General features: G+C 46.9%; 6 protein-coding genes across 17 annotated transcripts in view; 1 reads left to right on the top strand and 5 right to left on the bottom strand.

Moving 5' to 3' along the window:
- DRD2 (dopamine receptor D2) overlaps positions 1-11,094 on the top strand; it is a 24,379-nt gene extending 13,285 nt beyond the window's left edge. The window contains exons 2-8 of one of the 2 annotated variants that reach the window (XM_072355058.1): positions 2,238-2,550; positions 4,663-4,772; positions 4,845-4,981; positions 5,133-5,323; positions 5,539-5,625; positions 6,289-6,607; positions 7,130-11,094. In XM_072355058.1, the coding sequence (XP_072211159.1) occupies positions 2,269-2,550; positions 4,663-4,772; positions 4,845-4,981; positions 5,133-5,323; positions 5,539-5,625; positions 6,289-6,607; positions 7,130-7,323 (1,320 nt within the window). In that variant the 5' untranslated portion in view covers positions 2,238-2,268 and the 3' untranslated portion in view covers positions 7,324-11,094. The remainder of the gene's footprint in view (positions 1-2,237; positions 2,551-4,662; positions 4,773-4,844; positions 4,982-5,132; positions 5,324-5,538; positions 5,626-6,288; positions 6,608-7,129) is intronic. The other variant, XM_072355060.1, reaches the window with a different exon arrangement.
- Positions 11,095-22,834: 11,740 nt separating this feature from the next.
- Positions 22,835-28,427, bottom strand: ANKK1 (ankyrin repeat and kinase domain containing 1). Its single transcript, XM_072355046.1, has 8 exons — positions 28,240-28,427; positions 26,947-27,241; positions 26,228-26,379; positions 25,721-25,770; positions 25,450-25,605; positions 25,076-25,194; positions 24,533-24,578; positions 22,835-24,183 (listed from the first exon to the last, which is right to left on the bottom strand). The coding sequence occupies exons 1-8, from the start codon at positions 28,425-28,427 to the stop codon at positions 22,835-22,837; spliced, it is 2,355 nt and encodes a 784-aa protein (XP_072211147.1).
- A 1,931-nt stretch (positions 28,428-30,358) lies between these two features.
- On the bottom strand, positions 30,359-35,446 carry LOC140261378 (uncharacterized). Its single transcript, XM_072354722.1, has 5 exons — positions 33,633-35,446; positions 32,892-33,110; positions 32,256-32,412; positions 31,900-32,029; positions 30,359-31,362 (listed from the first exon to the last, which is right to left on the bottom strand). The coding sequence occupies exons 1-5, from the start codon at positions 35,087-35,089 to the stop codon at positions 31,211-31,213; spliced, it is 2,115 nt and encodes a 704-aa protein (XP_072210823.1). The 5' UTR covers positions 35,090-35,446; the 3' UTR covers positions 30,359-31,210.
- Positions 35,244-37,509, bottom strand: LOC140261344 (uncharacterized). Its single transcript, XM_072354649.1, has 3 exons — positions 37,369-37,509; positions 35,425-36,762; positions 35,244-35,299 (listed from the first exon to the last, which is right to left on the bottom strand). The coding sequence occupies exons 1-3, from the start codon at positions 37,424-37,426 to the stop codon at positions 35,244-35,246; spliced, it is 1,452 nt and encodes a 483-aa protein (XP_072210750.1). The 5' UTR covers positions 37,427-37,509.
- On the bottom strand, positions 37,377-53,585 carry TTC12 (tetratricopeptide repeat domain 12). 6 transcript variants are annotated; one of them, XM_072354719.1, is made up of 21 exons: positions 53,462-53,585; positions 53,226-53,371; positions 52,726-52,759; positions 51,986-52,063; positions 51,732-51,853; positions 51,507-51,566; positions 51,289-51,360; positions 50,526-50,586; positions 50,254-50,442; positions 49,332-49,401; positions 48,255-48,343; positions 47,513-47,681; positions 46,497-46,589; positions 46,214-46,277; positions 45,602-45,736; positions 45,360-45,461; positions 44,490-44,558; positions 43,548-43,649; positions 42,619-42,718; positions 41,218-41,443; positions 37,377-37,532 (listed from the first exon to the last, which is right to left on the bottom strand). In XM_072354719.1, exons 1-21 carry the CDS (start codon positions 53,571-53,573, stop codon positions 37,505-37,507), a joined length of 2,121 nt encoding a protein of 706 aa, XP_072210820.1. In that variant the 5' UTR covers positions 53,574-53,585; the 3' UTR covers positions 37,377-37,504. The 6 variants fall into 6 exon arrangements, with proteins under 6 accessions (XP_072210820.1, XP_072210817.1, XP_072210818.1 ...); XM_072354716.1 differs by lacking the exon at positions 37,377-37,532 and adding an exon at positions 40,108-40,269; XM_072354717.1 differs by lacking the exon at positions 37,377-37,532 and adding an exon at positions 40,108-40,269 and having other exon boundaries at positions 47,513-47,678.
- Positions 53,586-57,772: 4,187 nt separating this feature from the next.
- NCAM1 (neural cell adhesion molecule 1) lies at positions 57,773-138,829 on the bottom strand. Of its 6 annotated transcripts, XM_072354888.1 has the most exons (20): positions 138,613-138,817; positions 97,728-97,802; positions 96,029-96,247; positions 95,335-95,478; positions 94,352-94,489; positions 93,761-93,878; positions 93,240-93,409; positions 92,971-93,113; positions 89,190-89,219; positions 85,745-85,895; positions 84,991-85,175; positions 84,550-84,646; positions 84,047-84,217; positions 83,481-83,612; positions 72,330-72,454; positions 71,455-71,635; positions 62,841-63,048; positions 62,536-62,652; positions 60,543-61,325; positions 57,773-58,265 (listed from the first exon to the last, which is right to left on the bottom strand). In XM_072354888.1, the coding sequence occupies exons 1-20, from the start codon at positions 138,662-138,664 to the stop codon at positions 58,145-58,147; spliced, it is 3,360 nt and encodes a 1,119-aa protein (XP_072210989.1). In that variant the 5' UTR covers positions 138,665-138,817; the 3' UTR covers positions 57,773-58,144. The 6 variants fall into 6 exon arrangements, with proteins under 6 accessions (XP_072210989.1, XP_072210990.1, XP_072210991.1 ...); XM_072354889.1 differs by lacking the exon at positions 89,190-89,219 and having other exon boundaries at positions 138,613-138,811; XM_072354890.1 differs by lacking the exon at positions 60,543-61,325 and having other exon boundaries at positions 58,009-58,265; positions 138,613-138,811.
- Positions 138,830-141,832: the final 3,003 nt, after the last annotated feature.

The raw sequence follows: 141,832 nt of genomic DNA, 5'->3' as shown, positions 1-141,832 counted from the left end.
GTTTGACAGCTTTCCTGTGGCCCATCGATTCCACATCTTCTGAAGAGGATGACAATATTCAGGAAGGCACTGTAGTGTACAGACATCACTTAGACATTGATTTCTGGGAAACAGAAATGCCTTTGGAGCAGATCTGTCTCTGAACACCTTTCCCACACAGCCTTAGGCTGGTTTGGAGCTGCACAGTGTGGGGAGGAATCATTGGACGCAGGGCTGTGACCTTGCTGCTCCATCCTGCCCTTGACCGCTCGGTAAATCCGCAGCTGGATTAGCTCAGGCACGCTAACAATTCATGTGGGCTCCCAGCCGGAATTAAGGTGGCTTTGCTGCAGTTAATTCAGGATGGAATTTGTTCTGTTTCAGGGCTCTGCCCACACCTGCGTCCCACGGCCCTGTATGAGCAGCCCTGGCTCTGTGCTGCCCTGGCAGTGTTGTGCGGAGCTCTGACCCCATTCCCACAGGTGCCCATCCTCCCTCTCCTCTGCACTCATGATCCCGTCCCCCAACCCCCATCCATGCAGCTGTTTGGATAAAAGCACTGAAGACCCTTCCTTGCTCCGTCCTCTGCTGAGAAGCCATCAGCAGTGAAGGACCATGAAGCACTGTCCTGTTCTGGGTGGCATCAAGAGAATTTCCCAGTAGGACAGGGATGCTGATCCTCCCTTCCTGCTTGTGAACTAACGCCAGGCTTCCTGGTTCACACCTGAAATGAAAATACAGGAGAAGGATGATGGTGCAGTTGGGTTTGCAACCAAAATCAGTTTTATGCTTCCCCTCTTTTTTCCACCAGAGTAAAAGCTGAAACAGACCAAAGCCATTATACCGAGTTACAAGAAGCACAAGGTCAGCTTATTACTCTGCTCTGGAAAATAACCTTGCTGTTCATCAGTATGATGTGACTGTGGCTTGCACAAAATGGTCTTGGAAACACCTATGCAAGATGTGCTGAACACAACAGCACCGCAGTTCTGATGTGGGGCATCGCTGTGCCTGACAGGAACATGATCTGGTGTGGGAAGGGCAGTGGGAGAAGGAAACTGGGCTGACGTCGAGCAGTTCTGCTTCCCAAACCAGAGCCCAGCCTTTACCAAACCTCCTGGTGACCAAACACCTTTTCATGCCCATTCTTTTTCTGGGTTCTGGAACCCGACCCATGGCTTTGTAATTTTGTGTAGTTATCAAGTTGGAAATGAACTGCAGTCAGAGGTTGGGAGCTGGAGCAGCCAAGGGGCTGAACCTGCACGTACCAAACCATTCAACTCCTTTTATACTTTCCAGATACTTTTCTATCTTGCTGCTTCTTCCTTTCCCCCTCCCCCCCATCCTGCATTATATGCATGTTTCTGCCTTCTGTAGATAGCTTTGCATTATCAAAGGGCAACGGGAGAAAAGAAGAAATTGTCGCTGCATTTAGCATTGATTTTTCCCCCTTCACTCTGAGTCACATAAGCTAACATTTAATTAATTTCTGACACTTTGACAGTTTTTAAGAAGACATTTGTAGAGCTATCAAGTGCCGCTGATAGCACTGTCAGACAGACACTTTTTGAATTATCAGCTATTAAGGACCCATATGCAACAAATTTCCAGGGTTTATTATACAAATTGTTCTCTGAATGAAGAAAGCGCACAAAAGCTCAGTGAAACATAAGGAAACCATTGTTCCCAAGTGAATTTGATATTTGCAAATGTTTTGCTATTTTGATCACTTACGTGGCTCTATAAATCTAATTCGCTTTGTCTTTTAGTGAGGAAATTAAACGGCCTTTTTAAGGGTCTGTTGAGAACATGGCCGGATTTTCAAATCACGCTGGTCTTTATGGAGGTGAAGCTTGGCAAAAATGGAATGGGTGATCTCAGGAAGTGCTGAGAAGTGAAACAAGGTCCATTTCTAAACTGAAACTCCCAAACAAACAGTCAGAACTTCCAGCCGCCATTAAACAGCTCTCACCCTTATTCTTTGACTGTGCCTTGTGACATGCCCCCCTTTTCTTCATGTAATGATTGCAACGGATAGCCCAGACTGCAGAAATCTGGGGGAATTAACCCAAATGAACTTCCCAAATCCTTGCCCAGGTATCTGACTATCAGCTCAAGCATTGCTCTGGATGTCCGTAGCACTCCCATTCAGCAGCCATCTGCACATGGGAATTCAAGAGCAAGGCCGCGTGTGAATGGTCATTTTAGTTTTATTTTACATGTCAATATTTGTCTGTTTTTCCAACACCTTTGTGCAGGGTGGAGCTGGGACCTGGCAAGCTTACCTTCATGGATCCCCTAAACCTTTCCTGGTACAACAGTGACACTGGGGACAGGAACTGGAGCAAGCCGCTCAACGAGTCCAGTGCAGACCAGAAGCCTCAGTATAACTACTATGCTGTGCTGCTCACCCTCCTCATCTTTGTCATTGTGTTTGGCAATGTGCTGGTCTGCATGGCTGTGTCCAGGGAGAAAGCCCTGCAGACCACCACCAATTACCTGATCGTCAGCCTGGCGGTGGCGGATCTCCTGGTGGCCACTCTGGTCATGCCCTGGGTGGTCTATCTGGAGGTAGGTGGCCAGCTTTTCCTCCCAGTACTGAATGGTCCATGGTAAAGGAGTTCTGAGGGGGAAGGTTTAGTAAATTGGACATCAGCTATTTCCAGACCTCCAGAATTTCCCCAGAGGTGTTATTAGGGAGAATGTATCCTCAGAAAGAGTGGTCAGACATTGGATCAGGCCGCCCAGGGAAGTGGTGGAGTCACCATCACTGGAGGTGTTTGAAGAAAGGGTAGATGTAGTGTGGAGGGACATGGTCAGTGGGCAGTATTGGTGGTAGGTTGGACAAGATGATATTAGAGGTCTTTTCCAACCTTAATAATTCTAAGATTCTTTGTTTTAAGTTTTGTAATAGTTGAGTTATTCAATGAACAGACGTGATAGCAGATGACAGGTTCACTTGAAAACATGCTGCTTTTCAGAAGGCTGAATTACCACCCAATAGCACTGAAAATTTGGCCTATAAATCCAGGGATCAAGAGTGAAAGATGTCAAGTTTGTTTTCAAGACTGCACCAACAATCTGTACATTCCCAAGCACAGGAATGAGCCTAAAACAACACCATGGGGGTCACACTAAAACTGCACTGAGCAGTGATCAGAAACCTATTCCTGAAGGACTGCAGTAGTAAGAAGAGCAAACGGTTGTAGAAGTAGGTTGTAAATCCAGAGCTTTTATGTCACAATATATAAGAGAAACAGACTCCCAAGTGAGCTACTTGTCACATTACTGCCGTTAGCATGTCGCTTCGGTACAAAAGAGCTCTATGCTTCTGCAGCACAGAGCCATACTTGAGTGGCACATTGTTTTAAGAAAGCCAAATACTCCCAAAATACTGCTTACCCGGCAGCGAAGACTCTTGTAACAGTAAACAGCACAAAAGAATGAAATACGCCTCTAGGGGAAAGAGTGGAGCAGCAGAAGCTGTTCTTCCCCCTGTCCTTGGCTGGGATGGCTGCATTCCTCAAGCAGCCAAAAGCTGGGATGCTGGCGACGGACAGAGAAAGCATAAGACTGGAACTACACCAAATTTGCAATTCATTTTCAGGCATTTCATTAGGAGAGGAAATGATAAAACAGAGGCAAGCAGTGGAAGAAGCCATAATCAATCAGCTCGTTAAGTATTAATGCAAGGCAAAACAAACCCGCTGATGTGACATGGGCTGTCGAGAAGCCACAATACTAATTATCACTCCAGTTAATTATTGTTTGTGTGGCACTTTAAAAATGTAAAGCATTGTGCATGTGCTGAAGCATATTAACATGACCACAGGCTGGTTGTGGCTGTAGCTAATGCCCCTGGGATTAGTTACACTCATCTATTGTATTCCTGTCTGACAGCAGCTCCCATGCTGCGAGGAGCCCTGGCTCTCTTTGGGCCAGCTATGGGGATCACAGCCTTTTCCATACACTCAAACCCATGAGTGCAGGAACTTGATTTTGCACAGCCTTATATCTGGCTGGGAACCTTTGCCTTTGGGCAAACTCTAGTCAAAGTTACTGATGTGACTTTGTCTCTTAAGAGATTTTTTAATCACTGAGTATTCATCTGTCACTCAAGCTTCAATGCAGTCATTCTTTCTTTCTTCTTCATGCTGCCTATGGTTATGTATATCAGAGCAGAAATAACTGAAGAATAGCTATCTTATTCATTCTATTTTCAAATGCAGTAGGACTCTATTTTTATTAGAGGGAAATATACATTTTCTATCACATGCCAAATACAGTAGTCCTAATAATTGCTATTAAATTTAATTTTCAAAGTTCAATTTCAACAGCAAAATACAAGAGAAAAAGTCTACTGGCAGCTAGAAGCATTATCTCTCAGTCTTTTTATCACAACAAGTAACGTGTCAAAAGATTTTCACTCTGAATTAAATTCATTTTGTTCACAAAGATTAATACACATTAAATTTCTTCCCCAGTTTCATAAACAAAGGCACAAAAGGAAGGATCCTGCTTCCCCATTACTGATCTTTGCCAGGTGTAATTAAATTGTAAGCATGTCTAATAAGAGCTATAAGTACAACTAGTGTTGCTTGTGATATACAGTTGATGCCCATCCTGTCAGATGCCTCCATAGCATCTTGGGGACCTCCTGCACTGACTGCATTCTCTCTGCAGGTGGTTGGGGAGTGGAGGTTCAGTCGGATCCACTGTGATATCTTCGTCACCCTCGACGTCATGATGTGCACCGCCAGTATCCTGAACCTCTGTGCCATCAGCATTGACAGGTGAGGGCTCAGCGCCGACAAACCCAGGGCAGCACTTGCAGAATAACGTAGGTCTGTGCCCTCCTGCTGCAGGTACACAGCCGTAGCGATGCCAATGCTGTACAACACCCGCTACAGCTCCAAGCGCCGCGTCACCGTCATGATCGCCGTGGTCTGGGTGCTCTCGTTTGCCATCTCCAGCCCAATTCTGTTTGGCCTCAACAAGGCAGGTGAGTTGTGCCACCTGCAGCTGGCTGTTGGCATCTACCTGGCTCTGTGGGGTAGACTTCTCCTTTCACTCTGGGTGCCCTCTGATATAGGAGGGGAGGTTGGTATGGGTCCGACAGAAGGGTCAGTGAGCCCAAAACCTTTGTCTTCTAGATGAGAAGGAGTGCATCATTGCCAATCCTGCCTTCGTTGTGTATTCCTCCGTTGTCTCCTTCTACGTCCCCTTCATTGTCACCCTGCTGGTGTACGTGCAGATCTACATCGTGCTCCGCAAGCGCAGGAAGCGCGTCACCACCAAGCGCAGCAGCCACGGCCTGGACTCGGATACGCATGCACCGCTGAAGGTAAACTCTGTGGCTTCCTCCCTTCACTAAAAACACGAGGGACTCTTGCCTCCATTACTGCCTCTTCAGAGTAGTTCTCCATGTTAGCACCTTAGTCACATCGATTAATTTCTGCTACATGCCCTGTGCTTGTGTTTCCACATGCCTCCCCTACCAGCAACCCTTCCTAATTACTATCTGCTTGTGTAACCTATGAGCTGGTGCTTGCCCCTTAGGACAAATGCACTCATCCAGAAGACGTGAAGCTCTGCACAGTTATTGTGAAGTCCAATGGGAGTTTCCAAGTTAATAAGCGCAAAGTGGTGAGTGTTAAAGAGAAGTGGTAGTTTTTCAGAGCGTTCAGCTTTCCCCTTTTCTCTCTTCTCCAGACTCAAAATGAATTTATGCAGTGTGGGAGAAAAATAAGCTAAGAACAAAGGTTACCATTCAACCTCAAAATTTAAATATTCTTCCTGTTCCTTAGAGTGAAGCAGGGGGTTTAACACCACAGAGCTCGAGAAGCCAGACTAAGCTCACCTAAAGATCAGCTGTAAAAGCCATGACATTTTAACAGTTTCTGTCTCTTTGATTTTCTTCTCCTCTCTATTATTTACTTTAAGTCTTGGACTGCATTGGCTGCGTTGGGTTTTGCTTGTTGGTTTTGTTTTTATTTACACTGTTAAATCTGAAATCAAATATACGGGGAGTGGAAGTGGAGACAGTGTCCCTCCCATCTCTAAACCTCCTTGTGCAATGAAGGAGCAAGAGTCGTTTCCTGCAGTTCTTTCAAACCCATCTACCCAAATGTATTGTTACATGTAAACAACTTCTAGACTTTTCTCCAAGGCTCTCCTAAAAAGGCAGGGAGGGAGAAGAGGTGTTGATGGTTCTTCAGCATCATCCAGCTTCACTCTGTAAGAAACGTTCATTGCTCCTCCCTGTATATTTACCTGTCTTTATGGTGTGGACATTTGCTTCTCATCCAGGAGGCAGAAAGTCACATAGAGATGGAAATGGAGATGGTGTCCAGTACCAGTCCCCCTGAGAGAATGCTTGCCAAGCCAGCAGCACCAAGCAACCACCAGCTGGTTGTGCCCATTGTCTCTAGACGGTGCAGCGTGGACAGCCCTGGGAAAGTAGAGAAGAATGGACATGCCAAAGAAAATCTACACACGGCCAAGGTCTTTGAGATCCAGTCCATGCCTAATGGCAAGGTCAGGAGCACTCTTCTCAAGGCTATGAACAGAAGGAAACTCTCACAGCAGAAGGAGAAGAAAGCCACCCAGATGCTAGCCATCGTACTTGGTGAGAGCACACACTGGCTTTGCTTTGTGTTCCTCGAAACAGGCAGAAGCTACTCAGGGCTAGGTCCACAGTCTGAGTGTTTGACACAGACTGTTTTCCCAGGTCCCTAATGGAACAGTTCCACTCTGTATGTCAGAAATGTGTTTGTGTAAGCAGACAAGAGGCTTCCAGTAGGAAGGCTGTATTCCTCCAGCCTGGAATGCGGCATGGGGCTGTACAGAAGGCTCAGGAATCTGTCCAGCTGTCCAGTGTTTGCACTGCCAAAAGACGAGCAAGAAGGCTCATGTGCTTTCTAATACAGCTTTTAGCACAAGAGGCAGCATAGCTCAGTAAGAAACTGGAACCTCTGAAGGCCAGAGTTTTTGATGTAACCTGTCTATTTACAGCAGCACAGTATTTCTTTACCACTTGGTTACTCAGGATATAGACAGACATAGCAACAAACAGAAGGTTTAATGTTCTCCATCTCAGAATTTTTCCAGTTTTCAGCAATCAAGATCTGTCTCTTTCCTTTCCCCCCAGGTGTTTTCATCATCTGCTGGCTCCCGTTCTTCATCACTCACATCTTGAACATGCACTGCGATTGCAACATCCCCCCAGCAATGTACAGCGCCTTTACGTGGCTTGGATATGTCAACAGTGCTGTCAATCCAATTATTTACACCACCTTCAATATTGAATTTCGCAAGGCTTTCATGAAGATCCTCCACTGTTAAAAGTAAAAACATTAACCACACTTTTACGAATGAGAAGCAGAAACCAATGCCATTCATGCGCACAAACAGGCAGCCATGGAGAGGTCTTGAGCTCTTGTGCTGGGCATGAGGAGCGCAGTGCCACGGAGTGCCGTGCCCACACACCTCTTGGCAGGGAGATCATGAGGATCTTCATCCTGAGGTTCTCCCACCCCTTGGGGCAACCTGGATATCCATTCCAGGGGCACTTCTAAGAGCTACCCTCACACTGTGTTTGAAGTGGAAGCAAAAATCGAGACACACTCGCTTGATTCTTGCCTGTGGCCATCTAACCTTGAGTGCATTAAACACAGACACTCGCAGAGCCGCGTGCAGGCAGTGATGAGTCACTGCTGCTGGCTCACACATGGAGTCACCGATATGATTCTCACCAAAGACAAGAGCATCTTTTCTGCTTTGCAATAGGAGCCAGACAGAGCTTGCAGAAACTCCATACAATATCTTTGCCTTCACCTCCAGCTGACTTACCCAATATCAAACATCTGCAGCCCTGAGGGAAAACACACATACAAATTTAAGAGGTCCCCAAGTGGGTTAAGAAGGCACTGCCACCTACGGATCCAACCCCTGCAACAAGCAATGGGCAGAAGGAGGAGGGGGAGCATAATTCTCATGCAGGGCCACAACATCAGTGTAAATACGAGTAAATAGGATGAATTGAACAGAAGCCCAAGCCAAAAAATAAAAGGAGAGAAATTAAAGAAGTGATACCTTGTACTGCACAGTATGCACTCAGATCAAACAAGACGCCAACCATCACTGATCGCCAGCCAGCCCAGCAGCAATTTCTACCCACCAGCATTTCACCTCCAGACTCTCTCAAGAAGTAAAAGCCAGGTGAGGAGTGATAGCACGATGAATGTAGAGACATGGAGACTGTGCCAGGAGAGACTGCGCATCTGGGGCCACATCCATTTCAGATGTGAACTCTGACAGGACAAGTTAGGTCCAGTTCTTCCCACCTAACTTTAAGGCACCATAAAGCCAAGTATCACCTCAGATATGATTTACCTATGTTTCTCAACAGAGAGTGTGCAAAGTAACATTGTGCCTAATTTAAATTGACAGCAAAGGAGATCAAGACTGTGGATTTCGGAAAAAAAAGCCAGAATAAAAGCCCAAGAAAGTCCCTAGCTAGACCTGCTCTGTGTCCAGGTGGGACTCTGGATGGGTCCATCAGGATGTTTCCAGCATCTTTCACCCTCTATTGTGTTTCATAGTTTAAAACAAATGGAAATCCATAACAGCATAATGTCACCACGCTGACTTTGGCATTGCCAAATTCACTCTATGCTTATCATACTCAGTTCACAATATATTTTATAATATCTCTGTAAATAAAATACGGTAAATGAATAAAATGACATGGAAATAGGTCTGGCTAGAAACTCGTGTAGGCTCTGGAGAGCTTGATGATGACAATAGCCATATGCAGAGGCAGGCTCCCTCATTCCAATCATCTGCTATTTCCTAGAGAAGTTAAAGCAATCCAGAGAGCAATATAATCCCCTTTTTCTCTATGCAGTTTGTGGAATATCCACGCAGTTTCTGCTTTAGATCAGACAAAGACCGCTGCCACGCAGTGCTTCTTTTATTATCTGTTTTTCCTATTTGGTTAACAAAGTGTTTTCCCATGGGACGGGCTGCACAGGCTGTATGTGTTCCAGCTGTACATCAAGGAGAGACTGCGTCAGGCAGCTGCAATGCATGCTCTCAGTTGTCTTCTGAAACCAAGGCAGGAGTCCCACCTTGATCCGAAGCTTTCCCATCTAATCCTCTGTTCCTGGAAGAAGCTGATAACCAGTGTTATTAGTATTTTGCCCATGGGCTTTTATAACATTTGAACGTGGCTCTTCAAAGTCTGGTCACAGCTATAAATTTAAATTACAGATGCCTGAATGTGTAACTCAAGATGTCTCAGGCACAGAAAAGTTTCAAGCAGGTACGTGCACACAGTGGTGGGAATCAATTCAGACTGTTCTTAATTGAAAGATTCAATTGAATGAGTTGAATTGCATTGAACTGAATTGCATTGAATGAGGAAGAAAACACTGATAAGCCAATGCTTATTTTTCTATCACATTTACAAAGGCAGAAATGTGCCATTTGTGAATTGCCAGGTGAGGAGCTGAATCAAAACAGAAAATAATATGCATGTACACAAAAAAACACCAAAACAATTAAAGCATTTGCAAGTTGCCATAGTTGATATTTCCTCTGTACTAATGCCCGGTGTGGGACCCAAATGTGGGTAAAACCTCAACCTTGTGCCATAACTTTACCTTCTGTTCAGTGTTAACTCAGGATGGGACAAAACCACCACCTGACCTTGCTTTCTGAATACAGCTCAACACACCCAAATTCGAATCCATCTAGTGATGAGCAGCTCTTCCAAAACATCATCAGGAGAAAGAAGTTCTCAGAAGGAGCCTGTTTTCTTCATAAATTTGCTAATTAGGATAAAGAAGGATGGGTATATTTTCATAGAGAAGGTATATTTTCATAGAGAAGTCTTCTTTGAAAAGAATTACCTGCAGCCCACCACCATGGGGAGACCTCATTGCAGCCTTCCAGTACTTGGAGTTTACAAGCAGGAGAGAAATGACTTTTTACATGGGCTGATAGTGACAGCATGTGGGACTTAAAAGAGGAGAGATTTAGCTTGCATTAGGAAGCAATCCTTTCCTTAGAGGGCAATGAGGTGCTGGCACTGCTGCCCAGAGAGCTGTGGGTGCCCCATCCCTGCAGGTGGATGGGGCCCTGGGCAGCCTGAGTTGGTGGGGGCAGCCCTGCCCATGGTCAGGGGTGGCAGTGGGTGGGCTTTGAGGTCCCCTCCAACCTGGGCATTTCTGTTATGACCATTAATCTCAATGAGGTTTTAAGCCACCTGCTCCTAACTCAGAAGTGTTTGGGAATATCTGTATCCCTGCTGTCCTTGGGAAAGCAGCAATGTCATGTCTGCTCATCTCTGCAGCAGGTTTGCCTTTCCCAATAGCACTCACTCTTAGAGAACAAGCTATAGCACTTTCTGTCTATGAACTGAGCTTCCACAGCTCTGTGAGGAGACGAGAGCTCGTCACCTGTGGCTTTACACAGAATGAACAATTGCCAAGGGCAAGGGCAGCCTGTACTGGCACAGCACCTGGCATGGTGACATCCAGCCCTGGGCTGGGCAGCCCCTCACAGTGATAAGGCGGCTACAGTGCATGAGGCACTGAGGTGTCCTGCCGCAGACCTGGGCACAATATTGAACACAATATGAGAAGGGTTTCTTTCTCTGCTGCAAGGTGAATTCTGCTCAAAAACACTTGTTACAACCCTTCGCTGCAGTCCCTGTTTTGTGATTCGGTATTTGTGTTTGAAGCTTTAGTTTTGCTTATGGAGTCTTCCTATTCCTGCGTGTCCTCCATGGCTCAAGGCTCCATGCTGCAGTGTAGCAAAGCAGCTGGGGGACCTCTTGCCTGCACTGATGCTTCCCTGCTTGCTCCCGCTGCAGCTGTGGGTCTGTTGATCCTCCTGATCAGCTTGTTGAATCTTGCTGAAAGAAAAAGGAGAGCAGAAAAACAAAACAAAACAAAACAAAACAAAAAGCCACTACCTCTGTGGTGAACAACTCCAGTGAAAATACGGCTCCTGGAGAGTCAGGAATGTACATTACCCATCACCAGTACGTGTGAAGGCAACAAATGTTTTCATCCAGCACTGTAATTAAAGAGAGACTTGCACAAGCTACTCCGATGTCATCTGCTTATTTCATTCTTTTACCAGAAGCTGTGACAAAGCTGCTTTGCTGTAATGGGTCAGTCCGGTTATCCTGTACGTCATACAGGCACAACAGGAAAGGATGTAGGTGAGACCTTGTATTTTTCTCTGACTTGCTTTGCAGATCAGTCACATTTCTTCTTTCTCCCTTATCTCAGTTTTTGCCCAGGAATCCCAACTTTTGTCTAGACAAATTCTCAGATGTAGGAAAGAGGGTGTATGGAGACACAGGCAGAAAGGGCTCTTAAATCTCCCCATGTCTCTTCTGGTCTAGACAGAGGCAGACTGGGGAGGGAGGGATGACAAACAGCCGGGCGCAGTCGCACTGGTACTGCTGGCACAACAGCTGCCTGCATTTTACTTCTTGGCACTGCTCAGCCCAGCAGCACAGGTTGAAGGCAGTGATTGATTGAAAGGCACCACTCTCACCAGGACACCATTCATCTGCCTGGCCTGCAGATGAATGTGAAAACAGACAAATGAGCCAAACACATCCACCAACCTGCCACTGGTTTGGTGCACAGCAATAAACAGTTCTGAAGAATGAACAAATTCTCAATCTCCTCGTGAAGAAAACACACACAAGCTGTCAGAGCGCTATGGCGCTGCAGACGATCTGCATAGCCACCATATTTTTAGCACGATAGCTGTGTAGGAATGTACACATGCCCCAGAAAAACCTAATTATGGATTTCAGTGCCCTGTGAGCCCACCTGAGAGAATTCCCACCACCAGCAGCACTGGTGAGGACAAAGGAATGGCTCACAGGGAGCTTTTCTCCTCCTGCCTTTCTCTTGTCTTATGCTAGAGACTGCTAGATATGTTAGAGATGTTCATTTAGGAACATTCACACTTGTGCTGTGCTTATGCCACACAGTTTGCTTGTGCCAGCTGCTTAGATATTTGGCACTGATGCAAGAATCAATCCAATAGATGCATGTGAACCTCAACCAGGCTCAGTACAACAGTGAGACCTCAGCCTCACCACACCAGTGGGGTTCTCTCCAAGATTATTTTTCACTATACGACAAAATAACCACAAAACCCACCAGCCCATCCTGCTGCCAGGGCAGACCTACCAACCTGGAGTTCCACCTGATGGTGTTTTGCTCCTTGGCATGAGCCAAAGGGCTTGGTCTACTCAGTCTTGAACCAAAACAGGTCAAAAAGATAATTTATGCATTGAAGCATTCAATTTACAAAGTAAAAAAGCATTTCCAAAGCTATTGAGTTCAACCCAGATGATGTCCTCATTCTAACCCAACGAAGTATATGATATTCCAGGAAGAAGCAGCAGGACATACACACAGCAGAAAAAGGAGTACCAGTTGTACCTGTTAAATTAACTCATTCTCTGTAATCAAGGCTTTAATAATTAAAACAGTTCCCTTAACTCGCATCTTTCTGAGGATACCAGACTGTCTGTTTCATAAATAGCTTTTGACTCATAAATAACAACTTTATTCACCAAAGGAAGAGTGGTGATGATGGACTAAATATAATTAAGGTATAATTAATAATTAACAGACCTAGAAATTGCTTTAAAGAGACTTAAAAAGCAGAAGTAAACAAACCTCAGTTGGGAGAAAATGGGGTCATAGCTTCAGGCTTTGTAACTGCACCAAGTATTTGCTACTAGCCATTCATTTAGCAATGCAGCCACGAGGCTGGTTTTGCAGACCACAAGGAACCACAAAATTAATGTTTGCAAGAAATCTAATCTTGTCTGCAAATACTAACAGTGACAAAGGAGCTGACAGCTGAGACAATCTCTGCAGATCTCGTAAGCTCTGCCAACCGTAAGCTGCAAAACAGACAGGACTACAGCAAAAAACACGGGATGTGGTGGAAAGAGTTGGACTATGACTCCAAAACAAAACTAGTGAGTTTGCACATAGGCTGCAGAATCCAAGCCTAAAAACTCAGCTGTCTGAAGGCAGGGACACAGGGAAATGCACTTATGCATTTGTAGCACAGCACACTTTCACTCTTGTCCCCTGTCGGACAAGAGATGTCGGCTTCCAGTTGTGCCAAGAGAGGCTCAGATTGAACATCTGGAAATATTTTTTCTCCAAATGAGCGATCGTTGGCACAGGCTGCCCAGGAAAGTAGTGGAGTCATTGTCTCTGGAAAGGTTACAGAACCATGGAGATGTGGCACTGAGGGATGTGGTCAGTGGGCCACGTTGGTGGCAGGTGGATGTTCAGGCTGGGTGATCTCAGAGGTCTTTGGTTCCAACCTGGATGACTCTGTGATTCTGTCCACATTTTGCTATAAATGACATTACGAGTCCAGAACAACAGGGATCCAGCTCCTGCAGTACACAGGAAGGCTGGAGTCTAGATGAGAAAGTCACACCAAATTAACTTGGGGATGGAGATTTATGACTGAATTATTGTGGGCTGGCAATTCACTGTGCTATGGTAATTGAGTTTGGGCATGTTCTCAACTGGTGGCAGATATGCAGTAAACTGCTCGGGGCTACACTTCCATAGTGCTTACAGTAACTCCCTTGGCTTGCACTTGCTATGGGTTAGGACTGTGTTGCACAGTATTATCACTGTTGCTGTTACCTGCTTGGCCCCTGAGTCCACTTAACCCAACCCTTAAGAAAAGTGAGTTGTCCTGACATCCTGAACATCTTGTTAACATGAAAACACCACTTTTGCAAGAGTCTCAGCAGGTTTTGGAGGAGTTTCACCTTTTCTCTGTGTTTTTTGTTGTTGTTGTTGTTTGTTTCATGATGGCTGTTTTGTTGCTCTCCTCTCCCGTTATTTCTGTCCTGTGACATCTTCCTGCACTCACTGGTGTCTCTGGGGATGAGCCTTCAGCAGAACACAACTGTGTGCAGTCACAGGAACAAGCCGGCCGACAAATGGCCCTACTCAGCTCTCCAGGGAGACAACAAATATTCCAGCAAAGTGAGGCAGGTCAGGCTCAGCAAAGCCCTGTGGCAAACTGCGTCATTCCCAAAGAGACCAATTCCCCAAACCTCTTCTAAAGAGTTATTTTTGTCCTGCTTGAAGCAGGCAGATAAGCTTGTCCAAAGAACAAGACTAACATCTGCACAGTTATCAAAGAAACACTCCTCTGCCTCTCTGAGAAACGAGCTCTGGTGCAGAGCAGCAGCACAAGTGCCATGGAATGAGTCCAGCTGTGCCCCAGACGTAAGTCTGGCCGTAGCCAAAAGCTGTCAGCATCCACAATGTTTCTGCCTTTCTGGAGAAGTGCACCTCTCAATTAACAGCAGCAGAGAAAGGTTCGTTTTATAGAATCACAGAATAATTTGAGTTGGAAAGGACTCCTAAAAGCCATCAGGTCCCATTTCCCTGCAATGAACAGGGTTACCCACAGCTCCATCAGGTGCTCAGAGCCCAACATTCCTTTACTGCATCTGATTATTTCATCTTTTTTAGTCCATCCTGGCCAGATCTTCCTCTGCATAATTGCTCCAAAGGGAGATGGAATCTTTAAATAATATTGTCTGATGTGTAAAGTTTTTAATTCAGAACAGTGATCACAAGTCTCTAGGATGAAGAGGTAAGCCTTGTTCTGTGGAACTGGCTGAGCTTTTCGGCCACTGGATCACAAACTGCCTCTATTTACTGACTTTCACACATGCAGCTCAGCGTATCCTAAGTGGGTATTTGTATTCTGGAGCTATTTCATACAAGAAACCAAGGAAGGCTCTGGGATATTTACTCCAGGACTCCCCCTCATCAAGTGGCATTGGATGGAGAGATTCCTTATAAACCAGATGTAAGCTGTTCATGCTGCTCCCATGTGGAAATCGGTTGCCTTAGGCTGAACACACGTGCAGGTAGACACACCAAATGGGTGCATATTTGCAGATGGGGACCTAAAGCCCCCATCTGGTAACCTGTGCCCAGAAGTTCTGACTCAAACAAGTGGACGCTCACTCAAAGAAAAGCTTTGGCCTCACCTCCTTGAAAAGGAAAGCAACTGATTAAATGCAGCAGTGCTTATTAGTGACTCATAAAGACATCAGCAGCATTACCTGTGAACCAAACAGAGCACAGCTTTTCAACACGAGTGCAATGAGCAACTGCCTCTTTGAAGCATGATGTGATTCCTTCTATTCCTGTAGGGTTTTATTCTATTTGTAAGTCACATATGCAGGAGATCTTGGCCCATGTTGCAGTGCTTGCTAACAAAAACAATACGTGTTTTGTATGCTTCTAATTTGGGACTTGCTTATTGTCAGGTGCAGTTATTTGCAACCTGGTTTTGCTACAGCAACAACAATGCAGTGTTGGAACAAAGTCCTCTGGGAAATGATCTCGGTAACAGATGGCTTTTAAGGACAAGTTAGAGAACTGGGTTGCATAAAACCATTCCTGAAGACAGGATACCACCCCAGGGTTCCTCCCAGCCCTATTCAAAACACTCTTGGTAACACCCATCGCTGCCAGAAAGAGAGGTGCAGTTTGAGTAAAGGCAGCGTCACATGCAGACAGCCTTTGAAGATCCACTTGTGTGATAAAACATGGCAAGAGACTTGTCACAGCCTTGATCTCATTCCCTGCTGCCTCGAAGTCTGGATCACTGCTTAGAGCAGGGTGGGGATGGGATGGACAGTGGGGAGCCTGAGATTTAACAAGTCATCCATGGAGCAAGAACAGAACAACAGGAGATAGGGAAGAACAGTAGCACGCATTCACAGGCAGACAAATGTCATCACAAGCAGGGGCTGTAGGGATTTGAATGGCACCGTGCTGTCATCTATTGAGCAGATTCATACTGACAGAGAACATTATGAGATAGAACTCAGAACACAGGTAACGCCAGGAATGGATTTGTCCTAGAAAGGAGCAGAGTGTTTTGGTCCCTTTCCAGATTTACATCTAGAAAATTTGCAAATGCAATTCCAATTTACATCAAGCAGTTTATCAACCATTATTTTGATTCCAATAATACTGAAACAAAACCATTTGATGTTAAAGTAAAACACAAATGCAAACTGAAATACTTTAAGTGGCCGCCAGTCCTCTGGGCTGCAGCAGCAGGGAGAGGGAGGGGGTTGTGCCCTCTGCTCTGCCCCTGGAAGGCCCCACCTGCAGTGCTGTGCCCAGGCCTGGGGTCCCCAGGACAGGAGGGATGTGGAGCTGCTGGGGCAGGTCCAGAGGAGGGCATGAGGATGCTCAGAGGGCTGGAGCACCTCTGCTGTGAAGACAGGCTGAGGGAGTTGGGCTTGTTCAGCTTGGAGAAGGGAAAGCTGTGGGGAAACCTCATTGCTGCCTGCCAGTACTTGGAGGGAGCTCACAAGCAGGAGGGGAAGCAACTGTGTACAGAGTCTGATAGGGACAGGACAAGAGGGAATGGCTTTAAAGTGAAAGAGGGGAGATGTGGGTTAGATGTGAGGAAGCAATCTATTCCTCAGAGGGTGGTAAGGCGCTGGCACTGCTGCCCAGAGAGCTGTGGGTGCCCCATCCCTGCAGGCACTCAAGGCCAGGTGGGATGGGGCCCTGGGCAGCCTGAGCTGGTTGGGGCAGCCCTGCACATGGCCGGGGGTGGCACCGGGTGGGCTTTGAGCTCCCCTCCAACCTGAGCCATTTTGTGGCACTCTGATTTTCAGATATTCTCCTTTAAAGAGTTTAGCATGGGAAACTGAAATCTTTCACTGAAATTCCCACAAATTACTTTCATCAAAGCAAAAGTGCTTCTTCTGGAGAGAAATTCTTCAGCAGAAAATCCATCATTCCATGATAGCCATGACAAACCCCACTTGCTCACTTCCCCGTAGTTAGGTTGTAAATTTCCCATGTGAAAAGTTATTTCGTCAGATGCGACACCAAGAAGCCACTTAAGAAATCAATAACAGTCACAGCTTTCACCTCTCTGGTATGAATGTGAGGTGTGGCAGGATCATTCCTTGCATCCACAGATGTATTTACTTTCCACTGGATTTGTTTATGCAGTGTTGGTAGAGAATCGTATGTGTTAAGAGTCAGAGGGGAAGCAAGAAGCAGGATGCTAATAGCATCCATCATATCCAAAATGCTCCATGAATGCCTGAAGACTTGTAGATGCTATGAATAGAGCTGTTTTCCTTTGCATAAACAGGAGATTTAGAAGGTTTCAAAGATGCAGTAGAGATATGGTAATGGGGTCAGAAACCATTGGTCACTCGAACACCCGCAAACATAATGCAGACACTCTCAGTGCATGGATAGTTCTTGCTAATAACTTCCAGGTTATGTAATTTTAACCCTCTAGCTATTTCCCTACGGGTCTCTTTGATGGAAGCAACAGGAATCAAATGCAGACTGCTGGTCCAGCATCCCCAGATTCTACCCCCTTCTCTAACAGAGCAAGGGATGCAAAAAATGCTCATAGAGTTGAAGTCAGTGATACCTTTGATCGAATGCAAGGGGAGATACAAAAGCAATCTGAAAACAATTGCTTGTTTTCTTAAAAAGGAGCTGCTCTGATTCAGTCTCCCAGCCATACCTGTGTGGAGATATTTTATGTCAACCCCGCCATCAGTGTGTTTCAGCAGCAAGTATTTAATTAACTGAAGGCATCTGAAATTGCAGAAGAATCCAATTGCCTCTAGAACTGATCCTCCAGCATCTCCCACAATGAATAGAGCTAAATAAATGGAAAAGACTGCAAAATCAGATCAGGAGTGAGTTACACTCATTGCACATACACATCTATAACTCTGCAAGGTGCCAGATGACAGAGGTTTCAGCCTGTCTGGCTTTAACTTGTTTTTCTGTTTCACGAGCACAAATCACAGAGAACCCGAGTTTCAGATTCATTAAGTCCTTTCTGTCCCACGCACAGAAGTGATGTCATCTGAACGTTGCCCCTTGGCACTGTAAAGCATGTCATTTTGAGAGGGATTTGAGCAACAAGAAAAGAGAAGGCTTTCAGGAGCAATGAATGACCTGGGGCTGCTCAAGCAGTGCACGTCGGATGGGGCTGCTGCATAAAGTGTAGATCCAAGGTAGCACCCCCAAGCCATCTAAGCTAGGCCTATGTAGACTGATGTGAGGTCATAGAATCATCAGATTGAGAGGACTGGAAAGGATCTCTATGATCACCCAGTCCAACCTGCCACCAATACCGCCCACTGACCGTGTCCCTCAGTGCCACATCTCCATGTCTCCTGAACCTACTCTATCCCTGCTATCCTCCTACAGACCTCAGAGCTTTGTACAGATACTGTCTACTAATGACCTTCCCAATCCTGCTGCAGAAATTAGGCAATGGAAGAAAATCAGAAATGCAACATGCCAATGAGAGAAGCAACACTGTGTGCTGGAGGAATGAGGCACCCTGAGCAAGGCAGTGAGGAGTGCTGCTCTGGGCTCACCCAGGCAACTTAAGACAGCATAAAGACAGGATTTTCATGAGACTTAAGGTTCAACATTGCTGGCCTTTTAAAGAATCTGAGTGGTGCACTTGAGCTGGTGGAAGATTTAGGTCCTGTTCCTACTCCTTACATCAGGCACTGCTGACACGCACTGTCAGCATTGGCAGCTCTTGGCTAAGAGATATATGGATGGTTATATCATGTTATCAGCAGGGACAGAAGACTAAAAGGTATCTGAAGAAGGGAAAAGGGGGCGTGGGGGGGAGTGAGGTGAAGACCCACGATTAATTATAGAAATAACAAGTCACACAGTCACAAAGAAAGTGGGGGCTGGAATTCAGTTTTCCAGAGTTTGTAAAGACTCATTTAATTTCTATAGAAACTGAATAGCAAACAGGTAATTTTCTCTGAAAATTGCTTCTATCACCTCCGTAATGCTCTGCGAGAGGAATACATTTCCCTTGTGCCTTCTTAATCCCCTGTTATTTTCATTATAAATTTAATTAAGCTCTTCTGGAGAGCGCTCCACGACATCTGAGCTGAGTTTTGTTTTTCTGTCAGAGCGATGATAGAAATGAGCTACTGAATTATGTGGCAATTGGATTTCTTTATTTTGTGTAAATATTTCAAGTGACGGAGATGCTCACGTTCCCCCAGCAGTGCTGAAGGCTTTGCTTCAGCTCATGGCTGCGCTCCTGGGGATATGGGTATGTATGAATAGAAGTGAGGAGGTGGGCAGTGGTGCTTCCAAATTCAACGTCATACATCACACAACGGCTCAGATTGGAGGGGACCTCAAAGCCCACCCAGTGCCACCCCCGGCCATGGGCAGGGCTGCCCCCACCAGCTCAGGCTGCCCAGGGCCCCATCCCACCTGGCCTTGAGTGCCTGCAGGGATGGGGCACCCACAGCTCTCTGGGCAGCAGTGCCAGCGCCTCACCGCCCTATGGAGAAAGGATTGCTTCCTCACATCTAACCCACATCTCCCCTCTTGTAGCTTAAAGCCATTCCCTCTCATCCCATCACTGTCAGACCTCGTGATGTCCTAAAGCTCAGTGTGAACAATGACTGCAATCAGCTTGGACAGGCTGGCAAACAGGCAGGAGACGGTCCCTCACGCCTCACTTTTTTTCTCCTCCTATTTGGAGTTTAAAGCTTGTGAAATGAGCACCAGAAGTTTCTGTCACAAATCCAAGCCTCTGTGAGCACTCATCAACAAAAGCCCTCCCTGGACTGACTTGGGTTACTGCTGTGGGTTTGGGCTGTTCTTGGGGTTGATGGATTTCTTCATTTGTAAGTTCAGGCAGACAGACACTCCTGCTGCCAGTCACATCCATCATCCTGCAGAATTTCAAGCATCGCTGCTAAGAAAACATCTTCGAAGTGCTATTGGAGTAAAAATGTCACACCAAGGGAGAGCTATCTGTCTGTGCCTCATATTTAATGTAATGCCTCTGACAGCTTAACAACAGCTAAACAGCTTAGGTCTCAGCAAGAGATCTCCAAGCTCTATGAGAATGAGAAACAAGACATTTTAATTAGAGGCAAAGATTCCAACTTGCTACCAGCACTTCTCTGCTGAAGGCTGCGAGGAGCACTGCAGCTGCATGGATCCCAGTCCTGGCACTGCTGCGGGCAGCAGCACAATGTCTGTCCCCAGAGACCCATGTGGTGACAGCAGGCACATCCTGAGGACAACCAGGTGTGCTGTGCTAAAGGACACTTCACATGGAGGCAAAGCTTGGTGTTGACCAAGCATCCATTCTTAATTCTACTGTTGTTGATGACGATGTAATAAGTTTGCCCTCAGCGTACCAGTGGAGGCATAAGACTGTATATAGGTGTTGTCTTTTTCATTCTCCTGTAACATAAGCCCAGGCTACAAAATTCTTTCATCTCACCTCCAGCAGCTGCTAATCCCACCCTGTAAGTCCTCTTCCTCCTCCCTTTGAAAACTGGTGCCAAATAGTTATTATAAGAATCAAAGTGAAATTAGTAATGTTAGGGATTTTTGTTTGTCTTTGCCTTACATCTCATCAAAACAGGACATTCTGAAGTTACAAGGAAGCAGCCGATGACACAGAATCACTGAGGTTGGAAATGAGCTCTAGGATTATCCAGTGCAATCATCCACTTGTATTGCTCACTGACTGTGCTCCTCGGTGCCACGTCTCCATGGTTCCTGAACACCTCCAGGGACGGTGACCCCACCATTCCCCTGGGCAGCCTGTGCCACCACCCCTGTGGAGTAGGTTTCCCCAATATCCAGCCTGAACCTCCCGCGGCACAACCTGAGGCCATTCCTTCTCATCCTGTTGCTGTTACCCATGAGAAGAGGATGATCCAGCCAGTTCTTTCCCCAGAAAAGAGTGCACCTGTCCAAGCCAATTCCACTTTTTCCAAAGGAACATCATGCATTTCCCCACAGAATGTGGCTCAGTTGCAAGCAGTGCCCACACACCAGCAGGATACAGAACTCTGCTCCCACAGCAGGAGGAGGTTTCCCAGTTTCTCCCTGCCTGGAAGCAGCCTACCTCCTGCCCTGTGTTCGGCAATACCCTGCTATGAGTTCAGCTTGTCAGATTTCAAAAGGAAAATAAATGTGCAAGAAGGGACAAAAGAACATTTAATAGCACTCACAGCCATTGCAGCCACCTCACCTGCTCTTTTATTTAGCAAAGTCCAGACAGCTTCAGTGGGTTGGAGCTCAGGCAAGGGGAAATGCACGCTGCATTAAGCAGTGAAATACAGTTATGACTCACATATGGCAATATATCTTCAGTCTCACAGAACACTTAAAGATGCTTCTGTTCTGTCTCCCAGCTCTGCTCTGATCAAGCAGCTGCCAGCTTTGCTGGGACAACGAGCACTTCTTATGCCTGGAGTGAGCTACTGAGCAGATCCTCCCTATACAGGGCAGCTCTTACTGTTGGCTGGGGTGGTAAAGGAGGTCCCTGCCCTGTGGCATTCACCCTGTACAGAGTAAACAGAGCTGTGGGTTGTTTACTTGCATTGCCACATCTTTCTTGATCAAATGAAAGAGAAAGTCACCATTGCATGTCTGTCTGAAAGGCCTTAGCAGATCACAGTGGGAGTATCACACATTGCACAAAAGTGCTGCTCACTGCAACAAAATCCATAAAGGTCCACGTTTCCCACAAATGCAGTCAAGCTCTAGAAAGTCTTCCCAATAGACCAAAAAGATGACTTCCCTCCAGTGACATGACTTGATCCTTCAGCTGAAAATGGCTGGATCTGTTCTGTATCAGTCTGATCTGGGGTCCACAGCAGGGGATGGAACTAGATGATATCCAAGGTCCCTTCCAACCTAACCCACTCTGTGATTCTGTGATAACTTATTTTGGCCCCCAAATCTCTCAGCAGCCATGCTGCATCACCTGCACTGCTGCCTAACTGGCTTTGGGATAATCCCACTGATTTCTTGCCTGTAAAAACAACCCCTAAAGTAGGACCAGCTGCATAAATAGGATGCATTTGTCATCACGCCTTTTCTATGCATCCACAGAAGCATCCACAAAAGCAAAACGATTTAGAATTTAGACAATTTCATTCAATACCATGAGCAACACTTTCCAGACAAGCCTGTCTGGTCAAAGAGAAGAGAAGCCTGAGAGCAGCCTTGCAAACTAATAGCCCTCAGCTAAGGCAGAAAGGAGCCCCACCTGACTGCATCCACCAACTGCACCCATTTCCTGGCTTATCCTTCAAGCCATCTTCAGAATGACAGCCTCAGTGTTTAAGAGATGGAGTGGAATTACTTTGCAGCGCATTGCATCCATTTAAATACTTCTTAACAGAGGTTTTTCTTACTCAGTTTATTTTTAATAAAGGCTCTTGTTACAAAAATGAGATGTCAGAAAATCTGACACATCACTGCACCATTCGCTTGGTGTCTATTTCCAGCAGCAGGTGAGAATCTCAAGACGCAATTCCCACCTGCACCAAGCTGCTCTGCACCAATCTGCTCTGTCAGAAAACAAAGAATAAAAGCAAGAAAATAGGTGGAAGATACCTAAATGTGCACTGCTATGCTTGATTTCAGCAGAGTCCATTTTAAAAGGGAGATCACATATCCTTTTCTGTCTCCACACAACGAGTATCGCAACAGAGAAGCACAGCTTAATGCCAGCATCACCAAGCCAAAAGGGGCTATAAATTTGGTTGCTCTCAAGCATAGTTTGTCATCTTCCCTCTCCAGCTTTGTTTTCTTTTATCCTTTCAGTGTTTAAACTTAAGAATTGCCATTAAAAAAAATAAAACCCCCCTGTATTCACCATGTGACAGGATATAGGGACTTAAGACCTTGATACCTGAAAATTCGAGTGATAAATGCCAGATGCAATGAATCTACAAATCTGTCCTTCTTGGAGCTGTTCTGGGTCTTGAAATCTGAGCATCATTCACCAGGGTCCTATTCTGCAATGTATTCATCAGCGAGTCCTTGCCTTGGAGCAACGTAATGATGTTTTCCTTCTGATGTCTAATTGCCAACTGGAGGGCTGTGCAGCCAGTAATATCTTCCACACTGAGCAGAGCACCAGCCTTAATCAAGGTCTTTATAATGGCCATGTTGCCTTTGAGGACGGCGAGGTGCAGCGGTGTCCAGCCCACTTTGTTCTTCACATTGACGTCTGCTCTGCACTCCAGGAGATTGATGACAGTCAGAAAGGAGCCCCGCTGCACTGCAAAATGCAGGGGGGCCCACTCGGACTTCTCGGTGATGTTGGGGTCTGCCCCACACCTCAGCAGCTCACAGACCACCGGCTCTTCACTGTAGCGCGTGGCCAAGTGCAGCGGTGTCCAGCCCATGCTTCCCCTGGCGTTCAGCTTGGCACAGCTGTCTTTCAGCAGGTGGATGATCTCAATGTGTCCTTTGAATGAAGCCAGGTGTAGGGGGGTCCAGCCTTTGTCTGTTCGCAGCTCGACGTTGGCTCCATACTTGATGAGTTTCTCACATATGAGGTACTTGCCCCTCACCACAGCCAGGTGCAGGGCACTGTAATGGTTTTGATCCAGGCTGTTGACAGAGGCCCCGTTCTTCAGCAAATAGTGGACTACTCTGAACTTCCCCCTCTCCACAGCCACGTGGAGTGGGGTCCTGTGGTTCTTCTGCTTCTTCTCCAGGTCTGCTCCCTGACTGGCGAGGAGCTTCACCAGGCCGACGTGCCCAAAGCAGGCTGCCACGTGGAGGGCGGTTTTTCCATCTACCTCTTGGGTGTTGGAGTCAGCCTGGCGAGAGAGCAGCACTCGGGCCACGTTCTCAAAGTTGTTCTGGGATGCCAAGTGCAGAGGGGTCCACCCGTCATGCTCCTGAGCATTGACATGAGCCTGGTGGTCCAGCAAGAGGCGAACAATTCGGTCATCCCCATTCTGAGCAGCAAAGTGAAGAGGTGTCCAGCCATCCTCATCGGGCATGTTGGTGTCCGCACCGTGCTCTATCAGCACTGAGCAGATCTCTGGTGACCTCTTCTGAACAGCCACGATGAGCGGGGTGTAGCCACAGACTGCCTGGCTGTTCACATTGGCTTTGCAGCTCAGGAGAAACTTCACCTTTTCCACGTTTCCTTGGATCACCATGAAGTGAAGCAGCGTGAGGCCGTTCTCATGAACTCTCCAGATCTCCTCATACAGGATGTCCTCCGGGCTTTCCATCTCACTGTGTGAAGGTGGGACATGAACCTCCTTGTGACCGGTTCCTAAAGGCAGGGCAAACAGAACATCAGGGGGAGAAAGGCAGAGTGGAGCAGCTTGGTGTGCACAAAATAGGAGGGACAGCACGCGGGTGCTCATGTTGTGTGATGAAATGAAAGCACCTTAGAGATACGGAATGTGAAATGTCTCTTTCAAAGCCATAAGATGTTTGGTTTCTCCATCATGGGAACTTATTTCCTGGATGGTTCATTTTGCTTAATTTAAAACAAAAAGTCACCCACACAGAAAACTTCCTTGTGCCATATCCTTATCTCTGGAGAGCGAGGAAACAGCTTATTCTTCTGCTTTCCCTCTTCCTTATCTTTACATGATGAAGAAGAGATCCCCACTTACCACCGGTTCTGGTGTCTTGAGAGAAGATAAGCTCTTCTTTGTCACTCTCATTTTCGGGAAGGGGGAAAGAGAAAAACATAAGGAAAAGTTGCTTATTTGCATTATATACTTTTTGGCACCGATTTCTTCTTTGCTCCAGAGTTCTGTGCTGCCATTTGTGTGTTTTTTCATCCAATCCTATGAGTAGAGCAAATCATGACACTGATGGGCATGCAAGAGCCTGAAGATATCTTGAGATTATCAGGAGACTTTGCTCCTTTGCTCCAACTTTCAGATATGGCAAAGCCTCTGCAATAGTGGTGGAAGGAAGGACCTTTCTGTTGGATCATCCATCATTTAGCACAGTGTTCAGCTTCCTAGATTTATTGGGACTTTTCCCATCCCCATAAATGAGTAACAGACGTGAACTCTATGCAGGCACACACAGAGTACTGAGGTGCTCTGATGGTAAATAATGGTGGGAGAGGAAATACCTCCTCAGCAGCTAGTTAGAAGAGGGAGGGATTCAGTGCACTTCCCCAGGCCCTGGGCAGCCTTGCTCACCTGCTGGCTCCCAGCAATGGCAGGTTTGTGGGACATCTTCCTGACAAGGCGCTCGTTCTCCGGATCCACAACCAGGCTTTGTATCAGTGACAGCAGCATGTCTGTTTCTACAGGGATATCTGCAGAAGAAGGGAGACCGTTAGCTGTGCAGATTACCCAGTCAGCACCCAGGGCTGTGGGAGTCCTCCAGGGATCCTCCGCATGGGGAGGATGGAAAGAGGGGTAAAAAGGATGTGTTGACAGCAGATGGGTACCAAGCATTGCCAAGGCCACAGGCACTTTAGCTGGTATCCAGTTACATGCAAGCTTCTCCCCCAGTTGTTAATTCCTGCAGCTGACCTTTGCCTAATCCATGCCCTGTTTGGCTACTACACCTGTAAAGCTTGGTCTTTGCTTTGGGTCTTGGTTCCAGCACCTCTTCATCAAGTCCACCATCTGCTGGCATTCTCCTGGCCAGTCGTCACTGATGGGTTCCAGGCAGGGCCTCTTTCCTGCTGCTACCTTGACTATGATGGCCATCATGTTGGCTCCTGAAAGAGTGACAGCAGCACACGGCAACACCGGGGATTTTCTCTGTGGAGGTGGCTGTAATAAACTTTTAATGAATGCAGAGCATGTAAGAAATGCATTCACTCTCATATTTACCTGCATAAGGCTTCTTCTGCATAAGCACCTCCCAAATGACTATTCCAAAGCTGCAATGAGAGATTGTGAGCAATCATTTCCACAATGTTCTCATCGTACACAAACATAAAATCCACTTACTGCTTTCATATTCTCAAGAAATGGAAAACGTAGGAAAGGATGTCCTTCAGGATGGAGGAACTGGGATTGCACCCTCCGCCCCCAAGGGGACATTATTGTATGAATCATCACATACATCTCTGATGTCTGCCACAGGGCTTGAGCAGAGGATGAGTGACTTACAGCGTTTCTCATGATAGCCTACATCCCTATATAGCCCCTTTTATTCCTATTGGGTTGTAGAGTCAAGTGCATGTGACCACATGGATACTCCATTGCTATTTCTGTTGGATCACTGTGTAGCAGTGAAGGATCCGGAACATAGCTTTTATAAGTGGGCTGCAAAGCAATTTGGCCAAAAGGATATTTGAATGCTGTCTCATCTCTGTGCAGTAAGGCAGCCCTTACCTGTACACATCATATTTGATTCCTGGAGGCTTGGTGTTCTGCAGAAACATTTCTGGGGGGATGTAGCTCAAAGTGCCCCTCAAAGCAGAGCTTTCAATATATTGCATTCGGCTTGACTGCTCCATCCATCTGGACAGCCCAAAGTCTGAGATCTGCAATCAGAGAACATGATGTTCTCTCTAACGTTAACAATTTCATTTCTCCTTATTTTAGCTGGGAGATATCTTTGTCCTTCATGATCAGGAATACGAGGAGGTGTTTGATAAACCTGAGAAAACCCAGCTAAAACCAAAGCCAATGCTTTTTACTGAGTCCAGCAGATCAGCATTTTCCCCTGTGTTCCCAGTTCTGGCACAATTAGGGCGGTGAGGAGCTGTCACTGCTGCCCAATGAGCTGTGGGTGCCCCATCCCTGCAGACACTGAAGGCCAGGTGGGATGGGGCCCTGGGCAGCCTGAGCTGGTGGGGGGCAGCCCTGCCCATGGCTGGGGGTGGCACTGGGTGGGCTTTGAGGTCCCCTCCAATCTGAGTTCTATGATTCTATGAATCTCCTATATGATCTAGAATATATCATGCAATTTGTTTACCAGCTGCTTCTTGCAAGCTGCAGATGATCATAATGATGAGTGCTCCTGAAGATCCTTACCAAGCCTCTGGACCCAAAACAACCTATGTACAGCCAAGAGAAATGACCTGTCCCTGCAAACAATGAGGCCATACCTTGACATGCATATTCCCATCAAGGAGTATGTTCCCTGGCTTTAGGTCTAAGTGAAGCAATGGTGGTGTCATGCTGTGCAGGAAATTCATAGCCAAGCCCATCTCATGGATAACCCGGAACTTGAGCTGCCATGACATTTTGTGTGTGGGAAGGATTTTCTCCAAGGACCCTCTGGACATGTATTCCATCACTATACCCAGAGGGCTGTTGCAGACCCCATAGATTGTGACAATGTGCTGGAATTTGATTTTCTCCATCTTGGTTGCTTCTTCCATTAGACAGTTCACACTGGTTCTGGGTGGAAAAAAAAAAGAACCAAGAGATGGTGTCAGCGCTGATCCATAGGTGGAGTTCCTGTACAGCAGCTTAGGGCTATCCAAGCAGCCCTGTACACCCCTAAAAGAATCACATTTCCCCTTGAATTGGTCCCGGGGCAGTCTAGACAAGTCTGCTTGCTGCTGCCAGCTCTGCCAGACCTGCTTCACTAAATCTTTGCATTTTGTGACCTGCTGAACAAGTCGGGGTGCCCAGAGTGTGCTGACAGACACCTATCAGTACAAGTGTAAAGACTTCTAGAAGTTAGAAAGCACACCTGGGAATGAATCTGAGCTCACAATGGCATCCTGCAGGGCCACCCACGTATCTAAACACAGTTCAGCTGAGCAAAACCCTCTGCCAGTCTTTCTCTGGTGGAACAGACCCCTCATGGGTTACCCCAGGTGCATTATTTCTGGTAGGAAGGCTCACTGCAGGAAGGCACAATCCTCAGCATGGAGTGCTGCACAAGGAGGGACTTGTGGTTTCTGGCTCCCTTCTGGGGCAGAGCTGCAGGGCATGGCCCCTGCCTGCTCCCTTCCAGCACAGGGCATACAATGGTGGGTGCTGCTGCACAGCACTGCTTAGACCCTGCCCTCTTGCTTTGGTGGTATCCATAAGATTAAACTTTCTTGAGCTGAGACACACAAAAGTAAAACTGATCAACTTGATTCTCTTTTACCCTAGAACAGAAAGAGTAAATGCAGTATGCAGAGCATAAGCACTGCAAACCAAAGGCATGGTCACTGCCCAATTAAACCATCTCCACTGGAGTCAGTAACATCACAAGAAAAGGGATATCAGCATGTGGCTATGAACCAGACAGGATCCTTTCAGCTTGAATGCAATAGAAATTTAGAATAAATAACTTCATCAACTCAGCGAGCTCAGCAACAACAGCTGGAAACGCCTGTGCTAATTAAGTCTAAGACACAAATATGTGCCAGATTACAATGCTGGAAGAGAGCAGTCATTACCTCTCCATGCCGGGGTCCTGCAGCAGATACGGGGAGCATTTCACTGCGTAGACCGTCCTCCACTTCTTGTGCTTGACTTGGTACACGCACCCAAAGCCCCCGCTGGCCACCTTTACCCAGTCCTCCTCAAAGTCCTCCTTGCTGAAGACAGTGAGGCTGCCACATTGCTGCTCTGTCCCTGAAGCCATGGCAGCAGCAGAGGCAGCCCAGCACTGCAAGCTGCTTGAGCGTGTTTGGGAAGAACTGGGAAGCTCCTCCACAACCAGTGTGAATGGGGAGGTGCGTGTTGAGCCAAGGGGTGGGTCTCCAGACCTTGTGTGTAAGGAACATCAGCACGTAAACCTGAGAAACTGCTTACAAATAAATGTAAGCAGCATGGAGAGGCAGGGAGCAAGGATGGAGATGCTGACTGCCTGGAAGGGCATTTGAGGGCAGGAGAGCACAGCAAAGAGCTGGTCGAGGCAGTTCAGCCAGCTCTGGCTGCTGGCTGCTTTGGTGGTGGTTGGTGACCTGACTCACAGTGTCTGCTCCCCTGCCACATGGTGCATGCAGCATCTGTCGTGGTGTTAAGTGGGACACTGATGGGATGACTCAGTGAACAATGGGCTTTCCAGCAGCTCCAGGGGGCTCTTTAGCAATTATTACCAATTGGTCTTTATTCAGAATCATAGATCATAGAACAGCTTAGGTTGGAGGGGACCTTAAAGCCCACCCGGTGCCACCCCCGGCCATGGGCAGGGCTGCCACCCACCAGCTCAGGGCCCCATCCCACCTGGCCTTGAGTGCCTGCAGGGATGGAGCACCCACAGCTCTCTGGGCAGCAGTGCCAGCACCTCACCGCCCTCAGTGCCAAACTTACTTCCTTATCTCCAGTCTCAGTCTCCCCTCTTGTAGTCTGAAGGCATTTCCACTTCTCCCATCACACAGACCCCACTACAGAGTCTGTCGCCTTCCTTCTCACAGCCCCTTTAGATACTCACAGGCCTCTCTCAGCTCTCCATGCTGCACAGCCCCAGCTCTCAGCCTGTCCTCGCAGGGAGGGCTTCCATCCCTGGCCCCATTTCTGTGTCCCTCCAACAGCTCCACGTCTCTCCTGCCCTGAGGATCCCCCTGTGGACGCAGTGCTCCAGGTGAGCTGTCACAGCACAGCAGAGGGGCAGGAGCACCTCCCTGCCCTGCTGCCCGCGCTGCTCTGGGTGCAGCCCGGGCTCCGCTTGGCTTTCTGTGCTGCGAGGGCACACTGCTGCCTCATGTCCAGCTGCCACCCACCAGTACCCCCGGCCCTTTTCGGCAGGGCTGTGCTCTGTCCTTACGTCCCCCAGCTTGTCCTGACAGTGGCTGCTGCCATGACCCAGGTGCAGATCTTGCTCTTGGCTTTATTGCACCTCCTGAGGTTCCCCTGGGCCCAGAGCTCAGCCTGTCTGGGTCTCTCTGGATGCCATCCTGTCCCTCAGGTGCATCAATGGCATCACACAGCTTGGGGTCATCAGCAAACTGCTGAGGGTGCACCCGATCCCACTGTCAGTGTCACCAATGATGATGTTACAGATCACGGGTCCCAGCACTGACCCCTGAGGGACACCACTTGCCACCCATCTCCATCTGGACATTGAGCCATTCACCACCACTCTCTGGGTACAACCTCCCAATCAGTTCCTGTTCCATCAAACAGTCCATCCATCAGATTCATGTATTTCCAATTTGGAGAGAAGGATGTTGTGGAGGAACGTGCCAAAGGCCTTACTGAAGTCCAGATAGATGATATCAGTAGCTCCTCCCTTGTTCACTGATGCAGTTACACCACCAAAGCCATGTGGTTGGTCAGGCAGGACCTGCCCTTGGTGAGGCCATGCTGGTTGTCCCATATCGCCTCCCTCTCTTCCATGTGCCTTAGCACAGCTTCCAGCAGGATCTGCTGCACCATCCTCCCCAGCACAGCAGTGATGCAGCCAGGTCAGCAGTTCCTCAGGTCATCCTTTCCACCTTTATTTTATAAGTAAGATTGATATTGCCTTTTCTCCAGTCACCAGGGACTTCATCCTTTTTTATCTCTTATGACCAGCTTACCCTAGTTGAGAAAGCAACCACTTTAAGAAATAAGCTTTCATCACACACAGCACAGAGTCGCTCGCTCTTTATTAACAGCTTTCCACGTTTACGATGCGTGCAGGAACTGAAGCCACCTTTTCAAGAGCCACAACACTGCACAGCGCTGGGACTTGAAGGATGCAACTGAGTTCTGCAGACAGCAGTGAGTGCAGGCACTGCTCCAGCACCACGCAGCACTACTGCAGGGCCACATGCAGCTGCGCAGTGATTTCTTCCCCAAAGCACAACTGCGTTGCTGACACGTCCTGGCAGCCCTGCTGCAGCTCTGGAAGTTTGGGATGTGTTACCAACAAACACTGAGCACCCCTCGAGCTACCGCTTTGCACGGAACCTGCTGTGATTGCAGATGCATCACAGGGAAGAGGGCAAACCTTTGGGGCTGGGGCTGCTCCTTTGTTTCTATGTCACCCTCAGTGCACACACACTTGGTCTTGCTCTATGCCTTAACTCTCCAGCAGATTTTAATGACACTTGTCCGGGGCATAAATGGCATTAACAGCTTAGCACAGGGACTATCTATGTGGGTAAGGCAATGTCAAATGGAATGTGGTGCTAATTTCCACAGCACTACTGCAGTGCACGGAATAATGAGTGCTTCTGCAAGACAGACAGTGAACTCTGACCTAGAGGTTTTAGCTACCCGGCAGATCTGCTCTCCTCTTTGGATGGGCTGCTTCTACAGCCCTCTACTCTGTAGTTTGTGAGCTCATGCGTGCAGAAGGAAAGAAAGGAAGGAGACAGATCTTGCTCCCTGGGCCAACAGGTCTACAAAAGCAATACAGTGTGCAATTCAAAAGCGTTTGCTTTCCTGATTAGTGTAGCAGTGGAGCGGGATAGGCAGGACCAGGCAGTTGTGAGTAGTTCATGGACCATGGATTTCTCCAAATGGTGGATAACTCAGGGTTTTGGTTTTCTGCCTGTGATGCAGCCAAAGGCAGATGAAAACACTGCCCAAGACAGCAAAGCCAGTCAGGGATCCCAGCAGAATGGGCACCAGCATGGCAGAATTAGGACCTGGAAAGAGAAGTCATCAAGCTGTGAATAACATTAAGGGAGAGAGAAAGGGGGTTAAAACCCGTTCCTCTTTCCAGCATACCAAGCAGGGGTGGCTGCTTCTTTCCATAGAGCAGTCTGAGCAAGAGCCATGCCCATGGCAGGAGGTTGGAACTGGGTGATCATTGAGGTCCTGTCCAACCTCAGCCATCCCATGGTTCTGTGACGCTATGAATGGGTAGTGCCCCCTCAGACACACTGCCTGCTTTGCCATAAGGTCTCAGCAGTCAATACTCTTTGCAAAACAATAAATAATTAAATACAGCAATCAGACATAAAAGAAACAAGTGACTCTAAGAGATGGTGGCAGTGAGCTCCGGAAGTCTGTCATGCTCATGATGTGCCAAATTGAATCCCTCTCCATTCTAACAGCTGGGCAACATCTAATTAACAGAAACCAGCTGCTGCATTTCCACTACGGATGGGAAGAAAAGGGAAAAAGCTCCATAAACTGAGCTGAGATTTCTGCAGGGTAGAACTGCCAAGGGGGAGACCCACCTTCTGCAGGTTTGTACTCTAAGCTGTCTGCTGCTCTCAGAACTGGGCCAAATGAGACCAGGTTGTGTGGGTTTCTGTGCCTGTTCCTGTCCCCTGGTGGGGGGAGAAGCTCCGCACCAAGAAAGCAGTCCTGGAAAGAGATGGGGAGCACTGAGCAGAGCCCTGCACAGCCCTCATAGCACTTCCTGCCTCCATAGTGCTGTGCCTCTTAAATCCATGGCATGACCCACATTGAGTATGAGCCACTGACATGGGTTTGGCAGGCAACCCATCCCTGAACCTTGCCAAGCATGGGGGAGGAAGTCTAAAGGTTCGGAAAGTGCTCAGATCAGCAAAGGAAGACCCTGCCCATGTACCTGCTCACAGTCTGTGTGGCCCTGCAGACAGACATTGAGCTCACAGTGCAGATAGGCTACGGAGTGATTCAGCATCTGGAACAGCTGGATGGTGAAGCTGGCAGCTCCGAACTCACTGCTTGGCAGTAGCTGGATGTGTCTGCACTCAGCTGGCAGCCTGGCAAGGGCAAACAGAAAACAGCTTCAGCTTCCAGCACTTCCCAGGTAAGGACAGGGAAGGGGCAGACACTGCTCTGCATAGGCTGCCTGCCAGGTCCTAGGCAAAAAAAAGTCCCCAAAATGTCAGTGTCCCAGCCTGGATGTGTGTCTGCTGTTGTTTCTTGGAGGTCAGTTGTGCTGAAACCTCTAAAAGGGGTGCAGTGCTGTGGTTCTCATTGCTTGACTTAGATCAGCAGCAGCACAGGGGTGAGCTCTCACTGCAGCCCGGGTCTCCCACCTCCGGGCTGCTCTGCTCCCGGGCTGTGTGCTCCCACAGGAGGAAGGGCAGGAGGATGCCATACAATAATACTGCACAAGAAAGTGGGTCAGGTTATTTGTATGGGTCAAAGTGTGAAGGAAGGACAGCCGTGTGTCTTACGGTGTTGATTCCGGTTACACGTCCCACCCCAGCCCCATCTGGACCTCCTGGTGCCATACCTGGGCAGTGGGCAGCAAACAGTGCTGGGGCCCTGCAGGCTGCTGGATGGTGTCACACAGCAGGAGCGGAGCTGCAGCACAGGCTGGAGGCTGCTCTGCACAGCCACGAGAGCTAGGAAGGAGTCCTGCAGCTCCAGGCTGGTGTCTGCCACGGGGCGCAGGGTCATCTGCACTGTGTAGTTCCCAGAGCCACAGAGCTCATCACTGACAACCGCAACGCTGCAGGGGAAAGAAGAAACCAGCTGAGCCCAGCCCTGCTATGCAGCTGCTCAGTGCTAGGGTTGGTTTCCTGGGTGAAACCAAACAGATCTGTGAGGTGTTTGTTTGCAAACAAGTTGAATGAAACGAAGAGCAAGTAGACCCTGGTGTGACCTGAACCACCTCCTGCCTCCACACAGCCATGTTGGGAAGATCCACATGTTGCTGGCCTGTCTCATTGTGCCATCAGACGCTCCCACATTGCAGAGCTGCATGTAGAGCTGTTTGGAAGGGGAGGCAGAGAGTCAAAGGCTGCAATGCAAAAGAAAGCTGGGTCTGCAAGGGCAGCGCTAACATCTGAGATGTAGAAAGATTACTCATGTTTTTAAACACACTTATGAGGTCACTGCAGAATGAACTGAGTGCTCTTAAACCAGCAATACATCATGCCCGTGCTGCTGAGCCCATGGAGCACTGTAGATGTTAACCAACCCCCCCACCCCCACGCTCTGAGTGCACAGCAGCAGCTCCTGCACCAATTACCCGCTCAGCACGGCGCCCTCCGGCTGCACGGCGCTGCGGCGGCGGGGCTCTCCCGGCTGTGACCCCAGCGGTGTGAGGTCGGTTATTGAGCCTTCGGCTGCTTCTTCTGTCACCTCGCGGGGTCCGACCTCCTCCTCCTCCTCAGTGCTCAGCGGCAGCCCTACAGCCGATCCTGTTGTAGGCGGCCCAGGGTGCTGCTCAGCGGAGCTGTGTGTCTCAATCACGGCTTCTGCAGACGCAGATTGCACTGGGGCTAAAGCAGCCTGGCTGCCCTGTGCTGCTGCAGGGTGCTGCTCCGGCCTCGTGTCAAACAGAGCAGTGCTGCTTCCTGCGGGTGTTTTCCTTGCACTCGAGCTGACTTCAGTTGGCTTTACATCTTCTCCCACACTGCCCTGTGTTCGGGTGCTCCGATCGTGTTTCACGGCTGATGGCAGGAGAACGTGCACGGCCACTGAGGAAGGCAGGCCTGCAGAGGACCCGGTGTACATCCTCGGATGGGTAACTGCAGCCAGCAGCTTCCCAGACGTTGTTGTTTTCATGTGAGCCTCTGCTGAAAATGGTGACAGCACCGGTGTTAGCGTTGGGGTCTCCATCACGGCCGAGGGCTTGGGCACGGCGGGTGTGAGCTCCAGGTGCTTAGCAAGGTCGGGGCTTATAGAAGAGGGTGGTGTTGGTGCTGCCCTGGGATGCAGAGCCGCTCCCGGACCGGCGGTGCTGCCCGCAGCTGAACCGCTCCTTTCGCTGCCAGTGGGAGGCGCTGGGGATGCTGGTGCGGTGCTGGGTTCAATCCCAGCCGGTGATGGCAGCCTTTGGAGCGGCTCGGAGCTGCGGGTGCTTTGCGGTGTAAACTGCGAAGGTGCAGGGCTTGTGGACACCCTCAGTGGGTAATTCGTGGTCCTGGCTGAGCGCAGACACTCAGCGCACTGTGTACGGGCAGAGGACGCTGTGGGGGCTGAGCCCTGCCTGGTGCCTTGCAGTGCTGCCTCCTTGCTGGGCTGAGCCTCCACTGTCCTTGCGATGGCCAACGGAGGCTGGGCTGGGAGTGGGGGATCGGGCAGCCCCACCGCTGGCAGTGATGAAGAAAGCAGCTTCCCAGCTGTGAGAGGTGCTGTGGGGGGGCTGCGGGGGACACGTGCAGACATCGCCGGGATGTCACGGCTGTGCTCAGCAGTAACTGCGTTCACACCTTGCTGGTTGGTGAACAAGAGGGTTTTGTGTTTGCCTTCACCCCCAGGAGAGGGTCCACCCTGTAAGCCTGGTCTGTCGGTGGGAAAGAGGATAAATATGGGCTTAACCAGGATTAAGCTGGAAAGACTCAGGTTTGGTAAGTTCCCAGGATCTAATAACGAAGAATTTGACACTGTGAGGATTTGCTGAGCAGAAACCAGAGTCCCAGTGCTGATATTTGGGAGCTGCATAGGCAAAGGGGAATCCTGTGTGGGAAGCAGGCATAGCATGCCATCGGTATTTCTAAGCAGGAAGGACAAATACGGGAGTGATGGTAATACGTTAAGGTGATCGGTTCTGACAGCACTGAGGTTTGTGGTAGATGTGTGCTGTGACGTTCCCAACTGCTGCACCAGGTGCTGTGCCAGGTGTGCTGGGATCCCATCAGAAATGGCAGCCTCCCCCACCTTGGGGTGTGCAGTTGTGTTGGGTTGGTTTTCCTGAGCAGGAGGTGGGTGCAGAGACTTGGAATGAGCTGAAGTGGGTGAAGTTGGTATGTGGAGTCCTTGCCCAGCAGAAGTGGGGATGCCAACTAACTGGGATCCGGCAGAAGGAGGAGATAGACCTGGTGGCTGAAGTGCTGCATCAGGGGCTGTGTGCTCCAGGGTGGATGTGCCTGGGGAGAGTGCAGATGTAGCTCCTTTGGTCTCTGTAGTAGTTTGGGAAAGGTTTAAGGTGGACATTTGTGACTGACTTACTGAGGATGCACTGGCAGAAACCTGTGGCTTCTCAGGGAATCTTGATATTTCAGGTTTACTTGTCATCTGGTGATCAGCATCTCTTTGCAAAACCAGGGCTGTGCTTCCTGGAGAGCTGTGGGTTTCTTGGGAGGAGTGGTGTTTGGTACAGCTGAGGGTCCGGGGCAAAGGGAGAGGCTGTGGTCTGTCAGCAGCATTAGTGGGCTCTTGAGATGGAGTGTGGGGTAAATCACCACGATCCAGGGCTTCCAGTGGCATCAGTGGGGAAGAGGAGTGTGCATGGCCCTGCAGAACGTCCTGCAGAGCAGGCAGCTGGGTTGTGTGTCCAGACCCACTTATGACGGCAGCCGTTGAGTTCCTGCCTTCGCTGCTTGCCGTCTCTCCCTTCAGAGGTAAAACAGGGGAGAACTGACCAGCTGTTGTCTGTGTCGTTCTGGAATGAACTGCAGTAGAGCCCCCTGAAGCTGGCCTTGGTAGGAATGCAGAAGTGGTGACCTTGGCACCCACACCCCGAGGCTGTGCAGCTCTGCTGTGGGGCTGTGCCTGGGGGCTTGTGTCTCTCGGCCTTTTGCTGGTGGGAGGTGCTGAGGGTGGATGCATCACCATCTTCTCTCTGGTGGGAGATGGAGATGCTGTTTCTTTTCTGGGAGGACGGAAATGTACTGTTGAAGTCAGAGGAGACGTTTCAAGACTTGGTGCCTCCCTCTGCTGGATGCCCGGGGTGGACAAGGCAGGAGCACCTTGCTGCATCCCTGCACTGGGGATGGGCTGAGGGGTGTCAGCACCAGAGCTGGCTGGGCTGGTAATGGTGGCAGCCCTTCCTGAGGGATGTGGGTGGGTGGCAGCCTGTGACCCCTGTGTGGAGATGGGGCTGCTTGTGCTGCTCAAGAGCTCATTAGGAAACGGCTGTCTGTCCTGGAGCTTCACAGCTGCTGCCGTGTGCCTTTGGTCAGACCCCTCCACACCCCTCACCGGCTCCACTGGCAGCGTGGCTGTTGCTCTTGCAGCCACCTCTGTGTGGCTGGGAATGAAGTCTGCTGTCATTTCATTTGTAGGATCGGCCGCCGGATTCTGTACGTAATTGGTTGCCTCACCCAAGTCATCTTCTGTGACCGGCAGCAGACTGCTCCCAGATATCGGTTGGGTTTCTCCAGGAAGGCTCAGGTCTGCAGCTCCAGCAGGATGGTGCTCAGCTCTGGGGGCACCTGGCAGACAGAAACAGCTTTGTCTATTTCCTTGTCCATCAACAACCAACAGTTTGCAGCAGCACCTTGCAACAGGCTGAGAGGGAAGCGGAAAGTTAGGGAAATGCTTCAGGAATAGTGAGCAGAGTAAAGGGAAAGCAAGAAGCAGATATTGCAAACAAATGGATTCTGGTGGATGATGGAGACCGGGATGTTAAGTCTATAACAATTTTGAATTGTGATTTTGTACAAATAGATGGAAGCTCCATAGCTTAGCTCCAACTCAGCAAAGCAATACAAGTGTCTACAGATGTGCAGGAACTCAAATTCTTTATAGAATCAAAGTCTCAGATAAGGAAAGTGCCCCATATACATAAACACACCTTCTGGGGGGACCAGTCTCTGCTGTGAGTGACAGCAGCCCTAGGAATTTGCTTGAGGCACAGCAGCATTGCAAACTCAATTTGCTTTCATGCTGTCTAAAGTACTTGGCCAGGCAGCTGTTCCCAAAGAAGGTTGTGTTCACTCATCCCCTTACCACACACCTGAGACCCATGGCACTACATGCAGCACTGAAAAGAAGGTGGAAAGGCAGCAAATGACATCAGGTCAGAACGCATCACTCACCAGACAGATCCAACAGCTCCGATGCAATCAGAACAAAAATGGGAAGCAGGTCCTGCATTTTGTGAAGCAGCTCCTGAGTCACCCCAGTAATGATGTGTTCAGAGGAGGCAACTCTCTAAGCAGCCATTGCTGCCTCTCAGCAGAGAGCATTGGCTGCGTTCGTTCTGGAGGGGCAGAGTATTGGGTTACTTTATAAGAGTTCAGGTCAGGCAGCAACCAATAATCTTGGTTAAAAAAAAAACCAACAGATATTCTGAAGCCTGGACCAATGGGAATCAATTGATTTTTAACAAAAGAAGACACTGTGCTCGCGTGCATGACAAAGATGGAAAACCTGCTTGTGAGTGTGAGAGGCAGTTTGTGGGGCAGCACCTCACAGATGAAGAGAAGTTCATTGTGCCACCTGAGCCAAGATCCAAAGTCTGTGAGCCAAACACAGAGGGATGAGCCTGGATCCCAGGTGGAGGCCCCTCATAAAGCAAGCTGCCCAGCCCTATGAGCCCAAATAACAGCCCTCCTCCCCATGAGCCCCACAGTGGAAGGAAGGAGGCCACAGTTCTGCTTCTGCCAGTGCTCCAGGTCTGCAGAGCCCCACCAGGGTTTGTGCCCCATGGCTGGGGGTGGCACTGGGTGGGCTTTGAGTTCTCCTCCAACCTGAGCCATTCTATGCTTATGATACAATTTAAATTTGAATAACAACAGAAGAGAAGGCCAGGGGCTTGTTTGGCAATCCTGTACATCCCTATTTCCTTTAACAGCAAGCCCTTCTTGCAAATGCTCACCTGTAGCTGATGAGCAGCATCACACAGGTGTCCTTTTAGCACCAGGCACACAAGCAAAAGAAACTCTGGGAGACAGGAAATTTGGAACAGTGCAGGCTGAGGAGATGAGAATGTTATCACATAGCTGTGAATGTTGTGAGTGCAGTGGAGATGGCATATAGAACAATGAGCAGCGTTCAGATAAGCGGCACAACAACAGCTCAGAAGAGCACTGTAAAAGACACCGAGGAAGAGGCGATCGCTCTTGAGGGGAGCCAACAATAAGGCATTATCTGTCCTGCAGCAGGCTGATGAAGTGCAGCCCAGCAGACAGTCCTGATCTGCGCTGACAGCCCCACTGCCCATCCCGCTCCATTGCTCACCAAGGTCAGCTCCTTCCCACTGCCACAGCTGTTTGGGAAAGGCACGTATCCCAACTGGTACCTGGGGCAGCCAATCCTGGAACACAGGACCAATGTTTTGGGGTTTCTTGGTAAGACGATGTTGGCATTTCTCAGGCTTAAAGTGCAGTACTGCTTATTTGGGCTTGACTGCTACACAGAGCTATCAAATATTTGTTACCCAGCTTTGGCTGGGTGTAATTTAATGGAAAGGATTTATAAAACACAGTGAGATTATTATACCCTTCACTTCCAGGGAAGAAAAAACAGGGGCAAGAGAGATTCCTTCCTCTAAAGTGAGAAGATTCAGCTGTTGTTCTGAGAAGAAGATGATATCAAAAAGGAGATGATATATAATTTATAGGCTGCTGTTCTAAAGGGATGAGATTATATACGTAGACCACCACAAGCATCAAGGAAGCAACTGGAAAAGCTGTTTCAAAGTCACGCACGACTGACTGTGCTTTGTTGTAAATGTAACACATCTCTTAGTTTCCATGTTCAGAACTAAGGCTGAAATGAAGCATCACATTTATGGTCACGTCCTTGTCTAGTTGAAGTTCTGCAAGCTTGTACTAGAGATCTGTATGTAGGTTCACCCATTTATTTTCAAAGAGAACATCTGTTAAATTTGATGGCCTTCAACCAGCAGTGCTCACTGCTGCTTTCCATGAAGGATCTGCAATGGATAACCTTTTCAGAAGCATTGAAGACATCCACTAAAGCCGTGGGGCTTTGATTCACGGATGATTAAAGCACACTTCTGGTGCTTTGCCTTCATGCTAAAGCTCTGTTTTATAGCAGGCAATGAACTTCAGCAATAAAACTGCTACACTTCAGTGCAGAAAGACTGTTCTTCAGACTGAACTCCTCTTTATATGATTTAAAATGTCTTTTTGGAAGGATACTTAAGAAGAGCAATGCGTTACTGCCTTTCTTTGCAGGTCACACTTAACTTGGCACTGCTCTTAATTCGTTATTGACCTCTACAGTAAACACAGACGTGGAAAGGATGAACCATTTGTGTTACGGTCTCTAACAATTAGAGATGAACACAAGAGGCCATGAGAAAGTCCTTAGGATCAAGAAGGTCAGCAACTGTTCTTACTCCACTCAGATGTAAAGGGCAAAGGGATACGGCCAAATTTACAAAAGTAATGCTGCTAAACGAGGCCATCCCTAATTCACTCATTAACCTCATTACCATAAGTTATCACTAAGACACGCAGCTCACTAAATTAGTATGCTAAAAATCAACATATTTAAGCAGGTGGCATCACACATGCAATATCAAAGCATAATGTAGCCCCCAGGAGGCAAGGGATTGTTTCTGTTTTCTTCTAAGCTCTGGGCACTGACTCACACCGCAGAGCAGATGACCAATGGTCAACAATTAAGCAACAAGAAGCCTGGCCCTCAGAAAGGGCAGCATCATTTACTGAAGTGAATATGAGCAGAGCAGAAGTTGTTATTTTCAGCTGTTAGCCCAGATAATAAACTATCTTCTTTCTCCTGATATTTATATTGATATCGTTTCTCAGGCTTCAAACACTTGAAAGCAACTGAAAAGGTTATCTGCTTTGAATGAGCTTTATTAAGAAAAGAAGAAAACATGGAACAGCAAGGGATATGAACGGCATTTATCAAAGCTGTCTGGGGGCCGTCAGGAGCTGTGCACGTATTTCATAGAGGAGTTGAGGATGGCCATGCCATTGAGCTCCCGCAGTTGAAAAATATGCCTGAAAAGACAAAGGGAAAGTTTGCTGAGAGCTGGGAAGTGACTAACAGCAAGATTCTTAAGCTCCCACCGCTCTGCTACACTCCCTGACCAAAGCATCAAGGACACTGAATGCCTTAACAACTCCTGAAGTGACATGACAGAAGGTTTCTAAGTGACTATTCCCCGTGAAAAGAAAGGCCAGAGTTCCAAATAATACTTGATAACTGTTCATACAGGTGACACTCTGAACCACCAGAGCAAACCAAATAAGGTTTTCATATCCCTGCAGTGCTTTCCAGAGCTCAGAGCAGATCCTTTCCTGCTCATTTGGGGCTTCAAATGACACAAGGTACTTCTGGAACTTCAGCATTATCCTTTGCGTTACCCGTTGTTTTCTGCAGTGGTTCAGGAGTGGTTCAGAAATGTGCTGGAACTCAGTTCTTTTAACAAGAACACAGCTCTGTGTCCACCTGGCAGTGTGCAGCTAGCTGGGGCTTGGCACGCTCTTGGCAGGCAGCAGCACAGACATTCTGTGCTGACATTTATACTTCTGTTGTGCTTTCATTTCTGACCTCTACAAGCTTAACATCACTCTTCCTCTGTCCATTCTTCTAGTACAAGTAACATGAAACAATGCAAAATGAGCTCCTGGAAGCAGTTGGAGTGAGAGAAACAAACAATCCTAAAGCAGGACAGTGTGGACAGTACAGCAAGTGGGAATTCCAGCTGAAGGAAGAGTGACCTTTCATAGAACACTTAAACTTTTACTGCTGCCTCTGCATGGAACTGACCCACACTGGTTTGGTGTTAATGGATTCCTCACTTTCCTTCCTGTATCATGTCCCAGTTCCCATATGGGTTCATATGTCTGTTTTCTAGAACTACCGACCAGTAACAACTGGATGGTGCAGGAGAACAGAGTTTTGTTATCACTGGTTTTGGTGTTTGGTTATTTTTTTTGCAATACCTTGGTTCTGCAACACACAGCTTCCCCAGAGCAATTGCTGCATTCTCCTGCACTGAAGTTCTTGCAGCATCACCACCAGCGTGTTTCAACAGAGCCATCACAATGTTGGAATTCAGTAAGGATGTCGCTGCTCCAGGAACAACGAGGCACTGCCCAAGGCAGAATGCAGCATTTCCCACAATCATTTCACTCTCTGAGTCCAAAAGCTTCAGCAACACGCTGAACTCTGTGAACAAGAAAGATTTCATGCATACAGTGCGCCCAGACTTGCTCAAATAGCACCAATATCATAGAATCCTTTGACATGGCAGGGACTCATCCAGTCCAACTGCCCTGCAGTGAACATTATCTTCTGCTGCTTTAATCTAAACAATAGAGCAGAACCCCCAGCACTGTTCCACAGGGAGGATATTTTCCTAGAAAACCTGGAAGAACAAAAGCATTGCTAAAAGCATTGCTCCACCAGAGTCAGGACGCCAATTGCTTTCTCCTCTTCACCTGCCTCGACATCTGTGTCAGCAAATTGCATCTGCACCCCAGGAGGTTCTTCAATACAGACTTTGTGTTTCTCCATTTGTTACACATTCCCCTGAATCTGGACGTGCCGCCGTTGCTGCTTGCTGACTAAGAAATCCTGCACTGAGATGGGTTTTATAGCTCAATTCCAACAGGAATGAATCTCCTAGCAGCAGAGCTATGTCTGGGCTGGCAAAATGACGACAAAAATAGTGACTTTTCAGAAGGTGAATATCCAGAGTTTTGGTGAAAACAAGAGAGAATTGCTCTTGCTATCTGAGGAAATGGAAGCTTCATCTGCAGATGACAGTGAAACTAATTTGGGTGTACAAAAGGAAGATGATGCTCTGAGAGGCTTTTAATGAGTGAAAATCCTTTGGGTTCAAGCAGAGCTACACAAGCTGACAATTTCTTGACAGGTTCAACCATTTAGATTGTACTTAAGTATTCCCTGTGGTAACTGCATAAGCATTAATTGAATCTGGATTTTAAAGCAATCTAAGTACTGTTATACCACACAACTAGAGGAAATATTAGTAACTCAAAAATACTCCGAGACACCCACCTGTCTGATGCTCGCAATCTACCTCCTCACCCTTCTCCTATTAATATGAGGCCAAACGTTCCTCCAACGTTTCTGCCCTCACAAAAAAGCATTTCAAACCATTATATGGATGTAAAGGGCAGTTTCTCTAACTCAGGCTTTCTATCTGATGCACGTTTGCATCCACGCAAACTAAAGACCGTTAAGCATTACTTAGAAAACATGACAGAAGTCTTGCAAGAGTAAAACAAGTGTTTATCTCTGCCCTAGAAGGGAAGAAGGTACATGGATAGTGCTGAGATTCTTGCATTCTGTCTTTAATTAGTGAAGCTGTCACTTACTTTTATCTGACTTCACCACCTCTTCTTGGGCTTGTCTGCTACTTCTTGTGCAGATGGAAAGAACCTTTATAGCATAACTGGATGTGGTCTGTCCTCCAGCCTAGATTTGGATTAGAATAAAACATAAACTAATAAACATACAGTCCGAGCCCCAACTTACTCAAGGTTACAAAACCTTGAGTAATGTACCACAAATACAGCTGTTCGCTATGCCTAAGACCCAAATAAAGACCTCAGAATGAACAGACACTGGAAAATAGAAGAGAAACCTCTCTCCCCTGTCAGCACCACACACAGAGAATTCTCTCAATCTCTGGAGCCCAGTTTCTTTCAAACAGCTCCGGTGCTTGCTAGTTACAAGAGTTAGGCTGTTATGTTTCTTTTTAAGGCTGATTTAATCTGTAGGACATCAAGTCTGAGCCATCTGCACAAGGCTACATGGATACATATCCCATTAGGTGCACAGATACACAGCTAAATGGGGCCTACAGACATATTACATGTATATACTTAGGAACACATTCCTCCCTGGCCTGATTCAGCACTCACTGGTCATCAGAGGAAAGGGCTCTGCTGCCTTTCAGTGGTCCAAATTTTATCACCCTGATCTTAAGCTTTAATCCTGCAATGGAGCCTGCAGTGGTGGATTCCTACTTTTGCAGGTCCCCACAAGTAGAACCTTAGGAGCATCTGGCACATGAAGAAACAACTGAAAAAATTGGGATGCAGACTAGAAGGCAGCAGTTATGCTCCAGACTTGTTGAAATTCTGCTAGAGAGCCCCAGCACTGATGGAATGGATGCAGGCACACGTGAGTGACTGCACAGGTCTTTCTCCTCAGGAAAGGCGGCTGAATGCAGGGGCAAATTAGGTTTTCTTTAGAGACTTGGAAAGAAAAAACCAAAGTGAAATCAGTGGGATTACTTTACCTTCAGGAATTTGATCATTTTCTTCACCACTCCTCCTTTCACTGCTTCTTCTACTGCCAGTGAGGATGCTGCCAGGATGCGACTCAGCACTCCAGTGGCTCTCTGAGTAAGAAAAGCGTGGGAGAAAAGAGAAAAAAAACACAGACATTTATTTGTGTGGACTACTTTATTTAAAGAGTTTTCAAATTATTTTGGTTTTGCAGATGGCAGAACAAACCCAAAGTCATTCAAACAACAAAAGGAGGAGTTTACAAAAATGGGATGAAGAACATCTTTAGGTCACAGCTTTTTTTGCTGCTTACTGGAAAGTGAGCTCAGCACAGCTCCTAAAGGCCCCGATATCGAGGGAGGTGACACCAAACTACAATCAGGACATTCTTTGCATACTTATTTTTGAAACAAATTCCACCAGCAACAACGCTGAGTCTCTGATAGCACATAAAACAGATCAGAACAGTTCATGTGAGTTCAGAGAGGTGAAGAGACTCCCAGCTGAGACCACATCTGCTTCCACCCATTTGCCTTGAATAATGACTATACGTGGGAGTTACACACCATCAGTAGGAGTACAATGTCCTACAAATGATTCACAACAGGAACTATAAAAAGGAACAGCTGTTAAACACCCAAACTGTTCTTGCTCCTTTGATTCCAGAATGATTTAACGCTTTGCACTGTAAACCATCCAAAGGATGAAACAATTTGTGCAGGCTTCCACTTTGTAGGTTTCAAGGAAACACTGAACATCTCTTGTATCAACTGGAATAGCAAATAATCCAAGTGGTGCGTTATATTTCTTTTTGTTACTCCTACTAGTACTCAACCTTTGTTTTCAGCTTCAAAGCCTAACAGAGAGGCTTGCACAGGTCAGGAGCTGGCACTGAAGTGTTTGGGTCTGATCGATAAATGTGATCTTTCCTTACTCCAGAGATATCTACTTACTGTCACAATTCTTCCATCCTGATCCCTGAGGAGGGACATGCATCTGCCACTGATGTCCACTGCAAGGCACTGCAAAACAAAGCCAAGAACTCAAGAACAGCTGACTGACAGAAAGCATTCAAGCAGAAATGAGTTGATAAACTGTTATAAATGGAGATGGGGGCACACGTGGCCCTAAGTTAATCACTCTTCAGCAGTTGCTTTTCTTTAATGTTAAGTAATTTTGGGATGTGCCAAGCAGCTAAAACATTCCAGAATTGGAGACCGATGCAAAACAAACCATTTGCAACATGATGGCATGGTACCATCTATGTCTCACACTGCATTTGTGTCAAAACTGTGTGTCTGTGGTGAATCATAGAATCATTACAGTTGGAAAAGCCCTGCAGCATCACCTCATCCAACCATCCACCTACCATCTCTAACCCAAGTCCCTCAGTACCACATTTAGATGTCTACACAGGGTGGTGTTAATGGACATTCCTGACATTTTTCTGCATTTCAGCTTACTTGAACTGTCAAGGATCCTGACTGGTAACCTTAAACACCAACAAAAATTAACTGAACACCAGCAAAATCTAATGCTGGAGCCTTAGGAGTGCGCCTCAGCACCTGAACTGTGAAAGAAGGCTGTACATCCACATAGCGCAGTCGTGCTCCTCTCCTGGTGCAGGCTGTGAGGTCCATGCTGTTCTGTGGCCATTCCCTCCCTCATTCAATCAAAATGTTCCAATTAAGCTGCAGAACTTTCATGGGTCCCATTTACAGTAATGAAGGAGGAAGGTGCTCCAACTGCTCAAAATATTTTGTATGGCCAAAAAAGCAATCACAGTAAGAAAGCTACCAAAGAACACCTCTGGTCTTGTTTACCTGGATGACAGAGTTTGATTCAAGCAGTAAGTTCATCATGAGACCCAGCACTACAAACACGCACTCCCGATATTTGGGTGTGCCAACATCAGCACATCCATCCTATGCACAAAGGAGAGAAAAGTGTGATCAATTCAGACGTTCATCATCACTGGGGGAGGCACACACACATCGCACAGGCGCCATTTTCAGGGGCAGCAGGGAAGAAAACACTGCTGTAGGGAGACACCAAGCTTCCTTACCACCAGCTGCAAGCAGGCTTGCCAGCACTCAGTGCACTCAGCCATCTGTACTCGGATGGCTGCATCTGCACACAGGTTCCCCATAATGCCAATGCAACGTGCAAGGGCTGCCTGGTCCACCAGCTTGGCTGAGGCCTAAAAATGGAAGAGCAAAAGAATAAATTAATAACAAATTATAACACACAGGTGCTTCTGTCTCTCTGACTGAGATTTCAGAATCTTTCCCAGAATCATAGGATGGTTTGAGTCGGAAGGGACCTGCAAAGGCCACCCGGTGCCATCCCTGCAGTGCACAGGGACACCCACAGCTCCAGCAATGCTCACAGCCCCGTCCAGCCTGACCTTGGCTGTGTGCAGGGACGGGGCACCACCGCCTCTCTGGGCAACCTGTGCCAGTGCCTCACCGCCCTCAGTGCCAAACCTTCTTCCTTACATCCAGTCTCAATCTCCCCTCTTGTAGTCTGAAGCCATTTCCCCTTCTCCTATCACAACAGAACCCCCTAAGGAATCTGCCTCCTTCCTTCTTACAGCCCCTTTCAATACTGGGAGCGGTTGTAATGAGACATATTACAGAAGAACACGTTGGAAACACAGAATTAAGACCTTCCATACCAGCAGTTGGGTGAACAATGGTAAAACAGATGTGGAAAACGTGAGGCGACACTGTGCTTTGAACCTGTTGAGGATAAAGAAAGCCATGTTTGGACAGTTAGAGCTTTAGCAAAACAACAACAACAACAACCAAACAGAGAAAAGCAACAGAATAGCAACATACATAGAAGGTAAACAGAGTAAAGAAGGCAAAATGGCAAAGAAGGCTGGCAGCCTCTATCACAAGGTCACTTAGTATTTACTACTGTAACCAATTTAAAAAAAATGAAAAAGTGCAAGTTACTTTTCCTCTTGAATTAAATCCGACAGGATACTCATGGCACTGCTAGCCCTGGAATCAGTGCTGTTGACAAACGTCATCAATATCTGCAGCCATCTGTTATTAATACATAAAGAGACAAAAAAACTGTATGTCAGCTTTGGCCAAATTATTAAAGACATTTGCAGGGAAGAAGATCACTGGTGATGACTGTGTGCTTTAGAAGGACGTGCTGAGCAAACCCAGCAGTCTTGGGGGGTGAGTGGGTGTTTTAACCAAAAAGCTTTACAGGTCTCAGGATGAACATTGCATGCAACACAGTGAAGTCTGTACATCTGTTGGAGAATCTGTTCTGTTTATCCACCAGTTTAAACCTTTTAGTGCAAAGTAGCACATTAAAAATTTCTCCTCTGCTTAACAGGTAAATTGGGGAATGGTTTTAAACTTGGAAGAGGGTAGATTTAGACTAGATACTGGGAAGAAATTCTTTATTGTGAGGTTGGTAAGACACTGGAGGAGGTTGCCCAGTGGGGTTGTGAATGTCCCCTCCCTGGAAGCATTCAAGGCCAGACTGGATGGGACTGTGAGCAACCTGGGCTAGGGGGAGGTGTCCCTGCCTGTAGCAGGGGGGTTGGAATTAGATGATCTTAAAGGCCTCTTCCAACCCAAACCATTCTACGAAGGAAATAGCAGGACAAGAGCTAAGAGGTAATGGGCTTTTTATTTCTCCACTTAGCCAGATGAGGAGAGAGCAGCTGCTGGAAAGCATGAGCTATCAAGAGGCAAACAATGTAAGCTCTTACTGGAGTGCGAGGGACACACCCTTACTGGTTTAAAACCCATAATGATGCTTCAAAGTTACACCTCTTCAGAAAGAAGTGCCTCCTGCTTATTTCCACAGACATCTCCAGGAACCAAGTCTGTTTTCTCCATGCACCTCACTCCCACTTCTGCTCTGCTTGGTGCTAGTGGAGCGAGCTTTGGACCTCTGCAAGCCCAGGGTTAAGGGAGCCCTACCAAATTATAGTTGCCTTTGTTACCTGGATAGGTCCTGGTGCCTGACCAGCAGTCTCCTCCCATTCTCATTATCTGAATAGAGAGCAATTAGTGCCAGCGTCTCCTTTTGGATCTCCAGTACACCAGAACACAGCAGTTCCATCAGCTGTGCATTCACATCAGGGTGAGTTAACAGCAGCCGCTGATTTTCTTCTGAAAAAAGAGGGAATCTAAGCACAGTGTCACAGGCATGAAATCCCCACCATCACTGCTGCTCTCACTAACTACACACTTCCTTGTGAATCCGCTGGACCCAGCAACACACAAGTCAGCAGAGGTGCAGGCACCAAGCACTCTTCTCCTTGTAGCAGCCTGCACCACTTCACCACTCCATCCCGCTGCTAACCTCCCTGCAGACCTCAGAAAACCGACCCCTTAATGCTGATGCCAAAGGAATCCACCCTTCTCTAACAGCATTTCTGCTTTTTACAGGTAGAACTGCTTAAAAAAGACAAAACAGATGTGATGTTATCTTAAGAGCCAGCAATAATCACAGGGAATTGACTTTCTGCCCCTTCAGCATATGTAAGATGTGCACAGAAACAGGCTGGAAACTCAGCCCTGTTCTGAAGCGCCTCCCAGCAGAATAGCTCCAACCCCCATAAAGCTTTGCTGACAGCAAGGCCTAGACCCAAGTGCTCTGGAAAAGCAATGCTGGTACCAAACAACAATTCTAGTGTGTGCCATATTAACATGAACAATGATTAATGTTGATCACATCTTTACCATTCCCAGTGCAGACAGCTTGCCAAAGGGAGAGAAGAGAAACACAGAGATCCACTTCAGCAGTGCTCTTTCTTTCTGCACAGAAGTTCCTAAATGAGAAACATTAGCTTGCAAAAAGAACCCAAGGCAGATGAAACTATGAGGGTTAGCTCTTTGGCTGGGAACACTGGGAAAGCCTCACAGCAATGAGGATCTGCCATACAAACACATAAGCTCATAAGCTCTGACAGCAGCTCATTAGTTAAACATTTTCAGACCTTGAACCAGACCTGCTTTCCAGACAACCTCCTCCAATGGCAGATTGATGTTTTACTGAACCTACAGCACCCTGAGCACACACAGAGCTCCCGCAGTCAGTAAGCAACACAAGTAGCGCATTCAGTTCTGCACTGACATGATCGTGGTGAGCCAGGGTGTGAGAGCATGGTGCAAATCTAGGAGGACACCCTTTTCCAACCAGATCACACTGTTCTGAACCAACTTAGTTGTGCCAAATTTTCAGATCACATCTTTTCTGTGGATCTTGCATCTGTCATCTATCAGGCAAGAGATCCCTCACAGGACAAAGTTTAGAAAGCAATTGAACTGGATTTGTGTCTTGGTCAATAAAACACCATCTAATGGCTGCCCAGAACACACAGCAGCAGAGAACACAGGTCCCAGAGGGAATCTTCCTCCTCAGTTACAGGACTGAAGGGTTTTATAGGTTACATTGCAGAGCTGAGCTGAGACATTTACTGATGCCCAGCCAGACATACTTAAGGCAACTACACTTTTGCATCAGCTGTTTTCTTACAGTAAGCTTTAACAGCTTTGCTCTCACCGTTAGAGATAGGGGATCTGCACAGAGATAGGAGATCAGAGACAGGAGCAGAAACTCATGAGTCCACTGAATCCAAGAGAGCCCTATTTGTTTGGGTCAAATACAAGTCAGTCTATTCAGACATTACAACCAGTTATTCCATTATCTTGTGATCATTTCATCTGCATTTCGTGAGGCGATTGAGTTTCTTGAAAACAACATAGTCACTTCCTCATGCTATAACGTGCTACTGTTCTCTTCTGGAGGGCTCTTACCGTCTTATGACCTTGTTGTCATTGATGATACTGAACCCATTGTTTGTTCTAAATAAAGTTTGCTCAGTGCCTGAAAAGAGGCAGAGAGAAAGAAGTCAGCTCCGTGAGCCATCTGGCCGACTCGCCATGGTGAAGGCAGACACCTGCTCTGCTGCAACACAGCGATGAAGGAAAAGGTCACTGGATCAACAGCTTTGGGGAAAGGAGGTTTGCATTGTGAAAAAGGGGAAAAACTTCAAGAGCACTTGAAGCAGAAACAGCTTTGAAGTGGAAGACCACTCTAATTGATGCCTGGTGCAGTGGAGAATGATTGACTTCATTTTCAAGAGTTTTTATGAGGACTTAAACAGGAGATTGGCCTTGCAAATCATTGCTCTTCAACAGAGAAGTGCAAACTTTTCAAAAGTAATTTGAGACCTCTTAAATTATAGTGACAGGACAAGGAGGAATGGCTTTAAAGTGAAAGAGGGGAGATGTGGGTTAGATGTGAGGAAGCAATCCTTTCCCCATAGGGCGGTGAGGCGCTGGCACTGCTGCCCAGAGAGCTGTGGGTGCCCCATCCCTGCAGGCACTCAAGGCCAGGTGGGATGGGGCCCTGGGCAGCCTGAGCTGGTGGGGGCAGCCCTGCCCACGGCTGGGGGTGGCACTGGGTGGGCTTTGAGGTCTCCTCCAACCTGAGCTATTCTATGGCTCTATGACATGACCAAACCCTTAAGAAGTATCAACAGCTCAGCTACAGAATTGGTTTAGCTATAAAAAGAAACATGGAAACATCCACTGTATACAAATGCTGAAATAGCAAACACTGTCATATTTTTGTAACAGAGGAATAGGTTTTTGGTCTTTCAAAAACTACTGCAGTCGTATTCATCCACCCAGGTTACAAACCCCCATGGAAACAAGGTTTGCATCACACACTCACACTCCTTCATGACTCCTGTCAGAACTTGGATCCCTCCTGTGTAGTAGAGGATGTTCTGGTCGGGCCTGTCGAGTTTCTGCAGCAGATCTTTTATGGACAGAGCTGCATGTTCTCTGGACTGAAATGCTTTCATCGCTCTGTCTTCCTCTTGCATTCTTTTTTCCTCCAAGTTAACCTCGTTCATGCAATCTTGGAAAGCAAAAGAAATCAAAGTAAGTTAACAAAATGTTCTGATTAGAAACCAAGTGAGCAGCAAAACAGACACTCCTTACCTTTAAATAAACTTTCCTTTTGGGGATCAAGCTGTAAGAGCTTCTGGTAGCACTGCCTGGACTTAACTCAGAAAAGAAACAGGCTCTTATGTTCAAAGAAGAATAAGGAGGTTCCAACATCCCTGGCTGTCAGTTCCTGGCCTATGAGAGTCTTAAAGTCTGAGGAAAAATATTTACAGAACGAGGCAAACCAAAGCTTTGATATTCCATTATTTTAACAGTTTTTAGCTCCCACCAGGACTTCAGACATGGATATGGAGCGGAATCATTTGCTTGACATTCAGCATCACAGAAAGAAAAAGAAACGCTATCGCCATTAGTACCTTTCATCTTAACAGTTCACTTAATCCAAAACGCAGGGAGGTTTTCTCCTTCAGAGGTGACGTGCAGTCACTTCTTATTGCTTTGCAGTTTAATACCATCGCTGCACAGAGCGATTTAGGATAAAAGAGAAGAAATACACTTTGCTCATTTGTCACCAAGTGGCGACAAATCCCCACCAGATAAAGCACTGAGCGCAGCACTGCCTCTCTGCCTGCAGGCTGACAGTGCAGCTGCCACACATCCTGAGCAGACCATCAGAAAGGACACAAGCAGAAAGAAGGGCAGATTTTAGAATTATTTGTCTTTGCAGGAGGACAGATTTTTTTTCAAGCTCCATGTACACATTTGTCTGATGCAAAACACAACAGATTAGTCCCTTTCACTCAAATCACATCAAAATCACAGGAACAGTCTAGCAGATAAGAATTAGTCAACTCACCTCATCGTAGTGCTTAAGCGCCAGGTGAGCTTTCCCCATTAAAAAATAGGCTTTAATGCACTTTGCATTGCACTGTGTTAAAAAAGGAATTTTACACAAAGTCTTTAGAAACTTCAAGTATCTCCCCCCAGTATATCCCCCCCTCCATTACCATGCCATTTCCTTACCGTCAGCTGCTCACAAACACTTCTGACCACAGAACAACACACTGAACGTACCTTTAATGCCCACTCGCAATCACCGATGGCTTTCCCATATTCATGCATCCTCAGGTAGGCCTGAAATACAGCCAACAAAGTCCCTTTACTAAGCCTCAGTGTCAAGCAACACCCATCACCTCTTGTGAAACTCCCACAGGAAGCAGAACCATCCTTTTCAGGCTCCATGCCACTAACAGAACACCAAGAGCTGCATTCTGGCCAGCAGCTCACTCCCTCACTGACCTGTGCTCTGTTGGTGTACAGCTCCGGCATGTCCTTCAGCTTCTGCAGGCCGTCAGTGTACCTCTGGGCAGCTGTGCTGTAGTCCCCTTTCCTGAAGGCAACGTTTCCCTCCTCCTTCAGAGCTGTAGAACAGCACACACACACTCCAAGTAACACATCTGCATTTGTTTTGCCCCCATGCAGTGACACATCCCAAAGCACACCAGCTGGGTACCTCCCAAAGGCATTAAGCTGGAAGAGCCCTTGGTGATTACCATTTGCTAAGCGCTCATTTCTCTTCCTTCGTTTAGCTCGTTCTTTTGCATCCTTCTCCAGAGCAGCCAGGAAGGCCTCTGAGAGCCGGGAGGAAAGTTGGCATTTTTGTTAGGAAAGATTAAAAAAGAAAAGTTTACTTTGTTAAAAATCAAACTGCGCATAAGAATAAAAAGTCACTTCTAAGGTGCATCTGAACCACTTCTCTACAAAGAATCACAGATTTCATTGAGCTGGAAGGGACCTTTAAAGGTTGTCTAGTCCATCTGCCCTGCAATGCACAGGGATGCAGACAACTCCATCAGGTTGCCCAGGGCTGATCCAGCCTCACCTTGAAAGTCTCCATGGCTGGAGCATCAGCCACAGTGCAAGAAGATCTTAAGGAAACACTTTGGAAATTAAACTGGAATGAGAAAGTCACACACTGACACATCTGAGCTCTCAGGTTTGTACTTCCCACAGAGCAGCTCACCTCCAGGCAGGCATTTCTTTCTTTCTGAATTCAGAACAACCTTTAACTGCATACTGCAGTGACAAACTACACCAACGGCCACGCTCAGCCACACGGCTATGAACCACAAATGCATTTCTAGATGTGTCCAAAGAGTTTGCCTTCACTTTAGTGGCAGTGGAACGAGGTCTTGCGTGAGCTGAGAGCAACCCTCAGTGCACCACTGCTACAGCAGACAGAGGGTGCTGAGGGCTGCAGGGAGCACTGCCTTACCTGTGTGCATTGCCTTACCTGTCTGCACTGCCTCACCTGCGTGCACAGAATCCTAAAAAGAAAAAGAGAAATAAAGCACATGTAGGTTTGCATATGGATAATTCAGTGGAATCCATAGCAGCAATGGAACAGGTGGTGAAGTATGTCTTCACCAGAAGGGAGCTTACAGGCAGGAGGGGATGCACTTTTTACATGGTCTGATAGTAATGGCACAAAGGGGAACGGCTTTAGAGTGAGAGAGTGGAGATATGGGGAATATAGACGTGAGGAAGCAATCCTTTCCCCATAGGGCGGTGAGGCGCTGGCACTGCTGCCCAGAGAGCTGTGGGTGCCCCATCCCTGCAGGCACTCAAGGCCAGGTGGGATGGGGCCCTGGGCAGCCTGAGCTGGTGGGGGCAGCCCTGCCCATGGCCGGGGATGGCACCGGGTGGGCTTTGAGGTGCCCTTATGCATCGCCGCAGTTGTTCTGCTCGGCAGGAGCTGAAGTTGCCCCACACGCATTATTCCGGCCCACAAACCCGTACGGGGTCGCTGCGCGTGTTGATGACCGTCCTGTCCGCTCTGTGCCCGCCGTCCTGCCGCTCTCGGAGCCGTCGGTCCGTTTCGGCGATGGCTGCGTCCCGCACAGCGGTGTCCGCAGAGCTCAAGCCCTGCACGAGGCGGCCTGCGGAGAGCCGAGGAAGAGGCGGACGCGGAGTTTTCCATTTCCCCTTCCTTCTCCCGTCCGTTTCGCCCACCCCGCTGCCGCACTCACTGATGTCGTCCACGCGGAGCAGGAAGCGCTGGAAATCCTCCTCCTCCTGCGGGTCGGCCAGGGCCGCCATGGCGGGAGGCCGCAAGTTGCACAGCGTCTGCGGTGTTGCCATGGATACCACGCTGTTGACGTAACGTGAGGGCGTAGCTACGAGAGCGGTGGGCGCAGCGGGGCGGGTCTCGCACGCCGCCATTTCGCGTTATCCTCCCTCAGTGCTGCCTGGCGGAGCTGTTTGTTCGTTGTCCTGGGAAAGGCAGGGAATATCACCACCACGAAGGTCCAAGAGAATAAAAGCTATTGCAGTTAAGCCGCACGCAGCACAAAGGGCTTGGACTGTTTTGCCTCCTGGGCTCTGCAGATTTCAGATCTTCAGCTGCCGGGCATGCAGAAACGGCAGAGCTCTGTGTGGGATAATAGATGTACTAGTGTTACCTTCTGTGTGCAGTTCCAGCCACCAAGGACTGACACAGAGCAGCTCTCAGCTTCTCAGTCCGTGTGGGAAATCACAGCATCATTCAGGATGGAGAAAACCTCCAAGACCATCCACCCCAATCGTCCACCTGCCACCAATGCTGCCCACTGCCCACATCCCTCAGTGCCGCATCTCCACGTGTCCTGAGCACCTCCAGGGACAGTGACTGCACCACCTGCAGCCTGTGCCGGTGTCTGATCTCACTTCTGGAGCTGCTTTTCCTGATGTCCAACCTGAACCTCCTCTGGAGCAATTTGAGGCCATTCCGTCTCATCCCATCAACCCAGGAGAAGAGGCCAACCCCCACCTCAGCACAACCTCCTGTCAGGGAGTCATAGAGAGCAACGAGGTCTCCCCTGAGCCTCCCCTTCTCCACCCTGAACAATCCCAGCTCCCTCAGCCGCTCCCCATAAGACCCCCCTGAGCTCCAGACCCCTCACGGCTCCGTTCCCTTCTCTGCACACGCTGCAGGGCCTCCATGTCTGCATTGCAGCCAGGGGCCCAACGCTGAACACAGCACTGAGCTGCGGCCTCCCCAGAGCTGCGTGCAGCGGTCACCTCCTGCTCCTGCTGGCTGCACTGCTGACTTATTATGGATGCACTCAATGCCCTCATCCACATCAATAAAGGTACTGAACAGGACAGGCCCAGTACTGACCCCTGGGGAACACACAGTGACCTGACGGACGCTCCTCTCTGTGGTACCCAGCGCTCCAGAATAGCTCCGTTCACCATCCCTGACACCTGAAGAAGTGCAGACTGCAGGCATGAGGGTTTTTTTTTGTTGGTATTTTTTTCTCGTAGTTTTTATTTGAACACAGTATTCTGACAGAATGCAAAGTCAAAATCCTCAGTTAGTATCAGTATTTACACCGGTGAGAATGGGAATAAAGGTGGAATCGATGTTTCACTCGGTAAAAAGATTTTTTGTTTTTTCGTTTTTTTAACAAGATAGAAGGCCCCCAAAAGTAGGGAATGCTGGGTAAGGATGTCAGTGGAGGTCTGAGAACAACTATCAAAACAGCCTAGTGTGAAAACCTGGGGTTTGAAGGCTCCATAGAAAAGTGTGAAAATAAAACTCCACTCTAAAAGCTGAACAACTGGATGCACTATTACCTCATCATCGTTACGTATGGCGCAGCATGAAATGTCACTCCACAACTAGAAGCTGATCAGTCTGAGTTGCCATATAGATATATATATGTATGGCATGGATACATATATAAACATATACAGCGCAAACGGCATCAGGTTGGTCCCTCTTCAAAGGTTTAAATAAAAGCAATGAAGCCTAAGCTACCTTGGGAATGGGGCATTTATAAATTAAAACAAATTATTCTCCATTAAGGGCAAGTATAAAAACGCTCTTCAAAATTAATCTAAGGGTACCGGGGATGGGGAGGTCACAGGGGCACTAAGGGAGCAGGACTGAGGCTTCATCCACGAGACACAACCCAGCGGGCACCGGGCACTGACATGGCTGGGTGCTGTATAGGGCGCTGGGCTGGTGGCCTTACAAGGCCAGTCTGGGTGACAGTGCCAGCCAATGGGTGCTGAGCAGTGGCACTGGACGTGCTCTGGGTTGCTGCACTGAGCAGCATTTGCTCCTGTTGCTGCTCAGGGAGGCATGACAGATAAGGTCCTAGGGACCACGGACCACGTTTCACCTTACACCAACACTGCTGTCACGGATCAAGCGTGGGCTGGATCTGACACCAGGCTCTCAAATGAGGACCTGTCCTGCCCTGCTGTCCTGCCTGGGATGGTATTGCCTGAGTGTGCCTGCATATCCATCCATCCTCCGCTTCCATCCCCAGGAGCTGAGGAAAAAATGCCAAAACCCCACACTTAGCAAATGACAAAACCACTGTTTTTTTGCTGCTTGAAAATGTGATGCCACTGTGAACAACTGCATACTCAGAAGGACACACCAACGACAGTGGCTCAGTTCACCCCAACCCCATCGCCCTTCTGCTTGTCCCCATGGCGCCACGCAATGGATGCCATCATCAGCTTGGGTTTGTCATTTAAAGGCTTGTGTTCCTTCTAAGAGTTGTTCTCTTTTTTGTTTTTCCTGAATATATATATCTTAAATCCGACCTATCCGCTACACCTTCCACATCCAAACTATGTTGAAGCTTTTTTTTCTTCTTTTTCAATTATTTCAATACTATGACAAAGAACACGTTTCACACTAAAAGTCACGCACCCACAGTGCACAAGCTTGCAGATCTAACGTAGAAAAAAAAAAAAAAGGAAAAAGAATGGAAAAGAAAAGAAAAACAAACAAAGCAAAACCCCCAGAGAAGGAGCACCTCTGTACAATGGGCTGGTCTTCCTCTGCCTTCCTTCCGTTCAACCTTCTCTTCTTCCCACCCCAAAGTCTCAGTGTTGCTCCATTCATCCCAGTGATGACCACAACGCACGTGTGACATCAGCCCCTTTCTCTGACCGCTAAAGGCATGCTGTGAAGAGCAGGGACATAAATGGGAGCGTTGGCACTGATGCCCAAGCGCTCGGCCATGGTTACATGGTTTGGGTGATGCAGAGCGTACATGGATGACTTAACAGACATGATGTGCTGGAGCTCTTTGCAGAAGGGGGTCTTACAGAATTGTTTGGGTTGGAAGGGGCCCTTAAGGGTCATCTAGTCCAACTCCCCTGCAGTGAGCAGGGACATCTACGTGCTGCCAAGCACCCTCTGCTCATGAACGTCACCTGGTGAGAGCGGGACGTTCTGCTTTTAGTGTTACCACTCCTCAAAAGGAACCTTGAGTTAAGTGCGGAAAGTCATTGCTTTTAAATCAGTTACTGGGGTCAAAGGAAATGGCAGTTATCAACATCCTAAGGAGAAATGGCTGTAGTTAAACAGCAGAGACAAGACCAGCCCAGCCCTAACTGTACAACCCCTCTTCTGCTTCTCAAAGCTCTGGGAGGGTTCCGTGAAGGAAAGAGAAGAATGTCCTAAAAAAGCAGAGATGATATTTTTCTTATGCATTCAGGCCCAGGTCCAGCAAGGGACTTACAATCTAAATAAACTTAAGTATATAAGGAAACTCTCACCAGCAACTCTCTCGTTCCAAGTTAAGTGTGTTTATGTGCATTGCTGGGTACAGACCTCGATTGGTGACAAGTGGTTGGAATATTCCCCACGCCCACCCCCCCTAAAACAAACCAAAGACCAGCATTGCTCTTTTTTTTTTTTCTTACTCCAGTAAGAAATAATAATAATAATTATAATAATAATAATAATTAAAAAAAAAAAAAAAAAAGATAAAGGGGAAACTACTGTAAACATCGATACTTTAAAACGTCTCCCTTTGCAAAGCAAGCATGCTGCTAACCTAGTAGCTAGTCTGGATTGGCTTAAAAAAAAAGGCAGCTATTTTACAAATACATTTAAACACAACAAAAGTGAAACGAAAAAAACAAAATCGTCAATTGTAAACACTGGAGAGAACAAAAGTTGGCAAAAAATTAACATAAAATTGAAAGAAATGTAGAGTCTGAATACTGCAAATTGAAATACATCCCCCGAAGCTGCAATTTTGGCATTCTTCCTAACAGAAACAATAAACCCCCAAATGAACGTCTAACGTCGAGGACAGAATTCAGCCACAAAACGCTCGCGACACGTTGCACACTGAACGCAGGCTGAACGCAAACCATAACTTATCCACGAGGCTTTACATATCTCAAACTCGACTGAAAAGTATAAAAATAAATTGTGGACTTTGTTCACTACGTCCCGCCTGCGCCCACAGGCAGGCAGTGCAGCGGCTGTACCTACTGCTCTAACCAAGGAAAGAACAGGGTCTTCTTTTCTCTTTATTCCTTTTGCCTAAGACTGATGGACTCGGAGCTCCTAAGCGATGCTGGAAGTGGTGCTTTGCAATTTGGCTTGTCTGAACGTACAAGGGACGGCTGAGCCCCTCATTTGGTGATGGGTTTAACCCTGTTTTTAGAACGTAGTACTTCTGAAAAGCAAGTGCACAACAAATAGAACCTTCCTAAAAACCTGAAGGAAAAAAACAAATAAAGAAAAAAAGAGAGAACCCCCCCCTCCCCATTGATGCATTTCCTGTTTTGTTTGTTTGTTTGTTTTCTTAAAAAAAAGGCAACAGACACGAGAGGGATGAGATGTGTGTTGTGTTTCGTGTTGTAAATGCTCGGGTGAAGTCGCTCTGCCATGTTCTTTCATCTGTCGCTGATCATGCTTTGCTCTCATTCTCATTTGTTTGTGTGGCTTCGTTGGGGACCGTCTTCACTTCTGCTGGAGGTGTCTTAGTTTCCGTTGCTTGCACTTCAGATTTGTCTTCTACTGGGGTTTTCCTGAAGAAGAATCACCAAAATGGCACAGTTTAGAGACAGAGAAATACAGACCAGCTGTGGTAGATGAGCGATCAGGAAAGAAGACGTTGCTGGAAACACTCAGATGTGTCTCCTTGACAGAGCAAAATGACAGATGCAAAGATAAGGACAAGCAGACTCATCTCCCCCCCAGCTCATTTAGCTCTGGATTTTCCTCCTGCATGGGGCTACTAGAGCAGGAGGATGCACTGGGCTGCAGAAGAAGCACTGAGGGTACGCGGCAGTGTGGAGTGCCACAGCAGAACAGCAACACTCACACAGCTGGAAATGAATTTGATTTTTACCATCACTCATTTATGGCACCGGAGCGTCCTGTTAAAACACACTGCCACTTTAGCAGTAAATCCCTTCTCCTATAGGAAGTCATCTCCATAATTTCACAGTATGCAGCAGGAAGGGAAACACGGTAAGTGGATTTTGTCAAATGCATTTTCACAAGCATATGGAAGGTCATCATCACCTAACGCTGATTCTTCACCTGCCCTTGGCACTTACTGCACAATCAGAGAAGCCTGTTGGTCCAACACTTCATAGCCATGGGAAGTAGACTTCCCATTCCATCCCATTAGCTGCACAGTCAGCCTGAGACAGCTGGGACCCCACTGCACTCTGACCAGTGGTGAGATGACCCCGAGCCTACAGTGCCACACTGGTTTCAAGAAGGGGAAGCAGATGGGCAGCAGAAGCAGGTGGCTGCACTGGCAGAAAGAACACAGCTCTGTGTTTCACCACAACAGGAATCCCTTTGTGTGGTGCAGACCAAGCTGCACTCACTCAGATGAAATGTTTCCTCACTTCAGGCAAATCATTTCCTACCTCGTTCTGCTCAGCACCAGCTCACAACCCTCTGTGCTCTTTGTCCCTACAGCACCCAACACGATGGGACTGCAGTCTTTAGCTGCAGGATTCGTATTCATCATGAATGAGCTCTGTGTCACCAACACACTTTCCTTAGCAAAAGCTGTAAAAAGCCAAGCCCTGCTTTTGGGAGCTGCTTTCACACCAGATCTGAGCTGCCTTTTTAAGCCTTTCTAGCAACAAAACACAGATCTTGCTCAGTCAGCAGGAGGTGCTCCTCCTAATTGAAGCTGCCTGTGTCAACACAGTGTCCATACAGGAAGCCAGAAGGAATGGGGAACTTGTTTCCTAATGAGAAGCTTATCCATTTTCAGCCAGGCTTCTGCTCTAATGGCTCTGTCACCAACAACTGTCCAAACTGACAGAGCAAGAAAGTTCTTGTCCAACATCTGTGTAACAGCTGGGGATGTTTCCCCCCGTTAGCAGGTGAGAACTTCATGCTGGTTTCACTCCAGTTATGGTGTCTCTGCTGAACACAAGCTGTGGATTCATCTCAGCTGAGGAAAGGGGACCCTGTCCAGATGGCAACAGGCTCCCGAAGGACTTCAGTGCTGTGCTTCCTAGGGGCATGCTGGTGCTTTCTCAGCTGGGTAAAAAGGGGATGAGGTACAGTGGGAGGAGACTCATCCCAGATGTACCAGGACAACAAACACACTACCAAGTTATCCTGACCTGAATGTATTGAGCGCTCACCAATGCACAGACAGGAGCACTCTGCCTTACCCTTATGCACTGACCTGTAACTTCAGGCACAGATCCACAGAATGCCTTGGGTTGGAGGGGACCTTGAAGATCATCCACCTCCAACCCCCTGCTATGGGCACATCAGGCTGTCTAGGATCCCATCCAACCTGGCCTTGAATGTCTCCAGGGATGGTGCACTCACAACCCCTCTGGGCAAATCCAGAGTCTCACACTTTTACTCTTCCACACAGCTCTAGATTCTGCCCTGTCTTATGCAGGCAGGAGTTCTGAATGGGCCCACTGACCTGCCAGGAAATGGAATCTGGGTGCCTGTGCTCACTGAACTGCAGGAACTCATTGGCTCTGAGGACAGCACTTCCTCTGCACCAAACCAAACTGTTTCTCATCTCTTTTAGGAAAGAATAATCTACGATAGGCAAAGCTGCCAAAAAAAATACCAAAGAATCACACGTTCATGAGAAATTCCTACATTTGCCTTTGCTGCCCTGGCACAGCCTATTCCTGCTCTCCTCCTGGACCTTTAAAGCCAAGCCCTGCTTAGTTAGTTCACTGGTGAGTTAGTTTGCTGCTGAAACAATGAGATTAGTTCAGAGAACACCCAACAAGAACACAGCACAAGCACCAGTGCACAAGAGACACAGCACACAACCAACAGAAGATTAAAGGCAGCCATACTCGGTCTTTGCAGGTGCAGCAGGTACAGAGCTGTCTGCAGTGGAAGAAGCAAGCTCACGAGCTTGCCCGCTAGCCACACTGGCAGGAGTGGTAGTGCCAAGAGCTGCAAAAACATCCTTTGCAAGATCAATGTCTGGTGTCTTGAAGGTCCCTTCGTCCATTTTAAAGTCCTCATTCTGGGAGGGGTTTGTGGTGCCGCCTGAAGCAGCCTCACTCTTCGGATTGCTTGGGTTCTTGGCTGTCTCTGTTGGGCTCTTCACTGTACTGGCCTGCGCAGCTTCTTTCTCGGGACTCTTGGTGCTTGAGACCTCCTGCTTGGGCTCTGATGGAGCTGGAGGGCTAGTGAGGTTAGGAGGGGTTGGGGCAGCTGACTTGTTACCAGCTGCTGCTTTGGAGGTCTCGGCCACGTTAGCAACAGTGCTGGGGCTCAGCACTGCACCCTGGTTGGACAGGACACTTGAAGACAAATTGTTAGTAGCTGGAGCAGAGCTTGGGGTATCGCTGAGATCAACAAGGGGGGCCACTTTGGGCGTAGAGGAGGGTGGTGGTGGAGAGACCGGGGCGGCTCCCGCTTTGGCTGGAGTAGCCTGGCCAGGCGACATGGCGTTTGAGTCAGGAATGGCCGTGGCTGGTGGGGCAATACTGGAGGTCAGGGTGGTGGTCTCACTGGTGGGGCTGTTCTGAGCAGTGGCAAAAGTTTCAGTGATAGTGTCAGAGTTAGTGGTGCCCGTGGTTACAGAAGGCAGCATGTCCTCAACAGTAGCTGCGGTATCGGCGGTGTGCCTGTGAAGAGGACAGGAGTAGAAGAGAAATAGAGACAATGAAGCCCATAAACGACAGCATGGGGAAAGGGAAGCAGAGCGTAAGCATGAGAAGGCAGGTGGGCGGCACAGCAGCAGCAGCACGGAGTGGTGTTACAACACAAACACAGCGTGAAGGCAGAAAAGGAGAAAGCTTTCAGAGATGAAATACACGAAGGGCAGCAAGGGCTGGCAGGGTGACTGAAGGACAACTAGGAAGAGAAGGAAGAGCAGAGAGGACACAACCTTCAGGAGTGGCTTGCTCACACAGATTATGCTTCAGGTCTTGGTCAAATGTAACCCTGTTGACTTGCAGACTCTTCTCTTTTAGGCTAACTTCCTTCTCATCCTCTTACATCTAACTTTACAAGGAAGCATTCTACCGATTCCCAGAGCTTGCAGCCTTGTGCCATCTGTAACCATGCAACAACATCCCAGTGCAGGACCCCTGAATTCAATCTCTTGTCTTAGGCCTGTGCTTTTACCAACGAGTCTAAGACCTCCATCAAACTACGAGTCATTTAATTCTTGCCCTCACATATACACACATAATATATACACATGCATGCAGCTTAGAGGCGATGATTTCCACCCTTCTGACTAGATTAATCTCTGCCTACTGTTCTAGCTGAAATAGGGGTTGCTTTAGGACAACGCCTGACAGTGTAATTACGCTTCTGCAGCCATGATATAGCACTGATTGCTTAAGAAGAACATGGATAAGAGGCTGGAAAAAACAATTGGTTTACTCGAATAGAAGCCAGCATGCCTGAGAACACCACCTCAGGCTCATGAACTAAGAGAAAACCCTTGTAAAGGAAGGTAACCAAGATAAAATCTCAGTAAGACAAGGCAAGAAAATCACAAGCATTCAGATCTCAGCTACTCTACAGTGCTTTGCTTCTGCATTTCAGCGTGCTTGTGGATGCAGCCTCCTTTCTCTTCTCACCTCACAGAGACTTCCAGCAGAGCCATTCTACCAGTGGGCCCCACTGCAAGCGCCATCAAAGCAGGTGGGAGCTGGACCAGAAAGAGAGGAAGCATTTTCTCCCTTCTATGTCAGAAACCAAATGTGAAGATTTTAGCTTTCTTCCTCTCTTCCTGCCCCATGGCACGTGCATGAGTGATCAGCAACTAAAGCAAATGAGGGTTCTGTACCGACTGTGTGCTAAGACTGATGAATAGCAACATACTCTGGCTCTGTCAGCGGGGTGGTCTCGTTGGGCTCTGTGTGTTTTCCCCCATCGTGGTTGGGGGTCCGCTCCTCTTCAGTCCGCACTTCCACAATAGGCTCCTTGGACTCATCTTTCCTGTAACAAGAGAATTAATTGGAATCACAGAGATCACACAGAGATTGGTTACAGTTCACACTGTCTATCCTCCTACAAAGACACGCTTCAAATACTGATGGTGACTGTGAGAAATAAACTGTGCTGGACAACAGATTCCTTTTGTCACCCCCAACAGAACGAGCAGAAGAAGTGATGATGGTACTCACGAGAAGGCAGCTTTGCCCTCTTCCACGTCTTTGCCCTTGGCTCCTGGTCCAGACTTGCCACATAAGTTGACAGCAATGCACATCAGCAGGCCACATTTGTTCAGGAAGTAGCAGGTGACATCCACAGCCACCAGGAGCAGCACAAAGATAACAATGAGGATGCCTACAATGGCAGCAGTCCCCAGGCCTGATGTAGGGCTAGTGCTGGCTTTAGAGACCAAAACAGAAGAAAAGAAAGCACTGTAGTTAGAAGGTGAGCTGGGGATACCTATGGCTCAGGCTCAGCTATAGGTTGCAAGCATGGGAAACTCACAAAACATGCACTTTTTCTCCAGCAGCCATGTGTAATAAGTACTTCATCTTACAGACGTGCAGGACAACCTACCTGAAAGGACAGGTTTGTTGGGACCTGACAGGGCCTTTGCAGTTTCTATTGGCCTAAGGACAGGGAAAGCAGACCATGGAAAACTTTTCCATTGTAATGAATACACAGCTGGAACTCTGAATGGTTCCTGTTCTCTTTCACCACTGTCCCAAAGGACACACAATGACTCTGATGCTGCCAGCCTAGAACCAGGACAAGCATCATGGCTGAAGTGAAGCTCTGTAGCATGACATTCCCTGGTGGGACATTGAATGCTGGGAAACACCAGAGGGGCCTGAATGTTGATTAGCTCCTTGTATGGTGCAAATGAGCCCACTTCAAGAAGCTGACAAGCTCTGCTCTTACAGGGGTCTTGCAAAGCTGCTCCCAAGCAAGCCCTTTTGAGAACAGGGACTCATGAGCTTTGCCATCAACTTTTAGCAGTATGAAGGAGATGAAGAGCGGCCTCTGGCAGGAACAGGTCAGCATCTCCCAGCATCTGGGATGCGGGTGAGGCATGCAGCAAAGCTGGGACTCGCTCCAGGAGGCGAATGAAATTGCTGGAGGAACCAGACTTGCCAAGGTCCTTCAGCCTTCCTCCAACCAGCACAGGCTGGGAAGGTCTGACAACTTCTTCCATGGTGTCTTTCGAAACAACACGGGGCGCTGTTCATGGCAGCAGGAGTTGTACTAATGAAACCCACAGTGAAGGCAGCAGCCAGGCAATAAGCGGTAAAATCCACAGGCAAGAAATCTATGTTCACATGCATTGCAGTATAGAGTTGGGCCCAAATTCATGCTGCTCTCCAAAACTTACAATCTTTGTTGATTTCAGAATTTGAATACAAAGCTGAGACACTTGCACAAGTAAGATCGGCCTCCAAATTTACAACAGCCAAGGCAGTGCAGCTGGGCAGTGTGAGTGAGCCCTTCAGTCCAGACATGAGGCACTGTCAGGGCAGGTGCTCTGCAAACCAAGCAGCACTAACACTGCCTGTCGTACTCTGAGATCTTCACTGACCCATATTAAAGAAAGGACATCCACAGGACTGCCTGAGCTGAGCTGCGTAGTAATTCCTCTGATATCAGCTAAAACTCTCTATGTTGTTTGCAGAAAGGCTGACAAGGGTTGGAGTGTACCGGGTTGACAGGACTAAGACTGTGTAATTCAAGCAAGAAGTGATTCCTTGTCGAAGGAAACTCTTCTTGAAAGCCATCAGCTGTGGCTTCCCATCCTCCAGCTCCTACGCCCTAAACACAACCTGCTTTTGGTCCCCCTTGTTTGGTTCAGAATAGTTCTTCCCAAGCTGCTGCTCTGCAGGGAGAGCACTCTGCTGAGCTCAAACAGTTCAGCATCCATCAGAGGTCCCGCACAGCTCAGACCAGCAGGTTGCAGCCATCCCATGCTCCACTTTCTCAGCTGGGGCCTGCATGCTCAGCAAGGGCTGTGCATTTGATAGAGCTTGTCACTCATGTTTACTGAGACAGCTGAGAAGGATGAGCACATTTCTTGTCCTTAGGAGCCTTGCACTGCTCTGTCACTAAGGTGTAATTCTTTTCATTTCTGCTACCTCTTTCTTTTTACCATCAGATGTCACAGCCCCCAAACACTTGGAATGTCTTTGCTGGGAAGCCCCGTAAAGCAGCCCTTGGCCCCTGCAGCTGATCCATGCTGACATGACAAGACACGTGACAAGATTAAAGACAGGAGACAGAACATCCTTAGCATGAGGGAGGTAAATGTTTCGTTTTGAGATGAGGAGTTTTGTTTTTCTTTCTGAGTTTCACTTTATCTGAAGGTCACACCGAGGCGCCCAGCTGTGACGTCTGGAGCACAAGTCCAGCGAGGCAGAATGTCTGTGCTGCAGCCCCTGCCAACACCTTGCACCAAGCTGTGTTAGTACTGAATTCATCAGCCTGCAGTGTATGTCGGGAGGGAGGAGGGTATACATTTTCTGTCTCCTGATGTATTCAGGATTCTTGGACAGAGCAGCTCCTGGAGGAAAAACTAAGGCTGTGTCAAACCTCTCTCATCTACAACATCTCCCTGGGAATGAGCTCCCTGGCAGCTGCTGGAAGGCCCCATAGGAAAGCACCACACAGAGATACTGCCCAGAAACAGTGCTGAGGAAGAAGAGGCTACACCGGGAAACACCACGGCCTGGTCTGAAGAATTGAAACAACACAAAAACTGACCTGGGAAACACAGTCAGTGTAACATAACCAAATAAACGTGCAGGGATGGATTAGGTCATTGCAGCCCTAGAAATACCTACATGCAGCGGAACAGTACATACAATAAAGGCACTTTATTTGAGCAAAGATACAACAAATTCCAAAAGCTGGAAACAGGAGGTGGATGAGTTCAGGCCAGAAATAAGGTATGAAATTATAACAGAAATCCCCACACGAAAGCAAAACGTCATACCTTCCTCCACCCATCTGACTGAACATATTTGCTTTACTTTCTAAGGAGAGATGATATGGAGGTTATTTACTGCTGCTGCTGAAAGGACTGTCTGAATGTTCACCTTTCTCTACTTCGGATTTATAACAGCAGGAATGGAAGGAACGGATGGGTGGTGTTCTGAACAACATGTGCCATTCCACTTCAGATGACAGCAGCGGGTTCTGTGTTTGTGTGTACCATGTTTGAAAGCAGTTTTAGCTCTCTGAAGCATTACATTAACACTGTCAAACACCCTGCACAACTCACAGGGGAGAAATGCAGAACGCAAGTAACCCTCTATTCCATGTGACAACAATGTGTGTTTCCACATGGAATTAGGCCCAACTTGCTTGCTTTAACCTTAACTACTGTGAAGCAGAAATGCCCACTGGTCTGTTGAAAGCACTCCTTTCACATCAGCAAGGCAAGAGATACTTTCAGAAACAGCTGAACTCTTCAGACTGTCACCAACGTGTTGGCTCCTCCAGCCGCTGGCTCCCAGCACCACCTCTGTATTTCCTATGACTGACTCCTTGTGCAGCTCATGCCAATGGCCACTCTGCTGGAGAAGTCTTTCCTAATATCCAACCTGAACCTCCCCTGGCACAACCTGAGGTCGTTCCCTCCTATGGCCTCTCCCATTTGATGTGCAGAATAAGGCCCGGGATCTTGTCCAGTGTTGACTGCCAGAGATCAAGGATCTAATACATGCATCTGAAATCTAACATTTACAAACCCATGTAAGCAGGCAGTGAAAATACCATTTATGCTCCTTATTTTTCCAAACATGGGGACTCACTTTTTATATATATTCCATGTCAACTGGACTCCCGCTTCCAGTTGAGTAGGGGAACCATTTAATACAGCTTTCACCATGTAAGTGACCAGGCTTTGCTTAGTCTCTGCAGGTAGCAGCCCATGGGAAAGTAACGCATCCCCACAGGCCTGGAGGAAGAATAGCTCCCAGAGGGGCTGCTCTCAACTCATCCACCAGTTATGACCAGTAATAGCTTTGGCACGTTGGTTTTAATACTCCAGAGCTGGGTGCTCAACCTCACCTATGCCTCAACCTGTGCCTACAAGCTGCTATTGGATCTATGGATGACTTTAATAAACTCAGCTATGGGAAGTTCACACAGCTTTGTAGGATTACGAGTACTTCCACTATACTGAAGTGTAAATGCAGAAAGCCAAACAAATTTGCTGTGCTCCAGATCACTGGAGGTGAGAGCGCGGCTTCATCTGTTTGGTTTGGTAAAACAAATATAAATCCACATGGTTTGAGTGCAACGCCTGCAAAAAGTTTCCATTTATAAAGTAGGCGGAGAAGAAGTTCACGAATTATCAACTAAATAAACAGAGCAGAGTCTGATGTGCAGAACATAAAACACACAGATAGAGAAGGCTGACGATGGCAGCAGGGTTTGTGCTTTGTCCCTCTTAGCATTTGGGTAGAAAGATGAATCTCATTCTGCACAACGTTGATAGTTATTGATAGCTCAATAACTGTGCCAGCAATTCCATTCCTTTACACACCAGGCCCCCTTACAGAGAAAAAGAGACCCAGATGGATGGAGACACCCAGTTTTAGAAGAGCAACAGAACCAAATGGATTTCCCCCCACAAAAGACAGCCCATGAGGTGCACACAGTTCTGTTCTCTTTTCTGTTTGAGGGGAAAAAAGGAAAAAAAAAGGAAAAAGAAAAGAAGATAACCTGCAATTTGTTCAACGAAATGCAATACACAGAGCTCAGTAACAAAGCTGCATTATATTTACACCAAGGATTAATCCTGTCTGACAGTGTCACATGCACAGTTAACCACAAATATGATTAAAGATCAGTAGTAATAACCATTTAGACCGTCAGGTCGTTTGATTCAAGCTAATCCTCTCTGTTAAAATGGCAAGAAGAGAGATCTCTCTTTGAAGTTGATAGTACAGTAGTAGAGAACCAAGCAATGTTAGACAAGCATCCATTGCAGATCTTGGGCTGGACGATGCCCCAAATCCACTATGGGTCATGGCTGACTGCACACAGGGGCTGATGAAGTCCCAAGGGATCAACCACATGAAAGGAGAAAGAAAGAAACGTCTTCAGTGCAATTCCCACATATCTGTATCCACACCAGCACACTGGGACAACCTAACAGCCATACATTTGAACCCACTCACAAAAGCCCACAGAGGAATATGGGTGCTCAATAGGATTCTCTCTGGCAAGTTTGCTTCCCTGTTTTCACTCTCCTGGCTGACATCTGCAGGGAGGGCTTCAGAAACTCAACACAGTGGTGATCAGCACCAGATATGTCAGCAAATCAGCAAAGATCCGTTTGGGGCTTTTATGTGCATGTGTGCATGGGGACCTTTTTAAAAGGCTTTCAATACTCTCCTACGATGAAAAAAGCGAGCAAGCAAAAAATTCTTCCTTTACATTCATTAAAAAGGGCAAATTCATTACAAGTAACAAAAGTTGTTAAAGACAAAACACTTGGTTTAAACCTTTTTTCCTCGTTACAAAATATTAACTTGTTCAAATGACACAATTTTTTTCTTCCCCCCCTTCCTGAATCCTCTGAAACAAAGTTATCTGCTTTCAACACCTCGGCAGGACCCAGGCCTCTTCAAGCAAATATTGCTTTATTGTAAGTTTCTAACAGAGCAAAAGCAGAGTCACTGCAGAAAGAAGCAATGAAACAAAGGAGGACGACGTTGATGGACTTCCCAAGGTCGCTGCAGGTGCCAGACAATGGTTCCCAGGAGGGGAAAATATGGTTGTTTAAAAAGCAAATTTGGTGCATGTGGCAAGCGTGGATGTTTCCCGTGAGATCCAAGGTGACATGTATGACGACAGACATAGGAAAGGAATAAAGGGAGAAGGGGAGGGAAGAAAGGATGAGGAAGAAAGAAAGAAAAAAAGAGAGACAGAGAAAAAATAGATAAAAAAAATTAGGTCATAAATATAGAAAACATAAGAATCAAAGGTTTATTTAATTAAGTAAACTAAAATGGCTAAAGGTTAGAAAAAAGCACCAGCACATTCACAGCGACAAAAGGGGCAGGTTCAGAAGCTCAGCAAAGTCCAAGGCCGCAGAGCAGAGTTCAAGGCAGGGGTTACGGGGTTAGCAAGCAAATGAGATTCAAAATGATGGAACAGAAGGCTCAGCGATCAACACAAGAAGAAGCCTGTCTGATATTTGAAAGGACAACACGGCCTTTTCCAAAGAAAAAGAAAAGCAACACTGGCTCTTCTGCAGCAAACGAACGATCCGCCTGCCTGCCCACATCCTTCCCCAGCGCTCACTGCACCGGGGGTTCACATTACAGATCTGGGTGAGTAAAACCTCTGCAGATGGGAGGCCCGGGAGCATGGCTGGTTTTTCCATTCAGCCTTCTAGTTGCCTGTGAGCTGATCTGACGCAATGAGATTTTCATTAATTCTCTCACCCTTCCAGGACACTGTGAAAACTCTACAGAGGTGATGAAGCAAAGTAATGCACAGAGCCTCTTCGCCACTGCAATCTGGTGTAGCAGCTTTCATGTCAACAGAACGCTCCGACTACATGTTAGAGAAATCTAGGCTGCCCTCTGGAAGCTCTTTGTTGAACATGATTAGTTGAGAAAGCTCAGGGAACCAAAGCGTCTGGAAGTACCTTGAAAGGCCCAGTAAAAGCCAAAGGTCTGCACAAAATGAAGCAAGCTAGAGAGACAGGTCACCAATGCAGCACAGGCAGCAGCAGCCACTTCCTTGCACAATGCCCTACTTGCTCCTCAACCAAGGCACGTTCTTCCCAAGAAACATCTGCATTCATTTGCTGTGTCAATCCTGCAGCAAGTTTGCAGAGTGAAAACAACCGTTTTTCAAAGAGCTTTCAACATTTCTAAGTGCAACACTGGAAGGAACTAGCTGAGATCCTGACCTGCTTCACACCAGATAAAGTGAGGAGTAATTCCTGAGAGGCCAAGGAAAATGCACCCATGAAAACCAAGTGGACATTTAAAAAATCCCCCTTCTTTTAAGGAGTTCTTTCTCATGTTTCTGTTGCATTTAAAGGGCTCGGTGCAATCTGAGATTATTGCTTTTCCCTTTGCCATGGACTGCAGCTCGAGCTGTGTATTCCAAAGGAAACAGAGTTCTTAAAGACTGCTAATGCCCTATGCAGGACATCCCAGCTGTCCCAGGTACCTCCTGGCACCCTACGACTGTGTAACAAAGACAGAGTACCAGCACTGAGAGGCAGCACTGCAGTGTGGAAGAAAAAAAAACCTGCTTATCAGTTCTTGGAACTTCTCCCTGAGGAGATACACAACAGTAAAGGAATGCTCTGTCTGCTGCTTCCAATCTGTGTCTTACTGTTCTAGCCTGAACTTAAGGCACTCTTTGCCAAATTATCCCCACCTTCCCCTGCCTCATCAGTCACAGTTGTCCTTCAAATATGTGAGTGCAGTAAGTAGTAGTAGTGCTGCTGAAAATGAGAATCAGAGGGTAAGTTGCTTAATGAGTTACGGTGTGTCATTCCAATGCAAACTGCAGCCTTGTTCAGACTTCCCAGTCTTTCTTTTCTTCAGTCTTTCTTTTGCCCCATTCTCTCCCCCTTCCCATCCATATGCTTGCTGCTGTACACATCTTCTAGCCCCAGCCATCCAGGACACTCATGTGGATGCTCAACAATGCTATCTGGCTTGATCAAGTGGAGGTTAAGCACACAAACTGCACCAGCTCTCAGACAGGACAGGGGTATGGAGGATTAAGGACTGAATTCTCAATGCAAAGGGAAGATTGATGAAAACTTAGATAATTCTGAGCAAAAACATGAGACTGAGCTAAGAAACTGGAGGACAGAATACAACCCAATCACTCCCTGCAGCAGGGACTGTCAGCACCAATCTGGGCACGGAGCTGCTTCAGTCAGGCTGTGCCCTCCTGCCTCCAGCCAGTCTGAGCTTTAATTTACAGCTGGTCCAGCAATTCCATCCCTCAGGTTAGAGGTTTATTATTAAATGGTTCAAGACTACACCTGCATAGCAATAAACACTGTCCTTCTTTCTAATGCCTGCCAGCAAACTGTAGGATTGCTGGCACCTCAGCTCATACGGCCTGCCTGTTTCTCATAGCATTCATGTTTTTACCTCACTGTTTGAGGAGAGAAGCCTGTCTGAAACAAGTTTCCAACAGCACTTTGGTTACCATTCTCTAACTCCCTGCCAGACATGAAAACAATGCTACTTTAAAATTACATCTTTTTAAATCTCCGTTTTATTTAATAAAAACTCTTTAGAGAAAGATTTTCCCTCTCTCCCTTTATGACTGTTAGCAAACTCCTCGTGTCTTTTTCCTCCTAAGGCTGAACTGGATGGACAAATGGGCAGTAAGCAAGCACAAAGCAGGTTTGGAAGGTAAATCTGAATTGTGAAAAGCATTGCACCAGAGATGTAAGTGGTCTCCTTTGCTTTACTTTAAGCCGCGAATCTTACTTTCTGGTTTCAGAAAGCCTTTTCTGTCCACTGCTTTTCACATGTGGCAATGCTGTTACCCTGATGCTAAAGCCAACATTCCCTGCAAGCAGTCAGACAGCTTTGTCATGTCACATTCCTATCAGTGTACTGCTAATGCTGTACATACCATAACGTGGGCTACACTTCAGGTATGTACATGGCAAAAGTAAAGCTTTAGATGGGTAACCAATTATGATAATGGCTTTAAGCAAGCAAGTTGTCAGGGTTACTCAGGCACATTAAAGGATGCAGCACTGTTGCATTAATCGGAAGCAGAAAACAATGGTAAAGCTTATGACTGCCATACCTGGGATAACAGTAGGCTGAGCAGATGTCCGGAAAGCATAGTGAGCAGGTTTGGACTTCCCCTGCTGGTTTTCAGCTATCACATAAACCTCGTATTCTGCATTCCAGTCCAGAGACTTGAGCATGACGTGGTCGCTGCCAGAAGGCAGTCTGATCTCTGGTTTCCATTCTGAGGAATGTTTCTGCATGACAACGATGTGGCAGGTGGGGATGCAAAACAAATGGCACAATGTTAGCAGTCTGCTCTGAGAGCAGGGTAACAGCTGACTAACAAAGGGAAAAGCAGGAAGAGTTCTACATTAAGAGTATTCTTACACTCCTTAAGAGAGTGAAGTTATATCTTCTGCAGGACAGATCTACCCCGGCCTTGTATTTGGCCCAGCTTATCAGGACTGTTCTGCTCTGTTCAAGGAAGATTTTCAAAGGGGTACGCAGCCAGCAACTTGACGACTCCCACTCGTTTCAGGGAATGCAGATGTTCATTTTGCCTAATTAGAAAAACCTACTTCCAAAGTACCTTGAGACAAAGGGTGGGGTAGGCTCACAAGCAGTTCAGTTTCTGTTGGAATTTACGGTTTAGGCACTATGTTATTCTGTTGATATTCTGTGCAGGTCTACCTGCAAGACCACAGAACTGCTCAGGTTGGACAGGACCTTGGAGATCACCCAGTTCCAACCCCTCTGCCATGGGCAGGGCTGCCCCCCACCAGCTCAGACTGCCCAGGCCCCCCCTACCTGTCCTTGAGTGCCTGCAGGAATGGGGCACCCACAACATCTCAGCTTCAGAGCTAACGGCCAAGGTAGCTGCTTGCACAGTAGTGCCTGAGTAAAGAACAGGCTACAGACAGATTAGGTTTGGGCACTGATCATACTTACAGCTTTGTATTTGATCAGGTAATGCCTGATGGGGGAGCCACCATCATCCTGCTTGATAACGTTCACTTTGATGGAATTTCCATCTTCTCCCATCTGCCCTTCCAGTTTGGGTGCACTGGGTTCCCCTGAAACAATGGTGCAGTTATGCTTAATTGTAAAAGAGAAATCATTAGGAAAAAAGTACTCAAAATCAGAGAAATACTTCACTTGCATCGGCCTTACTCAGGCACATCCGCAAGACCTGAGCTCTGCTTGCATTTGGTAGTTCGCTTTCACTGATGTCATTTATCATTTCTGCATATGCCTGAACAGAGTCAGAAGTTAAGTGAAAAAGACACCACCATTCCGTGAGAATACCCTGGAGCAAAACCCAGTTCTTCACTGTTTCTGCTCAAAAATGCTGGTCTGAGTCATCTGGAAGTTGAGTTACAGCATACAGCAAACAGGCAGGATTTCCCTCTGCAACGTGGATGTAAGATGCATCGCTGAGAAGTGACATCCTTGTCATGCTGCCTGTGTTTGCACTAGTTTTATAGTCCCTGGACTGTGGACTCACTGCTGTGGTCACTTAAATGGGCGTGAAAAAATGATACAAGTGCAACACTTGTTTTCACTGGTTTACCTAATGGGAATGAACACAGGCTGGAGAGAATGAGACCCATTTCATCATTCTGTGATAACCACCTTTAAAAGAAAAAGCCATCCTTCCTAAATCTACACCCCTGACATCAGCAGGAAATTGGTTTCCTTCTCCTCTTCAGGGCACACTGATTTACATCCATACCCTTTTCACACCATGCCTCCAACTGCCCTTTCCTCACCAGGTCGCCCACAACCTTCACACACAGCCTGCAGGACGGTTCCCCTCTCATGCTGTAACCTCCCTCTGTCACCTCTCCGAACTGAAATCAAGCCCACACTTTCATCGTATGTTTACAATATCTCCTTTTCAGAAATAAGGCAGCCGACTGTTCAACAGACACTTTCTTCTTCCCCTCAAGCCTGGGAAATCACCACGCAATAGAAATGGCACCTATTTGTTTGCTCCTGTGGAAAAGGAAACCCATCAAGCAACAACCACAACATATACATCTAATCAGCAAAAGAACTGAGAAAAGGGCGCTGGTTTCTTAAGAAATGACAGCGACTCCAGGAGCTCAGATTCTGCTTAACTTTATCAGCTCTTGGATGCCTGCTTTGCTCCATTCCATGCAAGATAAAGCCATGGGTTCCCTATGCCGATCCCACTTGAGGTTGGACTCGGAGCTATTATTTCTACAGCTCCAAAATATCCCACGGACTCAAACGGCACTGAAATCCAGTAAGATTTGAAAGGAAATAATAATAGTAAATCTTGCTGGAGTTTGCTGGGTTGCCTTGCAGTACTTCCTGACTGTGCTCCGTGATGCAGTCCCACTGCTTCAGCCATGAGCTCTGGGCTTAAAAGCTCTTTAGGAACTTTTGCCCATTTCAGCTGTTATTCTCTGAAGGCTAATCTGCTCCATTTCTTTACAGGTAATTTGAGCAAAACCAACATTGCAATTATTTGTAAATTAAAGCTTTCAAATCACCTGCACTTGGCACTGCCAACCAACTCCTAAGATTAACTGCACTCTGCTGGCTGTGCTCATTACAGGCTCATCTATCAATTGAGGTGGCTGGATGTTAAAAAGTGCAAAAAAAAGAAAAAAAAAGAAATTCCAACCCAACAAACCTCCTGCACCTCTGCTTTGCCAATCAGACTTCAGGCACTTCAAAAGCTATTTGTTTATCTGAGTGTGTTTTAGATTCAAATACAGAGAGCACAAACCTCTGTACAGGTCCGTGAATGAGCATGCACTTTGACATCCTAACTCAGGGTGATTTATGGCTCTGACAAAGCACCTCTGTCTTTACCTGCAGAGCCACTTGTGATTTGGACAATGTCTCTCTTAAGCAGGTGCTGACAGACACCCTGGAGTGCAGTGATATATACAATTAAGAGATGGACCAATTCTGGATGTATCCCAAAGAGAACAACACCCAAACTCTGAAACAGTTACACCTGCAGCTTCAGAGCCTGACCACAACCAGGCCACCAAAATCACACCATGACGTTACAGCTCAGCCCATTGCCTGGAATAAGGCTTCTCAAACCCTATTCCGCTGTTACACTAAAAAGGAAAGGACACAGTATGGCAGTACTTGCACTGAGATCAACACTGTCCAGTAACAGCAGCTATGGGAATGCAGAGGGCCTTCTTTCAGCCCAACAAACATCCCTCATTCTAAATCCATTCGGCCTGGATATGCATTCAGCTGCTGATGGAACGCATGGGCAGCATTCAACTGGCCAGAAAAATCTCCCAATATCTTTCAGAGCTGATCCTCAGAAGTAACTTGAAGAAATGATCTAAAGAAAGAAATCACGTAGGGTTGGGGTTTTGTTCTGTTGTTGTCCTTTTTTTTTTGGTGAAACATTGATAAGAAAAATGCAAAACCCCAAAACTGAAGCAGTAATTTAGGATTAATTCCATCTCCTTACACTGACACATACTCCAGTACCGACTGTTCCAAGGTGTTTACAATCCATGGATGCACAGTCCTTGGATGTAAGAGACACACACCGGTGTTTCACAGAGTAGTTACTTTTCTTGAGGCCATAAGGATGGAATGCTTTTTCATCAGTAAGCGATGACCACATCTGCCATCTACTGTACAAAGTTGGGGATTTTTGTCTTTCCTGTGAGCTACTGAGGCTGCGTATTTGAGAATCTCTTCCCAGCCTGTGCTTCTCCTGGAGTTACGAACCATGAAAGCAGGGAACGCATGACAGACTGGAAATTAAATGTGCACAAGTGAGTTCTGGACAAGCAGAGGTACCCAGACATACTGAAATACCAGATTATAAAAATACCAGGTTAACCCAACAACCAGCTTTCTTCCCCCAATCCTGAAAGAAAAGATTGCTGCCAAGGTTACTGATTTTCAATTCGGAGTTGAAGAAGCTGCTACTGGAATAACACCCAACAGCTCAATGAAAGCAGGAACAAACGTCCTGCTCAACGTTTTCCCATGCAAGGAACCGAATCCCAGTAGCACCCACAAGCCATTGCTGTGCTAGGCACCGAGCCACCTGATGTGCTGAAACCATGAGCAGCACTGCTTGGCTTCTGCCTTACTTTGACAGACTTGATAAACGACTTCACTGATAACATGACAGTGTAAGATCAACATCTCCTTGGTACTCATTCCCATCTTTACCTCAGAGAGAAATTTATTAGTAGGTAAACAGATGTTGAAGTGAGAAGGGAATGCTGTACTTAAATAATCCAACCTCTTATCTAACAAGGCTAGATTTTATTTCCAGTGATTGAGTACCAAGACTAAACTGGGAATAAACACCCCTTAAAAAGATGCTCATTTCTGATACAAAGGTTCTGAAACTCTGAAATACTGCTGTGGTTCACATGCAGCCATTCCATGCATTGATTACTTTCACTGCTGAAATCTTTCCTCACTGTGAGCTGCATGGTTTCTAGCTCCTGATTCCTTCTTTTCCCCATTGCTTAAGATCATTTCTGCTTCAGGAAAATTCCCTTCTAAAAGGAGAACATGGAGCATTCCTAACTGCTGGAACACACAGCTGCAGCAGTGCGAAACCTGGTAACAAATATTCTCCTTAAATACACAGGATTTAATTGATCTCTATCAGGAAGATATAATCCAGATACAGGGCTGAAAAATTAAAAGTGGGTTAGTGTGTAGTTTCAAACAGAGGAAGAAGAAGTTTAGTGGGAGGAGTTTAGTCCAGCAGAGTCAGCATCTCTAAAGTGAGTCAGTGTCAGTAGCTGAAGAGAAAAGGCTGCCAGCTGAAGGTTAGAGAACGAACTCATGCTCACAGGACATGCATCCTCCCTACAGGAAAAGGGGCTGAAAAACAAAAGTGCATCATAAAGGTGTGTGACATGCCTGGGGGGGGCTCCCATTTACACTGAGCCTCTCACCAACTCTCTTCTCTCACCAAACAGGGTCTTTCTGCCCAGCTACTGAAAAGCAGGTCAAACTGGTTACCAGACAACCGCAGCTCTGGAGACTAGGAGCTTAAATCCTTGTCCAGGATTTAAGGACAATCCTGCTTCCTTGCTCTGCTCAGAGAATACAGATGCAAACTGTCTGCGGTTATTTCTGCAATATGCAAACAAAAAAAAAGCTGATTTGTGCATTTCTAACTGCTGTGTAAATGGGATTAGATTGTGATCTACGGTGTCACAACTTGAAGCTAACAAACACATCACAGCTATTGAAGTCTCCATGATAAATACACCAGTGTGAGAAAGAGCAGGTAGAAGTCTTCAGAATGTACATGAGAGAAATGAGTATCAACAGCAAGAAATAAGGAACAAAAAAACATAACATGCAAAAACAAGACAATCACGTCTTCAGCCCTCCAGGATTTCACCTAGAGAGGGAAGAAAACCTGGAAGAGGGTCTGCTTCTGTGCATGCAGTCAGGCAGGAAGGTTACTGGTGTTAGTTCAGTTTTCCTGGCAAATCCCTGCTCCAACCCTGGCCTGGTGGTGGTCCATGACAATCAGGCACTTCAAAACTCACTGACTGAGGGAAAAACAAAACCAAAATCCATTTGCTCCCCAGATTTCAAAATGATTTATTAACGGGGGCAGCAGGAAAGCAGGGATTCCCCTCCTCACTTTAGACTACACACAGAGCATTAAGTGAAGTTTTCAAATACACCATTACAGGAAATATTTTTGCTATCATGTTTTAGAGACTAATTTCACCTCCATGAGCTGCAAGGGTCAATCATTTGCTTCCCGATTTCATGGAAATCCCCAGCTACTGTAACCGCTCCTGCTAAAGGAGCTCAGACCTGGATTAATTCCTTTGCCTGGCTTTAAGACATCGTGTGGGAGGGGAGAGCTGCTCTGCCAAGAAAAGTGCAATAGTACATCTCATGCATTTACTGCTAAGTGTAGCTCCTGCCATCTATTCTGGGTGTGCCTATATATTTACACAATAAAATGTATCTCCTGCACCGGCTGTGGTTGAGTTCTGTGCATGATTGATTTATTTCTTAAATCATTACGTGACACGCTTTACCAAAAAGCGAATTTCAGAGATAAGGACTGTCTAATCCTTTGGGTAAGCTACTAAACATGGACAGTATGAATGTATGCATATAGACATACACAGAGTGTTAAAGTACTGCTCAACAACAAGAAATACGGTGATGTGCATCATCTGAACACTTCACCCCACAATTACCCCAATAGCCTGTAGCTGGCACGCTGCTCCCATAAGGTGCAAAAGGGTTTTAGCCATTGGTACTAATGGCAGACATAGTTTTTGAGCACTACTTGGATGCAGACAGTAATTCTCACAGGGAAAGAAGCAAATGACTGACCCATTGGGTTTTGCTTTTTTTTCCTCCCTCAGACGGCCCCAAGTTGTGCCAGGGAAGGTTTGGGTTGGGTATGAGGAAAAAGCTCTCTGGGAGTGACGGGGCAGCAGACAGGCTGCTCAGAGGGGTGGTGGGGTCACCATCTCTGACGGTGCTCCAGAACTGTGGAGATGTGGCACGGAGGGACACGGTCAGCGGGCAGTATTGGTGGGTGGTTGGACTGGGTGATCTTAGAGGTCTTTTCCAACCTCAGTAATTCTGTCCCTTGACGTTTTTTTTTTCAAGCTCAGTAACTAAAGTTTAGTTCTTCACGTGCAGACAGCGGTGAGCAACCTCTCCAAAAGGCTGCAGAACAATTTTGGAGCCATGGAATTTGGAGGACCCTGGTCAGTGACCAGAGGGCATCCTCCCCCCAAATCTAGGCAACCAATCAGAACAAAGTGTTTTACCTTCTGTTCACCAGCGAGGACGACATCATCAGCACCATGCAAGCCACATGACAAAGGCACATGATACGCACGCACATGATTGGTTGAAAGGAAAGTGGAGGAGGTCACATGGAAAATACAAAAGAAATTAAAAAACTGATGTAAACAATGGGCAAGGGAAAAAAAAAATCAACAACAGAATTACAGACTAAATAAAACAGAAACTGAATTAGCCAGTATATATCAGAAACAGCGGGGAAACAGTCACATTGCCTGGAAACATAAGAATATTAAAGCGCTGGGTTATGACCCTGGGAACGTTAGGCACAGCTGTGTCACTGCTCATTAATACCAGGTCAGGGAAGGAACAAAAGTTATTCAAGAGAAGGACTGTGCCCCAGAACTTGGACAGCTGAAGGAATCCACAAGACTGTTGGAAAGAAAAAGGGAACACACTGTTATTCAGAAGCAGTCCAGGCATCAGAGGTGAAATGGTCAAAATCAGCCCACGCAGTTCAGTGGAGACAAAACTTGGCATTTCACATTGATGTGTTCTCCCTTCTGCAGAAAGAAAGGTTCTCCTATTTATTAACGACAGTAACTGAAAAAGGAAAACCTACAACACATACACATTGCCAAGGACAGAGCTTTTGCTCAAAGCACACAAGCTCCATCCAGCACATTCAAGAACACCGATGAGTTGTGTGCAGTGATTTCCACTGGTGAGCTCAGGTGTGCAAGGGTCTTCTCTGCCAGGGAGGAACAGAGCGTGGTGCACTGGAAGGTGACTAGGACAGCATGAGGATGGCAGTGACTGCTCACTGAGATGAGAAACCCCAAAGACTGTATGACAGGAATCAAACAGAAAAACAACAACAAAACAAACAGTTGGTGGAACGGAGGGCTTAGCTCCACACACTGCTTCCCTTCCTCATTTACTACCTGCTTTCTAACTTGCCTTTTTGTGTTCCTTTGCCTCATATGAAAGAGGCTAATGGTTAAATGATCCATTCCTTCTAAAGAATGTCCTATGAAACAGTAACACAATATTTTCCCTCACAGTTAATGCTACCTGGCCCCACAGATGAACAGCCAAAATGGAGCCACCTAAAAACCCCCAAAGATTATTATAGCCTCGCTACTCGCCCACCTCTCCCTCTCCACCCAACCCCAAAGTCCAATGAGCATTAAAAGCTCATTTCAGCAATGCAGAACCTCTGTCACCTCAGACATGCCAGGAGTTAATGTATGTCTTATTGAATCCATGGAAATTAGAAGAGTGTTCATTGTGGTCACCAGCAGCTAAAAGTACACATCATGTTATGTGTAAGACCATGCAGTGTGCCAACCACATATAACACTTCCTTCTAAAGCTTCCTTTGGCACTTCTAAACTAACTCTCCCTCCTCCCCAAACACAAAAGTAATCACACACTTCATGCTTTTATTATTTCCCATTTAGAGGTCATGGGCCATTTCTAACCCACGACATGCAAACAAGTGGGTTGTTCTTTTTAAGGCCATATTCACAGACACCCCTTTGATTACTGCAAGTCAAAAGGAAAAAATGGAGTTTGTAGAAACGGTTACTTATTAAGAACACACACATGCACCATGTAAGCCCATGTTGTTCTGAACTGCTTTTCTTTGTGTTCCAGGACTACGTGGCAAGTCATTGCTTCATTTCTCTATGGTGTGTGATTTTACCCTTAGAGGAGAAATCCCTACTTCTGTGGGTGGTGGTGAAAATGACACCATTTATAAATCTCCTCCCCTGTGTCAGGAAGGTCCATCACTGAACTCTGTACAGTCAGCCTAAATCCCATTTTTCACAATGGCTCTTCTGCCTCCAAATTCAAGTTTTACTCTCATAGGTTGCTCACATCCAGCACTGAAGCATCTGAACCCAACTCAGTATCAGAAGGAATCTCACCAACAAGGCACAGAGCAAAGATGAAGGGAATCCAAATCCCATTCCCAGCTGAGATACCAACTTCTTGTGAAGTCTCAGACATCCTCATGCAGGCCAGATGGGAGCAACGCTCCCTCCCCCTGCAGTCCTTTCTCCTGTATGATATTCATCATGTGCATCTTCTTTCAGCATCCAGCACCGAGAGCTGCAACATTACCGTCTGTCTCTAAATTCACAGTGAACAGACCAAGGCAGGATATCAAGCAGATTATCTATTCTGTTTCCCTTTCATGAAGGCAGCTTTACCTCTCAGAAACATAAATGGAAAACATTCCTTTTGGAAATGAGCACCTTTCTTTTTTTTCCCCCTTGTTTCTTCTAAATCCCATTTGTCAATTTCTTACCGCATGCTTGGCAGGACAACAGTAAGGAGAAGAGTCAGAGTGGAACCGTGCTGCATTTAACAGCTACATGCTCACATAACAGATTAATGCCCGGTACTTGGTTAACAGACATCAAACCAACAAAGCATCACGCCTTAATTCCCTTGACAGAAGGGCTACAGCATAACAAACAGCACTCCGGACCAAAGGGGAGCAGTTCTCATCTACTCACTTGGTGGCTCTGTGCTTTCAGATGCAGGGAGAGGCTGAGTTGCTATGGAAACATGAAGGATAGATAAGACACGTAAAGGTGAAGCATAGCATGAAAATAAGCTATCGGAGGCAGGGAGCAGGGGTGATAGGAAGGAAAAGAGAAAGCCTAACAAAGAGAGAATGACACTGAATCCCTATGGCAGATATGGATTACTTGGAGACACTGCAGAATTGTGCTGCCCAGCCAGGGGAAACCTGCGCTGGGTTCTGCATCATGCTGGGCTCCGAGGGTCTCCACTGAGGCTTTTTTGTCTGAGGAATTCCAAAGCTTTGAATCTAACTTCAGAAACAGCTACAGCATTTCTGACTAATTTGGGCCCAAACATCAACCCGGCTCATGCTGCCAGCCTGCTAAGCTTTAGGACTCCGAAGAGGAAATACGGCATTTTTTGAGGAGGTAATGGAAGAAAAGCCCCTTAGAAGTGCTGCTAAGCAGCTCCCTTCCAAGAGCAGAAGACAGACTGTATGAGCACCAAATGTGAGGATTACTAGGGAATAACCACAAAGAAGAATGTCACTAATTCCAAAAGCCCTGGGGTGAATGCAGCAGGAGAAACCTGAGTTGTGATTTCTCTCCTGATCTACTGAAGCACCATCCACTGCTGATCTCTTAGCTGAACTGCCCTCAGTTTAGCTAAGAAATAGTCTTGTTTGCAGCGCTAGGAGCAATTCAAGAAATTCAACCACACAGTACAAACTCCAAGCACAACCCATGAAGTGGAACAGAAGTTGATTAGGAATCTTAAAATCAAAGGCCAATGACAAGAGCTTTCACACAGGCAGGCTTGCACCTTGCACTGGGGCAGCACACGTAGGAGCTGTCTGTGACATTTCCCTCTCCAGAAATCAAACCTGTGCTCATCTGCAATTCCTCTACCAGGAGGTTCTTAATCAGGGGAAAACGTCTGCATAGAAAAGAAGGAAAGCACCCAGGGATGTTAGCCAGATTGCACCACACTCAGTGAGGAGCTGCATGCAGAGCAAATCCAACAGGACAACCTCTCCCACCATACTCACTCTCTGCTAAACAGCTGGGGGCAGCAGCACTTGCTAAAGAAAGAAAGGAAGGTGAGGAGGGGACTCCTGTTAAATGCTGCCCAAAGGAGGGCAACAACAGAGCAAAACAATAAGACTGTCAGATCAAACCTCTCCGGACACAAAGCACAAGCAATGGTAGCACTGCCTCCTAACTCAGGACTCAGCACTTTGTTAAACCTGCATTTTGGACTCGGAATCCTTGTTTTAAAGCAATTTCCTCATCATGTAGGAACACTGAGCACACTGCCATTCACCAGCACTCCCAGGAGTTTGATCCAATGCCACATAAGGGCAGTGGAGAAGCTGACCAGCACTCTGCGTGTGGCTTGAAGTACAGCCTACATAACCACTAATTAATGATTAGACAAACATTCTAAGTTAACTATTTGAACCACATGCTGTACAAGAAAGACAGATGTTAACCCACAGTTCTGTTCTATAAAAGACTAGTTTTACCCAGAGTAGGATGACTATTCTAGTGTCAGTTTTGTTAGGAAATAGGCAGTACCAGTTATTTCACTTCTAATGGACCTGGGAGGAAAAAGGCACTAAATTAACAGCTCATGCTATGTGTGTTAGAGGAACACTCTAGGGACAGAAAAAAGCACAACAAATGCAGAGAGGCACTTACGTGAGTGAGGGATACCTGCAGTGTTTCCATGGATGGAACAGAGACAAAAAATAAGAGACAGAGATAAACACACACACACAAAAAAAAATGTAGAAGAGATGAGGAGACAATGAAAATGGAGCTGGAGATTCAAAATACCACCAGATGTCCCAAATCCAACCCTAGGGAGTGGGGGAGGCAATAGGAGTTTTTGCAACAGAACTGGATTTCAAGCATGAGGGCTGGCGTGTACTGTGGCTTCCTGCACAGGGCCTGGATTTCCAAGCAGCAAGGAATGTGTGCTGCCCCACACTGCTCAGTTCTCGTGAGGGAGAAGCTGGGAGATGAATTCAAGACCATGCACAGATCTCAGGGTCTCCAGGCATGCAAATATATATGTGGGATAGGAATACTGCTGGCTCTGAGTTCAGGAGACGGTCCTGCACAGTGGTTTCAGAAGTGCTATGAACTGGGTTCACAAGTATGGGTGTGATGGAGGGAAGAAGAACACACTCTAGATCTAAACGCAAAGGGAATGGGGAAGAACCACGGGAACTGTGAGGGGCTGAACAGGAAGAAAAGTATTATGGCACAGCGGAGCATCCCACTATCAGAAGGGAAGATTGCCCAAGTAAGGCAGACAAGAGTCTATGGAAATCATTTCATGCACTGCACAGACATTTTAAGGAGTAATTTGCAGAGAAGAGAAATCGCCCTCCTCCCTTTCCTTCATAGACCATGGAAGCTCCTTTGTTGAACTTACTGATTTCTGATCTGCCAGGAACCTCACATTCATATTACTATGCCCTTCTCAAATGGTTGCTTGTTCTTATTACAACTCTCCATTGCACAGTCCCTTTTATTTCACAGAATACAGTCTATACTTATAACCCAGGGCACAGACTAGTGTGAATAACTTCCCTGCCTCTCACCTTTAAATGAGATTTTTAATTAGAGGAAATTCACTACAATCAAAAAGTGCAACAAAAACAAAGGGTGCAGCAGTGTCTGCAGGAGAAGAAGGCACTGTCCATGCATGACAGAGTCCCTGGAAAGATGCAAGGAGAGAAAAACCAAAGAAGCAGAGGGAGGTCTCAGTTTTACTTACGAACTGGCTGTGTCTTGAAGTCGGATGGCAGGCTAATCTCACCCACACCCTTGCCATTGACTGCAGACAGTCTCACTGAGTAGGTTGTCTCAGGTTTCAGGCCACTGATAGTGATTGTGCCCTCCACATTTGCTGTTGCAGAAACAAGAGAGAAAAAGAAAAGACAGACACAAGCTCTGAGTCGATCATAAATGTCATGTTCCTAATGCACTCTTGACACATTCAGACCACGTAACAAAGCCATATAAACAGTGCAGACGAGGAGAAAGGTCAGAGCTACCACCTCTACGTGAAAGAGCTGATTAGGGAGGGACAGAACCACAGCCTTTCTAGAGGGGATGCAGTGGAGCTCACAGTAGATACCAAAGGGAATCAGCGCTCTGCTTGTACCAAGTTGCCACTGGAAAACAAATGTTACAGAACTGGTGTGGGGTCTCAATGAAGGTACTGAAACTGCAAAGCTATGGAATCCTCCACACCGGCTTTCCCCGAAAGGAAAGAAATGTGTTTTGACATGCAGATAGAGAAGGTAACATTTTTTTTTGTATACTGCTTTACCATCTTACCTTCTTTTGCATCGTACAATCTCGAGTGCCATTCTCCTTCGCCCAGTGCCCTCCACTCTGCTTTATATTTGAGGATGGGTACCCCACCAGTAGCTTCAGGCTCATCAAACTCCACGCGGGCAGTACTAGAGTAGGGCTCCACTCTGTCAATAGAAGGAGAGGACGGAGTATCTGGGGGAGGAAGGGGAAACAACCAGTGACACATCAGACAGCAGGAAGCAAAGGCTATCACAGCTCCCCAGCTGGCAGAGAAAGCAGAAAACTAAAAACACCAAGAACATTCTTGTCATGGCTTGATAAAGGACAGGACAAGGACAGCCTGAGACTATCCTCAAAGAGCTTTTAAGAATACTGATTAGACAGTGTAGAAACCTTCATCTTTCGTCTTCTCTAAGAGGTCAGAGACTCAAAGTACTTTCTCCAAAATCAAATATTTCCTTTAAGGAAAAAAAAGGGGAACCTGAAGAACAGCATTTCCTTATCTCCCTGCCTGAGATGCTCACCCGCCTGCACAAGAATGAACTCCGAGGATTCCTGGCCAATGCGGTTCACAGCAGTGCAGTTGTAGTTCCCAAAGTCATTTTCAGAGTCTGGTGTCACCTATGGAAGAAATTAAGGTGCATGTTTGGATTAGAAGGCACATTTTACTCTGCTAATGCCATTTGCATTTCACTGGGGAAGGAAGTAACAATAAAATTCATGTGCTGACACACAGGGCTGCCCACAGATTGGAGAACTACAGTGGGCAGAAAGTCAAAAGCAAGAAGGGGGTGTTGTTTCCCATGACTTGATGCCATTTGTGTGTCAGAAATACTGCACAACCTGCCACCCACTAACAGGGCACCCTGATGAAAGACTGCTTCATCAACAACAGAAACAAACCACTTGGTAGCACTGAGCCTTCCTGGCTGCACATCTCCTCTCCTCTTTGTGCTTTTCCTCACCTCCAGGTAGCTTGCTGATGGAGTGTTGTAGATCTTGATGTTGCTGTAGTTTGAGCTGGGAAGCAGCTGTCCATCCCGGAACCAGGAGATGACAGCACTGGGATAAGCAAATACCTCACAGGTGATGTTCACTTGATTCCCTTCCCAGGTATAGACAGCCACAGGGCCCTGAAGCTTGGGGGCATCTGCAAGAAATGTTCTTGTGAAGGCAACATGACCCAGAAGAACTCCTGAATAAGCCCAGCCAACTTCACTGCAAGGACTCCATGGCTAGGGCCCAGGCTGATGTGGGAAAAGGAGCCTAAGGTGGGGATATGGGTCAGACTTCTCATCCATGGGGCTGTTGGTGCTGGTGGTCTTTTGCTGAAGGACATAGGAAGAAGTCTGCCCAGCACCAAGGGCTGTCCCTCATGCAGTGTGGGGGGATAAGCAGACAGCCTGGGGAAGTGCACTGCTGACACAGTCTGCGAATGAGCCCATGAGCAGATTCACAGCTTGTGATCTTCCCTGAGGTGCTGCAAACAGCATCTCAGCTGGAGTCAACTAGTGCAACCATTTGCACATGTGCACACAGCAAAACACAACACTAACAGCATTACTTCAGACTGAGTTGCTTCCCAAGCCCTCTGCTTATAACAACAACATTAATAATAACACAGATTTCCCTACCTGTAGGTGCCTCCACCTCATCAGAAAACATCCCCCCCTGCCCAGCTGACCCCATCCACACACACACTGCCCCTGTCCCACTTACACTGCACTTCAAGGTACATGGCCTGTGAGTCCTGCCCGATGGTGTTGCTGGCCGTGCAGACGTACTCTCCAGCATCCGTGTACTGGATTTCTTTGAGAGTCAGGGATGATACCCGTGCGTGGCTGCGCACCACGATGCGCCCATCCAGCGTCTGGTAGGAAAGGAATTGAGAGTCAGGGTTTGGGCTCCGGGCAGCACTGCAGCTCAGGAGCAGAACAAACACAAATCTACCTCACAGCAGCCCCCCAGTGCTCAGCACTTAGAAGCGGTCACCTGGCAGATGAAACCACAGGCACAGCACTAAAGCGGCTCAGCCTTGTTGCGCAGGACTGAGTACAGCGACTCAAAGCACTCAGATAACGGGAACAAAAAGAAAAGAAATGAAGGACTGAAGTATCAGATGCTGCTACACAACTGAGGATGGCTGGATAACATCAAGCTGCTTCTTAGATTAACAACTGCAGAGATCCAGCTCTGGTTAATGCATTTTTGCCAGGATGCTTTTGCAGAGAACCTTCATAAGTAGTACTGTTTTCACACAGAGAATTTGAGACTCACTCTTCTCTCACTGATACTTGTTTTATTTCAGCATCCTTGGAGTAGCATTAGTAAGAGCATATCCAAACTTCAGAGCTGAATCAGGCAAAATGGAAGCTCCAAGCTTTCACTTGAGCACAGCACGAAACAGAGCAAGATACAGCAACTGGGGCAAGCAAACTATGGGGCCCTTCTAAAGACAGCCTGCTTCAAGGTCTTGTGATGCTCTAAGAAAATTCTAAAGCAAACTCTGTTGATTGTAAACCAGTTCGGAAATTGCTCCCATAAGCAAGAGAGTGCAGGGACATCAATGAGAGAGACAAGGAATGTAAACTCCAGGCTGTCATCTGTTCAAAGGGACTGCAGCCACCTAGGGATCCAATCCAAACACCCTCCATGCTGGTCCTTGTGCAAATGCGGTCAGCTTGGAAGCTTTAAAGGACAAGCTTTCTCATCCCGTTTCCAACAAACTGAGCACCCTGCTGCCCCTCTTCAGACCATCAGTGCTCCAGGAGCACGCTGCTTCTTGCAGGATGTGAGACAAGGACTGAGATTATGAGGACAAGCCTCGAGGAAATCACACAGACAGGCTCTGAGCTGTAGCACCAAATACGTTTCTGGTACCTCAAGGGCTCGAATCCTGCAGGCCTGAAGTATCCTTCTGTTCTAAGCTCCAAGACTAACCCTCTACACAGGAGAAGTTATTACCTCTGCTAGTTCTGAATGCTGGTCCATTTGAGCTAGTCAAAGTTCATATGAAGAAAATTATCTTTCAACACAAAAGCAGTTAGCATGTCCATCTCTCTCTTCTACCACTACACAGGATACAAACTCTACACCCTCTCCTGTCCTTGGTCCCTTGTGTTGCTGGAAACTGTTATTTATTTCAAGAACATATTTCCTAGAAGTGGTGAAGGGTCCCTTAATACAGACTAATGTCCACTGGGGTATCGTATACAGCCAAAATCCAGCTCACTTCTGAAACTACTGCAGTCGGATCCGTGAATGTAAAGACTTGAGATCTGCAAATTTTTCTTGCCTTCTTTTAGCTCACGACTCAGGTGAACATTCTGTTGGTCTCTGACTCAATCAGGCATGAGTGTACATATACCTACAGCAAAATATCAGCCCATGGTCACTACAGCAAAGATGACTTCACATCATGTCATCTGCCTCTCCAGGATTCAGTACAAACAAAACAGTGCTATGCAGTTCAAACAAATCAATATCTCAACCAGTAACAGAACCAGTCCTGAAGATGAGGCTGTATATCTTACTGCAAAAGGCACGTGTAAAGGAAAAGGCAGATCAGGAAACAATATTCAAATAGAATAATCTCAGTGCAAGAAAGCATGCTACTGCTTCTCTTCATTCCTACTCTCCATCTATATCTACCAACAATCCCTAGCTATTAGGGACATGGGGTAGAAACCTATGAGCCAGAGCTGAGGGCACCTGTAACCCCTTCACCTAACCACCCTGGCTTAGACAATTTTGCGTAGCAATGTTTCCTGTAGTGGTGGAACAACCTAAGAGACACAGGCAACAACTCACACCATAGTAAGGCCATGGATGGGGTCCTGGGCACCCTGAGCTGGTGGGGTAGTCCTGCCCAAGAAGGAGGTTGGGTGCTGGTCCTTAAGGTCCCCTCCAAGCTAAGCCATTCTGTAGTTCTATGATTGCAGGTACCACTCTACAGAGAAGTGTGTGATGGTGCTCCATATTGCTGAGTGCTGCAGGCTGTGCTGAGATGCATAAAGGTGTTTTTCCTCACATTCCAACAATGCCATGTGGCACAGTCACTGCATAAACCACTTGAGTAGATGCCAATACTTCCATGAAAAGGGGGAACAAACAAGATAGGCAGGGAATGCATCTCTGTAGGATTTTTCAACCCTTTCTCATGCCAAAGCATCCATGCCAACCTAACACATAACACTTTCCATACAGGAGAGGTCACTACAGAACAGCCCCTAGAAATCCTGACCACAGCCACAAACCCCAGTGACAGAAAGTGAGGTGTCCTCCCCCAGCTCTGTGCTCGCGCTTCACTAACTCATCTGCAGCTCCTCGTATTTGCTAAGCTGAGATAATACCCAGCTAGCAGGAAGGCATCACCAATCAAGGATGTAACTGAGGTACAGTTTTGCTTTCAACTGAGTTTTTAAGCATCCAGTGTTTTTATGAGTGAAACAAATGAGGTGCACTTAATGGCAGATGATTATTATTTCTAAAACACAGTACTGAATGTGAAACAAAACAGCAACGAGCCATAATGTATTATCCTGTACCCCTTCATTGACCCTTGAAAATTAAAGGCAAGTGACAATGATTCGGTAAGTGGGAGCATTTTCTGGAAAAAATAGAACTTTGGAGAGATTTAATTGCACTGATTTTGAAACAGAATACGATGCAGTTATCCTCTAAGAGAAGGCCAAACCAAAGAGGTGCCATGAGCAAACAGATGAGTTGGCTGGTCTCAGAAAAAAAGGTACCATCCCACAATACACACAGCAACTAATGCTTAAAACTCCAGAAAAGAGGCACGATCCACACGTGTAGCATTGAAGAAAATGGCCAAGCTGTATTTGTCAGGTTGCAGATTTGCCTTCCCTTTCTTCTCCCTCCCCTGGCACTTTTTTTTCCCTTTTTTGAAGTGACAACCAGGATTACTCCCTCCCAACACAGCTGGTTTGCTCATCCAAAGATGCAGAACTACATGCCAAGCAACTTCTAACACTATTAGCTGTTTCTCTTAAGTACCAGTACTTAATATATCTGTATTATTAATGCTGGTTTAGTTGGCGTGGTTGCTGAACTAGAGATTTGTTAATCTGTAATGCTTAAAAAAACAAACAAAAATAAAAACAACTAGGAAGTTTGCTAAAGGTCTGGTATAAGATTATACCTCTTGTTTCTCGGGCCGGGTCCACGAAGCCTGGAGAGAACAGATATAGAACACAGCAAGAGGAGAAAAAAAAAAGCAATACAAGTTTATCAAAGGTTGCTTTCAGTTATGACAGTGTAAGCACCACACTATGTCTGTGTACATGCAGGCTCCGAGCTGTATATCTCGTGTGTGGGATGACTGCAATTCCCATTTCACAACAGAACTTGCATTTAGACTTGCATTCAAAATGTAGTATCTTCAAAACTGATCTAACAATACCCAAGTCCTCTCTCTGCCTCTATTCTTATGTACCGAGTGACTATTTCCCTTGTCACATCTCATCCCTTCTGGAAACACGTCATCCAAGGGAAATAATTCTGATGACAGAGGTCACTTAATTGCATAGACAAGCTATTGAGCTGGTTGCCACCAGGACACACCGACTGCCATTAACTCCCATATGGTTCATGTGCTCATGCATTTGTATGGGTTTACATGCATACTGTGTGAGGAGTGGGAGTCCTCGAGCTGCAGAGCACTGCAGCAGTTTGATCCCCACCTCCAGTTCATCACACCCAGCTCATCAGGCTTAGGGATATGTGCACCCAATCCTTGCCAGGCTTGCGACAATTAAGCAACAGGCATCAGTCAAACATGCACAGACCTTGCCAAGAAACACACATTCACCATTCAGAGACATACAGCAACACCGTGGACCATATTCACTCTGGTTCACAATGACCAAAGTTGCAGAGTTCCCTTTTTCCCTATGAATTTCATTTGTTTTATTTTTTCTTTTCTAGTGTCTATTTCAACCACAACTTGATCCATTTCACTCCTGGAGTCAAAATCACCTGCTAATATCACAGTCACAATAGCATAGAACGTGAGCCATGAGCACTGCTGGCATGTAGGTATAACAGCATACACACGAGTGATGTTACAGAAATGGAGATGAAAGTTAAGGAAATGAGAGTAAAAAGCACAGAATTGTTTCCACGGTGCTTGCAGTGAAAACTATGAGACTTCAGTATTAACAAATGGTACAGACAGCCTCATTCTATGAAGTCTTTGACAAAAACAGGCTGTTTACTTCTGTTGAGAGGCCTGAGGTGGGCCCTCCTGAGGAAAAAAAAGCTCACCAACACACACACATGGGCTGGGGATCTGCCCAGAAAATCCGTATCTCATAATTTCTCTCTATCTGTATCCTCTTGTGCACAGGTTCCCTGAAATCTAAACAGGCAATCACCATCCGAATTCAGCATCATTCCCTTTCCATGTTCCAGTCACTACCAGAACCAGTCAGGCCCACCTCACTGATGTCCATTCAAGTTCTCCTCTCAACTCTTTCCAATGAGGTTCTACAGCACCAGCGTGGAGGTGTAAAAAGAAAAGATGTGCCTTTACCCTGTGGTGTGCAGCACGTGTCAGGCTCCAGGTAGAAGCCAGTTCCCACACTCCCCCTGTTTGCTGCTTCTTTGTACTGGAGCTGGTGGGAGAAGGCAGAAGCAGAGCCTCCATCCTAAAGAGTTTTTATCTTAACCCTCCCTCACCAAAGCCAAGAGACATACAAGCTCCAATCTGTACAACATGGGTTCTTCAGAGGAGAACCGAGAACCTCACACATCTTCCCTTCCATTTGGGAAGGATGACATGCTATTATTATGAGAACAGTAATGTGATGAAAGTACTGATAGATATCATGGCAGGCCAGGGAGGATCCACCACAGGTACAGCTGCTGCCACAGAAATCTTAGTAACTTGTGAACATCAATGAACGACAGGTCCAAACTATGCACACTGGCACATCTTTTACAGGGGGGGGGAAATGCAGTGGAGGTGATGAGGAATAAGGCATACTGGCTTATCAGCATTGCATCTGGTAACAAAAAACCCGCATTCTTCCTCCCCACAATGGCAAAGCAATGAATAGTTGAGGAAAGATAAAATGATTTGAAATGGCTTGGCTTTATGTTAATGACTCCCTAGGGCTTACAGGTCTTGCAGTAGGGATAGACAGGAATTTCAGACAGGGATAAAGCTCCTAAATAATGCACTTCTACATTCACAACCAAAGTGCATCACATAAAGGCTGTGCACAGCATGGATCGTCCAACAGAGCTGCTCTGTCCTGAGAATTTTCTGGAAGTCTGTACCATTCACTCAACTTACAATGTGAGATAGAGAATGGGAAAAGATTAAATTATAAAAGAAAATAACAACAACAAGAAAATAAAAAACAAATGAGAGAGGAAGGGAAGAAAATCCTGCCTATAAAGTAGATGGTGTATGACAGCAAATCTTTGCCCTAAAGGTTTGAATCCGTACACGAACACCATGGTAGTACCTCAAACCTTTGATTTTCTCCCCATCTACTAAGATATTGCCAGAACATACAACATCATTCTTTAATATTGATCACTGATTTAAGTGCATTAAAAACAATACAGGATAGATGAGAGTCTCAAAAATGGTTAGCAGTTTTGCCACTGAGATCTCGTTAGCTTAATTAGGCTTGACAGGCAGGACTCTCTGCAAACAGGCACTCCTACAGACTTCAACTTGACTGAGCCTTATTTCAGGTCATATATTCTTCTCCCTGACAAAGCTCTTCTCCCTGGCTGTGATCCAAACTCTAGTGCTGGAAGGAGAGGAGGCGTTTAACTCCTCCTATCACCCTTCTAGAGGGAGAAATGACCACAAATAGCCTTCTGCTATTGAAACAGGTCTCCCAGCCATGCTATGCTAAGAGACCAAGCCAAGGGCTTTCAAAGGCAGCAAGAATCTCTCCTGAAAGGCTGCAGGAATCTACGCAAACTCTTGAATACAGAAGATATTACCACGGCACCCTGATTGAAAAAGTTCCACGCTAACAACACAGTGAAGAGCTGACATCATGGGGCAATACAAAAAGCTCAGTTAGGAGGCAGCGGAGCAGCACGTGGATGACTAAGAGTGGTTACCTCTAAATGACTGACAGCTGTTGCCTCTGAGACTTCCAGGCTCCCTACTCTAACTTGTGTCTAAGCTTTCTTCAACTCTAAACTATGCCTCCTAGTCAACTTCTTATGTAACTATTATGTAATATCCAGAGTAACAAAGTGCATCCTAATCTTCTCTGGTAAAGGGGAATTATGGCTAAAAACAACAAAATAAATGAAACAGCACCCTTCTTCAAGAGAAAAACTGCTAATTATTTTTGCCTTTTAAGAACAAAATGGTTTTGATGTGATCAACAAAATAAGTGAACACAAAGGCAGCCAGGCTTTTGTGCTTCAAGTATGTGCAGAGTTAGCATACAATACAGAAGAGCACAAATGAATTAACAGGTTCATTTTGGTCCACTTTTGAAAGAATATCCCACAGCTCTTCACCTGCCACCCTCCCCAGCAGAATCATCTCCATGATGGCAGCATGGACAACACTGGGATCAGGGTACTCATTCCCACCTCTCAGCTTGGAAACCCTTTCAGAAGTCCTGTATTTCTATGTGCATCAGGAAACTTCCAAAAAGGGTCCAGGGCTTAGTGCTTTGCAAACCAACTCAGCTCAGACCAATAAGAACAGGAGTTAAAAAGCACAGTCTCAGTTGTTACAAACTGTGATGGCTCTTTGTACAGAAGGACACTCATAGGATTATTTCAGCTACTGAGCTGGCCCTTCAGCAGTTAACTCTGTGCAGGACTGCCAGCATTCTCACTATGGAGGTGGGAAGCACTGTGATCTCCATGCACCTGTTGCCATCATGCAGCACTGACCCCTGCCCAAAAGACCAGGATCTTGGGAGTGGTGGTACCTTGTCTTCATTGCTGATGTTCCGGGTAGAAGTTTTCCACGTGATGGAAGGGATTGGGTCTCCAGACGCCTCACAGGTCAGTGTGATCTGATCCTCCAGCTCCATAGCTGTTTTATTCTCCACATATGTGATTTTGGGTTTTGCTGGGAAGAAAAAGAAAACAAACTTCATTCAGTTGCTGCTCAGAATGAAGCAATATCAGAAAACAGCAATATCTGAAACAAGGAACATGAGGGGAAAAGAGGGTTTTTGAACAGGCAAAAGCTCACCAAAGACTTTGAGATGAATGGTGGCATCCTGCTCGCCAGCCTTGTTCTCAGCAATGCAGATGTACTCTGCTTCGTCACTCTTATCCACCTTCTTGATGATCAGCTCAGACCCATCGTAGTTAAAACTGTATTTCTCTTCATTATCCTCCTGCTCTATTGGCTCTCCATCCCTGCAGGGCACAAAGCACACTGGCTGTATTGGGGAGGAGAAGCAGTCAAATTGTGAGGTTTTATGTTAATGAGAACTGCGTTACTACACTGAAACTCAGCATCAGAGATATCTCCACCTCTTCCCAGCAGTGGGAGGAAAGAGCTGCTGTGTGGTGCTTTGCTGCCTATCAGCATTAACTCACAATCAAAACTAACTGCAGTTCCCTGCCAGGAGGTCATTGCTTCTCTTGGGAGAAAAACGGTTTCATGTCATTGCGGTTAAAAGGCTTCCCCTCCTGCCTGGTTTTCCAGGGCCTTATTGAAAACATCCATGCTCACAAAGAATCAGGACACTGCATACGACATCTTACTTTGTCCACGTCATGGTTGGCTCAGGAAAGCCATCAGCATCACATGCTAAGGTGACAGACTGGCTGAGGTTGGCAGTGGCGTTCATAGTGCTCTGCCTGGCACGCACAGAAGGAGGTACTAGAAGAGAAGGAAACCACACTGAAGTTAGAAAGGGGAGACAGAAGCTGTGAGCAAGAATGAGGCCTGGAGGTCTAACTAAATCTCTGCAATATAGACAGATGTCTCTAGTGATTCAAACCCCTTCAGCTGCCATGTGCAGGTTTCAACTGTCAGGTTTGATATATGAGCTCTCCAAAGCAACTGGTGTGGGGATGGAGAGATGCACAGAAAATCTGTGCTGTCGACAAAACCACTTGTGAGCCTCAACACCTCACTAAGTTGTCAGGCACTTAAACTTACTCTGGATATCATCATTTCCTGTATACATTTGGTAACCATGGATGCTTTTACTTGACACAGCAGAGAAAGATTAGTAAGCTGATAGACAGTAACCTGTGTGTGTGAATGTAAAGTCACATTTCCATCAGCAGCCTGGAGTGCAGGTGGTACAGACCTTTGTCGCTTACTGCTCTTAACTCTGAGCCACTCACCATTTACAATGACCTGAATATCTTTGAAGTTGATCTCCCCACGAGCCAGGATGCGGCCCTCACAGCGGTACGTCCCTTCATCTGTTTTCTTGATTCCCCGGATCTGCAGGTAGTTGTTGGACAGCACTATAAACCGAACTAGAAGAGAGAAAAGGAAGGTTCATCCAAAGATCCCCAGGAAAGCTCACTGCACAGGTTCTTCACCTCCCCTCACCCTTCCAGAGCAGAAGGCAAGGCTGAATGTAATGAAACTTCCCTTTGCATCACGTTAAGATGGAGATACTGCTGCAATCAGATCTGACATTACCAAGAAAGAAATCAGACAGAGGTAGCAGACAAACTGCTCTGTGTTTTATACTCACAGGGCAGAGATAAATGGATAAAGATACAAAAACACATTTATAATCAATTAATATCAGACAAGAATCACTTTAAAACTTGCCCCTCTTGTTGAGTGAGGGAAGAGTTTGAGTCTTACTACAGTTCCCTTGTGCCTGTAACAAGCTGATGCTGGAAAGTGAGCTGAGTACCAGTGATCAGCTGCAGGCAGGCACTGGACTCTTCACTGCCAATGAAATGCTAGTCTGGGGAAAAAAGGTCAGTAGCACTCTGAATGAAAGGGAAACACTTGCTAGGAGCTTTCAGCCCCGTTTCCTTTGCAATCCTGTAGAGCAGAGCATCTCAACATGTAGCTTTTCTGTCCTGATGGATTTGTTTTTGTTTTTTAAATCCAGAAAATGCTTTTAATGCAGCTTCAAAGCCTGGTGGTCATCTCCATGGGAACATTATATTCCTACCATTACCAAATCAAAGCACCTGGAATAATGATGTTCACAACCTAAAACCTTGGGTAACATAGAAATGGCTTCCCTTTCTTCTTTGTGACTGTACAAGGGGTACAGTAGAACAAGACTGTATGAGCCTGCTGGGAGATGGACATTTGACCCCTGAATGGACAAGCACTAGTATATCGTGCACCTTACCATCTTTTTTTAGGATGACATCCCTGCCTTTGTGTTTCCAGATGATGGTAGGAGGCAGCGAGCTGACCACATCACACACAATCACAGCATCATCCCCTTCCTTGAATTCCTGAGGAGTGGGGGCATTCTTGAACATGAGCTTTTCTGAAAGCAATGGAAGGAGAAAGTCGCTGCAGCTTTTTCAGCACACATCAAGCCGTGTTCCCAACTCAAGCTTGAAATAAAGCAATGAACCCCAGAGGGCTTGTTCTGTAGAAACCTGCATGCCCCAGGGAGGAGGATACAGCTGCACTTGACTCAACACACTGCACAGTAACATCAAAACCCCAATTAACTTGGAAGCAACAGCCCAGCTCTCACAGCATGTTTGTCACCCACAGAAGCTGCCATGTACACTTCCTCCTCCCACACATTTATGATGCACTAGAATTTCCTCCTTTTGCTCTCCTTTCCTTCAGAAGAATTTAAGCAGTAGACAAGCCAGTAAACACCTGACAAGCAAAGGTCTCAACACTCACTTCCTCCTCAAAACCAGGAAAGGAGGAGAATCTTCTTAACCCTCCCTTTTGAACCTCTTTTCTCCCCTTTGGCAATAATAGCCTTTGATAGGAAGGTAAGGTGTTTCCCCCTTTCTAGTCTTGCCTCATATATCTGCAGGGAAACCCAGAAAGTAGCCCTGGAGTTGTTCTCTTACGGAAGATTTTCACATTGACGGTGGCTTCAGAGTCTCCCTCCTCCACGCTGCTGACAACACATTTGTAGATGCCAGCATCATCAATGTTGGCGTTGTAGATGGTGAGGGTGGAGGAGAAGTCATCGTTTCGCACCACTGAGATGCGCTGTTGGTTCGGCGTCAGCTTCTCACCATTAGGGGAAAACCAGGAGATGTCTTTGTATTTGGCTTCCCCCGCCACTACACAGAATAAGAGAAAACAAAACAAACTGAAGCAAGTTCCCAACTAACAAACACACAGGAAATTAAACACAACCAGCAGGGAAATGAATACAACCAGTAGCACTTTGTGGAATACTGACCCAAGGGAAGAAGGGCTTCTGCTACCTGAGAAGCAAACCAAGTGAATTCCCTCACAGCACTGTGAACGGTCAGCTGCTATCATGCAGAAGTTACATTAGGTTGTTTCTTGAAATCTAATTTAATTTCAGAATGGCCTTTTATGCATCCTGGGATCTTACGTCCCAGCCCCTCCACTGTCAGCCCCACGTTGTTCAGCTTGAGAGCAAAAACCCAAACCACAATTTCCTGCTCCAGTTCTGCCATATTTTTGACAGGTGTGTATTTGCTGCTTTGTGTATCAAAATTGTGACACTGCAGCTCTGTTGTTCATCAAGTTAAACTTACTGCTGTGTTCAATGTAAGCAAGCATTGTCACTAATTGGTTGCAGGCTGCCTCTCGCAGCTCATCTCTCTGCATTCCCCCACATGGCTTGGTTACTTGGAACAGGTTCCTATTACTGCAGGGGCTTTAACTGATCTCAAACTTTTCTGAAGGTACGCATCATCACAACAGCACTTATTCAGAGTATGCTTTTGCTTTCAAAGCACTGGCATTAACTAATTACTCTGCAGTTAAGCACCCCTGGATCAGACAAACTCACTGTTGTTCCTGTTGGTATGCTCTGGACGAACTGATGGCCTTTTGCTCACAGAGCTCACAAATCACCTGTTTGTTATACGTCATGCCCCAGGATGCTGCCACACTGGGGTGCCAACATACCAGTTCCTCCTATCAGAAAGCAGGCCAGCTGCTTTGAACAGGACAAGCACTAAATTCAAAAACACCATCAAATTGAAAAGATGCCTTTGGAGCACAGGGAACATGTCAGCACTGCACCATATGGTGCAGCAGAACAGCCCGGGGCAGGAAGGGAGCTGCACAAACACTAACTTCTGTGGCAGAAAAAGAAGGTTTTCAGCAGCATTAACATCCTTAGTTGCTGAGGTGACGACTCTCAGGTGACCTGCTATCCCCATTTCTGCTCTTGGCAATGGACTAGAGATATAATTTGGGGAAAAAAAATTAATAACCAAAAATCAAGCTTAATTCTAATGTCAAAAGACCAAGGAGCTGTGGAACAACGCAAAGCGCCATTGTTGTGGCTACCACTTGAGCACAGAGGCAACACTTCATTTGCTGTTTTGTTTCTTTCCCATTTTAAGAGCTGTTTGCTGGAGCTGCTTTCTGCTGTCAGCTGTCAAGGGAGAGCAGACTCACTCTTCCCAGCAAACACCACAGGTTGCCTTCGCTACTTAGTCTTATCAAATGTACGGGCATATGAGAAAGAAAGCAAGAAACCTTACAGCCTGACTTAGCAGCAGAGCTTTTATCTCAGACCTAACATGCAGACACCCAATGCCATAATCTGTCACTCACCTTGACATAAGAAGAACTTAGATTCTCCAACGCTGATCTCCCCCTGACTTGGAACAATATCCACTTGTAGAGAGGCTACAAAAGAAAGGAGCACACAGAATAGGGTTAGACAACAGCAGCTGTCTTCAGCAAAGAAGCCTGGCCAGGCTTATCACCATGTACCTGAGCAGACCCCTGGGAAACCTGTGAAGATTCAGAGTCACTTCCAGCCCAGTGTAAAGCCACATCAAATGATACAGAAGGCGCTGATTTCCCTCCAGACCCCCACTCACAGAACAACATTAGGAGAGGATGGCACAGCCTTTAAGCACACCCCTGAACGTTGACTGGAATTGGCTAGCAGACCTGTTCTGGCAGCACTGTACAGCCATTCTCTTTGCTTTGGAGTTGACTTCTTGCTCTGATACCACATTCTTACAAGCCCAGCCATCAGTCATGGTTGGGAGTTACTGGCAATACTCTGGGTCCTCTGCAGCATTTTCCAGGCAGAAACCTGAGTCCAAACAGCCAACGAACCCCAAATGGGTATCTACAGCAGCCACAGCACGCCTACATTAAGAAAGAATCTCCAACACACTGACAACAACCACTGACCATTGATGCCTTCTGCCTCTACAGGAGTGGCTGAGACTCGCTTCCATGTTAATCCAGGCACACTTTTGCTTACCCTGCCCTCCTGAAAAGCAGTAGCAATATTTTGGTCTCTTCTACTGTCTTCACACAGGAGACCATCAACTCTTTGGCTTTTACACTAGGGCTGTGCTTTTGTTTGTTTGCAGCAGAAATAACTCTCCCACATGGAAAGGTGGCCTCAAGTATAGCCACGGGAGCTTCAGGTTGGATGGCAGGAAAGAATGCCTGAGTGCTAGAATGGGCTGCCCATGGAGGTAGTGGCATCACTGTCCCTAGAGGTGTCCAAGAAGCACTTAGATCTGGTACGTTCAGTGGGTAAATAGTGATGGTAGGCAGACAGCTGGACTGGGTGATCTCACAGGTGTTTTCCAACCTTGGTGAGTCTGTGATTAACCCTTCTGGGCAAAGTATTGCTTGTTTGCTTGTAACCTGGGCTTGGCAAAAGACGCTACACTTCAATGCTCCCTGCAATTGACTGCAGCCACGTCCCTAAAGAATCACCTAAAAATAATCTAAGTTAGGTAATAATTCCAGAAAGAAATGAAAATAATTCTTAGGCCTTTGAGGTCTCCCTTAGGACATCTTTATTTAACTCATATGTTTTGTCTGAAGGGTACTCTCTCTCTCCCCGCTGTTCTCCATGAAGCACACGTTGCCCTTTCGGCTCTTGCATTCAGCCTGTTTTATTGCTGGCTAATCTAATTCCTCTCAACTATACTACTTCAGTATAATTCATTCCCAGACAGAACTGCAAATACAAAGAACCAAATATAATAAAAGGCTAAAGGTTTATTAGGTTCACTGCAACAAGGACTAACTGGCCTCCTTTTGTAGGTGTACTTGTTCATTTCTTGTTCCCTAAATCCTTTCAGCCTACAACATGATTTGGGTGGAGCAGCTTTAGCAGGGGTTGGACCAGCTAGATCCTGATGCTGCAGCATCTCTGTGGCCCAACAAGTCCAGGTCAAGTGTGAATTTCAAGAGGCCTGAATGAACAGTTTTTATTTCTAGACTGCAGCCATTAATTGATCTATTCCTCTCCCCTGTGCAGCTAGAGCACATCTTGGCAACTTCACTGCAACTGCTTTGTCTGTTGTGCTGTGTGTTTCCACGCTGCCGTGCACCCACCAGGCCACAGAGGCATTCCCTTAGCTGCCAAACACACCTGGCTTTCTAAAGAACACACACTGCTTCAGAAACCAGCAGCTACGTGCCAGAGGCAACGCTCCTTACGGTACTCAGGAAACATGCATGAGCTGTGGGGTTGAGACAGCAAGGCCGGAGCTATACACAGAGCAAAGGACTCCTGGTCCTGAAATTAGAAGTCACCAGCTCAGAAGGGAGCAGTGAGGCAGGTGACATTCCACCATCCGTGTCTGTGGTTCTGGAACACGGTCACACTGCTTGATGAACTGCTTCTATTCTAGGGTGCTCTCCCTGCTTCCATCTCCTCCCTATCATACATTCATTCCCCTCACAGGACAGACTTTAAAACAAGTAGAAAAGGCCAACCCCCAAATGCTCGTTCTAAGAAAGGAAGAGTTGACACTCACACTCAATCTGCCTTTCCCCAGGAAGGCTGTATAACACCGGTGTCACTGAGCAAACTGCTGCTGTCAGAAGCACTGAAACATGTCAGTGTCTCATCAAATGCTGCTATTAAACAGTGATGACTGGACTATAAAGCCAATGGTAGGCAGTGCTCCAGTATTAAGCAGGCTGGAAAACCAGGGCACAACAGCAGCACTGCTGGGCTGACCCTCCTGCTCTGTTGATTCAGTCTCTCCTGTGCAGAAGGTGAATTACAGAGAGCTGTTCCTCAATTCCTTCTGCACTATAGGGACACTCCATGCAGCTCACTCACCCTGCAGACCCCCGCTAATGCCACTAAGCACACAGGAACCCGGCTGTGTGCATCCAGGAGCCCCCAAGTCAGGGAGACTGAAAGGCACTGCTGGAAATCAGGCATCACCTGAGCAGAACCTTCCTCTGAATCATTCATATTCAGCTCATCCACAGTCCTTACTTTGCACCAGGGAGAATTCAACTCTAATTGTTCTACTGATAAAGGCAACTTGCTGACCTCATAACCTGGATAAATGAGTTCATCCTAACAACAAACTATGCCTTAAATTACACCAACAGCTGTTCCCTACCTGCTACTTCATGGCTTAGTATACGATCAGGCTAACAAACTCAGCGCCGACATGGATTGTAATCACTAATTACTATTTTTGCTCTGCAGTTCAGAGGAACAGAGACTATTTTTCCCCACTCTTCATTGAACAGACACTGTAAGCCCTGTAAGCCCATTTGTATTCTGCTTCAAACTTCAAGCAATAAGGGCCTTTTTAGCATCGCATAATAACTGCATTTAAAGGGCTCTTCATAATCACACAATAACACTTTTTATAGGTCTGCCCTCCCCCATATCTCTTATCTGGTTACAAAGTTCCCCAGCTCCCAAATAAGGCTGAATAACTCCCCTTTGATTTGAAAAACGGTTAATGTAACTTCACATTCATCGGCGGTTAAATACAATTAGTTTTGCATTTAAACAGCGAAATGAGCCCAAATTAAGCCACGATTTCAGGACAAGGCAGGGAGGTCTCCCTGCTGGGCTGTGACTAAGGCTAACACAGCAGGCTGCACCTGCTAAGTGACATGCCATGAGCAGCAGAGGTGTGTGTGCTCATTGCTGGGAATCGGTTCTGCATCCCTCCGGCTTCACAGGCTCCATGTTACAAGCAGGAAGGCTGATGCCCACAGTGCTGCCTTTCTGAGTCAGAGCACACAATGACATGAACCTTTCTTCACACGGACCCGAGCCATAAATCCAAGAGCCAGACGAACTGCTTTTGTGGCAGCAAGCACAGAGTGAAGCGTTGACTTTACCATATCCTTGTCAAGAATCTTGTTTCTATCCACCCAGATGAAGAATTACTGGGATCAGCTGAATCTAAACGGCTTTCAGCACCTTCAAGCTTGATGGAACAATTCCCCAAAAGCTCAGGATTCTCATCTGCCTTTCTGCAGAGGCTCCATTAATATCCTGAGAGATGTGCATGCCCACTGCTTTTCCTCCGCATTACTTTCATTGCAGTGCGCCCAGAGAGCTAAGAGAAAACACACCGATGTTTAAATGAGTTTCAACGGGCTGCACCCAGAGCAGCGCAGGCAGCAGGGCAGGGAGGTGCTCCTGCCCCTCTGCTGTGCTGTGACAGCTCACCTGGAGCACTGCGTCCACAGGGGGATCCTCAGGGCAGGAGAGACGTGGAGCTGTTGGAGGGACACAGAAATGGGGCCAGGGATGGAAGCCCTCCCTGCGAGGACAGGCTGAGAGCTGGGGCTGTGCAGCATGGAGAGGAAAGACGGTGGTGCCCCTTCCCTGCACACAGCCAAGGTCAGGCTGGACGGGGCTGTGAGCACTGCTGGAGCTGTGGGTGTCCCTGTGCACTGCAGGGATGGCACCGGGCGGCCTTTCAGGGTCCCTTCCAACTCAAACCATCCTGTGATTCTGTGAACCCAAGGTTCACTTCTTACAGACTGTACTTTTCACTTGGCACATTTCTGGAGCTCAAGCAAAATTCCAGAAATAAACAGAACTGATTAGAAAACAGCAGGCACTGCGAGCAAAGCGCACAGTGTAAAGGATAGGATGTGTAAAGAGCTGAAATCCAGCAGATTACAGAGAACCATCACAGCTGACTCAAGATGCAACGCACAACAAAGGCCCAAGAGCACAAAGCGCTGCCTCCTGCGCAGGGCCATTGTGCCGTAAGGGCAGGCGAACAGGAGATGGCAGCAGGGATGGAGCTCAGCTGCTCTGCACATCCCATCCCATCTCCCCATCACCATGACAACCACACACTGCCACCAACCAGAGCAGAGCACTGCGATACCTTTGGGGAATACGAGGATTCGCAGAGGGAGCGAATGTGTAACCAGGAGAACACAAAGATGGAATGCAAGAAGATTTCCTCTGAGCCAAACTTGGGTCAAGATTATTTCATACGGCTTCTCAGAGATATCAACAGTTTTACATGGAACAGCTTTATGCCTCTTCTAATGGCATTCCTGATAAAACATGTTTTACTGCTCTGGATCATAAAACTAACAGCCCTATTTGCCACGGCAAACATTTTCAGTTACCTGAGGCAGAGTAAGCCACGACTTTTTATGGATCCATCAAACCAGGGTATGGACAACTTTAATTAAAAACTAAGTTACCACCCTCTGCTAAATAGATACGTATGTGGAGGATGTTGCAGTGCAGGTATACAGAGAAAGAGGGGAAAACTGGATTGAGAAGCTCAGCTTTGGAGTGTGATCTTGCAGCAGCTGTTCCATCCCAGCAGCTGTGTGCACACTCAGTGCCACAGGGCAGCGCTGCTCCCTGCCCGTAAATCAGGCAGCACTACAGCAGTAACATCCATTTGCTGACAACAGCATAGAAGAGGAGCTGTACATACAGAATTTCTAACCCACATACAGCATTTCTATAACCCACCGGTCATGTATTTATTACCCACAAATCTTCCCTCTAAGAGGAAGAAAATTTCATCGTTGAAGGCAAAGAAAGTCACCATTTATCAAGTTTGTGTTTACCAAGAGCTGAAAACCAGACCTTCACTGGGTGCGCAGTGTCCCTACCCAGGGCAGAGCTTCAGGCTGTGTGCTCTGTAAGGTCCCTGCCCCTGAGGGTCCCTTCCAACTCAAACCATCCTGCGATGCTTTAGCAGTCAGCCTTCCACATAATCCAGTAGCTGTTCCACACAATATCAGGCTCGTTTTCCTCACTGGTGCGAATCACAGCAATCAGCTCTTGCTTTTCGTTCCTATTCATCTCAACACAGAGGTGACCTCATTTCACCCAAACTCTTGGCCAATTAACTGGGGCATTATGTGGTGCCCTGGCACTCCATATTCAGACACAGCATGATCTCACAGGCTCAGCTCCCTCTGCAGCCAGAAACTGCGCCCAGGAGTCACGTGGGATCGCTGATTCTGAATGACATGCCATAGAATATCCTGTACTTGTGCTTGCCCAAGCAGGTGTCCAGCTGGAGCCCTGGGAGCTGTGAGACTCAGCCGGATCCTCCTATCCCATACCCTGCCTGCTATCCTGTCCCACGCAGGCAGAAGGTTGATGGCACACATTGGCACTTGCAATGGTCTGCACCTCCTCCTGGAGCTGGAATGGGTGAAGCAGAGGAACATCGAGCATTCTGCACGTGTAATTTATTCTGCACACAAAAGAGCACATAAAAATGAACACTCTGCTACAGCGGTTTCATGGCAAGGACACGAACAGGTGGAGGCTGTAAACCATGGTCACTCAGCCTAAGCCACAGCTAATCGCCAAGATTACAACGAGGCAGCCGAGTAGTAAATCCACAAAGGCAAGACAAAAGCAGGACACGCCTAATCTGTGCTAAAATCACTGCAACCGTACCAAAGACACCCATCAAAATGTAAGCACAAATATATAATCCCGGGGAAGTAAAATCAGCCCGCTCCAGCCACATCCATCAGCTATCACCTGCACTTTTTCCAGCTGTCACTTGGCTATGCTCACACTTTTACTTCCACTTCGCTCTGCCCCCTCTGGAGCCCCTCTCTGTAGGACTCACAGCTCAGCACACTGTCAGCTCACTGCCTGCAGAGCAATGCTGCCTCCCGCACGTCCTGCAGAGCTCTGTGCAGCACACACTGCTCTGCTCTCCTCCCCTCTGAAGGGCTGCTGTTGTTTCCTGCACTGCTCCATGCCCTTTGCTGGATGCAGCGGCCGTTTCCATAGCAATGCCAGTTGCCCTCCCTCCTTCTTCATTGATTTTGACCACGGAATGGCTGTGCCCTGGCTAAACTTTATCTCCTCTGTAGAATAAATCAGCACGAGGTGCGTGTCTGCAAGCATCCCAATTGCTGCAACAACATGAGGGCCCGCAGGGCTCTTAATAAAGCTGGCTTATAGATTTATTTAGCGACCAGACTAAATGACGACATCTGAATCACGGCAGCAAGAACCCAGCCTCAAGCTGCTCTAAGCACAGTGTTTGCTTTTAAAAAGTCATGGTACGGGTGCAGGAAAAGAGAGAACACTCACTGGGTACCTCTGATAACTGGAGGATGCTCAGCAGCTGCTGACCAACCTGATGGCAAAGGCTTGACATTTGTGGCAACACCACACAGTGAGTGGTAACCGAGATCTTCAGAGCACTAAAGCTTAAATGAAGCGTCAGAAAATCGCAGGACACCATGAGCTAAAGCAGTGCCTGAGACCAGCACAGAGCACCTGTGGCCAAGAGATGCCCCATGTCTGCTCTGCACTTCCAAGCATCACAGCTTTTCCATTGACATACATTCCCTAAAGAGGAAAGCAGGGGCTGTCACAAGGGATGACACTGAGCAGAACGGCAGCTGAGCTCTTTAGGGCAGTGTTTTCTCCAGGTTCCTGGAGCCCTCAGCACAACAAACCCTTTGGTAACCACAGGTGCTCTTCCACAACACAGCCGAGTTGGGCGCAGTGTGACAGCACCAGCTCCTCCTGAAACACAAGGATGGTGTCTCCAGGGTAACGTGTAACCAACATGAGACTCTACCCAACCCCATCTGCTACTGGCCGGGGCGTACCCTGAAGGTTTATCTCTACTAAAGCTCCCTTGCACACATTAACTCCCTCATTAACTCCATCAGGCCCTCACTGGCAGAACTTTCACTGAGAGGTCTGTGACTTCCAAAAATCAAGGTGTAACTGCTGAATGCAGATATATCTTTTTGTCTTCCTGTTTCAAACAACAACAAAAACAGCCCGGTGTGTTTTCAACTTGGAAAAAACAACTGAGAATGACCTTAAACAAGGGCGAGACCTTCCAAACCAATCCATTAGTGAATGGCTCCAGAACAGCACCTCCTTTCTCTGTATGTAAGTTTCCCACTTCAGCCATCCCTCCTGCCACCCTCTGTCATCAAAAACACAAAAGCAAACAGCCCTGAGCTGCACAATGCAATACTATTAAGACTGTAAAACTTCGGTGCTGACGTTAATAAAACACCATTTATTGCCAGTGCATTAAAATAGGGCTTTATAGGAGGTGCTGCGTAGGGGCAGACAGCAATGATACATCAAAGCCGGTGACATTTAGCTATAAGAGTTTTCAACAGAACCTATTTTCTGTCCGCTTAGCCAGCTCAGGGAAGAAAATGTCAGCTAAACGAACGCCAAGAATTCATTTCTATTTAGATGATATTGAATATTACACGCTGCAGTGGAAGGACTCCGATGAAAGAAAGCAGGGAGGGGAGAGCTGCAGGGAATGCCGGGCTTCAGTGCAAATCTGAAGGTCTGAGGGCAGACCTTTGGGGCCACTCAGGCATCCCTTCCTGAGGAGTGCTCCTCCCTTCTCCATTCCAGGGCATGAAATAAAGGCCCACAGAAAACACTGTCGTTATATGATATGGAACAGCAGAAGAGGAAACGCAAAAGGAGTCGGCTGGGTGTCCGCTGGGAGTACAAGAAGAATGAAAGTGTCCTCCAACAGGGAAGGTAAAGGAAAACATACAGGGGAAAAAAAAAGTAAAACAATCAGAGCCTGGCTGAAAGAAAGAGCTTCAGTGTCACCGCGCTGCCGAGATTAAAAATAGCAAAAGATAATGTACCACTAAAAAGAGGCTTTTATAATAATTGTTACCGCTATTAATTGCTCTTTGCTCTAAAGGCCCCCAGGGAGCAGTGAGATGCGCGAGTGCCCGACGCTCCCAGATACAATATCCTGCCTTTTATCTCCATCGTCAAAAGCCCATGTTTATTGTTGCAGCCAAAGTCCCAGTGCTTCATTTCCTAACCTTACCAGCACTACAGCTATGCAAATAATCACAGATTCACAAAGGTCAGTCCCAACCCATCCAATTTTTGCATCCATTTCAGCCTGAGAAGCAGCAGAGCAGCACGGTGCCAAAGGAGCCTCCCAGAGCCTGGAGGGATGGGCGGTATCGGCCATCTCTCACAAAGCAGCGGGCATGAGGTGTTACATAAAAACCAAATGGATGCAATAAAGTTGCCGGAGGGGATCAATAATTTCCATTACCGACCTCGTCTGGAAGCCACAGCGGCTCCCGGAGCGACACCTTCCTGCAGCGCCGCTCTCCGCCGCCAGGGGGCGCCCGTGTCCCGCCTCTCCGACAGCGCTCACCGGCACAGCGCTCAGTGCCCAGCACAGCGCAGGGGCTGCCGGCTGCGTACCGCGCAGGAGGAGGCAGCTCACAGCCGCGATGGGAGCAGAAGAATGCAGCATTCCCACCCAACCCACCCATAACAGCGCTATTTTGTGCATCTTTCAGTGTATTTTTAATGAATGCCAGTTTTCTGCCGCGTCTCTGAGAACCATTGCAAACCTATCAGCGCCAGTAACTATTAACAAGAAATCCTACAGAAATACCTTCAATTATAATGCTTTAACTCTTGTAGAGGTGAAAAAAGTTCCATTGCCATTCCCACCTGATCCGTATGTAGGCTACAACCAGGCATTTTGTGGGGCCAGCTCTTTTTCCAGGCAATACTTATCACAAATGATCAGACTCATTAAGGTTGAAGGGGATCACTAAAACATGCCACCCAACCACCCGCCTACAGCAGCACTGCCCACTATCCACACCCCTAAGTGCCACCTCTACCCTCAATGCAGCAGCATACATTCCTAGCAGGAACAAAGCAGGGAAGAAGAAGCACCGCTGCAGCTCCCATCCCTCCTTTGGAGCTCACTTCTGCTTGGGGAAAGGCAGAGAGGAGGGAGGGGATGCTGCAGCAGACAGCTGCCTCCCAGCGCGCCACCCAACTGCTCCTGCCTGCCACTGCCGCGTGTTTTTGCCTACATGTTTTATTAGGAACAGATGGGGCCCCTGGCTATTATATTATCAAGCCTCCCTGCACAGCTGCGCGGCTCTGAAATTGCCGAAATAGCGATCTCCTGAATAAATTTCTCCTGCTACCAACAACTGCTTGCCTTGCTGTAAAGGAGGCCACAGCGGGTCTGCAAAGCCCTCTTCCAGTGTCAAGAGCCATTGATGGGCTTATTTTGAGTCTCTGTATTCCACAATGAAATTCTATGAATGGATGCCAGAAACGCTCTTCCCCACCCCCAAAAGCAACCAGCGCAGTCTGCAAGGAGCAGGAAGCCAATGGGCCCAATGGCAGACAATCAGCATTTCTCACTCAATAGCCATCTGACAGAAGAGAGAGACATGCCCACTAACCCTGAATTCCTTCTTTTCTGCTTGGATCAAACCCGGAAGGAGCCAATACCCAACACTGGGGCTCCCAGAGCAGGGAAGAAGCTGCAGTGATTCTCACCAACAGCAATGGGCTCCTGAAGCCTTCCAGCAACGAGCAGATCTCTGCCTAGAGTTGGAAACAAAGATCTACAAAGGCCTATAGGCAAAGAAGAGAGTACTCCGCTCCCTCTGAGAAACATAAAGGAAGAGGTTGACTCCTCAGGCATGTAGAAAGCAAGGTACTTGATGATTCTTTGCCTTCCTTCATCTTCATGGCCATCCAGGCTTCCCATGACTCTGGTGCCCCTTAAATTGTAAGAGGGGGTCATGGAGCAAAATCCCTCCCAGCGTAAGAGCGGAGCAAGTCTGAGACTGCTTCATGAGACTGAATGCATGCAAGGTTGTGGGGCCACATGATATGCATCCCAGAGTTCTGAAGGAAGAGGCTGATGTGGTTGCCAAGCTGCACTCCATTGTACTTGAAAAACTGTGGCTGACTGGAAAAGTCCCCAGTGATGGGAAAAGGGAAATATCACTCCCAATTTTAACAAAGGGTGATCCAAGCAACTACAGGCAGGGGAGCCCCACCTCTGTGCCTGAGAAGATCATGGAGTGGACCCTCCTGGAAGAGATGTTAAGGCACATTGAGATGATGGGGTGATCCAAGACAGCCAGCACAGCTTCACCAAGGGCAGAGCGTGACCTCACCAAGACCCATCCGGTGGCCTTCTGTGATGGAGTGATGGCATCGGTGGGCGAAGGGAGGGCAACTGTTGTCATCTACATGGAGCTGTGCCTTTGACACAGTCCTGCACCACATCCTTACCTCCAAATTGGAGACAGATGGATTTGAAGGCTGGACTATTAAGAGGATAAGGAATTGTTTGGATGGTCACAGCCAGAGGGCTGCTGTCAGTGGCTCCATGTCCAGGTGGAGGCCAGTGATGAGTGGTGTCCTCCAGAGGTCCATTTTGGGACCGGTGCTGTTCAGCATCTCTGCCAGTGACAGATGTTAGGATGGAGTGCACCCTCAGCAGTTTGCTGATGGCACCGAGCTGAGTGGTGCAGTGACACAACAGCAGGAAGGGACAGCATCCAGAGGGACCTGGACAGGCTCTGAGAGTGGGCACATGAGAACCTGATGAGGTTCAGCAAGGCCAGGTGCAAGGTGCTGCACTTGGGTCGGGGCAGTCCCAGCCATGAGCACAGAGTGGAGAAGAACTGGTGGAGAGCAGCCCTGCGGAGAAGGACTTGGGGGTCCTGATGGGCAGAAGCGGGACATGAGGCAGCAGTGTGCGCTTGCAGCCCGGAAGGCCGACAGTGCCCTGGGCTGCTTCAGAAGGCAAATAAAGCTTGGTCACTGCTTGCTCACTACCATGAGGATTCTGCAAAATAGCGGAATGTCCAACACCTCCCAGTCAGCTGAGTTCTGGGACTTGCATTCAGTGACTTTTGTTGATTAGTTACCTCGCTTTGAAAACATAACTAGATCAGCAATACCTGCTCTGAAGAAAAATAGACACTTAAAAAAGCCAAGTTCTGGAAAAAAAATAAAGTAGGAATAAGAAACAAAGTGTGTTCCCTCTCAGCCACTGTTCCATCAGCACCACAATCCATGGGATCTCGAGGGGCTGGCTGGTACCTGATGTCCATGTTGGGGCCAGCAGGCTCTGTCTGGCAGCCCCAGCTGCTGTCTGGGTGGCTGTGCCAGCTGGGGGCACATGAGTCCCCACAGCGGGATGTCTGGCACCAGCATGGCCCTATCTCCCTCATGGGAGACCTGATTTTGATCCCGAGAACAACCCGTGCTTGCCCATCCTGGTGTGCTGTATGCTTTCCATACACATAAACTATTAACTTAAATCCCCAGAGCTTACTTAGGCTGTCTTCCATCTCACCCCAATACAAATTCAGAGGAAACAAAGCTTGGCCATTACCTGGCATCAGTCAGCACAGCTCAGAAATACCTAATACTGCAATAACATTCAGAAAGTTAACAGACTGAACTATACACATCCTATGGAATCTGGGCCACATATATTCCACTGCAGAACTCTAGCAATGCTCTGACACCCCAGATTCAACCTGGAGACCTTCTTAAGGATATTGCTAAGTAACATTCCCAATGATGTGATAGCATCCAATTATCTACCCACCTATGAGCATGCTAGAAGCATTAATGCAGGAAGCAAGCACAAAAATGCTTTGCTTTTGGGACCCTTTCCTTCCAGCTCCCAACAAAGGCAGTAAAACAATCCATGCTTCATGCATGCATTTATTAAGCCGGGGAGGCAGGTAACTGAATGAGCTGCCCTATGAAGAAAACCGTGAAAGAGAAAGGTCTCATTGGGATGTTAATGAATGCTGCATCATTAACACTAAATTACTGGCTGCAGAGTTAAACACAGAATGCACACAGACTCTGAACCAAGCCAAGCAAGCTAATGGTTGCATCAAACAACAAGGTCAACCATTCTGCTGCCCCAGTTATTGAAGTGGGAATTCTTGTTATAGGAGGGCATTAAAAGGAATTTACTGTCACTGCCATGTTTTACATTCACTCTTGGTTACAGTTATTCAAAGTATTTGGCACATCGAGTTTGCAACAAAAAAGAGATGTTTTGTTCCTGGTAAAACAAAGAGCAAGGACAGATAAAAAGAAGAGGAAGACAAAGAGGCAGAAAACGACAGAGCAATGCAACCACATGGCTGCGCTGAAGGAAGCACCACACTGAAGTTCCTTTCATGTATGAATCTACCCATTTGTAAAATCCTGCAGTAAAATAACCACTGACACTCAGCAAACCCTGAGTGCCATGCATGACGTGCTTCCCAGCAGTGCTCCATGAACTATGGCTATCATTCATGGCAATACAGCAGCTCTGACAATCCTCACATGGCTCCCAAAGCAAGATTCCAGCTCAGTTTAACCACGTTCAGGTCTTGAAACATGTCCAGGAGGAAACCTCCGAGGGACAGTGAAGACACACTGTGCAGCCCTGATTCCTTGCAATAAGAAGAAACACCATCTTTTGTGTGAAAAACAGCCTTGATATTTCCAAAGCAACCACCTGCTGGAAGAAACATTCTGAAAGGAGGAAGAGAAAGGAGCAATGAAAGGGGAAGAAGTTCCACACTGATACAAGCTTCCTGCCAAATCCCTCCCTCAAGATTCTGCTGCAAGTCGTATCGGACCCAACAGGTGGTTCAGTTGGCAGTCCTACAGAATAAGCCAAATCTTTGCTGTATTCCAAGCTTTTATGCATCACCCGCATTGCAGGGCTTCCTCTGTGGTTAATCCCACAGAGTCCTTATGAGAAAAACGAAGTCTTAGTGGGTTTTGTGTTCAAAGCAATAAAAAGATAGCAGGGGTCCTTTGATTTAAATGGCATATTCCATGAAATGGCACCCTTAAAGGAAGTAAAGAAACCTCCAGCAATGAAGTAAAACTCTTAGTACATTCTATTTAAGCCTGCCACTAAATGCCACAAGTGTATGAACAAAATCACAGCAAAGTGTCCTTTGGTATGTGTCATAAGGGACAGGTATGTGTCATAAGGGACAAGGTGACAAGTGATGAGCTGCACGGCCCCTTGCCTTAGTAGGGAAACACATCATCCGTAGCTCTGTTCTATTTCTTTTCCATGGTAATTTGAATCACAGAACTCAGGTTGGAGGGTCCTCAAAGCCCACCCAGTGCCACCCCCGGCCATGGGCAGGGCTGCCCCCACCAGCTCAGGCTGCCCAGGGCCCCATCCCACCTGGCTTTGAGTGCCTGCAGGGATGGGGCACCCACAGCTCTCTGGGCAGCAGTGCCAGCGCCTCAAATGGCTTAGGCAACAAAGCTGAGGCATAAATGCTGAATCCTGGTAAGTAAATGATTATTTCCTAAGAATTCCAAGCAACGAGCTGTGACATTCAGAGTCCAACCAATTGCTGCTGATGCTATCTGTGCCCTCCATCATCATTTAAGAAAGTCCAGGACAAATTATGTAATAGTTTATTAAAAAAATAATCATCTGTCCCCCTTACTCACTTAATGCAAAGCAAGAATGCTGAGCATCTTTTAGGAGTAACAGAACATGCAGAATGAAGATCCCTACTACTGAGTCCACCCAGTAACCCCAGAACCCTCACAGTGAGCTGACACAAGCCCACCCCTCACATCTACCACTGCATGTTAGCATAACTAAAGTACCAGAGGGAAAGAAAAAAAGAAGAAAGAAAAAAGCTGTAAAGGAGAGCACTCAGGTCATGGCAGTAAATCACAGCCCTTAATTTCACGTGAAAGAAGGGAATGTTAGACTAACACAGGACCCTCAAAGAGTCCTTTGTTAGGATGGAGGCTTGTGCATAAATAGGTTTCAGAAGCACAGAGAAAGGAGGTTTAGAAAGGAAAATGACTCTGGATTTTTATTTTATTTGCCTTGTTTTATCACCATTCATAGAGTAACAGAGCTGAAAACAAAAATCCAGCAGAGATGGAACTGACAATTAACCTTCGCCTGAGCACGCACATAATGGTCTGTGCTATTCCAGCGGCAAAGAGCTCCTCCAAAGAGCTCTGCTGCACCTTGAAAGTCAGGGGAGCACAGAAGCAGCAGAAGAAAAGCACAAAACAGAAGTCACTCTGTCTCCATTACCATTGCAGATTATACGCTCACCACTGACAGAGCTGCAAATCAGCCACAGAGAGATGCTGCACTTGTGCTATCTTCCATTGTGACTGCAGCCCCTCCCACCCCCTGCACCTCTCACAGTGGGTTTTTTTTGCACTATAGACCTTGTCTTGCATGAGAACTCCTGCTCCTGGTACGAATGTGTCTGAATGGCCATGAGACTGTCTGTGCTGAGCTGGGGAGTGGCACAGAGACCTTCAGACAGCCCGCTGTGCAGTGACTTACCTAATGGCACCTGGTCATGAATTCAGAATATTCCCAGAGCTTTCACTGGGCCAAAGGGAACCCAACCACCACAGCTGGGTCCTCCCTAGGATCAGCTCTACATCCTCCAGTGAACCAAAGCCATTGAAATAGGCATGAAAAAAAACAACAACAGAACAGTCAGAAAGCCAAGGGCATCAGAACGGAGCTGAAGCACAAAATGGCACAGCAGCAATTAGCAGATGGGCCACAGAAGGCACGGTGCATTTATACAGCTGACAAACGTGAGCAGTAGAGAGAGGAGAGCCATTCCCTGTGCCTACACTGCACACTGAAGCAGTCCATGCTTTCCCATCCCCATCACACCTTCCACACTGCATTTAACACCTGACAGCTTCTTTCTTTCTTTCTTTTTCCCTAAAAAGGTGTGTTTGTGTGTGAATGGGAACGTTTCTAACAAGAAATGAATTACCCCATTCTCCCACACCGTTGTCTATAATTAAAGACCTTCAAAATGGATGCAGCAGTTTTCTAGAACTGAATCCCTGGCTAATTACAGCCCACGAGATGATCCCACATTGTTCAGTGCTATAAATGGAGCGGTTATCAGCACACGCCCTGACCGCTCATTAAATCACATGGGAATAAAGCAGCTGAACTCATATTGCATGGGCACAGCCTCAGTGCTCCTTCCCAAAGGAAAAGAGCATGCTCGGATGGCAGCCGGACATCACTGTGCTGTAAGCTGGGCTGTTTGCTAGCAGCCAGATGGGTGCAGAGGACATTCCCAGCTACCTTCAGCCTTTAGGAAACGCTGCCAGGCACTCCTGCTTGCAGCCTGATGCTGCAGTGCTTTTCCAACTGCAAACTGGTTGCCTTCAGGAAACCTCCAGCCCTTCATCCAGTGTAACTGCCTGCTGCTTCAGGAATGAATTGTGCCATCAGCCTGAGCGCTCGTACCATAAGATTAAATGAATGCTCCACGAAAAGGGTAGGATATTAAGGTGACAGACTGCTGCATTCCCACCATTTCCCTGCTTGCTTAAAGACCTGAAACAAAATGGTGGTGCAGATGCCTAAGTGCATCTAAGGGTTGGCTGGCTGTGCTTTTCTCTCCCACTCACCCTTGGGCACCTCCTTTGCTCTTCAGCAGGAAGGCCAGCAGCACGGCCTGATGCAGACACAGCCTGATGCAGACACAGCAGGGCACAGCATTCTCATTGAGAACTCATCTACAGAACCAAGCAGCTCCATTTGCTCGAAGTCCTGGAAGCCAACCTGCAGCCCAGGCTGCATTCCTCAGGAAGAGTCACAAGTCTCCTGGCTGTGAGGCTGCTATTACATCTACTAAATTTAAGCCAATTCCAGAAGGCTGTAACTTCCAGCACCTACATCTGCCTAAGGAAGCGAAGAAAAAATCCCATTTGGTGGAAATCTTTCCAGGCTTGCAAAGTCCCTCAGTCGGAGAATCCAATTACATTGAGATCTACATGAATTTTCTACGTTAAAAACCCTTTCACTTCATTTGCATTTTAGTTTCTGGAGAGGGAACTGCAGAAGATCAGAACTTCTGTACTTCACTGGTAGCTGTGAACTGCCTGGATTGTGTCCTTGCAGAGCAGTGCTGTGAGTGTGGAGTACCTCCTGCTGGTATCACTGAGCTTCATCCCCACATTCAGTCGATCAAACAGGACAGCTAAGCAGCCTCATATCTCCAGATGTGAAATGAAGAACTGCATACTTCCTCAGCTAATGGCAAAAACACACTGCCACATGCTTTTCATTCCCAAGGAGAGGCCCCTCCACATCCATCACTCTTACTCTGCTCATAATCAGCATGTCAATGTTAACCAATGCTAGAGCACAAGACATAAACACTGAATCATGGCATTTGTGTTATCAACTGCATCTCATAACAGCGTAATGACTAGGCCTTCATGATCTACTTAGACTTTGAAGATGTTAATCCAGAATTAAGCTTTTCATTATGCTTAATTCTGATATATTCATTAGATGTATTATTATGAGGAGCTCTCGCTTTATGGGACGCCGTGCAACTGACTGCAGTTCCCACCTGCAGAAAACACAGCAAACTGGCAGAAATAGAAGGGAATGGGGAACAAAAGGTTGGACTATGTGCCTAACAAAAGCAGAACAAACAATGTGACTGATGGGCAGTGAGAAGAAACCTGCACTACACAGTGCTGCTGCACAGTTGTAGGGCAGTAGATGAGCCATTAAACATGTATTTCAGTGCACCTATCCTCAATCACATAAAAACATACAAAAAGATGTATATGTTAATGGCAGCAAATTCTACTAGAACGAGTTTGTACTGAGTAGCCAAAACGGTGCTGATTTGCTTTGCAGAACATGCAGTGATGCTCTTCTCCTAAACAATCAGAGGGGTGAATGGATTGCTGGACAGGCAGTCCTTAAAAAAATACGGGAGCAGCCTTTCAGACAGCCCCATGGAATGGATTATACAAGGCTTGAACAGTGTAACCCTGTTAATTTCATCAGGTCCCCATATAAATAAAGTCAGGATGCATGTTTAACAGAAGACCCATGAAATTTTAATGGTGAGCAATATGTAGTTACATAAACCAATCTTCTCAGTGGAATCACTTAATAAGTGGCAAATTTCTCAAAGCCACAGTGGGTGTTTGAAACAGAAGTCCTGACATGAGCTTTGCGACCAAGCATGAGCAGGGATGGTCGTTACCACTCCATTGAGCTGCTTGGACACATTGCTTGGACACGTGGGCTTCTGCAGCCATTTGTAAACGAGGAGTTTTTAACACTTGCTTAATAATTGTCTGCAAATCCGAGGGAGCTAGACAAGCTCTGGAGACCTGTATTTCTCACTGCAAGATGAAATGACACGGAGCAGGTAAACAGTTCCAGAAGAAACAAAAGGTGACTGATGGATTGAGCCAGCAGAGATTTCATGGGAAATCAGAATTCTGTGACACCTCCTCTGAGTTCTGACATATTTTAACAAAATCCATCATACGACAGAAATAGGATGTGAACTAGTTCAGCAGGAGGGCAAGATCCAACTCAATGACACAAACACAAAAGCAAGAAGGGAGTGCAAACCTGCACAGCAAATCCCAACATCCTTGTGATTACTTGATCATTGACACCAGTAAAACCTGTCCTTAAAACAACTGGCATGAAGATAAACACCCTCTTAAACAAGCTCTTGCATAAACTCAGGTGCTCTGCTCATTCCAGTGCAAAAATGACTTCCAAGTTGCTGATGGTAGCTCTTGAGCCTTTGTTTACCATCACCAGCACACAGACACAGACAGCCCTACCTGCATGCACACAAAATGAGTAATAGAACTGCTCAGCCCTTATGAGAAGCGAGGGGACAGATATTTCTCCCTTGGGTTATGTTTAAATGAAAACTGCGCAGTAGAAAGTATGTATGAGACCATACCTAAGTTCAGGCTGTCCTCAGTCACCTGACTGCAGATAAATCACTGCATTGGCAGCAGACGGTGACATCAAGATTTTAGATGCTGCTTACTGAAAAAGATCATGTGCTCCAAAAAAAGAATGCAGCTACCAATACCAAGAATCTGCCTCTAGAGGAAACGAGCAGCCTAGTTCAAATTCACATGCACTTCTGTACTATTCTGAAACGCCTTCACAAAGAGGGAGGAAAATACACTCTTATCTGCCTTTATTCTCACAAATTGAAATACCGCCACAAAAACCATTCAATATGCATTATTCCAACTGAGAGAATTATAGGAATGAAAGAGAGGAAGAAGAACGTGGCGGTATGTTTGATTGGTGCTTTGTTCACTGTGTCACATCAGATTCTCTTGAAAATGCTTAAGATGAATGAATGTGTCAGATTTGCTGAATCAATAAACAGCACCAACAAACACCAAAGGAAACTAGGAAAACAGTATATATTTCTGCTTGCCTCTAATGGGCAAAATAATTGCAGGAAATCATATTTTGCTTTATTTCTTATTTATTTTGAGTAAGGAATTAATAGCAAAGTGTGGAATGCTAGGGAAAAAAAAAAGAGCTGTAATGAAATGAAAACCAGAAGGAACAACATGGTACATGGTGCCACCAGGGATTTGACTTTGCTGATAAAATCTGGTAAGAAAAAGATCACCAAAACCTCTGGAAAAAGCAAAAAAAGTGCAAACTGACTACACTAAAACGCCTTCATGTTGCAAAGGCCTCCAATGCTGCCTGCAGCACTCGGCTCCTGACACAGAGCACTGCCTCACTGTGCACCAAACGGCCAAATGCAGCCGAGATCTTCATCTGCAAATGCAGCAAAGCACAGCGTGGCAGAGCACATCAACAGGAGTCAGCAACACCACAGCAGTCGTTGCACAAAGGCATTACGTTCCTTGAATACACATCATGGATATGCTGGGAGTGACCAATGAGAGGTCCCTTTTCTTCTTCCCAGATAATAACTCCACAAAGCCAAACCTGTGAGATGTGCTTTGGGACAAAAAGCGAGACCAGCATGTGAATTTTCCATATTTGTTTTTGTAAGAGAACTGTAATCATGAATAGCTCTCTTGTTCATCCTGCAGCATCATGAAGTGTCTGGCCAAATCCTTCACCAACTGGGGATGGACAGCAAGGAAGCAGAGTTTTTCATTCCAGCACACTGCCCCGTTCATTAGAGTCACACTAACAACACTGCCGCTAATTACAAGTCTAAGAACTCAAAAAAAGAACAAAAAGAAAAAAGGAAAAACCACCAATGAGTTTCCTTTGGAGCAGATGTGCAAAGAGTTCATGAGAACATTTTGTACAGCAGCAATCCTTAAAAAGAGAAAACACATGGAGATGACTATGCATGCATTCAGATGAACACTTCATACATGAATAAAGCAGCCTGCACTTCCTAGAGGCTTACATGGCACAGATCTCAGGGACAGCACCATCAGAGAGAACACCCTTCAATGCTGTCCTCATGATACTGTGCTCCTCATCAATGAAATGAGGTGTCATGCAAAGAGTCATTCAAATACGCACAAATCAATCAGAAACTCTACAGAACTTAATTTCTAAGTTTCTAAAGAAGTTTGTTTAAATGCAGTAAGATCTCTAAGATCACACCTACAGATAGACAAGGCACCACCTATAGCAATTAAACCAGAAAACCAAATGTGAATTCCCCACTGAGAAGAGACAGCTGAAGTTACAGAACAAGGGTCCTTTCTTCCCTCAGAGGTCAATGGCTATTTTGTTTCTACATCCATCTCTTTCAAACTCCCATTCCCATCCTCATCCCTGCACCGGACAGGCAGACCCAGGCAGCTCCTGAAGCAGGCACCAGAGCTCCAACTGCAGAAACACTGCTTTGCGTGACTGTAATCACTCAGGAATGCACCTCTCAGCAAAGTGAACTGGATGAAATCAGCTGCTCTCCCCATTAGAAAGAACAAAGCCTGTGTATAGTCCCAGCAATGACCTCTGTATGCTTCCTGGTAGGCAGTGAGAGCCCCAGTGCTGGAAGGAGGGAGCACTGCTGCTCCAGCAGTCATGGACTTCCCGATGCATCTGGTACAGCAAAGCCATCAGCACCTGGCAGCTACACGAACAGGACTATTTTCATAGGATGGTTTGAGTTGGAAGGGACCCTAAAGGCCGCCCGGTGCCATCCCTGCAGTGCACAGGGACACCCACAGCTCCAGCAGTGCTCACAGCCCCAACAGCCTGACCTGGGCTGTGTGCAGGGACGGGGCACCACCGCCTCTCTGGGCAACCTGTGCCAGTGCCTCACCGCCCTCAGTGCCAAACCTTCTTCCTTGTCTCCTGTCTCAATCTCCCCTCTTGTATTCTGAAGCCATTTCCCCTTCTCCCATCACACAGACCCCACTACTGAGTCTGTCCCCTTCCTTCTCACAGCCCCTTTAGATACTAACAAGCAAAGACATTTTCACAGTTCCCTCACCATACAAAGAAACATGAGAGCTTTCCCCTTCATGGAAAAATTCAGCATCATTACATCATTAGTGAGTTACAGCACCAGAATTTCAGCCACCACTGAGGATTCACATGCTTTTAAGCTGTTCACATCAAATGGAACAGATCTGGTCCGCATAATTTTGACATGTCTTAAAACATGAAAATTTAGGCAAGTGTTTTCTGGGAGGTGATGATCATTTAAATGAATTAAAAATCAAGCAACCACTGCCAAGTGAAGTCTTGGCTCTAACTTTTCCTGGAAGTGCGTTGTGGGGAGGCAGCTGAATTATTGCTATACAGCTCGTGCTGCTGGCATCTGATTATTTCCGTTTTTCTGTTCTTTGGCTGCTTATGATAGTTGTGCTTGTACAAGCAGTGTCAGCTGTGTAAAAGGGCATCTGTCCCGAACAGTGTTTTAATGTTCATTTCACATGGGAGAAACAGATGAGTTCAAAGACATGTAAACCACTGTCTGAATGTCAGTTATCTACAGCTTTCTGCTAAGGTATAGCAAATAGCAACACGAAATTATGACAACTTTTCAATAGAAACAATTCAGCAGAAAATTCAGTGCCACAAAGGGTGCTGGTAAGAAACAAGCACACTATTCCTTTTGCAAGCACATCACTGATTAGGCAAACTTTATGGGTCTCTTCCAGCTCATACAATTTCATGATTCTGTGATTAGGAGGCTGGTGTTAAAATATTGCCGTTGCTTTATATCATTCTTCATACACATCAGGAATTGCTTGTTTTAGCTTTAACTGCACTCAACTTTGCATTGTCTGATACAGCTTTTCCTTTGTTTCTGTAGGCTGCTGAATTTTACCCCCATCTTGTTCCTGCAGTGAAATGAGTATGCAGTAATGATAATCATAGAACGGCTTAGGTTGGTCAGATGCACCACAAAGCCAACGGCCCTCTCTGGGCAGCAGTGCCAGCGCCTCACCACCCTATGGGGAAAGGATTGCTTCCTCACATCTAACCCACATCTCCCCTCTTTCACTTTAAAACCATTCCCTTTTGTCCTGCCTCTATCAGACTCTGTACACAGTTGCTTCCCCTCCTGCTTGTGAGCTCCCTTCAAGTACTGGCAGGCAGCAATGAGGTCTCCCCACAGCTTTCTCTTCTCCAAGCTGAACAAGCCCAACTCCCTCAGCCTGGCTTCACAGCAGAGGTGCTCCAGCCCTCTGATTACATACCTGACTATTTCTGCTTCTGATGATGATACGGTATTCCAAAGTCCCACCAGAACCTACAGGAAGGCACACAACAGAACAGCAGTGTACATACCACGCTGATCCTACACACGACATGAGGAAGGGTGAGCCCAAGGCAGACTGCATCCCATCTGTGCCACTCCTTGTGGAAAACACCTCCCACGGTCCAGCATCCTGACAAACACTCCAAGGCATCAAAGACACTCGAAAAATATAATGAGCGCATGTAAGATACAGCACCCTTCATTAGCATTGCAAACCTAGCACTGGTTATAACATGGCTGCAGCACAAGACAATGGATGATCTCAGAGCTGCAGGTCCTTTGCTCATCACAAACATTCTGTACAATTCCATAACTCTAAAACATGCACCGTTTAAAGAAACATCGCCTCATGGTAAAGCTAACTCCAACTTCTATTCCTATGCACACGCATTAGAAAAGCCAATTAAGTCAGTGAGGAAATTAATTATCAGCTGATGCTTTAACACCCTTTGTTAAGATGGCCAACAAAAAAAATACTGAGCACTTTGACATGTGTGGTAAGATAAGAACTGATTTGCGGAATCAAACTCTATAATCCAGAGATGGGTTATAAAGCAGGTATGTTTATTTCAGCGCTGGGTGCAAGGGGGATAGCTCCTCCAAACTTGCACACCAACTGGTAAAACCGTGATACAGATATAGGTACACCTCATGCATAGTCAATGATGTCCCGTAATTCTGATACATATTCTTTATCATGTAGACCCCCTCTTGTAATCGCCCATCTTGTCAGGGAGATGCAACTCCTCTTTTGATATTTACAACCCCTAATCCCCTCCTCGCCAGATGTCTCAGGGAGTTCTCACTCCTTATCTGCTCTCCCAGACCCACTGTCTCCATTCCTTGTTATTCTACCTAACTAAATCATTTTCTGAAAACTCCATTCCTTGTTATTCTACCTAACTAAATCATTTTCTGAAAACTACCTTTAACTATCCCCCTTCTAGCCCCCCTTTATTCTGAATTCCAGCAGAGCATCTGTTTTCTGCTTCCCTGTTCATTCCCCCCTTTTCTTTAATCTAGCAGGATTTCTCTCCTGCTAGATCATTCCTTTCCTGTGTGTGGCATCTAGATTCACTTATAATTTCTATGTTCTTGTTGATTGTCATCCACCAAAACAGTGACTGAAATCCCGCAGCATTTTGATTTCTTGCCTTAAATCTATCAGGGACACCTCTAGGTACCCTGACTGAATCTATATACATTTCTTTTTCAAATGCCAGGGTGAATGGTATAACTGATTGAAGAAGTGCCCAGGTGCCTCCCCAGTGAGATGGTTAAGTTGGACCATAAAATTTGTCCCCCACAGTACCACCAGAGATCTGCCCTGGAGATTCCCAATCTTGTATAATTTCCTGCTGAGTCCTCCATAACATTCAAGACCTCATTGCATAAGGAAAAGTTTCCCATCGGCCTGGTAGCCTTCACACCCTGCCGTGAGAGGCAAGCTGTGTGGTTACCTACTGCTGTAGAGATTGCAGGAGGGATCTTGACACCTGTATCAGGCATTGGAGGAATGAGAGAGAGAGATCTGCAGTCTCTGTTTCCCAGGCAGTTTTCTCTTGGTACAGGGCAATCATGCATTGCATTCTCTTGGGGTCCTTGGTCCACCCCAGCAGAAAGGGCACCACCTGAGCTGTGGGCCGTTCTGATGCACAAGCATAGCAATTGCTACGGTTGAGACTCTGGACAGTACACTTAATCCATTCTACACAGGCATTAATGTCCCCATATCTTGTTTTGATTTCCAGTGTTTGCCTAAGATCTTTTATCTCCTGAACTGTCCTAACTGCAGGGTTTTTAGGGAGATTTTCCACCCCTTTTTAAGCTCTTCAGTATCCTGGACATTCTGGGTATTTAGTTAGGAGTGTATATGTCCAGCCTCAATAGGCAGTTGTCCACCATACATCATTCCATACACTACAAGAGTCCCTTATTCACATCAAAACTATCAGTTGGTCCCTCCCCTGCATTATTGTCAAATTTTACATTTTCCAGATAATTATCAGGATAACGAATGGGTACAGCAGAAAAAAAACTCCTTGTTACAACCTGGAAAACTTTTGTGAGCATTAGTTCTATATAGGTTATAATACTCTCCCACTTACATATACAATTTATTCACCTATTTGAGGAGAAGTTAAAGGTTAGTTAAAATGATAATAAAAATTAAAAAACTTTTCATTATTTCCTTCTAATTCTCATCTTTTAAAGGTTTTTCTGTGGCAACAGTTCCCACGCCTCAGGGCTAGTAGATGCCTTTAACAGTGTGTAGTGAGTCCATCCTTTCTTGGTTGTCCTCACAGCTATTTCAGTCATTAGAAGTACTTGGAATGGTCCTTCCCAGTCAGGCTGCAGCTTTGTCTCCTTCCCCATCTGGATCAGGATCCAGTCCCCAGCTTGAAATGGGTGAAGTCCTTGGATCCTGGTCAATAGCAGGTACCGTATAAACTGCCTTACAGTCTCCTTGTTTCACAAAACTGCAGCTGTCAGTAAACCAGGAACTTCTACATCTTCTAGGGTTTTGTCCTTTAGGTCTGACTGACCGTCTGAAATGTGCAGCTTCTGTTGTTTCAAAGTAGTCAGGAGATACTGGTTCTCCAGGTGTTCGCTAAGGAAAGATACTGGGTTGACAATATTAGTTACAATTATTTCTACAACATTCTGCTCTATCAGGATGGGCCTGGTATTTCAGGGATCTTTGGGGTGAGAGCCAATGTTCCCCTTTTGCCTCCAATACAGTAAACACTGGATGAGATATTAAAACTGGGATCCTTTGGCCCAATGTAGATTTACAGGCTGCTTGAATATTGAGCACCAGTGCAGCCACTGCCCTCAGGCATCCCGGCCATCCCTTACTCGCTTCCTGGGCAATTTGCAGCTCAGGGGTTTGGCAGATAGCTTCTTTCCTGGCATTCCTTAAGGTTCAAAGTCCAGCTGTAATCTCCCAAATATGTCACTTGCTGTTGAGTTAGTTGTGCTTTCTGTAAATCAAGAAACTCAACAGACTCACAGACCATTGCACAGTTCTCTTTTGTTGCTGTGGCATACACGTGCTGCAGTAAAGTTCCACCCTGGGACGGAGGATCCCAGGTCTCAGGCTCACGAGTTGACCAGTTCACAAAAATCATTAAGCTGTTCTCACAACTCTGGGTAACACTGTTCTGGTTAACTGAGTCTCTTCTCCCCATATTGGCCAAACCAGGCAGAAGAGACATGCTTCAAATCCAGAAGGTAAACTCCACCTATTCATTCCTTAACTGGGTTAATAAGGTGCATGGATTTGCCACCACTGAGTGTATCCATTCAACAATTCTATTACTTGTCCTCAAGTCTTGTACCAAACTATTACACTTGCTATCAGAAATTTTTGCAAAATTGGAGTCCAAGCTCCAAAAGGTTATCTATTATTTCTTCTATCCTTCTACAGTTACATATCCTTATAGGGCACCGCTTTACCCTGACCGGGCAATCTCTTGCTTTTAACTTCTATTTAGGGCTTCATGTTTGGCCCTGATGCCCACACCCCTAAGTGCATCATATTTGATATTACTGTGACTCCGGGGGGTACAACATTGTTTTTCCCCATTTGTGTTAAAGCCAGACTTACATCTTTTATTCAGTCAATATTGTTGGACCCTTAGCTTCAGTTTTATTAAATTTCTTGCCAGAGTAACCTGGCAGGTACAAGAATTACTGTATTCCTACTTTTATTTAATTAATCCAAAAATGTAAACCCTTTTCTTGTTGGGCAGTAGCTTCTACTACTGCTACAAAACTATCTATGTGTAGTAAGAAGCACCCATATCCACCAGAAAATAAACCTCTTTATCCTGCTTCCCTAGATGCAGTTTCCTTTGCAGTTTGCACACTGCTCTCCTTCCAGGGGCGAAACCCTCCCCGGGCTCTTCAAGCCCCCCGCTCCCTTCACCTCTCCCTGAGGGGATCTCTGGGTCCTATGGCCCTATTCTAGCACCACAACAGTAACAGCTGTTATTATCACCAATTCCCTTACTATCTGTTTGTCAGTCATTTTGCTTTGTTTTGTTTTCATATCGTTTACCTCTCTTCAGTCCTGATATCCCCGTTATACCTTGCCAGTCCTTGCCTTCTTCAGCCTGTGTCTGTCCCAAACTTTCTCACTTTCCAAACTCTCATCATTACATCAACTACTAACATCCTATTTCAGTTTTATCTCCTTCTCTCCAGAGGTGTCCAATGCTAACACTGGAATTTCAGGTTTCCCAGACCTCTGCACATGAAGGCTGTTCTCACTTCCAGTGCCCTGTCCCCTTCACCTCCCCCTTTCCACCTCCCCCTTTGTAGTTTACAGCAGCAGTCTCTGTTTGGCTCTCTCTTTCTCTCCAAGAGTTCTTGCGGGGGGGTGGAACAGTGCTGGGGGCTGCTCTCTTACAGGCACAGATAACTCACCTTCTCTTTAACTCTCTTTCCTTTGCACACTATTCCACTATTTGTGCCCTCAGTTACATTTCCACATACCCTCAGTTATACTTCTGTATCATTAACAATTACACTTTCTTATACCATCAAAGCAGTTTGTTCCATTCCCTTCAGAACCCACAGAACAAACAATACAGTTTTTCAGTTTTCACAAACACCCTTAGTACCATATAACGTTCCTTTAGCAATCCATAGTGTTCAGTTCCTTGGGCTGTTCCACCCTTATTTTTATGGCCTTATTGCATGTTTTTCTTGATTCCCAACTTCATCTTTATCCCCTAGTTTTAATTCAGTATTCTCAAAAATTGGTACTGTCATCCAGGTTCTCTCTACCCCTGATAACTTTAAGGCCTCATTTGTTAATTTGAGTCCTGATACCTTATGGGCCAGCAATGAATGAGCTGCCCCTGTATCAACTAAAACCACAACTTCTTCACCCTCAGGTCCCACTTTTATATTTACATGGGGCTCCTGGTGGGACCAACATTTTGAAAGTCCCAGGAATTAATCTCATTGTTTTGCTACTCTTATTTAACTCATTTTTTTTTTATTTATTTTATTTTATTTTATTTATCTCAATTAAAGATTTCATTTCCTTCTTAAAATTTCTAATTTCTCCACTAGTGAGTGGGAGTTTACATAGCATATTTGTCCTTGTCCCAGTGGGACCTCCCATAAGGGGTACACTGAGGTGTTGGTACAGCTAGTGTCCCTTTCACATTGTTTTAATTCTCTTCAGAGCCCAGCATGCCCCCCTTGTCTGTGAAATGACCCTATGTGCTTTACCATTTTCTCTTACTGGGGCAGTGCCTGTCTCCCTTTGTGCTACATTGGGGTTACATGGGGGGAGATTCTCTAGAGGGTCCCACTGATTAGGTTTGTTTTTTTGTTTGTTTGTTTTGTTTTTTTCCTAATTCCTCTCCCTCCTGGTCCCAGACTTTTTCTTTTTACTAATTACAGGCTGATTTCTTGTATCCAACAGGCAGCATATTCTGATTCCTCTTTTGAAAAGGGGTTTTGTTCTTATATATATACATATAAATTCAAGACCTGACAAACCCAAACTTCATCAGATCCATATTTGGCCAAATATTGATTTTCCCTGTAGTGGCTCTCTAGGCCATATCTGTACACAATATTTAAACAACTTTTTCCTGTCCTTTTTCCTGATTTTGGGATTTATTTATTTATTTATTTATTTATTTTCTTGGGTATCTCTTTCCCTTGTGTCCCCCCCCATTACTCTGTACACACAGAACGAGGGGGAGCAATAGTTCAAAACAAATTCCGTAAAGTTAACACGTTAAAGCGGAGGTAACACAACCCTATTGTTTCTCTAATCTGAGTCTTTATCACCCTTAAACCGCGGCATTCTCTACAACAAAAGCAACAGGGTCTCGATAATAATTGTGGTTCGCCTTTGATGGCCTTTTCCACCGCCAGACTTCGTATGCGCTTCGCTAACAATTGCCACAACGCTACCAATAATTAATAAGACAAACACATAGCAACATATAGAACATGAAAGAAACTTTTGCTTCGTCCGTCCCCGGCCGTTTCCCTCGCGGGAGGACGGAACCGCGGGTCGGGACTCCGCACTCGCCCCGCAGCTGTGCTGCGTCTCACTCACACCACACTCACACAGGCTGCACAAGACCGGTCTTTACACACTTCAAGGTACAACATTTCTCAGAAAATATCAAAGTTGTTGGTTCAACACTTAGTTCAAATGTACAGTAACAAGCGCTAATAAGAGATGTTAACAATGGCCAAATACACATCAATTCCTGCTAATACAGCTAGGAAAACCCAAGTTAGCGTTGACAGAGTATCCACTATACTTTGTCACCAACCAACCAACCCCTTAAGGGGGAGCAAAATAGCTCTCCTCGTGCACGTACGGTAATCCCGGTGGGACTCGAACCCACAGCTGAAACTGCCTTATTGGGGCCCAAACCCACAACTAGAACAGCTCAGACCGCTTCAGTGGGACTTAAACCCACAATTGAAACGGCTCAGAGACCGCTTCAGTGGGACTCGAACCCACGATCTACACGGCCTCTGATCGTGATTACACAACCAACAACCCGGGCCCTTTACCAAAGGGGAGAGCTTTACAGCTCACAACTCCTGCGTAGGACGTCTCCTCACGACTTACGGATTCCCCTGTACCCATTAAACATACCTTATCCGCCGATAGACGGTCCTTGTCTGCTCCCGCAGTGATCGGATGAGGGAAGGGAGTCCTTCCGAGAAATCTCGGGGCGCGCCAAAGGTGTCCCCTCTCTCAGCCGGTCCTGCAGCCGAACAGAGAGGGTCCCATCTGGGGTGCCAAAATGATTTGCGGAATCAAACTCTATAATCCAGAGATGGGTTATAAAGCAGGTATGTTTATTTCAGCGCTGGGTGCAAGGGGGATAGCTCCTCCAAACTTGCACACCAACTGGTAAAACCGTGATACAGATATAGGTACACCTCATGCATAGTCAATGATGTCCCGTAATTCTGATACATATTCTTTATCATGTAGACCCCCTCTTGTAATCGCCCATCTTGTCAGGGAGATGCAACTCCTCTTTTGATATTTACAACCCCTAATCCCCTCCTCGCCAGATGTCTCAGGGAGTTCTCACTCCTTATCTGCTCTCCCAGACCCACTGTCTCCATTCCTTGTTATTCTACCTAACTAAATCATTTTCTGAAAACTCCATTCCTTGTTATTCTACCTAACTAAATCATTTTCTGAAAACTACCTTTAACTATCCCCCTTCTAGCCCCCCTTTATTCTGAATTCCAGCAGAGCATCTGTTTTCTGCTTCCCTGTTCAGAACAGTTTTGAAATATCAGATTTAAAGCCTGCAGAGATGTAGAGATTTCAGGCATTTGCTGTGGTGACAGGATAGGACTTCCACTGGAGCAGAAGAAGAGAACCCTGCCCATTTTTCGGACCTCTAAACAAAGCCCTGCCTGCACAGGAGCAGTACTGACTCCTGAATGATGAGCTGTTTAGGTTCTTGTTGAGACGCATCTTCTTCTCTTGATGGGGAACACAACACCTTGCTTGTTCTCATGCTGATTCTATTTCCTCAAAAGACAGTTCTGAAGATTTTCTGTGTCAAACAGTAACTGAAAGCTTTACACCACCAACACACAAATAATTAAGCATGCGTTTCAATAATTTTTCCTCTTGTACCTACTGAAGGGAGGAAAAGCAAACCCAAATAGCAGCTACTACAGCAAGCAAACACCAACGTCCAACTGGGAAGCTCCAAAATAGGACAAACTAGGAGTGTTAATTTATAGAATGAGGTATCTTTCTATTACATAAACTCATTAAATCAGGTACACAGGAGGATGTGGTGTGAATTGGAACCAACCCACAGGTGATTTTGTTACCAGCCATTTCCTCCTGGGACATCCTTTAGTTCATCAGAGATAATGAACCACAATCACAGCTATAAACACTTTTCCAAAGAAAAAATAAAAGAAACAGCGACTGGTTAATGACAGGGTATCTTCTGTGGGAGGCTAATGAACAGCTTAAAAACCCAACACAGACACTTCTCTTACCATTACACTAACAAGGAAACGCACACAATGCTCTGCATCACTCAAATCCCATTAGAGTTTTACTCTTAATCACCTGTTCTATTTCTCCTTTTCCTCCTAAAATTGCTGCAAACTGGCAAAAAACAAAATCTCAAAGTTTGGTAACAGATGGTACGAGAATGTGGTATCTGATGTATGCATAAAGCATGAATTTAGTCACTTCTGTCATTTAGTAAAACAACAAAAGCCCTGTGAGAACATGACTTGTTGTTCTGAAATAAAAATGATCGCTGTTGAACATTAAATGAGACTGTATTAGTAAGCTTCCTTCAAACCTGGCAGTCAGATACAACTGTTCAATCACAGAATGGCCTGGGTTGAAAAGGCCCACAGTGCTCATCCAGTTCCAACCCCCTGCTGTGTGCAGGGTCACCAACCAGCAGCCCAGGCTGCCCAGAGCCACATCCAGCCTGGCCTTGAATGCCTGCAGGGATGGGGCATCCACAGCCTCCTTGGGCAACCTCTTCCAGTGCGTCACCACCCTCTGGGGGAAAAATCCTACAGATCAATCCCATATAGAAAACTCCGAATATGAACTCAAATGCATTTATGGAGTTAGAAATTAACAAGTCAGAAGATAATCACGCACTGACAGGTATTTCTGAAGTTTCCTCTTGCTATACATGTTCACATCCATCTGGTGTTTCTCTGGAATTCAAGCAGACCTAAAGATCTGCAGCACCTGAAGGCCACCACAAGAACCTCCAGCAGCATGGGAGCACCCCAACACAACGCAGTCACCAATCCCCACTGTGGATGCAGCTCTTCCACTCAGCCAACACCTCAGGGGTGCCTCAAATTGCTGCTTCTGCAAGCTGAGAGCCACACTTATGTTCCACCAGGCTGCCTGCCTGAACACCCCAACATGAGGTCTTAGTGCATCTTCTCACTTATAGGCACTCATAAGGAGCAAAGAGCTCTCCATCTCCTGTTGCTTAGTTCAGCCTGAAAAACCTGCAACAGGTTTTTAGAGATACTCAGTAAATGAGGAGACTATTTAGTTGGCAAGGTATAAGAAAAAAATCTTAGTTATTTTACACCAGCTCCAAACTGAATTCTAAATTCACAGATCCTAAGCAGAAATAGCTGCTTGTGTTTTGCCAAAATGTGAAGTCACTTCAATTAGAAGTTTTTCCGCAGCCTCTCTCTCAGCTGTAGGACTTTTTCCCCTTTGAAGTACAGCTCCCCCTCAATTAAGTTAGGCTTTTTCCCTTGAAGGCCAGTTTTTCCCTTCTCATCTATCAGTCAGCACGAAAAGCCTGCTGCTTATAAAACACAGCGCTGCTAAAATTCTGACTTAGTGCTGGAGTTTAAATTCCTAAGCGATTTCCAGCCAAAGCCTTGCATGGAGTGCTCTGCATCGCATCTTATTCAGCGCTGGGAGCTCAGTGCTAAACAAAGAAACAGCACTGAGAAGCAGTTTGAAGTCAGAGCGGAGACCCACCTGTCCCTCCCCACAGAGCAGCACGCGGCGCAGCTGCCGGCAATGGGCAGCTCCAGCAGCTCGTGCATGAATTGCTTTGCTAGGGATGACATCATGATTTATAATGCAATTTTCTAATTCTAGAGCAGTAATCCATAATGAATCAGACGAGGCTCATATGGGACCTGCTTAGCTTTTAACCGGAAATAATGGTGTTATAACTCTTCTTATTTTGTGAAGTAAGAAGAAAAGAAACATAACCTCTCGCACCAGAAAATGGAAGAAGAAAGTCACAGCTTCAGAGTTGACCCTTTCATCAGCAGATGACAATACATTACAAACAGGAATGATGGGGGACAAGTGGTCGGTACCCAAGCCTTCCATTAAAAAGAAATGCCCCCATCTATCGTTGACATTCATTCTGTTTTTCAGTTTTATTAGGAAAAAATAAACTGAAACAAAAAACCCAGACAAACAAAAGAAAGCCATTGACCTGAGGCACCTCAAACATATTTCTAATCTAATACCACATGTCCAGGAATCCTAAGACTCTCAGTGCCATCTCCTCCACGGACTCATTCCATACTTCAGGTTACCTTTGGATGTTACTGAAGCACTTTCCATTTCACAGCCCTGTTGGATGCTATGGGGACCATTAGAAACACTGCCCATCTCAGCAGCGTTCAGCTGAACACCAAACATTTTCCTTGAGGACAGATCTCACTGTTCTGTTTTTCTAAGCATGCAAAAAACAAAAAGGTGTGTGGGGGGGAGGGAGGAGGAAGGCATATGCAAAGGCTGCTTCCAAAATTCTTTCCCTTGCAAATTTATGAGCACAGTGTTTTCCATCTGTTTTCAAAGAATGGAAGATAATAAATTACTATTCCACCTTCTGTTCTGGCAGGCAGACCTCGCTCTCGCCCCCGCTGTGTCCCAACCCACCGCCCCCAATGGCCGTCCACACAGAACGAGTCAAACAGACCCAGACACGCTTCGCCAAACTTCCTCTTCTCAGGTTAATTTACAATTGGATCACTGGTGTGTCCAAAGAGCAGCGGGCACCCAGTGCCCCAAGCTGGGACAGCACACAGAGGTGTTCCCACAGCTTGCAGCTCCCCCCAACAAAACAATGTTGGTAATGGTCCACTCATACAGTCCTATCAAAATTGCAAAGTGGTAAACCATATGCTGCAAACAAGCAGCAGATACTGCGAAGAACAGACAAATGGCAGTGGAAAAAGTCACTGGAGAATATGATTATAACCAAGCAGTAATGCATTTTCACAAATTCTATAAAGAATTTATTCAGTACCATATGCCTGAATAAGACCCAAATAATTAACACCTCATCAGCTACACATCTATACTCGGGTTATACTGCCTGAAAGGTCCTGGCACATTGCTGGAAAAGCTTTTCCTGATATCAAGGAGTGATCAGGCACTGACACAGGCTGCCCAAAGGAGCGGAGGGGTCACCATTCCTGGAGGTGTTCAGGAACCACGGAGATGTGCTGAGGGACATGGTCAATACTGGTGGAAGGTGGATGGATGGACTGGATGATCTTAGAGGTCTTTTTCAACCTTAACGACTCTACGGCTCTAAATGCCCAATGTACATATATTTCTGTAAAAATAAATGGCATCAAGTGGAAATAAACAGTGATCTGTATTTTAAAAGCCTGCCATTTTGATGGAAGGAGTCTATGCAGACTGGTGTGCTACAGCAGGTGAAAGATTATTGTAATTAAATATTAGAAGCCAGACTAACGCATGAATCTAGAGTTCAAGGAGAGGAAAAACACACAACTAAAACCAACAAAAAATACTCAAACATAAATCAGACTCTTTCATGGCACCTAAAAAATAAATGCCAGAAGGCAGATTCCCAACTGAACAAGAAACTCAGCTGAGTTATCCACCATTCTGGGTCCTAACCTAACAGATGCAGAACTACAACACTGCTCAAGGCTTCCCCTCAGCTTGGCGGAAAACAAGATTAAATGCAGAAAATAAGTCACTGTTTGGTAGAACAAAGCCTTATTCAGCATTTATTCTCATGGAGCATCCTAAAAATCTCCCTTGCTGGCATGAAACCGGGGTCCATATGAAGCTCACGTATTCAAAGTGCCATCAAAGACACTGATAGGACAGGCAACACAGGAAAAAGATGACGGAATAGAAGTTACTGCACGTCCTCCCCAAGCATGAGCTCTAATGAGCGAGCAGACCTTCTGTGTACAAACTGGAGGTGTTCTGTGATGGTACTTGTGGCAGGGTACAAGGCTCTCTTCCTCAGCCAGTTTACCAACAGCAAAGACACATTTCCCCCAAGCAAGCCACAAACCAAGAGCTAACTGAACCAAAGGCAGCCAGCTCCTGACGTCCTTCTGGGAAACACGCACTCAAGGTTAGCGAGCAGCACACAGCACAGCGCTCTGATAAAACTCTTACTTTGCACAGAGCATGCACAGATCGGCTCAACGTGATAAAAGTTCTTCTGATTTGCTGAAAGCAAAGATGTCAGACCTGTGTGCATCTAAACACACGGGCTGTTTGTTCAGGACTAATGATGAATTTACCTGCGTTCTTCCCCCTGGTGTCACAGAATCCTCTCTCTTTTCTCCTCAGTTTTGATGATGCGCTTCAATCCCACTGTGAAATCTCACCCGAAATATCAGTTCATTATTCTACTTCAAAAGCACAGGGTTATGATGGATACCACATACACAATGTGAATAGTTATGTGTTAATTATCTCCACGGCTTTATTTATAATTATTATTCCAAATGAACTAAAAAATCCCAAATCATAAAGCACGGTGTGTTTGTTGCTCCCCAAAGAGAAAGCAACTTCACAGAGAGAACAATAAATTAGTGCCATCTAGTGGAACTCAGAGCGCTAACCTGGCACAGAGCTGTCAAACCGTACCTTCCACTTCACTGCCCTTAATTTATGACCTCGTTTATGAATATCAAAACTTCTCTACAGTAAGTAGATTGAGAATACAATCGTAGAATGGTTTGAGTTGGAAGGGACCCTGAAAGGCCGCCCGGTGCCACTCCATGCAGTGCACAGGGACACCCACAGCTCCAGCAGTGCTCACAGCCCCGTCCAGCCTGACCTTGGCTGTGTGCAGGGACGGGGCACCACCGCCTCTCTGGGCAACCTGTGCCACTCCACCCTACTGTAAGTCTAGCTGTAGTACTGCATGTAATCTTTATTAGCACCAAATAGCTCAGAATGGGTTTGATGTGCAGATAAAGAGATATCAACACCTTGCACCCACAAAGTATAAGAAATGTGAGGCTGACCCTTGTCCAGTCACTGGCACACAGAAGAAAGCCCCAACCCATCACAGACCTTTTGCTTTGCTTTCTCTTAACAAAACAATTGGTGACTCCTAAGGAGCTCGCATTTACATTGTTTAGCAAAAATGTGGAATTCTTGTTAAATGTACATCAAATAAGTAAATGTGGGTACTTTAGGACGCTTCCGGATCTGACACGAAGGCAGGCAGAGATATTTATAGTTCTAATCCATTTAAAGTGCTAAATTCCACGGGAATAAGCAGCACTGCTTTCACTCACCACCTAAACTCACTGCCATCCTTAGGAAGGAGGAGATAAGATAAAGCCATTCACCTGATAAGAAAATATCTTTTTCCCTCTTTTTTCCCCCCTGTGATACTACTTACAGGTACTTCTGTACATCCCAGCAGATCAACTGCATTCACAAAATAACACACGAACAACACAGGGCCAGCACACAGAAGCACACGGCCACGTTTTATTTTCTCGCTGCTGCTGTAACATGACTTCCCCTCCTACACACAGCGCCCAGTGCAAGCTGCACCCACAGACCACGAGCAGATTGAGCTCCAAAAGGATTTGGGAGGCTCCAGAACAGCACTGTACGTCTGCTCACAGCCTGGAAGCATGTCATACTTCTAAGAGATTATCTCTTGAAAGCACCACAATTGAAGCATGTTTACAGTTGTCTGTTCTTTTGAATTCTGCAGGCTTGTAATAATTTAATAAGTTCCTTGGACAAGCAGCTGCTGATGATACTTTGTGCAGTGGTGTACACAAGTGCCTGATGACTGTTTCTCACTATTAACACATTCCAAAAAACACAAAATCAAGTTCTTGAAAAATGGTAATTAACCGATACTGTCAGCATACAGTTTGCATTCCAGAGCGCGAACTGCGCGGGATGAATGCTGTGAGCACACTGATAAGTGCTATTTAAACTCTCAGCTACGACGATTTTAAACTGGTTATTAAAGGGCTTTTGAAGTGCACTGAATGCACTGTTTTACCATAGCGGTGCAATAGCATTAACCAGCACACCTACATTTCTCACTGTTACAAAAACCACCACAACACCAACCACCTGCCGTCCGGACAGCAAAAAGAGGTATTTGCTATTACAGAAGACAACCAAAACAGCAACAGCTCCATTCCTGTCTCACAAAAAGCTCCTTGCAGAAATAAATCACAGCAAATTCACCCCAGCCTGAATACCTCAAGCTGCCACTGGCTCACATGTGGGTCAGAACCTTGTGGAATCCAAGTCAGAAGTATCTCATGTTTTCCCACTTATACAAAACTAACTTATTGCCATGTAAGAAAATATGCCCAATTAGTAGATATTTCAAGGATAAGCAAAAGAAAAGAGATAGCAGAGTCTTTAGCAAGCAGCAGAGCTCAATGTTATTGATTAAACACAAGCATATGGTAGCGTCTTTGGGTTCGGAAAGTACAGCAATTACATCAGTTATCTCAGCCACATTTTCTCCCTTTCACAGATGTCTTTATTTCCTCATTGCCACCAACAGAAGCAATGTCAGCAAAGAAATAGATTTGGATTCACCTGTTCTGAAAGCTGAAGCTGTTGGCAGTGCTGCTCGAAACAACCACAGTTACAGACTCAACCATTGGCATGTAGGCCAGTGTGCCTACATGCCACAAATTTTATCTGTGCATCTTCTCATTTAGGATACCAGGCCAAACAGTTTGAGAGCCAACACCCACCGAAACCTCCCTACCACAACTCTTCAGACATGCTGGTTCACTTTCAGCTGGTCCTGTGTGGAGCTGGAAGATGATGAAGGAGCCAGAAGACTTGTGGGGTACTGGCACTGCTGCCCAGAGATCTGTGGGTGCCCCATCCCTGCAGGCACTCAAGGCCAGGTGGGATGGGGCCCTGGGCAGCCTGAGCTGGTGGGGGCAGCTCTGCCCATGGCCGGGGGTGGCACTGGGTGGGCTTTGAGGTTCCCTCCAATCCGAGCTGTGCTACGATTCTATAAGCTTGATTCTTGGGAGTCCCTTCCAACCTTGGATATTCTACAACTCTACCATTCTACTATTCCCTGAAGTTCAATTCTCCAAAGTTTGAAGTAAAAACATTCTTTTTTAGAGACTGTCATACAGTTTTCTAGCTTGTGCAAGGATGCCTATTGTAACAGAAAAGCTTACCTGGCCTGAATTTGCTGGCAGAAGACAAAAGGAGAAAAGACAGCAAAACTCGTACGCATCGACCCAACTTTCCTCCAAAGTAACCGTCACAGCAGCCTAAAACCACAGCACCAAAGGAGCAGATCACCCCTAAGGCAGCTTGTTATTCCAAAATGTAGGTAACCTGAAGACATTCCCAGCCTTTATATCTTCAGAAGGCCTGGAGGTTTGGTCAGTGCATTCAGAAATGACCAAACCTCCCGCTGTTATTTTGGGCCCTGTCTGATAACCCAGAGAGCACGCACACGGTGAGCCGAGGACATCTCCCCCTCTAGAGATGACAGCGCACGCGGAGGAGTCACTCCCCTTTCAACCCTACCCCCAGCACTCAGAAAGCCAGGCCGGCTCCGCATGCAACGCAATGACCAAATGGGACTGTTCTTCTACAAAACAGTGCACTAATTCTCCTGCATTCAGTCCTTCCACTTGAATGGAATAAAAACCCTTTTCAGAACAACAATTCCGATTCCCCCCCCTCCCTTTTTTTCTCAGGCGCACTATGGGACTCCTCAGTGCGTGCACAATGCAAATAAGGCAAACTTCCTTTGAAAGAGTGATTAATATGCAAAGACAGCCCGCTTTTTGTGGGATGCGAAGAACCACCAATGGGCATTTCCAAATTCTGAGGTTTCTTCAATTATTGCCACTGTTTATTCTAAACATAAGATTATGCAGTAATACCACACATTAAGACCCATTTGCCAACATGATGTAAACAACGCCAAATTGACCGCTCATCTTTTGTGTCATATTTAAATGCAGCCTTGGACATCCCAGCTATGAAGGTGCTGGAGGAAAAAAAATAATCATTAAATGTGAATGTTTTGCAGGGTTTCTCTTTTAAATGTAGCAATAAATTCTACAAAACTTGAAATATGTCAAATAATATTTGCCACCTCATTAGAAACTCATGACAGTGACAGTTAATTAACTAACACCTGTATGAATACATTACACAACTCCAGTAACCACTGGAAATATTTCTTCCACGGAGACACCAATTTTCACCCAGCAGCCAACCAACATTCCATCCACACAACCGTCCCCTCCCCTCCTACACTCACAGGCTGTGTTCCTGCTGTTCACTGCTCCTGGGTCCCTTTGGAGCCACAATGATGCCTTCCAAAAAGCATTCCTACAGTCTAGGTTTCAGCTCACTCCACTTTCCAAGGCATCTCCTCAAGGCATGGGTTGGACATCACCAACTGAGCGGAGGAAGCTTGGAATCTTATAAAGCCACCATGCAGAGCTGTATCGCCGTGTCCATCTTCACTCATGGAATAAACTCCACTTGGCAAATCAAGACCAAACTCATTAAATTACAACTCTGAAGCAATTTGCACATGCTAAATTGGGTGAACCTTCAGTTGTTAACCGTTCCCAAAAATAAGCTTTTCCATCAGCAGCTGCCCAGGGATCTGACGTTACCAGGATTAAGGCCATTATTGATGTTCTGCATCTGTCCAAACAACAGCTTCACAAAAGTATCTGCAGTAAACATACTGCATGTGATAAAACAAAAGCAACCTCAGACCCCCAAGCCCACACATACCCCATTCCCCAGAAATGCCACAACCAAAGCTGTCTGCTCACTTCTGTTGCTCTCAAACACATCAGCATCTCTGCTCACAGCCCAGCACAGCTCAGCACAAGCTTTTCTCTCATCTCTCGTGGAAGGTTTGGGAGCTGCAGGTCTGACTACTGCATGGACTGCCATTATCTGCCCTCTTACATACAATAAAAACCTTCAGACTTGGACTATAAGTGGGGAAAAAAGAAGTATTTTAACATACAGTTTTTCCTTACTTTGTATCTGGGAATAGTTGACTCCTTTCAGGTGCCCATATTGTACACTGAAAACGACTCCAAAATCCCAATCCAGCCCTCAGACAACTGCTCTGCTATTTCTGCCCAGCTTCCACATCTCCGTGAGGGTACAAAGTCAGGAAAGCAAAGACAAGACCTTTTCACTCCACCTGGAAGAAGCTGACACGGCCCTACTTTTCCCAACAGCCCCCTGGATAAAAGCTACGACACATCGCCAAAGAACAGCTTCTCCCCAATCTGGTTCTGCATGCACTTTCATTAACTTCAGAGGATCTCCTGCTATTTGCAAGCTCCGGGTTAGAGGAACAACAGAATCATACATTCTCTACACAAATGATCACAGCAGATGTGTTAAATAACAAGCAAAACGCAGGACGACCTTTTAAACGAGAAAATAAAGCGTGCTTTTGTCTCTTACTGAGGCTTTTCTCTGCTCCTCGCAGACTGATGGCAGCAGATGCGGCGCTCCTTCCTCCTTCCCCCACCGATTGGTTCTGCTCTCTGACAGCCGGTCAAGGCAAACCCATGGCGATGCCAAACAAAAAACACCAACCGACCCAACGAAACGTCGCCACCACAAACGCTCAACCCCAAATCCCACGGCAAGGAAGGAATCGCTGCTTCCCAGCGGCAAGCAGGTCTGGCTGTAAAATGTGCTCCTGGAGATGAGCCGAGGAGCGAAGGCACTTCCAGCCTGGAGAGCAGCCACAATCTCTAACACTTAAACACCGGGTATTCATTCAGTTACTGCTATATTAAGTGTCTTTTAAGAAACAACAACCCAAACCCATGCCAGCCAGGACTTCTGCATAGGTCAAGAGGATAAGGTTCACATAAAAGACTATTATTTATGAAACCCTCGGGATGTAAATGAAAGGAGCCGAGCCATCTGCTGGACCTATAAATCAAGTTCTACGTTACTGGAGAACATCGCTTCAATGTAGCAGTACATTAAACCATCACTACGCCAACGGGAATACACAGCACGGCGTTACAGCATCACAGCGCGGGGAAGACGGTGCCAGCCCGAAGCATCCCATAGCAGAGCGCCGGCCGGGCTATGGCTGCCTTTACCACCAGCAGCACTGCCGCTTTGTTCTGGCTTTTTAATATTTTATTTGGGTTCGGGATTCACCATTTTATGCAGCTTTAGCAGCCCAGTCCCAGCTGCGCGGCTCCCCAGGCACTGTCTCTGCATTCATAATTACTATTATTGGATAAACACGCGCGGGCACCAAACGATGCTGGGCGTTAGAGACTGGGGGGGCGGGAGGGAGGATGGGGGGCATCCACCGCGCGGGGGCTTCAGGCGCTCGGAAAGCGGGCCGGGCGGGGCGGCTCCGGCAGCGCCTCCCGCTGCACCTGCCCGGCCGCGGGGCCGCGCCCATCCCCCGGGGGTCGCGGGGCCGTTGGCGACCCGGGGGCCGCTCCCGCCCGGCGTTGATTGGCCGCCGCCGACCCCTCCCCTCCCGCGCGGGCAGCGCTGCTCGTGCACGGCCGCCGCGGCGCGCTCCCCTCGCACGCTCCCGCGCCGCCGCCCCGCGCCCCCCCGCCGCGTCCCGGCCGCGCTCCCCCGCCGAAGCCGCCCCGCTCCGCCGCTCGCCTTTTTTCCTTCTTACTCCCCGCAGCCGCTCTTTGATCGCAACCGCATCCCCCGCGGTCGCATCCCTCCCCGTGCAACCGCACCTCCTCCAACCGCATCCCCTTCCTCGAGATCGCATCCCTTCCCTTACAATCACACCCCTCGCCATCGCATCCTCCGCCTCGCACCCGCGTCTCGTACAACCGCATCCCTTCCCTCGCAGTCGCGTTCCTCGCAACCGCATCCCTTCCCATCGCATCCTTTCCCGTGCGATCGCGCCCCTTCCCGTCCGATCGCACCCCGCACGGCCGCTCCCCCCGCCGCTCACAATGCGCCCGTCGCGGCCGCACCCCGCCGCCCATTGTCTGCGCTCCCGCAGCCCCTTCCCCCCCGACCCGGGGCTCCCCCCGCCCCGCAGCCCCCCGCCCGCAGCCGGCATCGCCCCGCCGGTACCTGCGGCTCCGAGGAAAAACAACGTCCAGGGCAAGGCGGCGGCGGGCAGCATCGCAGCCGGCGGGGGAGGGGGGCGAGAGGGGCCGCTCCGAAATAGCCGTTCCTTGCGGGCGGAGCACCACGCGGCCCTCCGGATGGATCTTCCCGTTTTTGCCCCGCGTCCCCTTCGCGCCGCTCCGCTCCGCTCCGCGCGTGTCCCCGCTCCGCCCGCTGCGCCCCGGCCGCCTCCCGGCGCCGCCGCCGTGACTGACAGCGCCGAAGCACCGCGCGGATCCCTGCGCGCCGCTCTCTGGATCGGGCGGGCACCGCCGTGTCCTTCCGCCCGCGCCCGCCTCAAATAGGCCGCGCCGGTGGGCGCTGGCGGCCGCCCGCAAAACGCGGCGCGGAGCGGGGTGTGATTCGGAGGGGGGGAAACGCGCGGAGCTGGTCGCCGTCACGACGAGCAAAGTAACACGGTTCAGTTGCTCGATGACCGTTTCCATCATTAATGCTGTGTGAGCAGACAGCTCTGTGTGTAAGGACTGCTCACGACACTTAGACAGAACGATGATGGGGAAAGACTGTTCAGGCAAAAATAGAATCATAGGATTATTCAGGTTGGAATAAAACCTCTAAGATCACCCAGTCCAACCGTCCACCTACCAGCACTATTGGCCATTCATGGCTGCCTCAGTGCCACACCTCCACGTTTCCTGACACCCCCATGGACAGTGACTCCACCACCCCCATGGGCAGCCCGTGCTGCCGTCCCACCACTCTTCTGGTTCTCCCTATATTCAATCTGAACCTCGCCTGCAGCTCTGACGCCATTCCCCATTCTGCTGTCACTGTTGCCTGGCAGAAGAGGCCAACGCCCGCCTCACCACAACCTCATTTCAGGGAGTTGCAGAGAGTGATAATCACAGAGCCATGGGAGGGCTTATGTTGGAGGGGACCTCAAAGACCATCAAGGAGCCAACCCACCAGCTCAGGCTGCCCAGGGCCCCATCCCACCTGGCCTTGAGTGCCTGCAGGGATGGGGCACCCACAGCTCTCTGGGCAGCAGTGCCAGCGCCTCACCGCCCTATGGGGAAAGGATTGCTTCCTCACATCTAACTGACGTCTCCCCTCTTTCACTTTAAAGCCATTCCCTTTTGTCCTGTCCCTATCAGACTCTGTACATGGTCGCTTTCCCTCCTGCTTGTGAGCTCCCTTGAAGTACTGGCAGGCAGCAATGAGGTCTCCCCACAGCTTTCTCTTCTCCAAGCTGAACAAGCCCAACTCCCTCAGCCTGTTTTCACAGCAGAGGTGCTCCATCCCTCTGAGCATCTTCATGCCCTCCTCTGGACCCGCTCCAGCAGCTCTGCATCCCTCATCAGGTTCTCATGTGCCCACTTTCAGAGCCCGTCCAGGTCCCTCTGGATGGTGTCCCTTCCTGCACCACTCAGCTCGGTATCAGCAAACTGCCGAGGGTGCGCTCCATCCCACTGTTGAAATCCCACTGTTCCTGTGAGATCTCCTCGGCTCAGGGTTATAAACCACAGAGTGGAATTACTGACTGCTTTCTTTTGCCTACCTCAGCGGCACACTGACCAAACACACTACCACAGTCTGTCCGGTCAGCCTTATCCTATCTCTACCTTTGTTCTGGGTAACAGCCCTATGCAAAACGCTCCTCAGGTCTGTGCTGCTATTCCTAGGTTGGCAGTGCAGGCAGCGATGTCCCTTCTGTTTGTAGCTGAATTTGTTGTAAAATAAAATCAACATCTGCCTTTGTTCCTTTCAGTGACGTAGAAATCTGTTAGGGCCCTTCTGGTGATGTCATCAACCACAAGAATGAAGATGAAGTCATCTGAATTTGAGAGAGAAAATGGCACTTCAGAAATTCTGAACCTTGGCATTAAAAGCACACGTGCCTTGCCCACATACTCCAACACTGATCCCCACCTTTGCCCTGCTCTGTGATTTGCTTGCCACATCTGTGCAGTTCTTAGACATTATCTGGCTTTCCACTTCTTTCTTTATTTTTAAAACATGATTTCCAAATATCTTCCATCCTTGAAGTTAGAAACCGAATGTGTATGCTTCTGCATAGAAAACCATCGCACTTACCGTGTGCAGTACATGTCTCATTTTAATAGTCTTAATTCTTTTCAATCTGTGCAGATGTTTCAGTTTGGAAAGGAGAGAGGCTGTCTGCTGCTCAGAACCACAGACAGAAGCGGACTGTGCAGACATGGTCAGGATGAATTGCCTGTTCTTCCACGTTCTTCCCATGCCATCAGTTGTGGCTGCTTTAATTGGGAGCATTATAATTTAGCCAGGACATCACCCAGTGCCTCTGAGTGAGCACAGTGCAGCCATCACTGCCACCTAACTGTTAGAGAACAGCCATCCTAGCTGTGTCGTTACTTACACTGATATTAACTGGAGGACTCACGGTTTTATTTATGGAGTAATGTATGGGCAAAACCAGTGCAGGCAGGATTAGAAGCGGCTACAGTGTTGGATGCCCCTGGATAAATCCCTACCTTTAGGACTGTCTTGCTGACTAACTTGGGTGACTGTGTGTTCTGCTATGTGCCACTCTCAGCTACCATCAGAGCCCAAGAGTCCCAGATCCCATTCACTATCTTTAATCTCTTGTCTGTCACCTTCCAGCAGTGCCTCAGGAGTCCAAAAAAAATCTTTTGGGTTAAAGATTACATATCTGCAAGGCAGGAAAAAAAAAGAAAAAAGGGAGGAAAAAAAGGAAAATAATAGGAAAACAGAAAACCCCATTGCTCTTATCCACGATTCCTATGTGAAGGAAATCTAAGAATTTGTTCAAGAGCTTTTTTCATTTGCTTTCTGTAACACTAGCAACAGTTGCTTGGCCCTTGATATAACCGCTCCCTTGTCAGATAGGGAAAATTAAAGGGATTTTTCTCCTCTGTGGCAGCAACATGAAACAAGGTCAAATTTTGTGCAGTGACAGTGGTTGGCTGTTTCTTTTGGCTATTTTTATGCAAATAGAAATACAAAGAAGTCTCTGGTTATAATTATCAAAGGACTTTTCTAAATCCTCCTAATACTAAAGTTGCTCGGAGAGGGTTCCAAGTGACCCTGTGGCAAAGGAAATCCATTTATTTGTTCTCAGGCAACATTACTGATATATTGCAAATACTAATGCAGGAGGAGCTTCTGCTTTGCTTCTGTGTGCTTCGGGACCCTTCTGTCAGGATGCCATTAAATGGTCATG

The sequence above is a fragment of the Excalfactoria chinensis genome, chromosome 21, assembly GCF_039878825.1.
Source record: "Excalfactoria chinensis isolate bCotChi1 chromosome 21, bCotChi1.hap2, whole genome shotgun sequence".
NCBI lineage: Eukaryota > Metazoa > Chordata > Aves > Galliformes > Phasianidae > Excalfactoria > Excalfactoria chinensis.
This window is presented reverse-complemented; position numbering and strand designations above follow the sequence as displayed.

Coding starts and splice junctions, on each gene's coding strand:
- ANKK1 (XM_072355046.1), bottom strand. CDS start 28,427: ATGGCTTCAGGGACAGAGCAGCAATGTGGCAGCCTCACTGTCTTCAGC. Junction 25,606..25,720: donor GCAGAAGAAGCCTTATGCAG/GTAAATATGAGA, acceptor TCACTCTTTCAG/GAGCCAACATGATGGCCATC. Junction 24,184..24,532: donor TCAAGACACCAGAACCGGTG/GTAAGTGGGGAT, acceptor CCCTGCCTTTAG/GAACCGGTCACAAGGAGGTT.
- LOC140261378 (XM_072354722.1), bottom strand. CDS start 35,089: ATGCTATGCCTGCTTCCCACACAGGATTCCCCTTTGCCTATGCAGCTC. Junction 33,111..33,632: donor GAGGGCGCCGTGCTGAGCGG/GTAATTGGTGCA, acceptor TTTCCCCTGCAG/CGTTGCGGTTGTCAGTGATG. Junction 32,413..32,891: donor GTTTGCTGCCCACTGCCCAG/GTATGGCACCAG, acceptor TGCCCTTGCCAG/GCTGCCAGCTGAGTGCAGAC.
- LOC140261344 (XM_072354649.1), bottom strand. CDS start 37,426: ATGCAGGACCTGCTTCCCATTTTTGTTCTGATTGCATCGGAGCTGTTG. Junction 36,763..37,368: donor GGAGCTGTTGGATCTGTCTG/GTGAGTGATGCG, acceptor TCTGTCTGCCAG/GTGCCCCCAGAGCTGAGCAC. Junction 35,300..35,424: donor TGCAGCACTTCAGCCACCAG/GTCTATCTCCTC, acceptor CCTCCTGCTCAG/GAAAACCAACCCAACACAAC.
- TTC12 (XM_072354715.1), bottom strand. CDS start 53,573: ATGGCAACACCGCAGACGCTGTGCAACTTGCGGCCTCCCGCCATGGCG. Junction 41,444..42,618: donor GGTGGTGAAGTCAGATAAAA/GTAAGTGACAGC, acceptor TCTTGTTCACAG/AGTTCAGCGTGTTGCTGAAG. Junction 40,270..41,217: donor CTGTGTGTTGCAGAACCAAG/GTATTGCAAAAA, acceptor TTGTCTTTTCAG/GCATATTTTTCAACTGCGGG.
- NCAM1 (XM_072354888.1), bottom strand. CDS start 138,664: ATGCTGCCCGCCGCCGCCTTGCCCTGGACGTTGTTTTTCCTCGGAGCC. Junction 95,479..96,028: donor CGTCAATGTGAAAATCTTCC/GTAAGAGAACAA, acceptor CATTGCTTTCAG/AAAAGCTCATGTTCAAGAAT. Junction 89,220..92,970: donor ACATCAGCAATGAAGACAAG/GTACCACCACTC, acceptor TGTTCTCTCCAG/GCTTCGTGGACCCGGCCCGA.